Below are 144,179 nucleotides of genomic sequence, written 5' to 3'. Positions count from 1 at the left end.
TGAGAATGAAAATACTTCCTATCAAAACCTCTGGGACACAGCAAAAGCAGTGCTCAGAGGCCAATTTATATCGATAAATGCACACATACAAAAAGAAGAAAGAGCCAAAATCAGAGAACTGTCCCTACAACTTGAACAAATAGAAAGTGAGCAACAAAAGAATCCATCAGGCACCAGAAGAAAACAAATAATAAAAATTAGAGCTGAACTAAATGAATTAGAGAACAGAAAAACAATCGAAAGAATTAACAAAGCCAAAAGCTGGTTCTTTGAAAAAATTAACAAAATTGATAAACCATTGGCTAGACTGACTAAAGAAATACAGGAAAGGAAACAAATAACCCAAATAAGAAATGAGAAGGACCACATCACAACAGAACCAAATGAAATTAAAAGAATCATTTCAAATTATTATGAAAAATTGTACTCTAACAAATTTGAAAACCTAGAAGAAATGGATGAATTCCTGGAAAAACACTACCTACCTAAACTAACACATTCAGAAGTAGAACAACTAAATAGACCCATAACAAAAAAAGAGATTGAAACGGTAATCAAAAAACTCCCAACAAAAAAAAGCCCTGGCCCGGACGGCTTCACTGCAGAGTTCTACCAAACTTTCAGAGAAGAGTTAACCCCACTACTACTAAAGGTTTTCCAAAGCATAGAAAATGACGGAATACTACCCAACTCATTCTATGAAGCCACCATCTCCCTGATACCAAAACCAGGTAAAGACATTACAAAAAAAGAAAATTATAGACCTATATCCCTCATGAACATTGATGCAAAAATCCTAAACAAAATTCTAGCCAATAGAATCCAACAACACATCAAAAAAATAATTCACCCTGATCAAGTGGGATTTATACCAGGTATCCAAGGCTGGTTTAATATCAGAAAAACCATTAATGTAATCCATCACATAAATAAAACAAAAGACAAAAACCACATGATCTTATCAATTGATGCAGAAAAGGCATTTGACAAAGTCCAACACCCATTCATGATAAAAACTCTTACCAAAATAGGAATTGAAGGAAAATTCCTCAACATAATAAAGGGCATCTATGCAAAGCCAACAGCCAATATCACTCTAAATGGAGAGAACCTGAAAGCATTTCCCTTGAGAACGGGAACCAGAAAAGGATGCCCTTTATCACCGCTCTTATTCAACATCGTGTTGGAAGTCTTAGCCAGGGCAATTAGGCTAGACAAAGAAATAAAAGGTATCCGGATTGGCAAGGAAGAAGTAAAGTTATCACTATTTGCAGATGACATGATTATATACACAGAAAACCCTAAGGAATCCTCCAGAAAACTACTGAAACTAATAGAAGAGTTTGGCAGAGTCTCAGGTTATAAAATAAACACACAAAAATCACTTGGATTCCTCTACATCAACAAAAAGAACACCGAAGAGGAAATAACCAAATCAATACCATTCACAGTAGCCCCCAAGAAGATAAGATACTTAGGAATAAATCTTACCAAGGATGTAAAAGACCTATACAAAGAAAACTACAAAGCTCTACTACAAGAAATTCAAAAGGACATACTTAAGTGGAAAAACATACCCTGCTCATGGATAGGAAGACTTAACATAGTAAAAATGTCTATTCTACCAAAAGCCATCTATACATTTAACGCACTTCCTATCCAAATTCCAATGTCATATTTTAAGGGGATAGAGAAACAAATCACCAATTTCATATAGAAGGGAAAGAAGCCCCGGATAAGCAAAGCACTACTGAAAAAGAAGAAGAAAGTGGGAGGCCTCACCTTACCTGACTTCAGAACCTATTATACAGCCACAGTAGTCAAAACAGCCTGGTATTGGTACAACAACAGACACATAGACCAATGGAACAGAATTGAGAACCCAGACATAGATCCACCCACGTATGAGCAGCTGATATTTGACAAAGGACCTGTTTCAATTAACTGGGGAAAAGATAGCCTTTTTAACAAATGGTGCTGGCATAACTGGATATCCATTTGCAAAAAAATGAAACAGGACCCATACCTCACACCATGCACAAAAACTAACTCCAAGTGGATCAAAGACCTAAACATAAAGACTAAAACGATAAAGATCATGGAAGAAAAAATTGGGCCAACCCTAGGAGCCCTAATACAAGGCATAAACAGAATACAAAACATTACCAAAAATGATGAAGAGAAACCCGATAACTGGGAGCTCCTAAAAATCAAACACCTATGCTCATCTAAAGACTTCACCAAAAGAGTAAAAAGACCACCTACAGATTGGGAAAGAATTTTCAGCTAGGACATCTCCGACCAGCGCCTGATCTCTAAAATCTACATGATTCTGTCAAAACTCAACCACAAAAAGACAAACAACCCAATCAAGAAGTGGGCAAAGGATATGAACACACATTTCACTAAAGAAGATATTCAGGCAGCCAACAGATACGTGAGAAAATGCTCTCGATCATTAGCCATTAGAGAAATGCAAATTAAAACTACCATGAGATTCCATCTCACACCAGCAAGGCTGGCATTAATCCAAAAAACACAAAATAATAAATGTTGGAGAGGCTGCGGAGAGATTGGAACTCTCATACACTGCTGGTGGGAATGTAAAATGGTACAACCACTTTGGAAATCTGTCTGGCGTTATCTTAAACAGTTAGAAATAGAACTACCATACAACCCAGAAATCCCACTCCTCGGAATATACCCTAGAGATACAAGAGCCTTCATACAAACAGATATATGCACACCCATGTTTGTTGCAGCTCTGTTTACAATAGCAAAAAGTTGGAAGCAACCAAGGTGTCCGTCAAGGGATGAATGGGTAAATAAATTGTGGTATATTCACACAATGGAATACTACGCATCGATAAAGAACAGTGACGAATCTCTGAAACATTTCATAACATGGAGGAACCTGGAAGGCATTATGCTGAGCGAAATGAGTCAGAGGCAAAAGGACAAATATTGTATAAGACCACTATTATAAGATCTTGAGAAATAGTAAACCTGAGAAGAACACATACTTTTGTGGTTAGGAGCGGGGGGAGGGAGGGAGGGTGGGAGAGGGTTTTTTATTGATTAATCAGTAGATAAGAACTGCTTTAGGTGAAGGGAAAGACAACACTCAATACATGGAAGGTCAGCTCAATTGGACTGGACCAAAAGCAGTTTCCAGGATAAAATGAATGCTTCAAAGGTCAGCGGAGCAAGCGTGGGGGTCTGGGGAACATGGTTTGCTGGGACTTCTAAGTCAATTGGCAAAATAATTCTATTATGAAAACATTCTGCATCCCACTTTGAAATGTGGCATCTGGGGTCTTAAATGCTAACAAGCGGCCATCTAAGATGCAGCAATTGGTCTCAACCCACCTGGAGCAAAGGAAAATGAAGAACACCAAGACCACACGACAACTAAGAGCCCAAGAGACAGAAAGGGCCACATGAACCAGAGACCTACATCATCCTGAGACCAGAAGAACTAGTTGGTGCCCGGCCACAATCAATGACTGCCCTGACAGGGAGCACAGCAGAGGACCCCTGAGGGAGCAGGAGATCAGTGGGATACAGACCCCAAATTCTCATAAAAAGACCAAACTTAATGGTCTGACTGAGACTGGAGGAATCCCGGCGGCCATGCTCCCCAGACCTTCTGTTGACACAGGACAGGAACCATCCCCGAAGGCAACTCATCAGAAATGAAAGGGACTGGTCAGTGGGTGGGAGAGAGACGCTGATGAAGAGTGAGCTAATTATATCAGGTGGACACTTGAGATTGTGTTGGCAACTCTTGTCTGGAGGGGGGATGGGAGGATAGAGAGAGAGGGAAGCCGGCAAAATTGTCAAGAAAGGAGAGACTGAAAGGGCTGACTCAAGAGGGGGAGAGCAAGTGGGAGTAGGGAGTGAGATGTATGTAAACTTATATGTGACAGACTGATTGGATTTGTAAACGTTCACTTGAAGCTTAATAAAAGTTATATAAAAAAAAAAAAATTATCTAAACCCTATCACCAAACCTATGAGGCTGGTTTTATTATGTCCTTCAGTTTACATGCATGGAAAATGTGGCTAAGAGCATTTAAACAGCAAGATTTGTTTATGGATCACAAAGCTCAGGTGTGTGGAGCTTGGGTTCAAAACCAAATGAGTCTACCTCAACTCACTGTATACCATGCTTTACTGCCTGTCTGTATTATCCAACCAAATATATGGAGCACCTATAAGGCACAAGACATAATTCACTTTTCTAGATTCAAGGGGCAGAACAATACCACCACGACTCCCACTAACTCCCTCTATGTTCTGGTCTGTATCCTATGTGATCTTTAATTCATACAAGAGTATAATGAGGTAGGTATTTTACCCATTTTACAATGAAAAATTAAACAAATGGAAAACTTTTTTCAATATCATACAGCTGTATATAAAGTAATCCTTGCTCCCAGAAAAATACATAAATGGGAATATACACAGAACTCATATACAAATAACTATAAGCCCACTGCCTTCAATTTCAACTCATAGTGGCTCTATAAGACAGGGAAGAACAGCCCCATAGGGCTTCAGAAGATGTGATCTTTACAGAAGCACACTGCCACAACTTTCTCCTCTGGAGCCGCTGGTGGGTTTGAACAGCCCAGTCCTTCAGTTAGCAGCCAAGCACTTAAACACAGTGCCACCATGGATCTTATAAATAAGTATATATAAAAAAATCCATTGCCACTGAGTTGATTCCAACTCACAGCAACCCTATCGGACAGAGTAGAACTGCTGCATAGAGTTTCCAAGGAGTGACTAGTGGATTCAAACTGTTGACCTTTTGGTTAGAAGCCATAGCACTTAACCGCTATACCACCAGGGTTTCCATAAGTCACTATCCTAAGTGCTAAATACATCATTTGTTATTCACATCATACAGTATATGCTTTTGTTATAATATTCCCCATGTTTCTTTTTAATTGAGTATTCTTCACTAGAAAAGAGAAATAACACTTTATCTTTACATACCCCAAGGTGCACCAGTAGTATAGTAGGTGTGGATAACTATGTTTGATTAATAATAATGATGATGATTAAAAAAAAATGTCCTGGGAACATATAGGAGATTGCAAAAGGATCAGTGTTTGTAATGGGTGTTTTCACTTTATGAACCAGCAGGAACACTTTATTACTTTTAAGTGTACATTTTTAACCTTTGTTTTCAAAATAGAAATAGTAAATTATGGTGTTTCATAAAAAAAAAATCTTTGTTTTGTTTATAGTTTGAGACGTACAAGTTGAGCATTAGGCAGGAAATCTCAGAGAGGTCTTCTGAAGTGTACATACATCTGAAGGGATTAGTGACAATTATAATCTTAACCATTATCATTGTTCTCAACTATGCAAATGTTCATAATTATTGACAGGCGTAAAGGATTATATTTAGATGGGCAATAAAACAGTTTATTAGCAAGGAATTGTTCATTTGGTTTTGCTTTGTTTTTTCATCTAAAACATTTAACACGGGATCTGCTAGACAAGACAGTGCAAGGTCAAGTTTAGTCTCCCTTGAGAGTTTTTCTTAATTAATTGGAGGAAGGAGGAAGAGGAATGGTAGGGGGAAGAGGACAAGGTATAATAAGGGGTTTTAACCAAAACCAAAACCAAATCCTTTGCCATTGAGTCAATTCCAACTCATAGCAACCCTATAGGACAGAGTAGAACTGCCCCATAGAGTTTCCACGGAGTCCCTGTTGAATGCAAACTGCCAACTTTTTGGTTAGCAGCTGTAGCTCTTAACCACTACGCCACCAGGGTTTCCAATAAGAGGTTTTAGGACCTTGATAAAAAATTGTGTATCCCCTAGCATGATGATTCACGTTATGTGTCAACTTGGCTAGGCTATGACCCTCAGTGGTTTGGCAGACAGTTTGTAATCATCTTCCATTTTGTGATCTGATCCGAGCAGCCAATCAGTTGAAAGGGGAGTTTCCTTGGAGGTGTGACCTCCATCCAGTATATAAATGGATATTTTGGCAAAGCCAGCTTTCTTTTGTTTGCATTCTTCTCCTCTGCACTCTTCTCTTCTGCACTCTTTTGCTCTCTCTTGTCTGCACTCTTTTGGTCTGTACCTTTCTTGTCATCTGTCCTCCAGTTCTTGGAACATAAACCTGCAGATGACTTCAGCCTGCTGCCTGACCTGCAGATTTGGATTCGCCAGCCCTTGCAACCCTGTGAGCCAGCAGAGGCCTCCAGCCTACCTCCTGGCCCATGGATTTGGAATTTGCAAGCTCCCACAATTGCATGAGCCATTCCTTTGAAGGAATTCTTTCTCTGTGTATTTATATATATGTTTCTCTGGTTTTGCTCTTCTAGAGAACCCAAGCTAAGACAGCTAGAATCTCCTATCAGTAAACAAAAGGTAATTTACTTGGCATAACACCTGAAGAATCAATGTGTTTAAGTTTAAGTGATCTACTTTAATGTCCCTTTATTTAAAATTAATGTAATGCTTAAAATGAGCCTCATATTTCTGATTTCATGTTTTCATTGTTTCAGTAGGGTCCTATATTTTACTGCTTCTTCGACCTTGAATGCAGACCTATAGTTCTGTAAGTAGCAGGGGCCTATCTATCTATGGAAAGTAGCACCAATGGCAATCAGTTTTAAATTGCTGAATGATCTCTCACAGCTGTCCATGGAAACTGCAATGGTCAATAGAAATAGCTCATTAGTGCCTCTCCTCAAGTGACACCTAGGGCCCATGCCCTACCTGCCATACCTTAGTTACGCCTCTAGTAAGTAATGAATGTGAGAAAGGAATTCCGAGAGGCTTGGCTTACAAAGAAAAATGCATGTGATCAATTGTTTTAGTAAACCATTATTTCACATCTATTCAATAGCATATGAAAGTCAATTACATGTTTCAATAATGGTGAATAAGCCAGTCATAATGAATAGGTATGGATAAGGAATTGTTAAAATGCTATATTGAGCCCCTGGAGAATAATACCATTAGCAATTAAAAGTGATTTAAGAGGTGATTTAGAAAGTGGAAGCAGCTCAAGGTCACACATATGCGGGAAGAGCTTTGACCTTGATCCAGGTGTTTCTTCTGTCAAGTAAATTTTGAAAATGAACTATTACTTTTTCTCAGAGAATAGATGCTGTGGTATTATATGTGTATTCTATCTCTTCTTTTTTAACATCAAATAAGACATATTTCAACAATTCTTGTTCTAAAATTAGAAAATATACATCCTCCTAGGCTTTCTGCTCAAAACAAACCTTTCATTATTTATACATTCAATGTAGTCATAGAAAAAAAATAGAATTCTCTATGAACTATCTAGATTGAATAAAATGGAGGTGGAAGGTTTTGGAAAGCTAAGTACATCATAACAGATGTAATTTCATCTTCAGTTAAAAAAATTAATAAAATAAATACATGCCGTATATGCCTAATAAGTTTGTAATTATGTTCTTGAAAATGTTTTCTGCTTATGTGATTTTTGGTTTCTTAGTATCTCTGGGCTACTAGTCACTCTAAAATGTTTCTTCTAAATGTGAGTTTAAATTTTAGAAGGCGAGAAGAAAAAATAATAATAATGAAGAGGTCTTAATATGGTGGTTATTATATAGAGGATGACTAAAAAATATTGTGATGGTGGATTCAAAGAATTGAGTTAAATTAGAAAAGTTCAAGGGTTAATTACCACCAGAGACTTACACCTTTTGTGTCTCCATAGTGGTCAATTGAACATACTTCTTGAAAGTTCTTGGATGAGAAATGCAAGGAAGCACAGGCAGTGTGTTAGTTAGATATTGTTGAATAACAATCACAAATCTCATTTAGTGCACACAATATACTTTCATTTTGCTCACAAATCTGTGAGTCGGTGGGACAGTTCTGCTGGTCTAGTCTCCAACCAGTTGGTGGGTTGGTCTTGACTAGCGCACTTAGTCTTTCATTCTCCCACAGGATAACCAAAAAAAACCAAACTCACTTCCGTCCAGTCGATTCTGACTCATAGCGACTCTATAGGACAGAGTAGAACTGCCCTGAGCTTATTCCCCTGGTGGAGGACGAGGTCCAAGAGAAAGAGAGTAGAAGCATGAAAATTCTCTTAAGGCCCAGCTGGGACAAGAGCAGGCACTTCCACAACACTTTATTTAAAAAAAAAAAAAATTGCCTTCAAGTCAATTCTGACTCATAGCTACCCTATAGGACAGAGTAGAACTGCCCCATAGGGTTTCCAAGGAGAGCCTGGTGGATGCGAACTGCCAACATTTTCGTTAGCAGCTATAGCACTTAACCACTATGCCACCAGGGTTTCCGTATTGTATTGGCCAAAGCAAATTCAGAGCATGGGAAAATACATTCCTCTTCTTCATGGCAGGAGTTGCAAGACACATGTCAAGGGCACAACTCACGGGAAGGTGGAGCACAGGAGCCATTCTTGCAATCAGTTTAACACAAGCAGAGTGTATTAATCAAAGAGAAAATTTTGGAATTCCGCTTCTGAACAGTTTATTAAAACCAATTTTACCTTCAGAATCATGATAAGATAGGTTCTAGTCCAGATTTTGCAGAAGGGAGCCTGGTACTGTTCTGTGTAGTCTCTGTGCAGTTAGCAACCAAACATGTTAACCATTTGCATTGCACAGGGACACCATGGTCTCTATAGAGCTGTAAAACTAAATGGGCAAAAATAGACAACAATTTTAAAAATTAATAAGGCTTTTAAATTAAATCATGTAAGTTAATTTAATCTGAAAGTCCTGAGTTTGGAAACCCTGGTGGCATAGTGGTTAAGTGCTATGGCTGCTAACCAAGCGGTTGAGAGTTTGAATCTGCCAGATGCTCCTTAGAAACTCTATGGGGCAGTTCTACTCTGTCCTGTAGGGTCGCTATGAGTCGGAATCGACTCGACGGCACTGGGTTTGGTTTTTTTTTTGGTTTTTGGTTAACATTGTCTTAGTCATCTGGTGCTGCTATAACAGAAATACCACAAGTGGATGGCTTTAACAAAGAGATGTTTATTCTCTCACAATCCAGTAGGCGAGAAATCTGAATTTAGGGTGCCAGGCTTTCTCTCTCTGTCGGCTCTGTAGCAAGGTCCTTGTCATCAGTCTTCCCTTGGTCTGGGAGCATCTCAGTGCAGGAACCTCAGGTCCAAAGGACATGGTCTACTCCTAGCACTGCTTTCTTGGTGGTATGAGGTCCCCATGTCTCTCTGCTTGCTTCTCTTGTTTATATCTCAAAAGAGATTGGCTTAAGACACTATCTAATCTTATAGGCCTTATCAATATAACTGCCGCTAATCCATTTTATTACATCATAGTAATAGGATTTACAATACGTAGGGAAATCATATCAGATGATAAAATAGTAGACAATCATACAAAGGAATCGTGACCTAGCCAAGTTGACAGATATTTTTGGGGGACACAATTCAATCCATGACAAACATAAAGGGACTCTGTGTTATTTAGCAACCAAGTAAACTTTCAAATTTGTTAAGTGCTCCATACTTACCCCTTCTTACCTAATAGATCTTTAGAGATAAGTTTGTTGTGGTTGCTAGGTGCCATAGCGTCAGTTCCAGCTCATAGTAACTGTATGTACAACAGAAGGAAACACTGCCCAGTCCTGTGCCGTACTCACAATCATTGTTATGCCTGAGCCCATTGTTGCAGCCACTGTGAATTCATCTTGTTGAGGGTCTTACTGTTTTTCACTGACCCTCTACTCTACAAAGCAAGATGTCCTTCTCCAGGGACTGATCCCTCCTGATAACATGTCCAAAATACTTGAGATGAAGTCTTGCCATCCTCGCTTCTAATGAGTATTCTGACTGTACGTCTTCCAAGACAGACTTGTCTGTTCTTCCGGCAGTTTATGGTATATTCAATATTCTTTGCCAACACCGTAATTTCAAGGCATCAATTTTTTCAGTCTTCCTTACTCATTGTCTTGCTTTCACATGCATACAAGGCGATTGAAAACAACATGGCTTGGATCAGGTGCACCTTAGTCCTTGAAGTGACATCTTTGCTTTTTAATACTTTAAAGAGATCATTTGCAGCAGATTTGCCCAATGCAATGTGTCATTTGATTTCTTGATTGTTCCTTCCATGGGCTAAAGAGATAACTTTACCCCCAATCAAACCATGTTGGAAGAATGGGCCCCTAGAATAACCAACTTGATAACCTCTTCAACTTAGTATTACTGGAAGATCTTGAGTGAAAAAAGAGAAATAAAAGTCTATCAGAGGAAACATTTAAAACACTGAACTCAAGTGACATTGCTGCCAACAATGAAATGAATCACTGAACTCTATTGCATAGGATCTTCCTTATTTTGATTGTGAGAGATGCCTCTGACTTTAATATTTTTATTTCTGGATTTTTCATTCTATCTCTTGGAAAAGTTTAAGAAAATGTTTATAAACTGCTTAAGTCTAAAGTTGAAAATAATTGTTTGCATGTGTGAACTTGTTTTTTAAGCACAGTGGTAGAGGTTATTATTAATTCTTTCAAATCAGTACTATGGAGGAAAAGTATGTGAAGACCCAAGTCCAAGAGATTGAATGAAAATATATGAAAAAAAGGAATGAGAGCTAGACATGTCCAATGCAAATGAAGAGGCATTTGATAAAACATTGGAAACATTAATAGTTTGAAGTCATGATTTTAGAAAATGTGGATTTTGTAGCTAAGTGTTGATTTATTTCATTTCATTCTAAAAGTAATTAATAAAGTCTACAGAGGGTAAATGTTATTTTCAAAAACTTCGATTTGCTTTTTAGTTACAGCAGAGTTTCTCAACCTCAGCTGTCTTAGCATTTGGAGCCAGATGATGTTTTGGTAGGGAGAAGGGGCCAGTGTCTTGTACATTTTGGAATATTTAGCAACATCCCTGGCCTTGACCCTCTGGAGTAAATGTCTCCAGATATTGCCAAAATTCCTCTGGAAGGCAAAATTGCCCCATTTGGGAACCACTGAGTTAGAGTATAGACATAAAAGAAAGCTTATGTAAATGGCTTAAAAAGAAAACATTGCTTAAAAAAATGAATTCAGGCTTAAAATCATATAAGACACCTAACATCTATTAAACACCAGCTATACATAAAAAAAAAAATTTTTTTTGCTCTTTTATACGACAGGCACGAGACCGAGTGATGTATTTTGTTGTTGTTGTTGTTCCACTCAGTAATAACTCTAGGGTTTGGATATTGTCTCTGCAGATATATGGAGAAGGAAGAAGTCAGGAATTCACCCACAACCACGCAGGTTGTAAATTCAAGAACTACAATTTAAAGTCAGTTATGACTCATTCCATATTCCTTTCATTTTGTCAACCTGTCTCTATTTCTTAATTGAATGTAATCAATTTTGATTTCATATTCAAAGCATATATGAAATTTCTAAAGTATAAAATAAGTTTAATTTTGTGCTATGACTTGGGGTACTGAAAGTTATAAACCATTCATAATCCTTTCAACTAGAATTAGTATCTTCTTCCTTTGTCTTCTTACACATTTTTTTATATTTTTATTTTAGAGTATTTTATTTAGTATGTCTTAATATCTTAATTATATATGTACGTAATTTAACTAGCACCGAGCTGTCCAATGTGATAACCATGGGCTTCGTGTGACTATTAAGCACTTAAATTGTGTCTAGTCTGAACTGAGATGTGCTACAAGAATAAAATAAAAACCTAATTCAAAGTCTTCATCTCAAAAAAGACAATGCAAAATATCTTTCTGTCAAATTTATTCTTCAGATGGTCTCTAAATTCAGGTGGGATGTACTCAAGGTCGTATTTTGCTCTCGTGGACTTGCTCTGATTTTCTTCAGTTTCACCTTGAACTTGCATATGCGCAATTGATGCTTTGTTCCACAGTCGGCCCAGCGCCATGTTCTGCCTGATGATATTGAGCTTTTCCATCGTCTCTTTCCACAGATGTAGTCAATTTGATTTCTGTATGTTCCATCTGGTGAGGTCCATGTGTATGTGCATACTCACCGTTTATGTTGGTGGAAGAAGATATTTATGATGAAGAAGCCTTTGGTCTTGCAAAATTCTATCATTCGATCTCTGGCATTGTTTCTGTCATCAAGGTCATATTTTCCAACTACTGATCCCTCTTCTTTGTTTCCAACTTTCGCATTCCAATCACCAATTATCAATGCATCTTGATTGCACGTTCAATCAATTTCAGATTGCAGCAGCTGATAAAAATCTATTTCTTCGTCTTTGGCCCTAGTGGTTGATGTTTAAATTTGAATAATAGTTGTATTAACTGGCATTCCTTGTAGGCGTATGCATATTATCCTATCACTGACAGCGTTGTACTTCAGCATGGATCTTGAAACATTCTTTTTGACGATTAATGCAACATCATTCCTCTTCAAGTTGTCATTCCCAGAATAGTAGACTATATGATTGTCCAATTCAAGATGGCCAATACCAGTCCATTTCAGCTCACTAATGCTTAGGATATTGATGTTTATGTGTTCCATTTCATTTTTGATAATTTCCAATTTTCCTAGATTCATACTTCGTACATTCCAGGTTCTGATTATTAATGGATGTTTGCAGCTGTTTCTTTTCATTTTGTTTACCTGTGTTTTATTTGTTTACCTGTGTTTTATTGACTATGCAAAGGCATTTGACTGTGTGGAACATAACAAATTATGGATAACATTGCAAAGAATGGGAATTCCAGAACACTTATTTGTGCTCATGAGGAACCTTTACATAGTTCAAGAGGCAGTTGTTCTGACAGAACAAGTGGATACTTATTGGTTTAAAGTCAGGAAAGGTGTGCATCAGAGTTGTATTCTTTCACCATACCTATTCAATCTGTATGCTGAGCAAATAATCCCAGAAGATGGAGTATATGAAGATGAATGGGGCATTAGGATTGGGGGAATTCTCATTAACAACCTGGGTTATGCAGATGACACAACCTTGCTTGTTGAAAGTGAAGAGGACTTGAAGCACTTACTAATGAAGATCAAAGACCACAGCCTTCAGTATGGATTGCACCTCAACATAAAGAAAGCAAAAATCCTCACAACTGGAAAAATGAGCAACAAGATGATAAAGGGAGAAAAGACTGAAGTTGTCAAGAATTTCATTTTACTTGGATCTACAATCAACAGCCATGGAAGCAGCAGTCAAGGAATCAAAAGACGCATTGCATTCAGTAAATCTGCTGCAAGGGACCTCTTTGGAGTGTTGAAGAGCAAAGATTTCACCTTGAAGACTAAGGTGTGCCTGACCCAAAAAAAAAAAAAAAAGAAGCCATGGTATATTCAATCACATCATATGCATGTGAAAGCTGGGCAATGTGTAAGGAAGACGGAAGAGGAATTGACGCCTTTGAATTGTAGTGTTGGCGAAGAATATTGAATATACCATGGACTGCTAAAAGAATGAACAAATCTGTCTTAGAAGTGCAACCAGAATGTTCCTTAGAAGCAAGAATGGCGAGACTGCGTTTTACAGACTTTGGACATGTTGTCAGGAGGGATCAGTCCCTGGAGAAGAACGTCATGCTTGGCAGAGTACAGGGTCAGCAGAAAAGAGGAAGCCCCTCAACGAGGTGGATTGACACAGTGGCTGCAACAATGAGCTGAAGCATAACAACGATTGTAAGGATGGCTCAGGACCGGGCAGTGTTTCATTCTGTTGTGTGTAGGGTCTCTATGAGTAGGAACTGACTCGATAGCACCTAACGACAACAACAACACGAAATATCCTAGTATTTTTTACATTGATTATAGGCTAAACTGAGTATTTTGGATACATGGGGTTAAATAAAATACATTATTAAAACTAATTTCATCGAATTCATTTTATTCTTTCATATGTCTGCTAAAACATTGTGATTTAGATTTGTGGCTCCCATTTTATTTCCATCGGACAGTGCTTGCCTAGATTTAAGTAGCTGTTAAATAACAGTTAGGTTGAATGTCAACCATATGGAAAATATTTATGTTGAATTTTTATTTTATTTATAGATTGTTTTTATCATAACCTTTTAAAGCCTAATACTGCACGCCTTCATGTGAATATAAATAAGTGTGTGTGTCTGTTTTTAATTGAATGTACACACAGTAAACTCTAGCAATTGGGTAATTCATGATCATATTATGGTCTTGTAATATCTTCTTGGGGTGACTTTTTGCTGCATTTAGTAGTTTATTTAGCAAATAAATAGTAATGTTCTTATTCTGGGCTTATGTAGTAGGCAAACATAATATCAGTATATTACTAGAACCAGCTTGAAATATAAAGTTTGTCCCCAAAGTGAGGCGATTTCGGGATGACTAGAATAACTCCTCTGTCTCTAACCACGGTTTCTATAATGTGCTCTTTTTTTTTTTTTTTTTAAGACTTTAATTCCTACTACAATACAAAATTCTCAGGTAATATTTGAGTTTTTATCAATAATTTCAAGTGCATGGATTTCAGATCAGAGGACAGAAGGCACTTGTTAGAAATTGGAGGATGAGTGAGGCAGTCAAGGAAGTTTGAGTGGAAAGATAAAAACTATGGAAAATTAGTGACACCAGAATAAAAGGCATCTTATGAAAAAAACAAAAAAATATTGCTTGTGAATGTTGAACTCTTTATAACCTCAGATACAAATCATATATACCATATTGGACAGTTCAGATAAAGAATATTTCTCCAAAATCCTATTAAATTGGGCTGCCTACAGTTTTTTTTTTTTTTTTTTTACAGTCTATGTAATTTATCAAGTTTGTTAATCAAGGTTAATCAGAATAATGGGCCCACAAAGATGTTCTAATCCCTGGAACCTGTAAATATGTTATATTACGTGGCAAAGCAGAGCTGAGGTTGTACATGGAACTGAATTTACTAGTCAGATGACTTTAAAATAGGGAAATTATTCTGGATTATATGAGTGCGTTCAATGTGGTCACTGACAACAATGTAATCAGAGAAAGAGGGATGCAGAAGAAGAGGTGAGAGTGATGGGAAGTGATAAGAACTCAACTGCTATTGCTGGATTTGAAGGTGGAAGAAGGGGTCACAACCCAAGAAGTGTTGGCAACCTCTAGAAGCTGGAGAATGCAAGTAAATAAATTCTCCCTGTAACATTTGGGGCTCCCCAGAGATCCAGAATTAATAAGATTGACTGATTGGTTTTGATTTATTTTAAGGAATTGACTCACACAATTGTGGAGGCTGGCAAATCTGAAATCCATAGGGTATTCTGGTAGGCAGGAAACTCAGACAGGAGTCAATAATACTGTCTTGAGGGAAAATTTATTATTTTTCTGGGAACTTCAGAGTTTGCTCTTAAGGCCCTCAAATGATTGAATGAGGCCTCATCCTCATCAAGAATAATCTCCTTTATTTAAGGTCAGTCGATTGTATATTTTAACCACTTCTACAAAACACCCTTCACAGCAACACCTAGTGTTTGAATAAATAACCGGTGTTAAGTAATGTGGCCATGGTCTAATCAAGTTGATACATAAAACCAACCATCATACTTCCCTAATGCCTCCAGAAGGAACACAGCCCTGAAGTCTTGATTTTAGGCCAACGAAACCCTTGCTGGATTTATGACCTATGTGAACTGTAAAATAATATATTTGTGTTGTTTTAAGCCACTAGTTTGTAGTAATTTGTTATGGCAGTAATAGAAAACTCATACACATGGTTATCTAAAGTAATTTCACCCAGTCTTCACCCAATGAAAATAAATTGTTTCATCTATTTCCAATTGAGCAGTGATGAAGGGCCAATGTCGAAGACGGTGAGGTCTTTTCTGGATAATCGTTTCTGTTCATCCGTAGGTTAAAACATGTGAAAATTATCTCATCCTTTTATCTCTAATGCATTATACACATTCAAATTCTGAAGCACGGCAAAACTTTGATTAATGGCACACAATAAATGGGATTTCCAGTTAATTGAAAATTTGTTTTTCTTTCCCTTTATTCAGCGTAAAAGGGAAAATGACAAATGTAAAGGAAGCCAGTGTGAGGAATTCATGCCAAGAAGCAAATAACACATGTTCTGGGGGAAAACTCATGCAATTTAATACTGTAAATTTTTTTTTCAGAAAAATTCATCAACAAAGCATTTAAACTACTTTCAGGATTCTGTGTAATTGCCTTAATCCTGGGTGGGTGAGTGTAAATGATAGTAATTTAAAGGTTTTCAAAGTAGCAAATATTTCATATCTGAGAGCTCATATAAAGAGCATATATTAAAGAATTGCAAATGCTGACTTTTCCAATCTCTCCCAAAACAAAAGAAGGTTTAATGTAGAGGTGTTTCTAAAAAAGACATAAACTGAAAATTAAGTTTTAAGTTCTGATTTAATCAATTCATCTACAAAACTTTATAAATCAGATATTTAATCCCATTTCTTTCTTTCCAAGGCTAAAACTATCATCTTCTTAGGGACCTCAGAGGTGCATGAATCTCTATGATTCTGTCTGGTTTTAAAACTTTCTACATGTCATTTATTTTTAAGGTCGCTTGTAATGGTGATGCAGTGGTTAAGTGTTTGGCTGCTAACCAAAAGGTTGGCAGTTCAAATCCACCAGCTGCTCCTTGGAAACCTAGTGGGACAGTTGTACTCTGTCCTGTAGGGTTGCTATGAGTCGAAATCAACTCAGTGGCTGTGGGTTTGGTTTTTGGCACTTTGTACTTGTATAATTTTGTGATTTCATGCAAAAACAGATACCATTTCAGAGGAAATTTATTGGCAATAAATTTATTCTAGAATGTTTAACTCTCAATAAAAGTAGACTGTATTATTCTATGGTATTCTTTTAAAAACAAAAACAAATCATCTAAAAAGTTAAAATAAGCCATATGAAATTGCTGACATTCAAAAATTTTTTACTTCCAAAATGGCAAATTTATAGAATCCATAATTTCTTATGCTAGATGGCTCATCTAACATCTGTTTTGTTGCTGTTGTTAGGTGCCATCAAGTCAGTTCCGACTCATAGCGACCCTATGCCCAACAGAATGAAACACTGCCCGGTACTCCACCGTCCTTAAAATCGTTGTTATGCTTGAGCTCCTTATTGCAGCCACTGTGTCAATCCACCTCTTTGAGGGTCTTCCTCTTTTCCACCGACCCTGTACTTTGCCAAGCCTGATGTCCTTCTCCAGGGACTGATCCCTCCTGACAACATGTCCAAAGTATGTAAGTTGCAGTCTCACCATCCTTGCTTCCAAGGAACATTCTGGTTGTACTTCTTCCAAGACAGATTTGTTAATTCTTTTGGCAGTCCATGGTTTGTATATCCAATATGCTTTGTCAATGCCACAATTCAAAGGCATCAATTCTTCTGTGGTCTTCCTTATTCATTGTCTAGCTTTCACATGCATATGATGCAATTGAAAATACCATGGCTTGGGTCAGGCACACCTTAGTCTTCAAGGTGACATCTTTGCTCTTCAACACTCCAAAAAGGTCCTTGGCAGCAGATTTACTGAATGCAATGCATCTTTTGATTCCTTGACTGCTGCTTCCACGGCTGTTGATTGTGGATCCAAGTAAAATGAAACCTTTGACAACTTCAATCTTTTCTCCATTTATCATGATGGTACTCATTGGTCCAGTTGTGAGGATTTTGTTTTCTTTATGTTGAGGTGCAATCCATACCGAAGACTGTGGTGTTTGATCTTCATCAGTCAGTGCTTCAAGTCCTCTTCACTTTTAGCAAGCAAGGTTTTGTCACCTGTATAATGTAGGTTGTTAATGAGTCTTCCTCCAATCCTGATGCCCCATTCTTCATATAGTCCAGTTTCTCATATTATTTGCTCAGCATACACATTGAATAGGTATGGTGAAAGAATACAACTCTGATGCACACCTTTCCTGATTTTAAACCACTCAGCATACCCTTGTTCTGTCCAAACAACTGCCTCTTGATCTATGTAAAGGTTCCTCAGGAGCATAATTTAGTGTTCTGGAATTCCCATTCTTTGCAATGTTATCCATAATTTGTTATGTTCCACACAGTCGAATGCCTTTGCATAGTGAATAAAACACAGGTAAACATCCTTCTGGTATTCTCTGCTTTCAGTCAGGATCCATCTGACATCAGCAATGATATCCCTGGTTCCACATCCTCTTCTGAAACCGGCCTGAATTTCTGGCAGTTCCCTGTAGATATACTGCTGCAGCCATTTTTGAATGATCTTCAGCAGAATTTTACTTGCGTGTGATAGTAATGATATTGTTCTATAATTTCCACATTTGGTTGGATCACCTTTCTTGGGAATAGGCATAAATATGGATCTCTTCTGATCAGTTGGCCAGGAAGCTGTCTTCCATATTTCTTGGCATAGGTGAGTGAGCACCTCCAGCGCTGCATCTGTTTGTTGAAACATCTCAGTTGATATTCCATCAATTCCTGGAGCCTTGTTTTTCGCCAATGCCTTCAGAGCAGCTTGGACTTCTTCCTTCAGTGCCATCAGTTCCTGATCATATGCCACCTCTTGAAATGGTTGAATATCGACTAATTCTTTTTGGTATAATGACTCTGTGTATTCCCTCCATCTTCTTTTGATGCTTCCTTTGTCGTTTAATATTTTCCCGATAGAATCCTTCACTATTGCAGCTCGAGGCTTGAGCTTTTTCTCTGGTTCTTTCAGCTTGAGAAACACTGAGCATGTTCTTTCCTTTTGGTTTTCCATCTCCAGCTCTTTGCACATGTCATTATAATACTTTACTTTGTCTTCCTGAGCTGCCCTTTGAAATCTTCTGTTCTTTAACTTCATCAATTCTTCCTTTTGCTTTAGCTGCTCGACTTTTAAAAGCAAGTTTCAGAGTCTCCTCTGACATCCATCTTGGTCTTCTCTTTCTTTCCTGTCTTTTCAATGGCCTCTTGCTTTCTTCATGGATAATGCCCTTGATGTCATTCCACAACTCTTCTGGTCCTCAGTTGCTTGTGTTCAATGCATCAAATCTATTCTTGAGATGATCTCTAAATTCAGGTGGAATATATTCAAGGTCATATTTTGGCTCTTGTGGATTTGCTCTGGTTTTCTTCAGTTTCATTTTCAACTTGAATATGAGGAATTGATCATCTGTTCCACAGTCAGCCCCTGGCCTTGTTCTGCCTGATGATATTGAGCTTTTCCATTGTCTCTTTCCACAGATGTAGTCAATTTGATTTCTGTGTGTTCCATCTGGCGAGGTCTATGTGTATAGTTACTGTTTTTGTTGGTGAAAGAAGGTATCTGCAATGAAGAAGTCGTTGGTCTTGCAAAATTCTATCATTCGATCTCCAGCATTGTTTCTATCGCCAAGGCCATATTTTCCAACTACTGATCCTTCTTCTTTGTTTCCAACTTTCACATTCCAATCACCAGCAATTGTCAATGCATCTTGATTGCACGTTCGATCAATTTCAGACTGCAGCAGCTGATAAAAATCTTCTATTTCTTCATCTTTGGCCCTAGTGGTTGTGTGTAAATTTGAATAATAGTCTTATTAACTCGTCTTCCTTGAAAAAAAAAAAATTTTTTTTTTTTTTGTATGGATATTATCCTATCACTGACAGCATTGCACTTCAGGATAGATCTTAAAATGTTCTTTTTGATGATGAATGCAACAACATTCCTCTTCAAGTTGTCATTCCCAGTATAGTAGACTATATGATTGTCTGATTCAAGATGGCTAATACTGCTGTCTGATATAGTGCTGGAAGATGAGCACCCCAGGTTGGAAGGTATTCAGAAGATGACTGGGGAAGAGCTGCCTCCTCAAAGTAGAGTCAACCTTAATGATGTGGATGGAGTAAAGTTTTCGGACCTTCATTTGCTGATGTGGCATGACTCAAAATGAGAAGAAACAGCTGTAAACATTCATTAATAACTGGAACCTGGAATGTACAAAGTATGAATCTAGGAAAATTGATAACCGTCAAAAATGAAATGGGAAGCATAAACATCAATATCCTAGGCATTAGTGAGCTGAAATGGAACCTCCATTTTAGTGTATTTAATTTCACATTAAATTTCTTCATTACTGATACTTTTAAACTTTGAAATTTCCAAATATATCATCATAATTTTTCAACATTTGATTTAAAATCGGTCATGACTAGTATTTGTGAATACAGTATAAAAATTCCATTTCCATTGAGTCATTTCCAACTCATAGCAATTCTATAGGGCAGAGTAGAACTGCCCCATAGGGTTTCTAAGGAGAGGCTGGTGGATTCAAATTGCCAACCTTTGGCTTAGCAGTCTGAGCTCTTAACCACTGTGCCACAAGGGCTGCGAATATACTATAGTTGCTTTTACTTTTAAAGATATATATTTATCAAAAATCTGTGTTTTCCCTATCAAAGAGATTTATTCTGTTCTTCTTCACCTTAAATGCAGAAAAAAGTAGTAAAACTTGATTATATTTCAATTACATTTTAATTCTAAAGGCAACAAATTCTTTAAAAAAACAAAAATGTATTAAATTTTGACTGTTCCAACTAAACTTTTAGGGGGAAAAAACATAAAAGTATATTTAAAAAATTAATTACCTAGAATTTAACCCAAAAATAATGAAATCTGATAGCTTTATTTTACTTTATTATTGTCCCTTTTTTTTTTAATCACTTTTTGACTCATAGACTTGGTTGACGGGTATTTCAAAGTATCTCCTGTAACTCTGCTTAGAAATCCTTTCATGACATTTCTTGAATGTATTAATCTTGGTAGTACCTGTTCTATTTACAAAAGTTATGTATTACTCGCAGCCCATTCAGGTAAAGAGAAAGTTTACTAGGTATTTCAAACAGATGCTATTTAATACAGGGTATTTTTTATTTACGAGTTGAGAGTGGGAAGAGCAGAGAGTGATCACTGTGGTAAACCAGAGATAATGACTGCAGAAACTGGCTATAACCCCTCAGCTGGGGAAGCAAAGGGGGAAAGCTAGGATACTATAACCCTGGAACTGGGAGGAGTCCTCGGCACAGCAATACTCAGAACTTACAGGGGTGGATGCATCTGCTGTACCTGGTATATATGAGGTGTTTTTTGAAATGCATGAGGTTGAAACCAATAGTAACCTCTGGCACCAACAGAAGTTAGGGTGACCCTGACCAACACATATCCCCAAATTTCCTTGTGAAAAGTCTCATCTTTTGGACACTTTTCCAAACTTAACTCATTAAGTCTCAGTCATTTTAAGAAATATCATCACTTTAGGAAATGTTTCCATAACCCACTGCCATTTAGTTGATTCCGACTCATAACGACCCTATAGGACAGAGTAGAACTGCCTGGAAGAGTTTCCAAGGAGTGCCTGGCAGATCTGAACTGCTGACCTCTTGGTTAGCAGCTGTAGTATATAATAACTTAAATTCCCGAAGTGAAAGAAAGCATATGTATGTATAAACAGTGTGATTCTTAAGTTTCACAATATTTCACACATTTCTTGAATCTATTAAAAAAAAAAGAGGTTTAATTTCAATTATACATGCTTAATAATGTATAACCATCTCAATTATTAAAAAAACTTGATAAATTTCTTACTCTATTTACACAGAAAAAAATAGTAGATGTATATCATAGTCATTTCCTGTTCGGGATTCATCTGCTAATTGTACTACAATTTCCTTCTGTATGAACCTTCTTTTTACTGTCATATATGATGTTTCTTGTAAATCTAATTTTGCCCCCAACTCTTGGAGGTAGCCCAAAACTCATGCCTAAGCCAATCCACACTTCACATTTCTTTTGGTCAACTAATTTATTAAAGGATTGGCATATGACCCAAGCCAAGCCAACAATACACAGTGAAATCTTGACTTTGTGTTCTTAGAAAAAGAATTTCTCTTTTTACTACCATACTGGAAATCTGAGATAATTTAGGAGTTGGGGTCATGGGGAGAAATCAGAATTACGCCTTGGGTGATACATACCTGTCTCACTCCTCATATTTTTGGGTTATTTCAGTCAACATATTCTCTTTTAAATTAAGCTAATTTGGGTTGAATTTTCAGTTATGTGTGACAAAAAAATCCTAGCAGATTCAATAGAATGTAAGCTCTCTGAGGGATGCTGGTTTTAACTAATTGCTGATATATCCCAGACGCCAAGAACAATTTCTGATATGTAATAGACAAAAGCTATTTTGGAATGAATGGATTTTTAAGAGAAAATCGATTTTATGCAAGAGCAGTTTCATTTTATAGACTTTAAAATCACAATAAGTTAACACTGTAAGCTAGGTTTATTAATTTTCAGGCATTTGTACACGGTCTTTTTTAAAGGAAAAGAAAATAGCCCTTGTGTGGCTTAGTGGATTTTTTTGCCTTCTCTGTCTATCCTTTCCTGAGGCTGCGTTTCAATGTGAACAGAGTGGTTTGAGTAAAAATTTGAATGAAAATACTTTACTTTGACAACTGATTAAAATTATTTATACCATGGCATTGTTCAGTACATTGTAAGCTAATTAATCACATTTTCACCTCATTATGATAAAGAACTTTTAATATCTTCTCAAATATCTGTGGGGTCCCATTAGTTTCCACAGCTTTTGATTATTAATAGCTATGCTTAGTACCATAGTCTCTCATCCATTGACAGGCCGACAATGGCTTTTCCACTTTATTTCACTATGCCATTGTCATCAATGACACAAAAATGACTTAATCAAGCACACAGAAAGCATAATATATATTTTCATTCTCTTCTTCACTTTAAGGCTTCAAGGTCTCTTGAGGCAATGGAGAAAATTCTCTCATTTTTTACATTGCATTTTAGTTACAATATTTAAGTCCTGCATGGTCTTTAATTGTATTCTATATTTCTTGTGAATCTATTTACTGTTTAATCATAATAATTCTCTCCATTGTTATTTTATCTGTATTTTATTACAGTATAAGACAGTGAAAGACATGGAGTTATTATACAAAAATTACAATGACAATTTCTTTTGTTTCAAAATGCAAAGAGCTTTCACATATGCGCCTTCTTTAGAGATAGAGGTAGAAATAGATAGAGATTTGTGAGCTATATATTTACATTAGGACGCGTTTGAGATGAATGACCTTTAAGGTCTATTTTCCCTTTTGTCTCTCTCTTCCTCCCTCTTTACATTTTATTTTGATATAATTTTAGACTTATACAGAAGAGTTGCAAAAAATGAAATAAAATACAGTTTCCATACACCCTTTGTCCAGTGTCTTCTTATGTTAACATCTAACAAAATGATGGAAAAATTATTAAAACTAACAAATTAATCTTGGGATAGTACTATTTTAATAAAACTACAGAATTTATTCACATTTCACCAGTTTTTCCACTAATGTCCATTTTTTTTTGTTCCAGCATCCCAAATTGTGTTTAGTTGTCATGTCTTTTTAAAATCTCCTCCAATCAGTAAGAGTTCCTCAGTCTTTCCTTGTCTTTCAAGACCTTGACACTTTTGAAGAGCACTGGTTCGTTATTTTGTAGAATACCCATCAATTTCAGTTTGATGTTTTTCATGTCTACATACAAGTTACCCAAGATTGGGAAAGATGCCACAGAGGTGATGTGTCCTTCTCAGTGCATCCTACTGGGGGTACCTGATGTCAACAGATCTTGCAGGTGATGTTAAGCTGATCACTAAGCTAAAGTGGTGTCTGCCAGGATTCTCCATTATAAAGTTATTATTTTTCTTTTTGTGATTACCAGATAGTTAGGGGGAGATACTTTGATATACACCTTGCATAACCCTTGCAGTGCCAGATGAACAAACAAATCTTTCTTGGAAGAAGTACAACCAGAATGCTCCTTAGAAGTGAGAATAGCAAGACTTCATCTCACTTACTTTGGACATGTCAGGAGGGACCAGTCTCTAGAGAAGTATATCATGCTGTGTAAAGCAGAGGGTCAGAGAAAAAGAAGAAAACTGTCAATGAGATGAATTGATACAGCGGCTGTAATAGGCTCAAACAGCAACGGTTGTGAGCATTTCATTCTGTTGTACATAGAGTTCATATGAATTAGAACCAACTCAATGGCACCTAAGAACAACAACAATTTCGAGCTTATGCAAATATTGTTTCTGATTAAGATTTGTCTTTTCAATAATGGAAAATGCATTTTATAGATATAGATAAAAACCTATAGGGTCGCTTTGAGTCGGAATTGACTCCACAGCAACAAGTGGGCGATGGATTCGAATTGCTGACCTTTTGGTTAGCAGCCTGAGCTCTTAACCACTGTGCTGCCAGGGCTCCAGATAGATATAGATAACTTCTTTTGATTAGAGGAAGATGTGAGCTATACACCCTATATGTCTATGCCTGTTCTCAGGTGGTATATCATAATAAAAGCAAGTCTCGGACTAAATTCTATGCTACCTACACACATGTGATGAAAGCGAGTGCACAAATAATCATAGAATCTATGCATGTAAACTTGGCGATGTCCTTTCTCTATCCCTTTAGACACTCAGACAAGTGTAAAAGTCTAATGGCAGACTCTGTCCAGACTCTAGCTAGATCGAGGATAGAGAGCTTGTTACACAGGACCAATGTAGTTCTAGTTCTAAAGTACTATTGAATTAGGTGTTTGGGCTTGAAGGATCCTTAACACTCTGTTAATGCAAGGAGAGAAACGCCTTAATAATCTTTCAGACAACCATATACATTTATCACTCATTTTTTGCTATCCTATAGGGTTGTTATGAGTAGGAATTGACTCGACCTTGGTGGGCTTCTTTTGGTTTGATCCTCACTTCATCGGGGGGATGAAAACAATTTCTAACTTCTCATGCTAATTGAAGCTTCCTGTATAAAATTTAGAGATAACTGTTTAATTGTTTGGGCTACCTCTGGAGAGTCTTTCAAATACTAACTAAACACACCTGGGGTGTGGATTCCTGATTAAAGTATTTGAGACTTTAACCTTCTCTGGGGCGTGAATAGAATACACATACATCACATAATGGCAGCATTTTCATAGGCATTTAAAGGTAAATTATAGATAATGCAACTGTTTGCAATTAGAATTTAACCCCACAGCCTCCCCACTGGTCCTGAATACATCTGCAGTTTCTGTATTCTTCCTTTCTCTTCAATGTCTAGGTGAAGTCACTTTTCTGAAGCCAAAAGCATCGACGCCACATCTATGTAAACAACAAATTTTATTTGAATGAAGCTAAAATAGCTGGGTTTCTGAGACAGCTAACATTTTTGGTCCATATCAATAAATGACTATGTACTAATATTTGCAAGTAAAACCAATATTTGCTTTGGAAAATTTTAATTCTTCGATTTTCATTCATCCATTGTCCTTCTTAACAACTCCCATATTTCTACACTAATCCTCATCCTAATTTCTTATCGGTAACAAAAACTGTCAATGCTTCCCCAGTGAAGGTATTCACATCTGTTTGTTTGTTTATTTTTCTATATTCCTGCAGCTAGGCTCCATCTCCAAGCCCCTGTCCCCCTATTACATCCTCCCTGGCCTGCAGCCATCACTGATGCATCCTCTTCCGAAGATACCCACTGCGGTATTCCACAGTGTCTCCACCCCTCTCAAACACCACCCACTCCACAGAGAAAGGGGATGTTCTCTGAAACAGACTCTCCCAGGCCTCTTCTGGGAGGAAGCAGTTGACTTCATCAAATGCATCCTTCCTTTTTTCTCGCTTGCCCCTCCTTCCATTGACTATCCCCCTCCTTTGTGTTTGATTCCTTTTGTCCAACACATAAACATGTTACCACCTCTGTCCTCTAATAAAAAATTCCTTTTTACAACATACATTCTCCCTGAAGCCATTCTTTTCCTTTCTTTCCTTTGCAGGCACTAACCCTGACACCATCAGTAATCTATGCTGAATTATTCACTTTTTCTCGAAGAATGCTGTCAGGCTCTTTTATTCCTTTGCATATGACATTCATTTTGCCAGAAAGTGACTCACCTCTTTCCTCCAGATGCACTTCTCCCATCCAGGAAGCCTTCATACCAGTGACCTCCTCTCTCTTAGGCTCCCCTGATTCCAGTGCAGAGCAATATTACTATAGAAACTTGAGAACCCCTGATGGCAACGCTGAGCTCCTATAATTGTTGATTTCTGTTAGTTATCTTCTCTGAACCCTCTTTGTTTTTTGTTTTTTTCTTTTTAATCTTTTACCACCTCTGCCTGGCATTGTACAGGACCACCAGTAGGAACTCTATAAATGTTTGTAAATAAATAAATAAATGGATATGCTCAGGAGAATGGCCTTCCACAAACAAGGGTGACCCCTGTGCCATCCCTCTTCTGTCACTTATCTATAATATCTCGGCATGTCTTCAGCTTAAATAACACTAGTTGTTTCGTTTCTAGGAGGCATTGAGTCAATTTTGACTCAGTGACTCCATGTGACAGAATAGGACTGCTCCATAGGGTTTTCTAGGCTGTAATCTTTATGGGGGCAATCACCAGGTCTTTCAACCAAGGCATGGCTGTGTGGGTTCAAACTACCAGCCTTTTGGTTAGCATTCAAACACTGAATCATTGCACCACCAGGGCTCCTTACAACACTAGTCAGAGGGTCAAAATAGGCCAAGTTAATTAATAAACAGTGACTTACAGAGAAACTAGAAGAAGTACAGCCAGAATGCTCCTTAGAAGCAAGGATGGCGAGACTGTGTCTTACATACTTTCGACATGTTGTCAGGAAGGATCAGTCCCTGGAGAAGGACATCATGCTTGGCAGAGTACAGGGCCAGCGGAAAAGAGTAAGACCCTCAACGAGGTGGATTGACACAGTGACTGCAACAATGAGCTCAAGCAGAACAACGGTAATAAGGATGGCGCAGCACTGGGCAGTGTTTTGTTCTGTTGTGCATAGGGTTGCTATGAGTCGCAACCAACTCAGCGGCACCTAACAACAACAACTAGATGTTATGTAATGTAATGTAGTTAGATATTAATGGATTAAAAAAAAAAAAAGCTAGAACAGATTATAAAGTCTTTGAAAGAAGCTCAATTTCTTATGATTCTTTACATGTCTCTTAATGCCACAATAAACATACACTGGTACAGAACGATCACAGTGAAACCAGTGAGAGCCAGAACTCTATGGGACTGCCTTGTTTTCCTGAGTCTCGCACGTTTTCCATCTTTGATAGGGTGCAGTCTTAGCACTTTTCTATTGCTCGTTTTATTAGAAAATATGTGAGTTTTCCTTCTCTGACAGGTTTCTGTCTTACACAGTTTCCAGCTTTGCAGGTTTTATTATATTTAGTAACCCAAACCAAAAACCAAACCCTTTGCCGTTGAGTTGATCCTGACTCATAGCAACCATATAGGACAGAGTAGAACTACCCCATAGAGTTTCCAAGGAGTACCTGGTGGATTTGAGCTGCCAACCTTTTGGTTACCAGCTGTAGCACTTAACTACTACACCACCAGTTTTTCTGTATCTAGTAACAGGCACTTACTATTTGTTAGGCAAGGTGTGAAAATAAAACATGGTAGACTAAGAATTATACTAAAAAAAAAAAAACTCTTTTGTAAGTAGTGCTAATTATACAAAACAGCTCAATTTAAATATCAAACATTTACTTTTTTACAATTTTTTTCCCATAATTATGATATGCCCAACCACATGCTAAAAGTTGAGAGTATAGTAGTGATCGAGACAAAAATGATTCCTACCCTCATGTAAACAGTTTGCATTATACAATAAGTCCCTGGGTTACAAACACCTAATTTACAGACAACTTGTACTTGCCCTTTAATGTTACATAGATTTACCCTCACTTTGAAATGATTAAACCAACCCCCCCCACTCACAACAAATTCTTTGTCACAATCACCTTCACTTCCTGCATGTGCAATTTTTAAATCACTGAAAAGGCTTCAAGCCTTTTCTTGTTCTAAAGTATGACTAAATAAGAACCGTATGTACCTGTTCTGACTTACTTATAAATTCTTAAAGACACACTTACGAATTGATCTCATTTGTAACCCAGAGACTGCCTATATTGTGGAAAGACTAAACCTGCAATTATTTAAATTAATAGGTTGTGATAAATGTCATAAATAGAAAAGCAATGTGTTGTACTGGAGACTGGTGATTTGCAGATGAATGTTTTAAAGAGAGTGGGCAGAGAAGGACTCCCTGAGGAGATCTCAACTAAGAAGGGAAAGATAGATATAAGGTAATCATGAGACGAGCTGAGGAAAAACAAAGTAACAACTAATAAATATAAAGTAGAAATAGAGCCAATATAGATTGGGTTGTAGAGTACTCTATCAGGAGAGTCGGTAGTTTAATTGTCTCTATTACTCTGAACCACCACCTTTCTCTCAGTGTGTCGTACTATGGTGGCTTGCATGTTGCCATGATGCTGGAAGATATGCCACCAGGATTTCAAACACCAACAGGGTCACCCATAGTGGACAGGTTTCAATGGAGCTTCCAGGCTAAGACAGACTAGGAAGAAAGGCTTGGTGACCTATTTCCCAAAATTAGCCAATGAAAACACTGTGGATTACAACAGAATACTGTCCGATATAGTGCTGAAAGATGAGCACACTAGGTTGGAATAATGGACTCAAACATACCAAAGATCATGAAGATGGCACAGGACTGGGCAACATTTTGTTCTGTTGTGCATGGGGTCGCTGACTTGATCACAACTAGTAACAACAACAACCACATATGTGGTAAGTTTAAAATATATAACCCATTTGGGGTGGTGCACAGCCCTGACATGCTACCTGGAACTTAGTCTGCACTCAGCAGTGCTTAGTGAATTACAATTGAGAAGCTAGTCCTGGGACTATGGGATTTTAAAATCTTATTTTTTTCTCATTCATGGATCTTCTAGTAGTATCAGGCATGGGACTAAGTATATTATAGAAACATATGCATTAGTACTGATTTTTAAAACATCCTTTATGATGTTTACTTTTATATTTCAACTTGGGTAGCTATAAACACAAAAAACCCCATTGCCATCAAGTTAATCCCGATTTACAGTGACTCTATAGGAGGGGAAGATTACCCAATAAACAAGGTACGCACAGGCTTCATTGTGTCTATTTACTAATCTGTATTGCACAATTTCACATGGGTTTCACCACACTGAACCAGATGAAATTGTGCACTACAGATTAGTAAATACAATTAAGCCTGTGCATACCTTGCTTACTATAACCCGGGGCATGCCATGCTTACTGGTTATTCCACCCTGCCTATAAGACAGAGTAGAACTGCCCCATAGTATTTCCAGAGCTGTAAACTTTATGGACTACCACTCGTCTATCAGCTTGTCATACTGTTGTGGCTTGCATGTTTCTGTGGTTCAGGAAGCTATGCAACTGGTATTTCAAATACTAGCAGAGTCACCCATGGTGGACATGTTTTAGCTGAGCTTCCAGACTAAGACAGATTAGGAAGAAATATCTGGCAGTCTACTTCTAAAAAAAATTCACCAATGAAAACCTTATGAATACAGCGGAACGCCCCCACGTGTCTGTCAGTTTGTCGTACTGTGGGGGCTTGTGTGTTGCTGTGATGCTGGAAGTTAGGCCACCAGTATTCAGATACCAGCAAGGTCACCCATGGAGGACAGGTTTCAGCTGAGCTTGCAGACTAAGACAGACTGGGAAGAAGGACCCGGTAGTCTACTTCCGAAAAGCATTAGCCAGTGAAAACCTTATGAATAGCAGCAGAACATTGTCTGATATAGTGCTGGAAGATGAGCCCCTCAGGTTGGAAGGCACTCAAAAGATGATTGGGGAAGAGCTGCCTCCTCAAAGTAGAGTCGACCTTAATGACATGGATGGAGTAAACAACAGCACCAGAAGGTAAGTCCCTCAGGTTGGAAGTCACTCAAAATACCACTAAGGAAGAACTGCTTCCTCAAAATAGAGTCGACCTTAATGACACGGATGGAGTCAAGCTTTCAAGATCTTCATTTGCTGATGCAGCACAACTCAAATTGAGAAGAAACAGCTACACACATCCATTAATAATCAGAATATGGAATGTACGAAGGACGAAACTAGGAAAATTGGAAGTTGTCAAAAATGTAATGGAACATATAAAAATCAATACCCTAGGCATTAGTGAGCTGAAATGAACTGGTATTGGCCATTTTGAATTGATCGTATGGTTTACCATGCCAGGAGTGACAAATTGAAGAGGAATGGCATCACGTTCATCTTCAAAAAAACATTTCAAGATCTATCCTGAAGTACAATGCTGTCAGTGATAGGTTATATCCATATGCCTATAAGGAAGACCACTTAGTATGACTATTACTCAAATTCAAATTTATGCACCAACCACTGAGGCCAAAAATGAAGAAATTAAAGATTTTTAATCAACTTTTACAGTCTGAAATTGATAAGACATGCAGTTAGGTTACACTGGTGATTGGAATGTGAAAGTTGGGAAGAAAAAAAAAAAAGGAAGAAGGATTGGTAGTTGGAAAATATGGCCTTGGTGGTAAAATGGTGCCAGAGACTACATGATAGAATTTTGCAAGACCAACGATTTATTCAATACAAATGCCTTTCTTCAACAGCATAAATGGCGACTATACACGTGGACCTTGTCAGATAGAATACACAGGAATCCAATTGACTACATCTGTAGAAATAGAAGATGGAGAAGCTCAATATTATCAGTCAGAACAATGCCAGGAGATGACTGCAGAGCAGGACACCAATTGTTTATATGCAAGGTCAAGTTGAAGCTGAAGAAAATTAAAACAAGTCTAAAAGAACCAAAGTACAACCATGAGTATATCCCACTTGAATTTAGAAATCATCTCAAGAATAGATTTGACACACTGAACACTAATGACAAAAGACCAGATGAGTAGTGGGATGACAACAAGGACATCATGCATGAAGAAAGCAAAAGGTCATTAAAAAGACAGGAAAGAAAGAAAGAAAAGACCAAAGTGGATGTCAGGAGAGACTCTGAAACTTGCTGTTGAACGTAGAGTAACTAAAACAAAAAGAAGAAATGATGAAGTAAAAGAGCTGACAGAAGGCTTCAAAGGGTGGCTAGAGAATTCAAAGTAAAGAATTATAATGAAATGTGCAAAGATCTGAAGAAGGAACCAGAGGGAAAGAACATGCTCAGCATTTCTCAAGCTGAAAGAACTGAAGAAAAAACTGAAGCCTCAAGTTACAAAATTAAAGGATTCTATGGACAAAAAATTGAATGACACACGAAGCATCAAAAGAAGATGGAAGGAATACAGAGTCACTGTACCAAAAAAGTTGGTCGATGTTAGTCACTGTACAAAAATAAAATTGGTCAATGTTCAGTGATGTCAGCGGTTTGCGTATGATCAAGAATCTGATATTGAAGAAAGAAGTTTAAGCTGCACTGAAGACATTGGTGAAAAACAAGGCTCCAGAAATTGATGGAATACAAACTGAGGTGTTTCAACAAATGGATGCAGCACTGGAAGTGCTCACTGATTTGGAACACAGCTACCTGGCAAACCAGCTGGAAGAGATCCATATTTGTGCCCGTTCCAAAGAAAGATAATCTAACATTGCAGAAATTATAGAACAATATCATTAATACCACATGCAAGTAAAATTTAGCTGAAGATAATTCAAAAACAGTTGCAACAGTACATTCACAGGAAACTGCCAGAAATTCAAGTCAGATTCAGGAGAGGATGTGGAATGAGGGATATCATTGCTGATGTCAGATGGATCTTGGCTGAAAGCAGAGAATATCGGAAAGGTGTTTACCTGTGTTTTATTGACTATGCTAAGGCATTCGACTGTGTAGATCATAACAAATCATGGATAACACTGTGAAGAATGTTCTACATTAGCACACTTAATTGTCCTCATGCAGAACCTGTACACAGACCAAGAGGCAATTGTTTTAATAGAACAAGGAGGTATTACATGGTTTTAAATCAAGAAAGGTGTCATCAGGTTGGATCCTTTTACCATACTTCTTCAATCTCTATGCTAAGCAAATAATCTAGGAAGTTGGACTATATGAAAAAGAGCTCACATCATGATTGGAGGAAGACTCATTAACAACCTGAGATATGCAGATGACACAACCATGCTTGCTGAAAGCAGAGGACTTGAAGTGCTTACTGATGAAGACCTAAGACTACACCCTTCCCTATGGGTTACACCAAAATATAAAGAAAACAAAAAGTCTCACAAATGACCAATAAGCAAGATCATGATAAAAGAGGGAAAGTTTGAAATTGTCAAGGATTTCATTTTACTTGAATCCACAATCAACACCCATGGAAGCAGGATTAAAGAAATCAAATGACATATGGCACAGGGAAAATATGCTGCAAAAACCTTTCGAAGTGCTAAAAAACAAAGATGTCACTTTGAGAACTAAGGTGCGTCTGATACAAGCCATGGTATTTACAATCGCCTCACATGCATGTGAAAGCTGGACAACGAATAAGGAAGACAGAAGAAGAATTGATGCCTTTGAGTTATTGTGTTGGCAAAGGATATTGAATATACCATGGACTTCCAGAAGAATGAACAAATCTGTCTTGGAAGAAGGATGGCCAGAATGCTCCTTAGGAATGAGGATGGTGAGACTTTGTCTCACATACTTTGGACAGGTTATCAGGAGGGACTAGTCTCTGGAGAAGGACATCATTCTTGGTAAAGTAGAGGATCAGTGAAAAAGGGGAAGACCCTCAATGAGATGGATTGACTCATTGGCTGTAACAACGGCTCAAACATAGCAATGATTGTGAGGATGGTGCAGGATCTGGCAGTATTTCCTTAAGTTGTACGGAGGGTTGCTATGAGTCAGAATCGACTCAACAGCACCTAACAACAACAATAATGATGTTTATGGAAGCAGACTAACACATCTTTCTCCCATGGAGCACCTGGTGGGTTCAAACAAACGTCTTCCAAATAGCAGCTGAGTGCTTAACTACTGTGCCACCAGAGCTCCTGGGTAGGCTATGGTGGCCAGTTATTTGGTCAAATATTAGTTTAGGTGTTGCTGTGAAGATATATATTAAGGTTAACATATACAATCAGTTAAGTTTTAGTAAAAATTACCCTCAGTCATGTGAACAGGCCTCATCCAAAAAAATGGAGACCCTAAGAACAAAAACTAAGCTTTTCCAGAGACAAAATTCTACCTCAAGACTCAAACATAGAAATCCTGCCTAAGTTTCCAGCCTGTCATCCTGCCCAACACATTTTGGACTGGCCAAACCTCATAATCGTCTAAGCCATTTCCTTGAAATCAGTTAATCAATCAATCAATCCTATTGGTTCTGCTTTCTGGAGACCCTTGACTGATACAGCCTTCCAGATAATCCTGAATTTATACAAGGGAAAACATAGATTAGTTATATTGTGTCTTGTTGTTAATTGTTTCAGCTTTTAGATTTAGGTAGATGACTTTGAATCATGATATCAATACAGGAGTTTTTAATTCGAGCACCATCCCACACCAGGTGTGAGGCTTTAGTTATTGTGCACAACGTTTTTGAGACTTAATTTATTCATCAGCAAAAAATGAAACTGCTAATGCCTCACAAGACCTGGGAATATTAATGATCACATAAATCTAAACGCTTAAACAAAGCATCTGGGTTAACCATTGCTATTTCCTTTCCTTCTTGGGTGGCATGCTAAATGCAACGGTAAAAGAAAAAGGTGTAGATGTTAGAGAACAAGAGTTCAAGATAGACTGGATTATTGGCCAAGACATGGAATTATGATTAGATTTTATGGGCTTTTTTTTTTTTTAATTAGATTTGAAAAAACCTATGCAATTTTCATAGGCAAATATAGGGATCATATGTGTATATTGTGTGTCCGTGTGCGTGTGTGTGTGTGTGAGCGTGGTAGGACTGCGAACACATTAGTATAGTATAGCAGAAAAACAAGAGAATTACCTATCCAAGAGAGGGTCAGGATTGAGACCAGGCATAAATACAGAAGTAGTATTATTGTTAGTTGCCATCAAGTGGATTTCGACTGATGGCAACCCCATGTGTGCAGAGTAGAACTGCTCCATAAGGTTTTCAAGGTGGCTGTGACCCTTTGAAAGTAGATTGCCAGACCTGTCTTCTGAGGTGGCTCTGGGGGGTTCGAACCTTCAACCTTTCAGGTGGTAGTCAAGTGCGTACTACACTATAAAGTTGAAAGGTTGAATTACAGATTGCTTTTAGGTAACAAAGAGACCTGAAGAGTAATACTATCTCTCTATCACACAGAAGCTTCCCACTCTGTTAACTTAGATGGTGACTCAGTTTGTCCCTGCCTCAGTGTGTATGCCCCCTCCCTTCACCTCAAATTGCCCACTGGCAGCATCCATTTTCACCTGTTCCAGTAGTTACTCCTTTTTCTCTCTCTTATGGCTGCACATTCCATTAACCAGGATGGATTTCAAGGTGTACATAAATGGACTCTCAATTTATGCACATTCATAGCACATATTGTTCTTTTTACTCACACATCAGTATATCAATTAGCCATTTCAATAACAGAATAGTTAAATGTGGCAGGTTGCTTCCAACAAAAACACTTAAGTTCAAGGATATTCAGCCAGATGTGCTAACTTTTTGCGTTAGATAAATTTCAATTCTCTACCCTTTCCCTGCACATTAGAAATGTCACCACCTTTGAAAAGGTCACACTGACTTTAAATTAGTCAAAAATAGAAAAAATAATTACTCCAGAGTATCATTTTAGAACTGTATTTGTCTCCTGAAATTTTAAAACACTTGTAAAAGATAATCTAATTTGATAGGTTGAGTGTTTTTCTCTATTTGGATGCTCACATAATGAAAAAATAATAATAATTGCAAATGCTTGAAGCTCCAGAATATTTGACCTGTATATGTCTTTAATTTCTTAAAATTGTCATATGTTGTCAAGTTTTAAGTCTGTTCTTTCAGACATATAAGTTAGTGAAACTACTATCATTTGTAATTGTTAATATATTTATATTAATAATACTAAAATATTTGCTAATTGGTTTGCCTCATTTACTGGCTTTAAAGCCAAGTTCACTGTTACATTTATTCACACAACATTCGTTGTAGAGTTTTGTTTATTTAATTTTTTGGTTTCTCTTCATGAAAAGCATACTTCAGCTCTGGAAATAAATATGCTATTCTTTATGAATCAGTGCTTTGTATAAATGGTACATACTTTCTTTTTCTTTATATGTTAAGGTAATTTCATACAAAATTCAAAAGTCTGAATTATCTTCACATGCATTTTGATTCCTATATCTTCATCTCGACAGTAGGAAACTAGTAATTTTAATCTAAAAATTGTAATTGCTTTTCTTCCCTATGTTCTAAGGTAGGAAATTTTTTTAAGGGACGTCACATCTGCTTACAGTACAAACTAACCATGCTCATAAGGAATTACGCTCTTCTGAATGTACCCATTACGCTACGTAAACAATTAGACTCTCTTTCTGGTGCCTGTGGTTTAAGTGGAGGACTCCATTATCTCTTCTTATGATATTAGTACCTTTTGTAATAGGGTCTTGACGCAATTTCACTGATAGGTCTCTTCCTAATTCTGCCTGATAGGAAGCATTAAGAACTTAGTTTATTGCTAAATGCATACATTCTCTAGCTCACAGAAAACAGCCTGTCATAAAATAGAGCACGAAAACAGAAATGTTTTCATTTCCTTCTTACTGTTTCACATTAGGACTCCAACGTATGGTGTGAATGCTGAAAAATTGCATCTCAGTTCTGTGTAGCAAACACATCCGTAGATGTACTTCACCTTATTTTGGACGCCAGAATCTCAAATCGCATAGTCAAGTAGTGTCCTCTTAGTTCAGTTGCCTGCAAACAATAAAACCTGCATGTCTCTGTGAACTTGACCAAATGATTAAACCCACAAACTGTAATGAAAGCTAGATAAAATTTACAATACATAACGACATATGAGGATCCATCAAGAACATGTAGTTGGATCATGATTAATGTCTAGCCTGTATTTCTAAGGGTCGCCCTTAACCACTGTGGCTGGGACAATAGTCTCCATGAGAGGTACATTTAACTCTTGGGGAGGTCACCTGAGATCCAGTTGTTGTTAGGTGCTGTCAAGTTGGTTCCGACTCATAGCAACCCATAGGACAGAGTGGAACTGCCCCGTAGGTTTCCAAGGAGTTGCTGGTAGATTTGAACTGTTGATCGTTTGGTCAGCAGCTGAGCTCTCCGCCATCAGGGCTCCAATCAATTTCTTCTTTCAGGGACTATATTACTATGTATTGGTCTTTGTTCATGCCCTTATTCAAAAGTAGAGTCCTTACTATGACTTGTTAACCTGGGAATGATGTGTAACACCAAGGTTGGTGCTCTCTAATGTTACCATGCTGGGTCTATACTCCGTTTGAGAATAGCAGCTTTTGTTGGTTCAACTGGATGGAGTGCTTTCCTGCTCTGATGGCTACCATCTCTATATAAAGCAAAGATTTTGATGAGAACTGAAAATGAATCTCTCATTGTGTAGGACCATGACCCATGACACCTCCTGGGAAATAGCATTAAACATCTCTTCAGGAAGCATGAGCCAGGGAGAAGCTCAGGGCTATTTTTTTTATCATGCAAGATGAATGAATATATGACATATAATCATCTAATATTTATTTCACATTATATAACTAAATGAGCCCAGCAATGGAAAATCAAAAAAGCATCAAAATAAAGTTTTTAAAAGCATGATAATTCTGACACAAATAAGTAACTCTTATTTATATTTTTATATGTAACTATACAAACATTTCTTTCATAGTAGAATTTTAAAAGGCACAGAGTATGCCATTGTTGGACTCAAGTTGTTTCTAACATTTCAAAAACTGTAATGAGTTGTTTTCTAGATATATCTTTGTACATAAATATGAAAATTTCCCTAGGAAATTTTTCAAAGCACTAAATTAATTGGTCCTAATTAGAACATTTTTAAAAAACCTTGGAGTATATAGGCCAAAAAGGTTGAAATCATCATGACAATGTTTTAAAAATATTTTATTTTAGAATGATTATATATTCATAGGGAGTAGCAGGAAAAAAATTGTACAGAGAGATCTCCAGTACCCTTTATCCAAGTCCCCCAATAGCCACATTTAATATAATTATAGTACAATGTCAAAACCAGGTAACTGGCATTGGTACATCGTGTATATAGGTCAATGCCACTTTATCACGTGTGTAGATCTATGTATCCATTAACACCATCAATATGGAGAATATTGCACCCCCCCCAAAGATCTTTCTGTGCTACCTCTGCGTAAATCAAAAAACCAAACCTACTGGCATCGAGTCGATTCTCACTTACAGGGACCCTATGGGACAGAGTAGAGCTGCCTCAAATGGTTTCCAAGGAGCCGCGGGTAGATTCGAAGTGCCGACCTTTTGGTTAGCAGCCAAGCCCTTAACCACTGTGCCACCAGACCTCCGTAAGGGAGACTAGTAAGGATGAACTTCTTCATTTTCAAATGGTGGTAATTTGTTTGTTTTTCTTCAATGAATTATTTCTTCACAGTCATTGGATATCTCTGTCATCGAATATTTTGTTTTTGTGTTTTTAAATTTCTTTATATATTAAACATATTCAACTGTCAGTTATCCATTTGTACAAATATTTTTAAAATTTGTCATGGGTACTTTCATTTGTACAGATTTTGCTAAATAGAAATATTTTTATATGGTCTAATTCCTTTGCAATTCCTCCATCTGTTCACTATATTTCTGCAAATATTTACTCAGATAAATATTAAGTATACAGACTTCTTTTTCTGTTTCTACAATAATTCATATAAGAAAAAAAGAGAATAATTTTAAGTCTAGAAGTCTGTGTTTTGTTTTCTTCTCAGTTTCAGAGTAGGGAAAGTGATACTTGTATTTAGAAATTACCTGGTTCTTTCATAGACAGTACAGGAGAAAGCCAGGAAGATATAGAATTCAAGAAATCATTGTTTACACATGGTGGAAAATAATGATCTTAAAAACACCCAGAATACCAAAGCTTGCTTCTCCTTTTCTTTTAGAATCTTAAAACTGACAAAATTAGTGATAAAGTTGATAGGAAAGAAAGAGGAGCAGCAATCATTCAAGAATAATATTAGTCACAAGTTGATAGTTCAACAACATCTTTTTAGTATTGTCATACATTCTAAAAACCTGTGAAGAGGAAACTGGCCTAAATGTTCCACTTTATCTAATACTTAGATTTGTGTAGGTTTATGTTTATTTAAATGTAAAAGCATTTTCATAATATGTTATTCTCTTAACCGTATATAAGGAAGCTAAGAGTTTGAAAGGTTAAGGACACATAGTTTCTGGAAAGAAGAGAGGCTTTTGGAGGAGGGTGTATTCAAATCCCACATCCCTTTCCATTATCAGTGTGCCTAAAGGAAGTTGCCCACTCTGAGGCTTACTTTCTTCAGTTAAAATGAGGGTGTTAATAATAACTGCCTTGCTTGCTTTTCTTTATTGTTATTGAGGATGTTGACCACATTTATATATGTTTTATGTGTGCAGCCTTACTTATTTATTCTTTTACATGAAATCTGTTGGAGGGAGACTAGCGTAAAGACGCTGTTCTTACAAGAAAAAAGGTGTCATGATGTTGGGCTGAGAAGAGATGATTGAAAACCCTGAATACAGTGTCTCTCCGATCCCAAGAGTCATAGTCACACTAGGAAAGTTGGTTGTTCTTCCCTACGTGAAGCACAGGAATCCAATAAAAAAAAAATGCATTTATTGTTTAAGAGGTATTTAGAGAGTCACCCGTCTGTGTTAATGCTTTGCGATTGTTCTTTTTCTTTTTTTTTGAACTAAAAGTTAAAAGGAATATAAAGAAAAGGTTGAAGAAAGAATAAAGAATTGGGTCTTCATTGATGCTACTGATCGCATTTTTTAGTTGTCGGTGGGAGGTTCATCAACACTGATTCTATTCCAAAGAATATCACCCTCCAAGTGATACCAACTGACATCTGCTTTCTCTCTCACCTTTTACTCTTACTTGTGACAGCACTTGTACAAGTGAAAATAAAAGCTTGTTTTAAGTAAATAACCTGGAGAGTTAGCATTTTTTTTTCTTTTTTGAGTAAATACACACTTTTCCTTACAGTATGTTAGGGTATAAATCCTTTTTCGTTGGGTGCCTGAGTCTTTCTCCCAGGACAACCTCACAATCTTTGTATTAGAAGGCCCCCGGAGACAACACCTTCACGTTCCATTCCTAACATGTTCATGTAAAATCCATATCACCTCCTGAATAGCAGATCTGAAGTCAAAGGAGGCAGAGTAAACAGGTGATCACAGGTATGATTTAAGGTGCTTATTTAAGGTGCCTTTATCAGTGAACCCCCAATGTGATTTGGGGCATGTGGGTTAAACAACAAAGAAAGGGATGAGGTTTTCAAATATTCACATGTTAAAAATTCTCATGTGGCTTTAAAAAAAAAAAGACTCATGGTGACCCCGTATGTGTCAAAGTAGAATTGTGGTCTGTAGGGTTTTCAACGGCTGAGATCTTATGGAAGTAGATCACCGGCCCTTTCACCTGTGGTGCCGTTTGGGTGGATTTGAACCATCAACCTTTTCTGTGAGTAATTGAGCACAAGTCTTTTGCACCACCCAAGGACCTCATGTGGCTTTACAGAGGAGGTACATGAAGAGACAGTCTTATTTTATCTACATACTAATGAAACTGCTATGTCTGTATTCTTTTTGGCAGCTGACTTGTTTTTCTCCTGTGGATTCAACCCTATACTGTAAGAATAGGCGATGGGAGAGAGTTTAGATAGCTCAGAGGAAAAACTTTGATTAGGAACTAGATGGAACACTACTATCTGATTGAACTGTGTTCATTTTGTGCCAGTTATATACACTATCTTTTTTGAATATAATTTTATATATAATACAATTTCATTATAGTTATTAACACTTGAGTGCCATTAATACAATTGTTTGTTGCCTTCGAGTTGGTGCTGACTCATGGCAACTTCGTGGATAACAGAAGGAAACTTTGCCCGGTCCTGTTCCATCTTCACCATCATTGGTATGTGAGTCCATTGTTGTGGCTATTGTAGTGATCCATCTCATTGAGGATTTCCCTTGTTTTCTCAATACCTAGTGTGATTTCTTAATTGCTGCTTCCATGAACATTCGTTGTTGATGTAAGTAAAATGAAATTGTTGACCAGCATAGAATTATTTAAAAGAGTAATTTTTTTATCCCTTTGGAAAGCTTGTAAGAGTATTCTCTGTTGATAACACTCTGTAAAGAGAGAAGTTTTCATAATAAGGTGAAAGGCTGTCAGAAAAGGGGTTGTGCAGATGGCAAAAGAACATTTCCTACTGGCATAAGTGTAGAAAGTTAGATGAGAACACAAAACCACTAGCACTTGGCAGTGTGAAGAGGTGTGCCCAGTCCATGGCACCATAGTCTATATAGCCCCTACCCATGCTTAAGGAGCCCTGGCTGCACAGTGGTTAAACTGCTCAGCTGCTAACCAAAAGGTTGGTGATTCAAACCCACCAGCTGCTCTGAGAGAGAAAGATGTGGCAGTCTGCTTCTGCAAAGATTTACAGCTTTGGAAACTGTATGTGCTGTTCTACTGTGTCCTATAGGGTCACTATGAGTCAAAATTGACTCGAGTAGTAGGTTTGGTTTAGGTTTGGTACCAGTGCTTATTCATTGATAAAGCACAGTATCGGTGCTCACAAACTTCTTGCCACTATTGGTTGGTGATGTATGTTAGATATGCCTGGCATTTTAAAAACTATCATCTTGCCCAAAGATCAGGAGGGACCATTCCCTGGAGACATACATCATGCTTCAGAAAATAGAAGATCAGTGAAAAAGAGAAAGACCCGCAAGGAGATGGATTGACAAGGTGGCTGCAAAAATAGGCTCAAACATATCTACTATTGTGAGGATTGTGCAGGACAGGGCAACATTTTGTTCTGTTATACATGGTATCGCTATGAGTCAAAACCCACTCGCCAGCACCGAATAACAACAGCATCTTCCCGCAGTTGACCCGGGTTAGAGGGCTAAAAAGGCAAACAAAAGCATTCATCTACTTTTCAGAAAATATGTATTAAAGCCTATTTTTAAGCTGACACTGCCCTGTTTTGGGGGAGGGTGGGTAAGCAATGGTGATGAAGAAAGATGCCTTCACTCATGGGATTTTAGGGATGTAATAAAGTGTGTATATTTCTACCTGATATTTAACAGAATTCTAGTTAGGGTGTTTGGTTACTTTTTGGTACTTTATGTTCAGGGACTTCAAGATGACAGTGTGATTAAGTGCAGTCTTAGAAGGATTTCTTTGAGGCACTATTTCTCTGTTATTATAGATTTTAGAGGTCAGTTATGCCAATTATGCTGGTTCTTTTATTTACTAGCTTCAAGGCCAGGCTATAATACATGATGACAATCATCTTGAAAGGACCCATACATTAATTGTAGGATTACTAAAATGTCATCTCTTACTTTGGATGAAATCTTTTACACAAACTTTTAGACCCCCATAAACGCACATGCCTACACCAAAGCAAACATGCAAACCAATAACGGAAGAATTTCAACAACAAAGAGTTTTTATTATTTCTCCTTGAGCATAAAGGGAAATTTGAAAATGAAATTGTGTGCTTTCTTTCTCTGATGATATTTGGTCAAGCAAATGCAATTTTTCTTAAACTGAAGATCACAATTTCCCATATGGCACCATTCCCCACGCCATACTGCTCCTCATCTCTGACCAACTCTCTAAAAGCATTTATCTTTTTTAATCAATTAAAACATTCTTGATAAAAACTATTCCTATTTCTTTAAAGTTACATGAATTTATTCAACACACAGAAACTCAACAATGAAGTATCCAATAACCATTTATTTCCAAAGCACTCAATTCCTCTCACTTTCTCATTTAAGATGAAAAAAATGGAAATGGGTGGACCACATTTTCTAATCTAAGTGTATTGATGAGATATTGCATTCAGATTGTAGGTTTGTGTAGTAACACAATTTATGCCTGCACATGCAAGCCTAACCTTACAATGATCCTTCCTTAGGTCACCATTTGGTGGCTAGCCAGGACCTAACTAGTAGACAATCTGTAGGATGGACCTCATGTTAAAATTTACATCCAGGGGTACTCCTCTGATTTGTTAGTTCCAGCATCTATCAATGATTGTCTACTATAAATATTCAGCTATTAGACTAAAATTTTAATTACCGTTTTTAGTAGAGAAAAGTTGTATTAAACTATGTACACACATGCACACACACACACAATACACACACCAGACACATAAGTAGTGAAAGGGGGCAAAGATGAGATCCTTGAACGGAATTATATTTATTGCCCTCATTGATAATTTAATTATTAGTAGAGCCCAAAAACAATATGGTAAACACTTACCTGTTTGTAAGGGCATTTCGTATCCATTACCTCATTTGATTCTCCAAAAAAAAAAAAAAAAAAAAATTCCTTAAGTTTGAATTTTATACTATTTCTGTTCTAAAAAAAAAAAAAAAGAAGAAGAAGAGAAAATGATATTTAAACAGTTAAGAAACTTGAGAAGGTCCACACAGAGTGGAAGTGTGTGAGCCAAGATGCTGACTTCTACCTGACTTCTATGTATAACTCCCATTGTGCATTATATATTTGGCCATATACTTCCAAGTAATTAATCATTGAAAACTCTTTGGAGCTCTGTTGTACTGTGACACACATGGAGTCGCCATGATTCAAAATCAACTGGAAGGCAATTGGTTTCGGTAAAGTGGAAAACTGGATTAAAGGAAGCTCCCAATGCTTAATTCCTTAAGCATTTTGTTCATTTCTCCAAACTTTTTTAAGACTAATCTCATATGACTTTTAGCAATTCTTTTCTCTAATTTCCCTTAGCATCAAAACATGCCACATATTTTACACCTATCTTTATCAGCTTTTTATGTGTTGTTCTGCATCATGCCATGTTGTCTTCTTAATAAGTTTTAAACTCATTTTAGGCTCAGGTGAAATCTTCTGCTTCAGTGGTATTAGCATCACTGAACCTACTGTAGTGCTAAATGCATAGTAGACTTTAAAGTTTATAAAAGAGACACAAAGGTACGTGTTTATTGGTTAATTTAACCCCTCTCCATCTCCAGATTTTCTCTGAAAGTATGATGACTGACTATTACCATGCTTAAGGCAATGAATGCTTGCTTCATTGATCAGTGCTTCCAAGTGTATTAATGGTAAGAGGATATACCGATAGAAAAGATATTTTCTAAATTACAGCCATCTTATTTTAAATAATAAGAATGAAATAAAAATTCTACTGGATATAAATACAGGTGTAATTTTATTTAAGGAACATAGCTTGAAGGACAAGTGAAAATTGTCTGAATACTCTCTTGTTGTGTTGCAATGAAGTTATGGCTCCACTAGCCAGTTTTACATCAAATATTTCAATCCTGAAAATCTGTTGATCAATGGGTCCATGTGAGGCCCATATTTTCCACATACTCCTCCTCTGGGAACCACCTCTACAGCTTCTTTGTGAGGATTAAAAGGTTATGTGGAATTTCTAAGATGTTTGTTGGTCTCTATTTATCTTCCCCCAACCTAATGTATGTACTGTGGGGATTGTTTCTGATGGAGTTTTACAGTTAGCTATTAATTTTTATATGTTCTTTTGCAATGCTGTTTCGTTTTTACTTTTTCTTTTGTTGAAGGAAACTTTTCTTTTTGTTGTTTATGATATTTGAGATAAAAATTAGCCTTTTAAAATACTCTTGGTTGGATCAATCTGTAACGAAAATGCTCTAAAATAAAGTAGGATTACGATTGATCCTTCTGAAGTATTGAAAAAGCCCTATATTTCCACACTTGGTTGTAATATTTTTCAGATTATTGAACCATTATCATAAAAACAATGATTTAAATAAGACAGCAAGGGAATGGATGGGGTAGGGAGCATGTGGGTAGATGTAGACATATATAATTTTCAAGGGCTTATCTCTTATTTGGGGTGTTGAATTTTGGAGTGTTCATTGCATTATTAGCTAATATCTAAATATCAAGTAAACTAAAATAATGGTCATATATGGAGCCATGCTGAAAGTTTGTCATGATTCAAGGATTATGATTAAAGTAATTTAATACACTTGAAATCTTTTCTTTCAAATAGGATAAAATAATATGAGTGATCATGGTGTCCACATTTGTTACATTCTGGTACTGATTAGAGGTAAAGCTAAATTAACCATGGCAATTAAGAAGACTTATGAAGACTGCATGTGATTGCATGTGGAAGGCACGGGCATATAGTAGATGCTCCATGTTTTATATGTATTTTTTTTAACATTTTTGTGATTTCTAACTTACTTATACTAGAGCTTATCAGTATAAATTGTTCTTTACACTTTTATTCTCTGTGATCTTGAAGAAAATGTGAGATATACGCAGCAGTCAGCATGCCGTTGAATATAGAAGTGAACAATTGAAACTGCAATAACAAGTTGGCCCCCAAATTGCTGCATTGTAGTTTACTGTGTACGATTCATAGCAACGTAGTGTTTAGCCTTCTTAAGAAAAAGTTGGGGATGGAGAGGGTGTGTGGTTAGAGGAGGAGTACACGATTCCTGTTCTTGTAAATTAATGATGTCAAGCAATGGGGCATTAACATTAATGAGGAATAAAATTTGTAACTTTCTTGTAATAAATGTTGGGTTATAAATATATACACATATAAAGATATATATGTATACACACACACACACACACACACACACACACATATATATATACACACCAAACCCAAAAGCCCATGGCCATCAAGTTGATTCCAACTCATAGCAACCCCTATAGGACAGAGCAGAACTGGCCCTGTCCCATCGAGTTTCCAAGGAGCACCTGGTAGATTTGAACTGCTGACCCTTTGGTTAGCAGCTGTAGCTCCTAACCACTACGCCACCAGTGTTTCTACACACACACACACATATATATATGTTCGTTGTTAGCTGCTGTTGAGTCAAGTCCAACTCATGGCAACCTTATGTGCAACAGAACAAAACATTGCCCAGTCCTGCCTCATCCTCAAAATCACCGGCATGTTTGAGTCCACTGTTATGGCAAAAGTGCCAATTCATTGCACTTCACCAAACATTATGACCCCTCTAGTGTGTTGGTGTGCCCAAAGCAAGTGTATCAGACAATGTTCTGTCGTGACCCATAAAATTTTCATTGGCTAATGGGTTTTAATTTTCAAAACTAGATCTCCAGGCCTTTCTTCCTAGTCTTAGTCAGAAGCTCCACTGAAACCTTTCCGCCTATAGATGACCTTGCTGGTATTTGAAAGACCAGTGACATAGCTTCCAGCATCACAGCAACACATAAGCCACCATAGTATGACATGCTGACAGATGGTGGTGGATACGTATGCATATAACCTTGTATTTATTAGAAGAAAGTTACAAATATATAAATTTGTAATATATTTGTAAAATTTTGATCATCTTGATAAACCTGCAAGTTTGACATAAAATATGTTAAGGAGGGGAGACCCAGAGAATTTTAGTTGGTTGCTTAGTGACACATAACTAATCCAGGAAAATCCAGTTAGAATTCAGGTATTCCTCCTAGGTTCTTGTACTTTTCACATTTCATTTTTTATCAGCTACAAGTGAAAAAGCAAGATGCCTGTATCGGTGGGCTGGGATGTACCATGATATATGCTATGAAACAATTTTATTTCACATAGTTGGAATATATCTTATTGTTTGGAAAATGAGATATTTCTGCTTTATGGCATTATTTTTAAATGTTTATAGATGAGAAATGGACATGTATCCAGATAGTAAGTCGGCTTTGTGTCTACCACATAATAATGCAAAAGTCAGTATATTTTTAAAAAATTATACAAACTAAGGTGTTGCATTTAGACCAAATCACCTACAAAAATGTAGCCCTTTGAAAATAACAGAAGAAATATATTGGATACTCAGGACATTACCAAACGAAAAACCAAACCTGTTGTCATCAAGTCAATTCCAACTCATAGAGACTCTATAGGACAGGGTAGAACTGTCCCATACGGTTGCCAAGAAGCACCTGGTAGATTCAAACTGCTGACCTTTTGGTTAGCAGCCATAGCTCTTAACCACTACGCCACTAGGGTTTTCTCAGGACATTAGGACTCAAAATATTAACTTTTAACAATGACAAAATATGAGCGATAATGGTGTCCACCATTTGTACATTCTGGTATTGCTTAGAGGTGAAGCTGAATTAATCACAGTAATTAGCTTTAAATTCTCAAAATTATCCCATTATCACTTCTTTAGCTTTTAGCATTAATATTTTATCTGCATTTCATATTGGGAAATTCTGTCAAGGAAAGTGTTACTATAAAAATATTTTTTTTTACTTTGAAAATTAATGATTAATGTGGAGAACACTATTTTAATTTTTCTTCATAATTACTTCTTAAATTTTAAATTACCTTTAAATTGCTATTGAACAGCTAAGGGATGAGAATAACCACTCATAACTGGCAGTGGACCTCTTAGAAGGGAAAATTTGAGTCTCAGAAGACAATGCTGGGAAAGTTAGCAATTATAAAATAGTTTCTGAAAAAGCATGTCATGTTTTAAGAGTGTCTACATACTTTTTTGTGTCGTAAGGGACGACAACATGTATTTGAGCAACATTTTGTGCATTCGTACATATAAATCAAGAAAATACGCTCTAAAAAAAGCTCTTCTGGCAACATTTCTACCCGAAAATGGTGAGTTTTCTATGTAAGTTATGATTGTTAACAATTTCTTGTTAAATAATTACTTGTATTACTAGTGTGAATCCTCCTTTATCCACTATGATACTTTTTGCTTTAAATAAGAAGAACATGGAATCAAATATTCAAAATAAAATCTAACATATATATAAAATATATTGAAAAATACATCATCATTGTGGATGTTTTTAGCACATTTCCATCAGAAAAGATGTTGCAGAAAAAAATAATATTCAAGCCTCCAATAAGCCAATCCAGATTTAAATAATAGATATTAATACCTGAGCTCTGTATCTACAGAACACACACACACACACACACACACACGTTAAAAATCAATATACTTTAAAAAATTTAAATTATGTACTCTCTTTTGTGACCATTTGGGCATATGGTTGCCCACCAACATTTTCTGTCTCTCAGGTTTTGGGAAGCTGCTTTTCCACTGACAGTGTGTTGTGCTGCAAGGCAGGGGCCTCTATGACTGTTTGAAACTGAAGAAACAGATTACTGTTTTTATAGGGTATATCGCATGAGGTGTCTGTATTTTTGCTAGGAATAACAGAAATTTTGAAAAATTTTTTTGCAATAAATATGTCCCAGTGGGCTCTAGGGGGACTCTGGGGATAGAATTAGTGGGGCAAAGTATGCCCCCACTGGATTCTAAGGGTAGGTTTGTGAGAGGGGAAAGAAAAATAAAAATCCATACTATCTACCAAAAATTCAGACACAATGATTCAGCACGCTTTTGTTAAGGAAAACACATGGTAGCAACAAAAAATTCAAAGCAGAAAATAATTGAGTCTTGAAAGAGCTTTAATTAAAATGTCATTCTAATCTTTTGTAAAGATCTCAATAAATTTTAAAAAGTTGCTATAGAGATCGTATTATCTGATAACCATCAGATTAATTTCAAAATAAACCCTCAAAGGTTAGTCTTAAATAACTCTTCTATATAACTCTTGGATTAAAGGAAAAACAATCACAGTTTTTTTTAAACAATGAAATTACTAAATGGCAAAATTTTGTGGAACATAATTAAAGGCTTATGTTAAGGTACATTTGTAGCATTATTTAAAAGAAATAAAAAAGTTTCAAATTAAATGTGTTAGGAGTTCAACTTGAGATAACTGAAAAAAAGGTATAGTTAATACAAAGGAAGTAGGAAAAAAGAAAAAATACTTTCAGGAGCAGAAATTAATAAAACAAACAAAGATCTGAACAACAAAACCAAAAACTTCCTTGAGGGGAAAAAAAAGCAATAAAATGGAATCAATTATAGCAAGAAACAATAAAAGAAAGAAGAAAGGCCTAAATAGCAATGCTAAGAATGAAAGTGGAAGCATAACCACAAATAGAGATTTTATAAATCATAAGACAATAATATGTGCAATGTTATGACAATGTATTTGAATGTTCGTATGAACTCTCATGTATGTATATGAATGTGTATGTATGTGATAATATTCCAAATTTTAACAGTGGTTCTTTTTGGGTAATGTTATTATGTATTGACTTTATTTTCTATTATAATTTTCTGTATTATTCATCATTTTTCCATTAGAAAAAAATGTAAATATTCAATCAAGAAAAATTTCAAAAGGAAAATTTATTTTAAAATGTAATTTGAAAAATGAAGTATTTCAAGGAAAGATCCTATGGTACAATAAATATGGTTATTTTTATCATTTGTCCAGATTTACTACAGCAATGTAGAAATCCAGCTATTGAGGTTATAAACTGTTATGAATCATTTATATTCTCTTTCATTCATCTGCAATCACGTGCAAAGAAAACAAGGGAGAAAACTTTTTTCGCTCCATTCCACAATCTGATTAAATTACACTTACTAAAATTTTACAAAGTGTGAAATAATCTGGCTCCTTTCCTAAGAGCCTGGGCCATAATCTCATCACAGAGAAGGACAGATATCTTTGATGGGGCTACATATACATCTTACGGACCACAGTCATGCTCAATATTCTGAATAAGATTTCTGTAACATTTCCAGCACTTACATTGTTTGAGTAGGTATTAATGTTAAACAGTTAACTACTACTGCATTTTAATTTAATAGTCTTGCATTCACACTAGAATTGTGAAATTAAATAAGCTGTCTCTGCATTAAAAAAATAATTTTCATTATCTATAAGAGTTTGCTTTACTGCTAAATGATGACTAAAGCAGAAAGGAAAGGCTAAAATACTGTTTAGATGTGAAGTGGAAAGTACCAGAGTCTACCTCTTCCTGAGGTAACTGTTGTTGTTGTTAGTAGCTGTTGGCTGCAACTCATGACAACCTCACGTACAACAGAATGAAACATTGCCAGGTCTGGTGCCATCTTCATCTCGTTGGTATGTTTGAGGCCATTGTTGCCTTCCAACCTAGGAGACTGACCTTTCAGCACTATATTGGACAATATTCTGTTGTGATCTATAAGGTTTTCATTGGCTCACTCTTGGAAGTAGATCGCCAGGTCTGTCTTCCTAGTCTGTCTTAGTCTGGAAGCAGTGCTGAAATCTATCCATCATGGGTGACTCTGCTGGTATTTGAAATACTGGCGACATAGCTTCTAAAATCATAGCAACATGTAAGCCAAACCACAGTACACCAAACTGAAAGATAGGTGGTTGCCAGAGATAATAAATGTGTTTTTGTGACCAAATCAAATATAGTCCTGCTTCAAAAAAAAAAAAAAAAAAAAGCCCTGCTTAGGAAGTTCTTAATTTCTGTCATTCCAGTTGTAAGGCTGGGAAATGGATCAAAGAACAACCTAGCAGGTAAACTCCCTCTCACAAGCTGTGCTTCACCTACTGGCTGAGGGCCTCAGGAGAAAGGACAGAGAAGTCACCTTCAGATTTAAACCTAATATTATGTCTCATTGTTGTTTTATACTTTAAAAAAAAAAGAAAAAAAAAAAAAAAACCTGGTATCCTAGTGGCTATCTGACCTTAGAACTTGTCTTTTCCTGATCACTGGACCTACCAACCATCAACTATACCTAATCCTTCTATTACACATTGTTGGATCTGTACTTCTTCTTTATGACATTTTTCAAAATTTTATTTTTTTGGTGTTCATAGCTAGTATCCTGTCTTTTTGAGGACAAAAAAGCTGCCAGTTTTATCCAATTTGCATGTTCAGTGTTTAGTGGAGTGCTTCCTGCTAATGACTAATAACTATTTTTACTTAATTTTAGCACATCTTTTATATGCCACCCACTATATTTTTTTCTGTAATATACACAACACCACCAATCCTGGGAGATAGTTGATAGAGAAATCATTTTAATAAATAAATAAATTAAAGCTTAGGGAGATTAATTAACAAGACCTTACTATAACTGGCAAAGCACTATCAGAACCATTTTGGTGGCCTCCCAGGCTTGGGCTCATTCCACTAAAACTTTGTTCCATGTGTGTGTTCCGAGGGGCTGGTAACTCTTCTGCATTACAGTTCCTTAGCACATGAGAGATGGGATATTAGTCAGCAGCCTTGTTTGGAAAAAAACAAACTGGAGTTAAATCCTAACCCTCCTGCCTTTCTGCTGTAAGGTGTTAAGTCAACTAAAGAATTTCTCAGAGCCTTAATTTTTGCACAGGAAATTGAGAGGCATTGAGATGAAAACAATATTTACTTTATAGAATTTGGAGATGAACTAACTGAATTTCTTTATAATATTCATTTACACTTACTAAGTGCCAGCCCTACTTTATGGGTTTTATGCTTTCTGTCTGATTTGCTCCTCATAAAAAGACTATGAGCATGAGGAAAGGACTAAATATTATCCTGGATTTAAAGGTGAAGGAACTGAGGCATGGAGAGATTAAGTCACCTGCCCAAACTCATCTATCCTGTCACTGGCATGTAGCGTGCTTAACAGCCATTCAATGCTCACTGGAAATCGGCTACTACAATTTGATAAAGGAAAAGATGAGTAAATAAAGGAATGGCTTAAACATCCATAGCCTCCTGCCCTCTAAGAACTAACAATCTCACTGGAAATTATTCAGGAAAATAAACAGTACAATGGCAAAAGCTATTGGAAGAGCATTTCACAGTTTGAAGATCATAAAACGTTTATGTACTTCTCTTCAGTTTCTCAACTTCTCCATCTTCACTTAAATGCAATCACTTTTGCTCTAACAGTAGGAGAAATATTAATTGGTAATGATCTTGATAAAGGAATGCCTGTTGAAATTTCTTAGAATAAGGGAGGCGATAACACTCTGTTATCCTCATAACTAAATGAAAACAAGATACTCTTCACAGCTCTGCACACTCACCTTTGAAGATAAACATTGCTTTGGCTCTCGAACGTGGTGCCAGGTACTAGTCAGGAGTGTAGGAAAGTACCGTGAGGTTATATGATATTTTTTGTCAGCTTGAATCAAAACCTCTTTTTCAAGACATAGAACTCGCTTAACTAAAAACTTTTGCTTCATGGGTTATTATTTCACTCTTGTAGGCAACAGCATGAGAAAATGTTGGCTAAACTTTTTTATAAAAGCAGAAGTAAAAATGGGAGGCTAGAATTGTACAATAATTTGTAGTTCCATTATAGGGAGAAATACTTAAGAGAGATGACAGAGAAGGGAACCTGAATCTCCAAATAAACCCACCGCCCTCAAGTCGATTCTGACTCATAGACCCTAGAGGACTGAGTAGAACTGCCCCATAGAGTTTCCAAGGGGCGTCTGGCAGATTTGAACTGCCAACTTCTTGGTTAGCAGCCATAGCACTTAACCACTACGCCACCAGGGTTTCTGAGTCTCCGAATAGCAGTTTTAAATTTCAGTCATTAAGTCTGAAAGTAAAATACCCCAGAAATGATTCAGAAGAGCGCCTAGGGAGCCTTGACCAAGGAGAAACCGAACAATAGTTGTGCTTGTCACCTACTACAAGAACATGAAGGGAGTGTAGGGTATGGATAGCAATAAAGTCGCCTGTTCCCCCTTCAGGCAACGGCAGAGGCAGTTCACAGAGAGAGGGACCTCTAAACTTTATCTTGAGGATTGGCTGACTGCCCTCTGGGCCTGCAGAGTCCCTTTCTTCCCCTCCTTGGAAGGCATTGTCTAAGAACTCAGTTAAGTGTAAGCAACAGCCAAGTGATCAGCCCCCCTGCCCACAGCCAAACTCTGCCTATGGAAGCTCAGAATTCTTCTAACAGCATTTTGGAAGGAAGAGTAATAACAGAGGTGTAACTGCTTCATGTTCTCATCTTTGATCTTATCACTAAGTAATGGATCTGTGATAAAAGCCAAGTAAATAAAAAGTTTCTTGATATCCTGCTGAGAAAAATGAGGAAGAAACTTTAATGTTGTAATATGATAATTGGCTGATTGCTATTTTAAGATGCCCAAAGGAAGTGGATAGAAGTATATGAAATATTCCGTAGTTTCTGGAGTAAATTGGACACACCTATATATATATATATATATTTTTTTTTTTTATATACATAAGCATCCATAGGAAGGAAGAAAAGAAGCAGGAACAAGAAGGTTTCCAAATGTTCATTTCTTGTATCAACAAATATTAATTGTAACCTGAAGCAAAATTTTTAAAAAAGGCCTAGAATTTTCTAAGTAACGACAGTACTAATAATCTTGAGCAGTATTTCTTTAAAGCCATGTATTTTATTTTTTAAAGAGCCTAGTTTCATTTGCTCCACCTATCCTTCAACCAAACACAACTGTTATAAAACCTTTCATAATTCTAGACTATGGGTCATATGAAGATAATCTAGTCTGTCTCCCTTCGCTTTCTTTTTCTCTCTTTCTCTTGCTCCCTTGCTGTCTCTCTCCCTTTCTCTCTACCACCCCCCTCGTTCTCTCTTTCTCTCGCTCTCACTCTGTCATTTCTTTTCAATATTCTTAAAGGCAAGGGATACTATTTCTCCTACTTTATATGTCTCCATATCCCCAATTTCTTAGCAAGTAAATACATGGTGGCTGACTAGAAACAAGTGACATATTCCTGAATAAATAAATATATATCTGAATTCATTTGTTATAACTACAAGTTAGTAGTGTGTGTATGATATGACTTTATAATCATTTATATTTAAAACCGTAATTTCAAGAACCCTTACTTGACATCAGACCCTCAATTATCCATGCTCAGCTCACTGAATGGCAGCAAGGCACTAACAAATGGAAAAGATAAATAACCTCAAAGTTCTATTAGCTCCTGGTTTCAACCTTTTCTCCATTCTAACTTTCAGGAAAAAAAAAAGTTTCTAATAATAAATGATATTACATGTACTTAAGTTATAAATCTGCCTCCTTTCCTGGCCTATATATACATATATTTTTTTTTTCAGTGTGTGTGTGTGTTTTTTTTTTATTAGCTTTTATAGAGCTTCAAGTGAATGTTTACAAATCAATTCAGTCTGTCACATATAAATTTATATACCTCTTACTCCATACTCCCACTTGCTCTCGCCCTAATGAGTCAGCCCTTCCAGTCTCTCCTTTCATGGCAATTTTGCCAGCTTCCAACTCTCTCTATCCTCCCATCCCCCCTCCAGACAAGAGTTGCCAACACAATCTCAAGTGTCCACCTGGTATAATTAGCTCACTCTTCATCAGCATCTCTCTCCTACCCACTGTCCAGTCCCTTTCATGTCTGATGAGTTGTCTTCCGGGATGGTTCCTGTCCTGTGCCAATGGAAGGTTTGGGGACCATGACTGCCGGGATTCCTCTAGTCTCAGTCAGACCATTAAGTATGGTCTTTTTATGAGAATTTGGGGTCTGTATCCCACTGATCTCCTGCTCCCTCAGGGGTTCTCTGTTGTGCTCCCTGTCAGGGCAGTCATCGATTGTGGCTGGGCACCAACTAGTTCTTCTGGTCTCAGGATGATGTAGGTCTCTGGTTCATGTGGCCCTTTCTGTCTCTTGGGCTCTTAGTTGTCGTGTGACCTTGGTGTTCTTCATTCTCCTTTGCTCCAGGTGGGTTGAGACCAATTGATGCATCTTAGATGGCCACTTGTTAGCATTTAAGACCCCAGATGCCACATTTCAAAGTGGGATGCAGAATGTATTCATAATAGAATTATTTTGCCAATTGACTTAGAAGTCCCCTTAAATCATGGTTCCCAAACCTCTGCCCTTGCTCTGCTGACCTTTGAAGCATTCATTTTATCCCGGAAACTTCTTTGCTTTTGGTCCAGTCCAATTGAGCTGACCTTCCATATATTGAGCGTTGTCCTTCCCTTCACCTAAAGCAGTTCTTATCTACTAATTAATCAGCAAAAAACCCTCTCCCTCCCTCCCTCCCTCCCCCCTTTGTAACCACAAAAGTATGTGTTCTTCTCAGTTATACTATTTCTCAAGTTCTTATAATAGTGGTCTTATACAATATTTGTCCTTTTGTCTCTGACTGATTTCGCTCAGCATAATGCCTTCCAGGTTCCTCTATGTTATGAAATGTTTCAGAGATTCGTCACTGTTCTTTATGGATGCGTAGTATTCCATTGTGTGAATATACCACAATTTATTTACCCATTCATCCGTAGATGGACTCCTTGGTTGCTTCCAGCTTTTTGCTATTGTAAACAGAGCTGCAATAAACATGGGTGTGCATATATCTGTTTGTGTGAAGGCTCTTGCTTCTCTAGGGTATATTCTGAGGAGTGGGATTTCTGGGTTGTATGGTAGTTCTATTTCTAACTGTTTAAGATAACGCCAGATAGATTCCAAAGTGGTTGTACCATTTTACATTCCCACCAGCAGTGTGTAAGAGTTCCAATCTCTCCGCAGCCTCTCCAACATTTATTATTTTGTGTTTTTTGTATTAATGCCAGCCTTGTTGGAGTGAGATGGAATCTCATCGTAGTTTTAATTTGCATTTCTCTAATGGCTAAAGATCGAGAGCATTTTCTCATGTATCTGTTAGCTGCCTGAATATCTTCTTCAGTGAAATATGTGTTCATATCCTCTACCCACTTCTTGATTGGGTTGTTTGTCTTTTTGTGGTTGAGTTTTGACAGAATCATATAGATTTTAGAGATCATCCTGGCCTATATTTTTATGGAAATGTTAACCAGCAGTGGAATGTTCAGAAAGTGGGTAATTGCATTACACACAGAGAAGGAGATGTCATGAAATCTAAAACATTGTGCTCCCAAACAACTGATTGTACTACACAGAGCAATATTTTTCATTTATGCCTATAACTCTTCTTCCTGGACTGATTTGAACTTAAGTTTAGAAATTTCTTCTTGATGGTTGGAAATATGATAAGCTGCTGTCCAACCTATTTCTTATTTCTGACTTTTCATGCAAGGGAAGCAGGGAGCTAATCTTACTGGAAGACTCGGTTCTTACCAGAATCCACAATGCCCAGGTGGTTCAGTTAGCTCTCATTGCTAACTGGAAGGGTGGTGGTTTAAATCCACCCATTGGCTTCATGGAAGAAAAGACCTGGCTATCTGCTTCCATAAAGATTACAACCAAGAAAACAGTTCTACTCTGTCTTATGACATCATCATGAGTCATGACCCCAGGCATACAACAAGAACAACACCATGGCATCAAAGAAAAAGGCAACCTGTGACAGATATGCAAAACAAACAAATCACAGAACCTTAGGCCTGGAAGGCACTTAACAGAACAAGCCATTGAGCGTTTTAACAAAGTTTTGTAATTTAAAAGCAAGATTTTTTCTTTGAAGTATATTATTATGTTCTTAGGTGTCCTTGAATTGGTTCCAACTCATAGTGACCATATGTACAAAAGAATGAAACACTGTCCAGTCTGGCACCATCCTTACAATTGCTGCTATGCTTGAGCCCATTGTTGCAGCCACAATGTCAACCCATCTCTTTGAGGGTCTTCCTCTTTTTAGTTCACCCTCTACTTTACCAGGCATGATTTCATTCTCCGTAGACTGCTCCCTCGTAAAAACATGTCCAAAGTATATGAGACAAAGTCTCACCACACTTGCTTCCAAGAAGCATTCTGGCTGTACTTCTTCTAAGACAGATTTGTTCATTCTTCTGGCAGTCCGTGGTATACTCAATATTCTTCTCCAACACCATAATTCAAATGCATCAATTCTTTTTCAGTCTTTCTTATTCTCATTCATTTTTTGTACGCATATGAGGCAATTGAAAACACCATGGCTTGGGTCAGGCACACTTTAGTCCTCAAGGAGATTTCTTCGTGATTTAAGACTTTAAAGACGTCTTTTGCACGGATTTGCTCAGTGCAATACATCATTTGATTTCTTGACTACTTCTTCCACAGGCATTGATTGTGGATCCAAGTAAAATGAAATCTTCAAAAACTTCAATATTTTCTCCATTTATCATGCTGTTGCTTATTGGTCCAGTCATGAGGATTTTCATTTTCTTTTTGTCAAAGTGTAGTCCATACTTTGATCTTCCTCAGTAAGTGCTTCAAGTCCTCTTCATTTTCAGCAAGCAAGGTTGTATCATCTGCATAACACAGGTTGTTAATGAGTCTTCCTCCAATCCTGATGCCTGTTTTTCTTCATGTAGATCAGCTTCTTGGATTATTTGCTCGGCATACTGATTGAATAATTATGGTAAAAGGATCCAACCTGAAGCACACCTTTCCAGACTTTGAACAACACAAAGCATCCCCTTGTTCTGTTTGAACGACTGCCTCTTGGTCTATGTACAAGTTTCTCATGAGTACAATTAAGTGTTCTGAATTCCCATTCTTTGCAATGTTATCCATAATTTTTATGATCCACACAATCCAATGCCTTTGCATATTCAGTAAAACACAGGTAAACATCTTTCTGGTATTCTCTGCTTTCAGCCAAGATCCATCTGACATCAGCAATGATATCCCTCATTCCACATCTCTTCTGAATCCAGCTTGATTTTCTACAGCTCCCTGTGGACATACTGGTGCAACTGTTTTTGATTTATCTTTTTAAATTATTCTTTTCTTTGAAGTATATAAATGTCAACAAGGAAAGTCCTCTCAGCCCTATTCTGTTTGCCTTTCACCCATGGTTGTCTCTGATGTACATCTCCAAAACCCAGGGGTGCCATGGAATAAAGTTTAAACACATGGATACTTTAGTTGTATAGATGAGGAATCCAAAGCATGAAGAACTTAAATAGCTTAGCCAAGATGCAAAGATGGAATTGTGGTCCAACCAAGCCTAGAATTTAATTTCCCTACTCATTACCCAGTGTTCTTTCCACTGGCCCACGATGCCCCCAGAAGGGCTTGGCTGGTCTGGTCTTCCATTTCCATCAACCAAAACCTCCAGAAAGGATTGAAAATCCCTCCTTGTACCTCCATTCTATTTGTGCTCTATCAGAGCACCCAAAATCTATTAATTATTCATTTATTCATGTCTCTATTCCAAAAAGATAAAACTCTTGAGTACAAGGATTCAGGCTTTTCATCTTTGTAGCCACACCACAGGACACAGTGCCTGTCCCTCTATGTGCTCAGTCATATAAATTTCTTCTTTGCTACCTGCCCTATTATGACCTAAAGGAGAGATAATGCACATAGCTCAAACTTTGTGACGTTTGACTTGAGACCTTTTTTTATGGAAAGATAGTCCTTTAGCCATTTCAAGCTAAATATGAATTATATATTAAGAAATTGTAACTACTATAATTTTTTCACAGCTATTACAATTTCTTTTTGATTTAAAGCTTAAAAACTGCTTGTATTCTAAGCTATTAATTATTTTAAACAAATTTTAATAATGTTACAAAGTAGGTTTGTGGGGAAAAAAATTAAAAAAGTTTGAAAGTTCAATGCTTTTAGCTAATAGTTAAATTATTTTCTGGTCTTACAAGAAACAAAAATCTCCCGTTGTTATATCATTACACATGGCACTTATTAGTTCTCACCAAGTAAATCAAGTGCTAAATGGCATTACTGTGTTCTAGGACACCATGTTGTTGTTGTTATTTGCCTTCAAGTCCATTCTAACTCATGAAGACCGCATGCATGCTTTTGGAAGTAGATACCCAGGCCTACCTTCCGAGGTGCCTCTGGTTGGGTTAGAAAGTCAACCTTTTGGATAGTAGTCAAGTGCTTAACCGTTTATGTCTCCCAGAGCCCACTGTAGGTTACCCTAGGACTCTGATATAAATTACTGAGCCCTGAAAAAATATGCCACCCACTTGGTAAAAAAAAAACATTTCCCTAAGTATAAATTTTAAATTCCATAAGATGGCTTGGATGTCCCCACCAGTTGCTGTGGAGTCAATTCCAACTTATGGCAACCCCATGTGTGTCACAGTAGAGCTGTACTCCATTAAGTTTTCAATGGCTGAGTTTTTGGAAAAAGATTGCCAGGTATTTCTTCTGAGGCACACTGGATAGACTCAAACCACCAACCTTTCATTAGCAGCCCAGGGAGCTAACCATTTACACCACCCAGAGTCTCCTCACATGTCTCTACATGATCACGTATGTTCCCTGGTTACCTCTTCAGCTCTACCTCTCTCCGCTGTCCCTGACTTCTACCCCTGATCAGATTCTACATTATACTCCAGTAATACTGTACTTAATTTAGGTCCTAAATCATGCTGTGCTCTTTCACTGCCTGCCTTTGACACATACTGGCTAGAGCTTACCCATCACTATTTGTGTAACTCCACTTTCCAACATACTTGCTTGGATGTCATCCTGTTGCGAACCAAGTGAATAGGTTGATGCTTCAACTGTGTTAACCCATTGTACCACTTACTCTGCAGATTTCAGTAATTATCTCACCACTTGTAACAGACATTTGACTGCATTCACCACTGGATGTACAGCCATATTGCTCCTTAGAAGTGAAGGTGGCGAGACTTTATCTCACTTACTTTGGACACATTATCAGGAGGGACCAACGCCTGGAGAAGGACTTCATGCTTGGGTAAGTACAGTGTCAGCAAGAAAGAGGAAGACCCTCAATGAGGCGCATTGACACAGTGGCTTCAACAATGGGCTCAAACGTAGCAACAATTGTGAGTATGGTGCAGAACCAGGCAACACTTTGTTCTCTTGGGCATGGGGTCAGTATGCATTGGAGGTGACTCTAGGGCACAGAAAAACAACAATCACTAGATGATCGATTTTGGAGATTGACATTATATTTGTCTTGCACAGTAATTATATTAGTTTTATATTGCGGCTGTAAAAAAATGATAAAAACTTGATTGTTTAAACAATACAGTTTATTATCTTGCAGTTCTGTAGGTCAGAAGTCCAACAGAAATCTCAGCAAACTAAAATCAAAGTGTCAGCAGGGCTGCACTCCTTTCTGGAGGCTCTAGAAAACAATCTGTTCCTTTGTCTTTTCCAGTTCCTAGAGAGGCTACTCTTATTCCTTGGCACATGGCCCCTTCCTCCATCTTCAAAGCCAGAAATGGCGGGTCAAGTCCTTCTCATGTTACTTCTGTCCCACCTTTCTTCTCTTGTCACATCTCTCTGAGATCTCTGCTGGGGAAAATTGCCCATTATTAACGATTCATATGATTGGATTGTGCCGACTCATATAATCCAGAATAATGTTCCCATCTCAAGATTCATAGGCTTAATCCCATCTACAAGGCCCCTTTGGCCATGCTGAATAACATATTTACAGGTTCTGAGAGTTAGGGTGTAGACATCTTTGGGGGTGTCATTTTTCTGCCTACCAATGTTAGTGAACTTTGTTAATATTTTGTGTTTTCATTTTGATGTTAGTCAAAAAATGTTAGTAAATTGATATGTGGAAATATGCCACAAAAATGTGATGTCTATATTTTCAGTGATGTTTAATATTTGGTGCCAAGTTCATCACAGGATATTACGGTAAAATGTTTGAATTTTCTCCATAGTTTATACAGAAAAACCAGGAGAGAGCTGAGTCATGAAAGAACCCACACTAGAATATATATGACTGAAAAACAGTAACCAACATGATTGAGTACACATGGTTCAGAGAGCCCAAATGTATAGATGTGCACCAGGTTATTAGTAATATGCAAAATATACAATGAAGATTTTTTTCTTTACACTCGTAAAAGTATTTTAATATCAACTCTGGCTTATTAAATTGTTTGGCCAATAAAAGAACAAAAGAGTGTTTTAAATTTTTTTTAATTAAAAAAAGAAAATTATAGTGATAATTTTATAGATGATGATTTGTCATGTTCCGTTCCAAAAGGATCAAGTAGATATAAAACAGCCTCTCTTATTTTATTAAAGTCGATACCATAAATGCAGTTTTACAAAGTATGATCATTTGTCACAAAACATTAATGCTACTAATTAGATATTTATTGGTTATCATTTTATAACTAATTTGTAAATGGACTGGGGCATTTTGGTAGTTAAAGATCTGTAAGCATAAGGAATTTATTACAGTCGTTGTTCTCCTTAGGTGCCTTGAGTCGGTTCTGCATCATGGCGATTCTATGTAGAACCAACAAAATAATGCCCAGTCCTGGCCATCCTCACAATCATTGTTACACTTGAGCCCATTGTTGCAGCCACTATGTCAATGCACCTCATTGAGGATCTTCCAGTTTTTACCAAACATTATGCCCTTTCCCAGGTACCGGTCCCTCCTGATAACAAGTCCAAATTACGTGAGACAAAGTCTTGCCATCCTCACTTCTAAGGAGAATTCTGGCTGTACTTCTTCCAAGACAGATTTGTTTGTTCCACGGTATATTTAATACTCTTCTTCGACATTGTAATTTAAAGGCATCATTTCTTTGATCTTCCTTATTCATTGCCCAGCTTTCACATGCACATGAGGTGATTGAAAATACCATGGCTTGGATCATGCGTGCCTTAGTCCTTAAAATGACGTTTTTCCTTTTTACCTCTTTAAAGAGGCCTTTTTTTTTTTTTTTTTTTACAGCAGATTTGCCCAATACAATGCACTGTTTCATTTCTTGACTGCTACTTCCACTGGTGTTGATTGTGGCTCCAAGTAAAATGAAATCCTTTACAACTTCAATATTTTCTCCGTTTATCATGTTGCTGGAAACCCTGGTGGCAAAATCGTTAAGAGGTTTGCAGTTTGGTTAAGAGGTTTGGTCTGCAGTTTGAATCCACCAGGAGCTTCTTGAAAGCCTTATGGAGCAGTTCTACTCTGTTCTATAAGGTTGCTATGAGTCGAAATCAACTCAAAGGCAACAGGTTTGGTTTTGGTTCTTTTATCATGATGTTGGTTACTGATCCAGTTGTGAGGATTTTTGTTTTTGTGTGAGTGTGTTGATGTGTAATCCATCCTGAAGGCTGTAGTCTTTGATCTCCATTGGTAAGTGCTTCAAGACCTCCAAAAAAAAAGTAATAATTTATTACTAGTTTTAGGTTTAAACATATTGATGCAACATTGAATTTTTGACTTTTAAAGGGTCTGGAGAAAAACTAGTATGCTCTGATAGTCTTCAAATATCTTGTCTGCTGTACCTTTATCTGTTTTCTAATCCACAGTATTGAGTCTCAAATATTTCCATTAAAATGCTAAAAGTTATTTTTATATGCATTGTACATGGGAACTGTTACATTCGTTTATTCTATTTTGGGGATTCTGTCTCCGATTTATTCTCTTTTATCTAATTGAAGTTCACACAATAAAATTAAATATATGAGTCAGAATTGACTCAGTGGCACACAACAATAGCAAAAAACATACATACATATGTGTATGTACACACACACACACACACATCACTGTGTTTAATAAAATGCAAACTGTATTTATCCATTAAAAAAAAAAACTGAAGTAAATGATCATTTCATTTAAATTTATTTCCCGGAAAATATTTTCCTAGTATATTTGTGTCTCTACCACCTCTGAACTCAATCTAGCTACCATTTATTGAGCCTTACAGTATGCTGACATAGTAGTAATCTGTTTACAGACAAATTCAACATCAGAGAGGTATTCTAGTGCAGGTTTAAAACTATTATCAGCTATGTCAAAATTGCTATTTTTTTTTTAATTCAGATTAGTAACTGAAACCTGGTTTGATGTTTCATATATGCCACACTACAGATGGTTTACAATCTCTTCAGTGAGAGATTTCTTGCCCTGTGATATTCTGCATGCACAGTATAAAACAAATTTAAAACTCACCTATTTATTAGCAGCATAAAGCTTTTAGAGACAATCTCAAGCCTTATGTCTAATGCTATTATTAAATTGCTCAGCCCTCTTTTTTGCTCTTGGTATCAAAAATATAAGCCTTTTTGCACATCAAGGATATCAAATGTCCCAATTTTGGGCTTTTGCCAACTCAGAAGGCATTGGATCCAAAATTATTTTGAAAAATTAGATCAGATCTCTATAAAGGAGCTTTCTGCTCATTGAGCTTCTTGCATTTCATAGACGTGACTTACCATAAAACATTTTTATTACTCTGCAAAATTTTCCTTTTTTGAAATCTCATTTCCTACTTCCTATTGGCTGTTGAAGTACTTTGAAATAAATTTACCAACCAGGCACATTTCCCAGAACCAGGACTAAAGCTACGATTATCAGTTTCCAGTTGTAACCTACATAGAATATTACAATGTGCTACATCATTTTGCTCTGGGATTTGGATAATTAACTTGATGAGCTTTAATAGCTCTTGGAGTCCTTGTAGGTTTAGTTTTTTTTATGGTGTATGTTGAGACCAAGAGGGAGAAAACTTTGGCTAATCTAACCTCTTAACTTTCTTATGATTTGGATTTGTCTGTATATAATCAAGGGTTTGAAAAAACGTTGTCTAAACTCCTTCCATTTCTAACATTCGGTAGTTCCATAATTCAGTAGATTTCAATACTGAAGTTTTTCTCCAAGTCCCTGGGTTGGTATAAACAGTTAGGCACTTGGCTACTACCCAAAAGGTTGGTGGTTTCAATCTACTCAGAGGCACCTTGGAAGATAGACCAAGTGGTCTACTTTTGAAAGATCACAGCCATTGAAAACTCTGTGAAGTGCAATTTTACTCTGACACACATAGTTTCACCTTGAGTTGGTATCAACTCAACAGCAACCGTTTTGGTCTGGTCGCTCTCCATGATCCATAGCAATTTAATGTGTGTCTCAGTTATTAAAGCAGCTATTTAGTGTTTTCTTTAGTGTGTGCCAGTCATATTCTTACTGGATGCTGAATTCATCAAAAGTTCTGTTTTCGAGGCGGGGCCAAGATGGCGGACTAGGTGGACGCTACCGTGGATCCCTCTCGCAACAAAGACTCAGAAAAACAAGTGAATCGATCACATACATAACAATCTACGAACTCTGAACAACAAGCACAGACTTAGAGACAGAAAATGAACAAATACGGGCAGACAGCAACCGTTTTCAGAACTAGGAGCCAGCGTACCAGGCAGGTGACCTTCAGAGCCCGATCTGGGGCAGAGCACGGGGGGCAGACGGCACAGACAAGGGGCCCAGCCCTACCCCTCCGAAACCATCCCGGGAGAGAGTCTAGCTGGTTGGCGCGGGTGGCGTAGTGGCGCAGTCAGAGGGAGAAGTCCCCGGAGGAAGTGACTGGTCGTGGAGTGGGGAGAGCAGCGTCCCAGCCGGGGAGCCGTCCCGCTGGGATTTTGGCAAAAGCGGGCGGGGCGTGAGCGCGGGGTCCAATTATATCCCCCTGAATAGACCCTGGGGGCGGGCCCACCCGTTCGTGAGGGAGATGCCCACCGAGTTCGTGCAAGCAGTGCCTCGCACCAGAGGGAGAAGTCCCCGGGAGGAAGTGACTGGTCTTGGAGCGGGGAGAGTAGCATCCCAACCGGGGAGACGTCCCGCCCTGATTTTGGCAGACGGGGGCGGAGCGTGAACGCAGTGATCAGCTCTATATTCTGTGGTGCTACACTCCTAGCTCTCTGATCCTTCCCCCACCCTCCCCAGGTGGCTCCATTAACATCCGAATACCCGGAGCCAGAGGAAGAATTCAGATAGGGAGCTGACTGCATTTTTTTTAGCTGATTACCTGGAAAATCTAGTTTCCCAGTGATGGCTCGGAGACAGCAGTCCATATCAAACCACATAAAGAAACAGACCATGACAGCTTCTCCAAACCCCCAAACAAAAGAATCAAAATCTTTCCCAAATGAAGATACAATCTTGGAATTATCAGATACAGAATATAAAAAACTAATATACAGAATGCTTAAAGATATCACAAATGAAATTAGGATAACTGCAGAAAAAGCCAAGGAACACACCAATAAAACTGTTGAAGAACTCAAAAAGATTATTCAAGAACATAGTGGAAAAATTAATAAGTTGCAAGAATCCATAGAGAGACAGCATGTAGAAATCCAAAAGATTAACAATAAAATTACAGAATTTGACAACGCAATAGGAAGTCAGAGGAGCAGACTCGAGCAATTAGAATGTAGACTGGGACTTCTGGAGGACCAGGGAATCAACACCAACATAGCTGAAAAAAAATCAGATAAAAGAATTAAAAAAAATGAAGAAACCCTAAGAATCATGTGGGACTCTATCAAGAAGGATAACCTGTGGGTGATTGGAGTCCCAGAACAGGGAGGGGGGACAGAAAACACAGAGAAAATAGTTGAAGAACTCCTGACAGAAAACTTCCCTGACATCATGAAAGACGAAAGGATAGCTATCCAAGATGCTTATCGAACCCCATTTAAGATTGATCCAAAAAGAAAAACACCAAGACATATCATCATCAAACTTGCCAAAACCAAAGACAAACAGAAAATTTTAAAAGTAGCCAGGGAGAAAAGAAAGGTTTCCTTCAAGGGAGAATCAATAAGAATAAGTTCAGACTACTCAGCAGAAACCATGCAGGCAAGAAGGCAATGGGACGACATATACAGAGCACTGAACGAGAAAAACTGCCAACCAAGGATCATACATCCAGTAAAACTCTCTCTGAAATATGAAGGAGAAATTAAGATATTTACAGATAAACACAAGTTTAGAGAATTTGCAAAAACTAAATGAAGACTGCAAGAAATGCTAAAGGAGATTGTTTGGCCTGATGACCAATAATATCAGGTACCAGCACAATACAAGGTCACAAAACAGAACGCCCTGATATCAACGCAACTCAAATAGGGAAAGCACAAAAACAAACAAATTAAGACTAATTCTAAAAAATAAATAAATAAACAAAATAATACACATAACAGGAAATCATGGAAATCAATAGATAAACGATCACAATAATCAAAAAGAGGGACTAAATATAGGAGGCATTGAACTGCCAGATGGAGAGTGATACAAGGCGATATAGAAGGATACTAGTTAGGTTTTTACTTAGAAAAATAGGGGTAAATAATAAGGTAACCACAAAAAGGAATATCAATTCCATAACTCAAGAAAAAAGCCAAGAAAAACGTAACGACGCAACAAACACAAAGTTAAACATTATGAAAATGAAGATCTCACAAGCTACTAAGAAAAACGTCTCAGCACAAAAAAGCATGTGGAAAAATGAAATGGCCAACAACACACATGAAAAGGCATCAAAATGACAACACTAAAAACTTATTTATCTATAATTACGCTGAATGTAAATGGACTAAACGCACCAATAAAGAGACAGAGAGTCACGGACTGGATAAAGAAACACGATCCATCTATATGCTGCCTACAAGAGACACACCTTAGACTTAGAGACACAAACAAACTAAAACTCAAAGGATGGAAAAAAATACATCAAGCAAACAATAAGCAAAAAAGAAGAGGAATAGCAATATTAATTTCTGACAAAATAGACTTGAGACTTAAATCCACTACAAAGGATAAAGAAGGACACTATATAATGATAAAAGGGACAATTGATCAGGAAGACATAACCATATTAAATACTTACACACCTAATGACAGGGCTGCAAGATACATAAATCAAATTTTAACAGAATTGAAAACTGAGATAGACACCTCCACATTTATAGTAGGAGACTTCAACACACCGCTTTCGGAGAAGGACAGGACATCCAGTAAGAAGCTCAATACAGACACGGAAGAACTACTTACAACAATCAACCAACTTGACCTTATTGACTTATACAGAACTCTCCACCCAACTGCTGCAAAATATACTTTTTTTTCTAGTGCACATGGAACATTCTCTAGAATAGACCACATATTAGGTCATAAAACAAATCTTTCCAGAATCCAAAACATCGAAATATTACAAAGCATCTTCTCAGACCACAAGGCAATGAAACTAGAAATCAATAACAGAAAAACTAGGGAAAAGAAGTCAAATACATGGAAAATGAACAATACCCTCCTGAAAAAAGACTGGGTTATAGAAGACATCAAGGAGGGAATAAGGAAATTCTTAGAAAGCAACGAGAATGAAAATACTTCCTAAGAAAACCTCTGGGACACAGCAAAAGCAGTGCTCAGAGGCCAATTTATATCGATCAATGCGCACATACAAAAAGAAGAAAGAGCCAAAATCAGAGAACCGTCCCGACAACTTGAACAAATAGAAAGTGAGCAACAAAAGAATCCATCAGGCACCCGAAGAAAACAAATAACAAAAATTAGAGCTGAACTAAATGAGTTAGAGAACAGAAAAACCATTGAAAGAATTAACAAAGGCAAAAGCTGGTTCTTTGAAAAAATTAACAAAATTGATAAACCATTGGCTAGACTGACTAAAGAAAAACAGGAAAGCAAACAAATAACCCAAATAAGAAATGAGAAGGACCACATCACAACAGAGCCAAATGAAATTAAAAGAATCATTTCAGATTATGAGGTAAAATTGTACTCTAACAAATTTGAAAACCTAGAAGAAATGGATAAATTCTTGGAAAAATACTACCTACCTAAACTACCACATTCAGAAGAAGAACAACTAAATAGACGCATAACAAAAAAAGAGATTGAAACGGTAATCAAAAAACTTCCAACAAAAAAAAGTCCTGGCCCAGACGGCTTCACTGCAGAGTTCTACCAAACCTTCAGAGAAGACTTAACACCATTACTATTGAAGGTATTTCAAAGCATAGAAAAAGACGGAATACTACCCAACTCATTCTATGAAGCTACCATCTCCCTGATACCAAAACCAGGTAAAGACATTACAAAAAAAGAAAATTTTAGACCTCTATCCCTCATGAACATAGATGCAAAAATCCTCAACAAAATTCTAGCCAATAGAATCCAACAACACATCAAAAAAATAATTCACCCTGATCAAGTGGGATTTATACCAGGTATGCAAGGCTGGTTTAATATCAGAAAAACCATTAATGTAATCCATCACATAAATAAAACAAAAGATAAAAACCACATGATCTTATCAACAGATGCAGAAAAGGCATTTGACAAAGTTTAACACCCGTTTATGATAAAAACTCTTACCAAAACAGGAATGGAAGGAAAATTCCTCAACATAATAAAGGGCATCTATGCAAAGCCAACAGCCAATATCACTCTAAATGGAGAGAACCTGAAAGCATTTCCCTTGAGAATGGGAACCAGACAAGGATGCCCCTTATCACCACTCTTATTCAACATCGTACTGGAAGTCCTAGCCGGGGCAATTAGGCTAGACAAAGAAATAAAGGGTATCCAGATTGGTAAGGAGGAAGTAAAGCTATCACTGTTTGCAGATGACATGATCGTATACATGGAAAACCCTAAGGAATCCTCCAGAAAACTACTGAAACTAATAGAAGAGTTTGGAAGAGTCTCAGGTTATAAAATAAACATACAAAAATCACTTGGATTCCTCTACATCAACAAAAAGAACACCGAAGAGGAAATAACCAAATCAATACCATTCACAGTAGCCCCCAAGAAGATAAAATACTTAGGAATAAATCTTACCAAGGATGTAAAAGACCTATACAAAGAAAACTATAAAACTCTGCTACAAGAAATTCAAAAGGACATACTTAAGTGGAAAAACATACCCTGCTCATGGATAGGAAGACTTAACATAGTAAAAATGTCTATTCTACCAAAAGCCATCTATACATATAACGCACTTCCAATCCAAATACCAATGTCATATTTTAAGGGGATAGAGAAACAAATCACTAATTTCATATGGAAGGGAAAGAACCCCCGGATAAGCAAAGCATTACTGAAAAAGAAGAAGAAAGTGGGAGGCCTCACTCTACCTGATTTCAGAACCTATTATACAGCTACAGTAGTCAAAACAGCCTGGTACTGGTACAACAACAGGCACATAGACCAATGGAACAGAATTGAGAACCCAGATATAAATCCATCCATGTATGAGCAGCTGATATTTGACAAAGGACCAGTGTCAGTCAATTGGGGAAATGATAGTCTTTTTAACAAATGGTGCTGGCATACCTGGATATCCATTTGCAAAAGAATGAAACAGGACCCATACCTCACACCATGCACAAAAACTAACTCCAAGTGGATCAAAGACCTAAACATAAAGACTAAAACGATAAAGATCATGGAAGAAAAAATAGGATCAACCCTAGGAGCCCTAATACAGGGCATAAACAGAATACAAAACATTACCAAAAATGATGAAGAGAAACCAGATAACTGGGAGCTCCTAAAAATCAAACACCTATGCTCATCTAAAGACTTCACCAAAAGAGTAAAAAGACCACCTACAGACTGGGAAAGAATTTTCGGCTATGACATATCAGACCAGCGCCTGATCTCTAAAATCTACATGATTCTGTCAAAACTCAACCACAAAAAGACAAACAACCCAATCAAGAAGTGGGCAAAGGATATGAACACACATTTCACTAAAGAAGATATTCAGGCAGCCAACAGATACATGAGAAAATGCTCCCGATCATTAGCCATTAGAGAAATGCAAATTAAAACTACCATGAGATTCCATCTCACACCAACTAAAAAAAATCCAAAAAACACAAAATAATAAATGTTGGAGAGGCTGCGGAGAGATTGGAACTCTCATACACTGCTGGTGGGATTGTAAAATGGTACAACCACTTTGGAAATCCATCTGGCGTTATCTTAAACAGTTAGAAATAGTACTACCATACAACCCAGAAATCCCACTCCTGGGAATATACCCTAGAGAAACAAGAGCCTTCACACAAACAGATATATGCACACCCATGTTTATTGCAGCTCTATTTACAATAGCAAAAAGCTGGAAGCAACCAAGGTGTCCATCAATGGATGAATGGGTAAATAAATTGTGGTATATTCACACAATGGAATACTACGCAGCGATAAAGAACAGTGACGAATCTCTGAAACATTTCATAACATGGAGGAACCTGGAACGCATTATGCTGAGCAAAATTAGTCAGTTGCAAAAGGACAAATATTGTATAAGACCACTATTATAAGATCTTGAGAAATAGAAAAAAAGGAGAAGAACACATACTTTTGTGGTTACAAAGGGGGGAGGGAGGGAGGGAGGGAGAGGGCTTTTTATTGATCAATCTGTAGATAAGAACTGCTTTGGGTGAAGGGAAAGACAACACTCAATACAAGGAAGGTCAGCCTAATTGGACTGGACTAAAAGCAAAGAGGTTTCCGGGATAAAATGAAAGCTTCAAAGGTCAGCAGAGCAGGGGCTGGGGTCTGGGGAACTTGGTTTGAGGGGACTTCTAAGTCAATGGGCAAAATAATTCTATTATGAAAACACTCTGCATCCCACTTTGAATTGTGGCGCCTGGGGTCCTAAATGCCAACAAGCGGCCATCTAAGATACATCAATTGGTCTCAACCCACCTGGAGCAAAGGCAAAGGAAGAACACCAAGGTCACACGACAGCTAAGAACCCAAGAGACAGAAAGGGCCACATGAACCAGAGACCTACATTATCCTGAGACCAGAAGAACTAGTTGGTGCCCGGCCACAATCGATGTCTCCCCTGTCAGGGAGCACAACAGACAACTCCTGAGGGAGCAGGAGACCAATGGGATACAGACCCCAAATTCTCATGAAAAGACCATACCTAATGGTATGACTGTGACTAGAGGAATCCCAGAGACAATGCTCCCCAGAACTTCTGATGGCACAGGACAGGAACCATCCCCGAAGACAAATCATCAGGCAGGAAAAGGACTGGTCAGTGGCGGGAGAGAGATGCTGATGAAGAGTGAGCTAATTAAATCAGGTGGACACTGGAGAGTGTGTTGGCAACTCTTGACTGGAGGGGGGATGGGAAGATAGAGAGAGAGGGAAGATGGCAAAATTGGCACGAAACGAGAGACTGTAAGGGCTGACTCAATAGGGGGAGAGCAAGTGGGAGAAGGGAGTAAGATGTATGTAAACCTACATGTGACAGACTGATTGGAATGGTAAATGTTCACTTGAAGCTTAATAAAAATTAATTGAAAAAAAAAAGTTCTGTTTTCATTATTGTAATGTATTAGATATTTAACCAATGTTTATTGAACGAATTAATGTAGAAATTGGGAATCTATGTATGGGAGGTAGACCTTAATGGTACAAGGATTAAGAGCTCAGCTTCTAATCAAGAGGTCAGGGATTCAAACCTACCAGCAGATCTACAGGAGAAAAGACCTGCTGATCTGCTCCCATAAAGGTTACAGTCTAGGCAACACTATAGGGTGGTTCTATGTTGTCCCAAGGAGTCACTATGAGTTGGAATCAACTCAACGGCACCCAACAACAATGTGATGGGAAGAACTCATTGACTCTTGGTCTTACTGAAGCCTGTCTTCTTACAGAAATCAGAGAACTACTCTTATTTTGTTATGTTGAGCACATCAGGAAGATGGCCAGTAAGAGAGGAGCAGGTGACTACCTCCACCTTATTCTTAATTGTTAATTTGTCTACCTTCTTTCTGATTTCTTTCATCTGATACTGTCAGCTGTGCCTCTGATCCCTGTATCCTTCTCTACTGTCATTTTCTCTGCCAATGTAAACATATTTAATTCTTCCAATTAAAAAAAAAATAAGTAAGCAAAAATGAAAATAAAGAAAGCCCTATAGCTTCTGCTGATCAGCCCTCTGCTTTTGTGCTTCTTATAATCAATCCTAATATCTAGTCCCTTCTCTAACTTCTAAGCTAATTCTTTGTCTTAGATCAGTGCTTCTATAACAGAAATACCACAAGTGGGTGGTTTTAACCCACAGGAATTTATTTTCTCATAGTTTAGGAGGCTAGAATTCCCAATTCAGGTGCTAGCTCTAGGGGAAGGCTCTCTCTGTCAGCTTTTTGAGAAGTTTGTCTCTTTTCAGCTTCTATTTTCTTGCTTCCTTGGCAATCATGTGGCATGTATCTTCCCCTCCGTTTGTGCTGGCTTTCTTGCTTACTCAATCTGATCTTTTATATCGCAAAAGAGATTGATTTAAGGCACACCCTAAGCTAATATTGCCTCAACAGCATAACAAAGAAAACCGACTCCCAAATGGGATTATAACCACAGGTATAAGGGTTAGGATTTACAATTTAATTCATAACACTCCCTTTAATCTTAATTTAACATACCATTCTCCATCCCCCAGTATGCCATAAAATGTTTTCTCTTAATCAGTGACTTCTTAGCTTTCAATTAAATGAATAATGTTCATTCTGTTTAGTTAACCTCTCTGAATGTTTGTCTTTATTGAAATACCCTGTGTTGTGAAATTTTCATCTACCTTTCCTTTTGTCTTTTATCCTGCTCTGAGTTTATTCCTGTTTGCTAAATATCCAACAGATTTGTTCTAGCATTGTATGAGATATTATATTTAAAAAAGTCAGTATTTGCAAAATAGTAATTATTCAATAAATGCATTGTTAATCATTTTTTTCTTCTCCTTTTCTCTTAAATTTTAATACTTACACGGTTCTTTAATCAATTGTTTTCCCACCACGTAAATTTGCCTCTGGTGATTTCAATGGTAGCAACATCTTTAACTGAAACTCTTTCCTCTCCAACTAGTTTTCTTCTAATACAGCTCTCAACCCCTTCACCTCTATTCCAACACTTCTGTCTGTCAAATTTGGAAACACACCATGGGTATCATGACCTAATATGGTCGTTTCTGAACTAGGTTTCCTCTTCCACCTCCAATTCAATTAATCCTCTTCACCCTGTGAGGATAACCTTTTTAAAATCCTCCAAGGATTCCTTATTCCTGACAGCATAATATTAAAATTCTTTAATATACTTCATTATGTTAAATCAGCATTTATTTGGTACCCATTCTGTGGCAAGTACTGTGGTTAGTGCTTTCTACTCAGGCTTATATCTCAAATAGAATCACACAGCCTTTTTTCAGATTGCTATTTTTAATTTAGGTAAGACAATTGAATGACAGATGTCATGGTTTGAATTGTGTCCTCTAAAAATACGTGTCAACTTGGTTAGGCCATGATTCCCAGTATTGTGTGGTTGTCCACCGTTTTGTGATCTCATGTGATTATCCTATGTGTTGTAAATCCTAACCTCTATGATGTTAATGAGGTGGGTTTAGAAGCAGCAATATTAATGAGGCAGGACTCAGTCTACAGGATTAGGTTACCTCTTGAGTCAGTCTCTTTTGAGATATAAAAAAGGGAAGCCAGCAGAGAGGAGAAAGACCTCATTACCACCAAACAAGAGCAGCCAGGAACAAATTACGTCTTTGGACCCCATGTCCCTGAGCTAAGAAACTCCTAAAGCAGAGGAATATTGATGACAAGGACCTTCCTCCAGAGCCAACAGAGAAATAAAACCTTCCCCTGGAGCTGGCACCCTGAATTTGGACTTCTAGCCTCCTAGACTGTGAGAGAATAAATTTTTATTTGTTAAAGCTATTCATTTGTGACATTTCTGTTATAGCAGCCTAGATAACTAAGACAGTGGGTAATCAGTTGAAAGGTTACTGTAAAATCTTGGCTGGATATGATGAGGGCTTGATCTAGTGTAGTGATGGTGAGGATAAAGAGAATGGATTCCACAGTTATTTCACATTCAGAGTCTGCAAGATTTAGCGACTTCTAGAATGACACCTAAGTTAATGGTTTTAGCAACTGGGTGGATGGTATTTCTATTTCATTACAATAAAGAAGCAGTGGCAGGATGATAATGGAAGATATGACACAATAGTGAATACTGTTTTGACTCTTGACTTTCATGTGACTGTTGGACATCACAGCAGATAGAACCAGAAGGCAACTGGATATGGTGGTTTCAGCCTTAGAAGAGGTAACTGGCCTTGTGATTCTGATTTTAAAGTCAATGGCAGATCATGAACACAGATATTGGCTGCAACATTTTTCTGTGAAGAGAATAATCAAAAAACAATAAGCAGTACTGTTTTTAAAGAAGGTACTAACATTTTCTGAAGTGTCATAATATATTTATGGCTATAAGAATAATACTGTTTTGACTCTAACAAAATAGAAACATCATTACCAATCAAGTATGCTCCTCACATGAGTTATCACAGTCTGTGTTGACTCTTGCAATGATTCTATTTTAATTCAAGTCATTTCCTGAAAATGATTTTTTTTATTCAAATCTCGTTTTTAATGCAAGCAATGTATATTACTGAATGTAGACCCAGAAAAACCAATATAGGTAGCATTTCAGGAGATTCAGAGTACCAGGGTTGAGAGAAACAGAACACCATGTCAGGTCCTGAAGGGTCTTAATTTTTTCTTATTTTTCCATAGATTAGGGGCAGTAGAAGACTGGGAATATCATATATCATAGTATCCACTGGGTTTGTCCTGTGGTAAAGAGAAGATGTGTTCTGGGAATACCCATAGTTACATATGAGGAGGTTCTGTTTGGGAAACAAGCAGCTATTATAAACCACACTAATCTTGGGTTATTTGAAATTAACACTATAACATACTTCTCTTAGGGGAGTGCTGTGAAGTCAGGCAAAACTGGAAGCTTCTTGCTCTTACTGTCACTGATTTACAATGTTTACACGATTGCTTCATCTCAATTTCATTCCTTAGTATGCTGCTTATCAGCTTGAAGCAGGAAGATGGTGAATATAGAAAATTAGTATTATTTTTTTGGTTGAAGGTTCAAGTTGGGCAGGAAGAGTTGTGATTAGAAGATAAATTTTCCAGTAACAAAGCTTTTCCCAAAGATAAAACCATAGGGAGCTCCCAATTTAGGAAAAGCACTACAGTGATGTTTGCATAAAGAAGAATCTACACATTCGTCTACATTTCATAGGCAAACTCAGAGGACAATCTTGACCATTTTATAATACGACCAGCAGTCATAAGGAAACCTGTGATAAAAATCTGTATAGGTAAGTTCGGAGGAGCCCTGGAGGCACAGTGGTTAAATGCTCAGGTGCTAACCAAAAGGTCAGCGGTCAAATCCATCAGTGGCTCCACAGGAGGAGGACCTTGTAATCTGCCCCCATAAATTTTTACAGCCTTGGAAACCCTATGGGGCAGGACTCCTTTGTCCTGTAGAGTTTCTAAGGGTCAGATTCAGCTCAACAGCAACAGATTTGGCTTTTGGTTTTATAGGTAAGGCCAAGAAGATATGATTACAAATTTTTTGAGGTTCTGAGTCATAGCTCGGGGGCCCTGGTGGCACAGTGGCTAAGCACTTGCCTACTAACCAGAAGGTCAGTGGTTCAAACCTACCCAGCAACTCTGTGGGAGAAATACTTGGCCATCTGCTTCTATAAAGATCATAGCTTTTACCATATCACCCAGCAATCCCACTTCTAGGAATATATCCTAGAAAAAATGAGAACTATTTTTAATCACACAAACCCGTGTTCACTGCAGCACTATTCACAATAACAAAAAGATACAAACAACCAAAGTGCCCATTAATAGATGAATGGATAAATGAAGTATGATACCCGCACATAATGGAATATTACGCAATGATAAGAACTGTGATGAATTCTGGAAACGTCTCACAACAGAGATGAGCTTGGAGGACATTATGCTGAGCGAAATAAATCAATCACAAAAGAACAAATGTTGTATGAAACCATTATTTTAAAGAAAAAAGAAAATATTTATACACAGTGAAAATAAAAAAGAAAAATTATTTGATGGTTACCAGGGATAGGGGAGGGAGAGAGGGAAAATTAAATTACCAAATAGATAGAAGATGCGAGTTAATACTGGTGAAGGGAAAGGCAATACACAGTACAGGGGAAGTCAGCAAATCGTGACCAAGGCATGGAGGACACTGAAAGGAATGCAAGAACAAAGGGCAATCACAGTAATTACTATAGCATAGTAGACAATACTGAAACAATAGTTTTAACAAGCACTGATTTGTGAATGCATATATAGGTAGTTAGGTATGGCAAGAGGTGTGGGAGGGTGTAAGAGAACAGGTATAGGTTTGGTGGTGGATATTTCTACATACTTAATTGTAAGTGCTGCTTATATATTACGATAGACAATACAGCATGCAAGTGCCACAGTCAGGCAACTTTTTAGATATAACCAAACAGCTCTCAGGACGAAGTTCCTAGACTCAAAGGAAAAGGACCATAGACTTGGGGACATCTATGTCAATTGACACAACATAGTTCATAAAGACAAAAGTTCTGCATGCTACTTTGGTGAGTAGTGACTGGGGTCTTAAAAGCTTTCAAATGGCCATCTAAGATACAACTATTGGTCTACCACCATCCAGAGCAAAGTAGAGTGAAGAAAACCAAAGACTCAAGGGTGTAAATAGTTCAAAGGACTAATGGACCACATGAACCACAGCCTACATGACCCCAAGACAAGAAGAACTAGATGGTGCCCAGCTACCACTACTGACTGCTCTGACTGGGATCACAACAGATGGTCCTAGACAGAGTGAGAGAAAATTGTAGAACAAAAAATCAAATTCAGAAAAAAGACCAGGCTTACTTGTCTGACGAGACTGAAGGAACCTTCGAGACTATGGTCCTAAGATACCATTCTGAATTGGAACTGAAGGTGTTCCCAGAGTCCAACCAGACCATAAATGGGCGCATAAAATAAACAGGAACACCTAAGAGGAACAAGTTTCTTAGAACAATCAATTACATAACATCAAAAGGGCAACATTTGTCCAAAAGCAAAGATGAGAAGACAAGAATGAGCAGAAAATCAGGAAGAAAGGAAATGGGGAAACTAGGATGGAAATGCGGGGAGTGCTGACACATTGTGGGGAATAAAATCAAAGTCATAGAACACTTTCTATATAAAAAAAAAAAACTTTCTATACAAACTGTCAAATTAGAAACTAGTTTGCTCTGTAAACTTTCACCTAATCCACAATAAAGAAAATTTTTTAAAAATCACAGAAAGGAAACTCTATGGAGCCATTCTACTCTGTCCCATGGGATCGCTATGAGTTCACAGATTCCTACCAAGTCTACAGCAATGGGTTTGCATTCTAGTGGTAGGTCACACATCTTAAGAATGCGTTTAGATAAAAGACAAAAACTGCTTTTCTCACGCACATGACCTCCACTGTCCTGGTTCCCCTGACTCCTCCAATAGTGGTCTTGAGTGTGAGAGAGAATGGAAACAAGGCAGCCAACAGGAAAAAGCTGAGGAAGGACGTGCCCAGTGATGGTACCTGAGAAGGATTTTGACTCCTAGGAAGCCATAAGGCTCAAGTAGCACCAGTATTTGGAGGCTATAGGTTTTGACAATGAGTAGTTTTGCATTTCCTTTAACTATTAATAATATGACCTACCTGGATATTTAGTGTGTTCAGATATGGTAGTAAGGACTTTATGAATATCTTCTCATTTATTTCATACTCCCTGTGAAGTGGGCAGGAGCAAGCCTACTGAATAAATGGGCAAAGTTGGTTTATGAGGCTTTAGGAGCAACTTGCAGGTCACACGCCAGGGAAAGAATCGGGAATAGGAACCTAGGTTTCCCTTTTTACTCCCAAGTCTCTGCTCATGATTTTTCACTTACATTGCTTACTAACAAGGTCATGCCCTGTCGGTCATTTCAAACAGAATTCAAAAACTAAACACCAACAAGCACACTTAAACCACCCTCCCTTGGAGAGCAAGTAACTGAGTAAGAAGGAAACTGCATAAAATGCAGAAGGAAATATCAGGGATGAGGAATGACAGGGATGAGGCATGTCAGGAAGCTCAGTAAATGGATCTAAAATGAAATATGTGTGTATGTATGTATATATACATATATATCCTCCAAGCTTGGAAATGCTCTCATCAACTAGCAAGACCTATGCATGTTTCAGTTTATCAAATTTCCCAACACTTAAGAAAATCAGAATTTTAGTTTATTTCAGTTTGCCTTTTTGGCGATATCGTTATCACAAAAAAAAGGGAGTTAGATAAGGTGGGCCTAGTGCTTCTTTTCTAATGAAGACTGTAGGCGAATAGGTGAATTTTTTTTTTTTCCTTGGAGATAAATGATTTTTTTGTTTTGTTTCACTTTTGTTAGGCGCTAGGCCTCAGCCACCTCCATATACACAATAGAGATTAAATCCTACACAACCCTATGGAGCGGTTCTACTCCTCACATACGGGGTCTCCATGAGTAGGAATCGAATTGAGGACAACTAACAAAAACAACAATGGTTCCTGTTACCAAATAGCTAAAGCTGTGAGAAGCTGCTACTGCACCTTTTTATTCCATTTTGAATTATAAAGAGAACCATCATGCCCTTTGCGGCAATTGAATGTTATATCACCCAAGTAATTTTCTCCCATATAGCTTTTGGCTGAGACTTATGGAGTATTTTTTTTTTTAATTTCCCACTTTGTGTCACCATCCGTACATTCAACAGAGCAAATAAAAAAAAAAAAAAGGGGGGGAAATTATGACACAACAAAACTGATAGTTCAAATTTTCTGGAAACTACCACAAGTATAGAGTGCTTCAGCCAGAAAGGAAAGGAATCTATTTGGGCTCTCTTCCTGAAGGTTATAGCTCACCCTGTCCAGCCATTATGGAAACTAGAAATATCTAAGACAATACTTGAAGAGGTTTTTCAACTCAGCATTTTATAAGGTTAATAAAAATAATTCTTTGAAGACAAAAACGACCCCTATAGTGTCGTTATGAGTCAGAATCGACTAGACAGCAATTTTTTTTTTTTTTTTTTTTAACGAAACAAACAGTGTGTTAATAATTGAATCATTATATTAGCCCTGATTATACTCAACTAAGGCGGCTGGGTGGCAGAAATTGTTAAGTGCTCCACAGCAAGCTGAAAGCTTGGTGATTTGAATCCACCCAGAGGTGCCTCAGAAGAAAAGACTGGTGATCTGCTCTTCAAAGTCACAGCCTTGAAAACGCTATGAGGCATACAGTTGTACTTTGCACACATAGGGTTACCATGAGTCAGAACTGAGTCTATGACAGCTAACAATAACAACGATGATACTCAACTAAATACAGATGTGGATATCATTGTATCTTAGTGGAGAGCTTCCCCTTGTTCCTCTCCATTGTCTTTGCTTCAAAGTTATCATATTAATTACAGGAATTTTCAGGCATTCTAGCTACCAGTTAAAAAAAAAATGGCCTCCAGTTGACTCTGACTCGTGACAACTCCATGTGTTTCAGAGTAGAACTGTGCTCCACAGGGTTTTCAACGGCTGATTTTTGGGGGAAGTAGACCATCAGGCCTTTGTTCTGAGGCATCTCTGGGTGAACTCGAACCTCCAACCGTTTGTTTAGCAGCTGACCAAGTTAACGTTTTATACCACCCAGAGACTTTATCTTATCTACGATTCCTCCAAATTGACAACACCCACTTTTTTTAATCTCTAATAATATGGCTTTTAGTTTGCTTCTGTATATACACATTCTTGATAGTTAACTCCTGATTTATTTCAAACATTAACCACAGCCAATGCAGTCACAGGTAAAGATTTACTTCCTGCCTGAAGTTTTACTGGTTAAATCTCGAGACCGGTGCCTGTAAGGAAGTAGAAAATAAATGCTTTGTGAATTATTACTTTGACGTAATATGCTCATGGGAAGTACTTAGATTTTTTTCAACTCTCCCGGAAAGGCAAGCTGTGCTTGAGAGTTATTACCGGGACAATAGCTAGTCTTGTTCTCCATAGAAATTATAGTTCATATTTGAAATGTGAAAATGAAAAAAACAAAACAAAACAAAACAACTGACCTCTCTTCAGGCAAGAGGGCTCCTTTTCTTTAAATATTATTTTGATTGAGAATAGTTTATGCAGACAAATGAGGAATCTACAATAGTTTCCTTAAAGATTATGCATCTTGTAAGAAGAAGTTCCATGGACATAATCTTGTAAGTCTGGTTACAGACCTAGGTAGGAGTGCCTTTGGCAGTTAATATTATATTCTATATCTGGGTCACTGCTCCCAAACAAAGGAGCCCTGGTGGCAAAATGGTTGACGTGATCTGCTGCTAACCCATAGGTCAGTGGTTCGAAAGCACCAGTGGCATATGAGGAGAAAGATGTGGCAGTCTGCTTCTGTAAAGATTTACAGCCTTGGGAACTCTATGGGGTCACTATGAGTCAGAATCTACTTAATGGCAGTGGGTTTGAGCGAAGCCTCCAAACAACAGCCAGAATTTACTCTGATTTTGTCAGACCAAAAAACTATTAAAAAGAGAGAAATAGATAAAGGATGTCATATGAACCTTATTTTATTTCTCAAAATCAGGATAACCACACTCCCTCCCTCCCCATGCACTGTAGTTGGGCCAGGGCAGTCCTGGCTTATTTATTAGTAATCCCCACTCTCACTTTGACTTTTTTTTTTTTTGGTTTAGGTAATATAATGTATGATAACCTACCCAAAAGGAAAGAAAGAAAAGATTCAGTAAATGAGAAAGAGCTAAAAGCTGTCACTTAATAAGTAAATAATCTTCTGCAAAATGTTATTTCTTTTCTAAGTTCATCCTAATAAAAATACATACTAGGATGAAAAGAGATTTCTTCTCTGTCCATTTTGCTTTTGAACCCTGTTCCAGAAACTGAAAGAACCTGATATTAAAAAGAAAAAAGAAAGGCGTGCGTGCAAGAGAGATCCTGTTTTGCACTTCAATTCCAGTCTTGCCTCAATTGCTCTTGGAACAGATGTTGCCTTTATTTGGGATAAAGCAGCATTTTAGTCTTCGACCATGGGAAGTATTTCAGATGTAAAGGATTTAAGAATAAAAATAGAAAATGATTCAGAGTAGAACTAGAAAAGGAAGCGCAGAATATTACACCCTCATCCCCCTTCCCCTGGTGGTTTTATTTCTGGAGATTCTGGAAAACTCTGGATATTGGGGCTCTGAAACATCTTTAAGGTGAAATTTCCTGGAACTTGGTGGGTTTGCAGCCTACAGGATCATATCCTTTGAATATATTTCATTCTGATTACCTGTAGAAGTGTTTGAAATTAGGGCATGGATGCAGAAAGAAAGAAGGTCTACAGTTTGAGGTCTGATGGGCAGGAGAATGCTTTCAGGTCAAGTTGTTTTGTGTTTTTCTGTAAGTATCTCCTCCCCAGTTGTTAGAAATTGTTGTTGTTAGCTGCCATCGAGTCGTCCCCTGACTCATGGTGACACCATGCACAATGGAGCAAAAAGTTGCCCAGTCTTGCACCATCCTCTTGGCCAGATCATTGTGTTCCATAGGGTTTTTATTGACTGATTTTCAAAAGTAGATCTCCAGACCTTTCTTCCTAGTCCATCTCAGTCTGGAAACTCTGCTGAGGCCTGTTCAGCATCATAGCTAATCTTCCACTAACAGATGGAGGGTGGCTGTGCCTGAGGTGCATTGGCCAGGAATCAAACCCAGGTGTCCCACGTTGGAAGGTGAGAATTCTACCATCGAACACTGTTGAGCTCAGTAAGAAATTACAGGGAAGTCTTTGCCGCATAAGGATGAATACAGAAGTCTTTTTTAAACAATGATAACTCTAAAGGTTTTGCAAGAAATAAAGGTGGAAAGAATTATAATAGCAGCCAAGTTGCATCTGATCTGCTATGGCATGTAGTATGTCCTTTCATGTCAGATGAGTCTCTGGTCACTTAAATTAGACCTAAAACATATTGCTACACTCAAAGTCTAGAGCTGAAATATCTCTTGGTGACACTAGACTTTATAAATTGAATTCATAATTAGGCTTAATCTTTTCAATGATGGTAAAATTCTCCCTTGCCAACTGTGCCTCATAATTCCTTTTTCTTGCCAATGGGTGATACTAGACTGAGAGAAAATATAAAAACTTCATCGTTTCTGACAAGGGGAAACCACAGTTTTTTGTTTTTTAGATGAGCTTTCCAGGTCAGCAAAAGCTGTCTTTAAGGACTCTTGCAATAGCTTCTGAATCAGAAAATAAACTGATTTCTACCCTCCTGTTTTTTTATAGGGTTGCTGTGAGTCGGAATCAACTCAATGGCAGTGGGTTTGGTTTTTTGGTTTGGATCATTCCTGGACACAAAAGAAAAATTATTCGGTATTTTGTTTATATTATGGAAGGGATTGTAAACATAGGGTTTAAAGATGTTGGTTTAAATCTCCTTTAATTTTTAAGTAGCAGTTCCAGAAATGGCAATAAATGATTGTAGTGAGTGATACTGATGGCAGCTAGAAACAAATCTTCCCATTAATAAGAACTTTTTATAGAGGATAAGACTGATGTCATGTGTATTATCGCAAAGACTAAGGAACTAACTCTCAAAGACTATGTAACAGAAGGTATAATTTATTGAAAGATGAAAAGATAGATTACCATCTAGTCTTTTACATAGTACTTACACACAGATAAAGGTCCCACTAGCAGTAGGGAAATATGATATGTTAAATAATCTAGAAAACTTGCCCCAATCAAAGGTTTATGAATCAAGTATGTACATATGTGTGCACAAACAGAAGTATCTCTATGTACATGTACATATATATGCATATATCTTCATAGAGGACACAGTTACAGATATTTCTCAGACATAACCAAACCCCTTTCAAGATTAGTTTTCCGCGTTTGAAGGCTTAAGACCTTAGTCTCATGGAACAACTCAGTCCATTAGCATAATATATCTAACAAAGTTCATGTTATGCATTCTAGTGAGATGAGTAGTGTCTGGGGTCTTAAAAGCTTGCAAGCAGCTATTTAAGATACAACTATTGGTCTTTACTCATCAGGAGCAAAAGAGAAAGAAGGAAACCAAAGTCTCAGAGAAGAAACTAGTCTACAGAGCTAATAGCCTACATGAACCGTGGCCTCATCTACCTGAAACTAGAAGAACTAGATGGTGCCTGGCTACCACTACTGACCATTCTGATCAGGGCCACAATAAATAGACCCTGATAGAGTAGGAGAAGGACACAGGACAGAACTCAAATTCTTAAAAAGTCCAGACTTACTGGACCAGAGACTAGAGGACTCCCTGAGATTACCTCCCTGAGATATTTTTTAAACCTTGAACCAATATTATCTCCTGAGATGGCCTTTTAGCAAAATAACAGATTGGCACCCAAAATAAAAGATATTATCTATGAGCACAGTGCTCCATTACAAAACATCTATATAAAAACAAAAGGTCAACAATGACTCTAAAGCAAAGGTGAGAAGATAAGGGGTAAGGGAAACTAGAGCACCGGAAAGGAAACAACCAGAATGCGGTTAAAGGGAATGTTGACACATTGTGAAAAATGAAATCAATCTCACTGAACAATTTGTATGGAAATTGTCAAAAGGGAACCTAATCTGCTGTGTAAACTTTACCAAAAACACCATAAAATACTACTTAAATTAAAAAAAAAAATGTAAGGGGACAGGGAAACTAGATTAATGGAAATAGAACAACTTGAATGGAAATATTGAGAATGTTCATGAACTGTGAAAAATGTAACCAGTCACCAAATAATTTGTATAGAAATTGTTGAATGAGAACCAAAACTGCTGTGTAAACCTTCACCAAAAATACAATAGAATATTATTTTTTTGAAAAATTTAATAAATGAGACACTTGGAGTTGCAATAGTTGTTCTTAATCTTATTAATTATGCAGCCGGGTAAATTAAAAGACACATTCTAATTTTTCAAACTCCTGAAATAAATGAAGATCCCTTCTGTGCCAGCCTCTAGTAGCAAAAAATTTCAGAGAAAATGCCATCAAACAGATCCATAAAAATAATTAAAATAGTCATAATAATTGTGCCAACTACCATTTATTGGGTGCCTGATAAGCACCAGGCAAGATGCTACCAGATTTTCGTTATTATTACATGAAAACCTGTGAAAGCTGGAACCTGCTTAAGATGGAAACTTGTCAGAGAAGAAAAACTCAAATATTTTCCATTAAGATGAGGGATAGAATAGTGATAAGACTGTACCCTATCAAAGGTGGAAAATTTGCGAGACTCAGAAAAACAAGGTAGTCCCGTCGAGTTTCATTGTAACACACTTATTATCACTAAATAATTCCTATAGTATCTGTATTAGTTGTTATTTTGTTACACATGAGAATTAAGATTATTATCATTTTATTACCTTACCGTGAATATGGTTGACTCTGCCTGCAGAGATATGTCATCTTAGGGGATTCCATTTCTTGAACCTCTTCTCGAGATTGTGATTAAGAGCACTAGTTTGACTTATTAAACAAATGTTCTTTTAATTTTTAAATAAGCCTATTGTACTGATGTTTAGTAATTGTAACTTTCTGAGCTGCTTGCCTGGTCCTCTGTTTATTTAGAGAAAATGTCTATCATCTTTCCTCCAGACATATCTCTGGACCGATGTCCACATTCACAGCAATCAGGGGCTGTGCCTCGTCCGGTGCCATCTGGTCAGCTTTCTTGGTCAGTCTATGCCCTGGCCAGTGACTGTGGTTCAATGCTTACCCAACAACACAGATCATAAAAACAAAACACATACACACACACACACACACACACACATGCACACGCAGAGACAGAATCAATGATAGAGCTATAATAAGACTAAGAGCCCAGTGTGCCTCTAAAACATACAAGATGAACACCTCAATAAAATTGAGCAAGGCACAGAGCCCACTTCGCTGCTTTATTTATCCGGCTAAGCGTTGTTAACTTATGTCATTACCAGGTCCTCCCCAACAATAACCTTGTCAACAGTAGAAAGGTGTTACCCAGCCTTTCTATTGATTCTTTTCCAGAAAAGTTTTTCTCCCTCCTTGGCCAAATAAGTATCAGTAAAGGTACGTTAGCTGAACTTGACATCTAGTAGCTTTCTGACCAATCCGCTAGTCTAAAATCTAAGGACTTGAAGTGTGCTGTTTTCGACTCGACGGCAGTAGGCTTTTGGTGTGGGTTTGTACCAAAACTTTTCTCTGATCAGCAGACTCCCAAACTTTCTTGTGTGTGTAGGACTTTAGAAAACTGACATAAAGGTACTAGATTATGGGCCATTTGTCTTGCCACAAAAAGAATTTCTTGTCCTCTTTTTCTGGGTTCTAAACAAAAAAAAAAAAAAAAAATTTTTTTTTTTTTTTAAACAAGAGGTTCCAACTTTAAAATGTTGCCTAAAAGGAATTCTTGTTGAGAACATCTTTCTACAGCTGTTTTTCCTGCCTGCCCTTCTCTGTTATGTTCCTTGATGATCCCGGCTTACTTTGGTGTTATTGTCTGAATGCTTTGGTGCATTTTTCGTCAGTGGGTGACTGACTTGAGCATCAGAGGGAGAAGAAAGCCCGTTGCAGTGGAGTCAATTCTGACTCATAGTGCCCCTATAGGGCAAAGTAGAACTGCCCCATAGGGTTTCCAAGGCTGTAATCTTTATGGAAGCAGACTGCCAGGTCTTTCTCACTCAGAGTGGCTGGTGGGTTCCAACTGCCGACCTTTCAGTTAGCAGCCTAATGCTTAACCACTACGCTACCAGGGCTCCTAGAGGGAGAAGACCAGTCTGGAATTCTGACCCATGAATAAAGCTGAATCACAACAGAACTAAAGTCCCAGCTCCGATTCTGTCAGGTTCCTTGAGGAGAATGGCTAACTAAAGCAGGCAAGGCAACCATCTGGGAGGCTGAGAAACTGACTCTGGCACCAATGCGGCTTTAATGTCCAATTTAAATTAGAGGGCTAGGAAGTGGTAGCAAGGCCAAGCCTTCTCTATACAACAGCAAAATTTGTACCTACTACAGATGCCATTTACTGAAAAGTGCATTCAGCATCCTCCGCTTTAAAAAAATAAATTAAAAAATTTTTTTCAAGCCATACTTAACAACTAGATACAAAACAATATGGTCTTGGAGCCCAGCCAATGCCCCAGCCCCAACACAGCATTGCTGGGCAGGCGGTGCGAGAACAGCTGACAGTAAGGGGGAGGCTGCTGTCATATCTGCTCCTAAAGAGGTTGAATACAGTCAGGGAGGGCTGGACAAACGCCTTAAAAATAGGCCAAAGCATAACTTCAAACGGTGGAGCTCGGCTATGAATGGCTAAACCTCAGAAACAGCAGTGGAAACACTAGACCAACGCTAGCAGTGATGATTAAAGTGAGACTTGGTGAGGGAAACATTTAGGACAATGGACTCTGAATCTGCAGCCATCACTCACTGTCACAGCTGAGGACAGTGCTTGTGCTCTCCTTGCTGCTCTTAGGTGTGTTTGTAACAAGACAGCTTCTCCACAGGAATCAGCCTCACCGGCTACTATTCTGTAGGGCATCTGTTTGTTCCTTATCTGTGTTTCCCAATCTGGAAAAAAGTAGTTGTGGTGTGTGGGTCCCCCGCTCTGGAATGAATGAAATGAAATACATGCAATTTGTTGACATATCCTAAACAAGTTGTTAAGGAACCCTCGTGGTGCAGTGGCTAAGCACTCAGCTGCTAACCGAAAGGTCGGTGGTTCAAACCCACCAGGTGCTCTGCTGAAGAAAGATGTGGCAGTCTGTTTCTGTAAAGATTACAGCCTTGGAAACCCTATGGGACAGTTCCCCTCTGTCCATAGTGTTGCTATGAGTCAGAATCAACTTGACAGCAACGCGTTTGGTTTCAAACAAATTGTCTTTACAAACCAGCATGCTAGGCAAATGGGGAGGCATGTACGCATGCTCCTATTTTTTGATCCAGTAATATCGTTTCCTGATTCACATGGAGCAGAGAAGTAGAAAAGGGCATCAGTCTGGTCAGAAGAACTAGTTGAAGCACCCCTGGCAGCAGAGAATGATTTCAGGGTCAGATTTTCCTCATTGCCTACAGGCATTTCTGGAAGCTTTAAGATTTGTTTCATGGAAGTCCTGTAAACTGTTTGGTCAGTAACACCCAGGGCAATGCTCTCTCCTGGTTAATTGCTATTTAACAAACAATACTAAGCACAGGCTATGTTTTGGGATTCCATTTAACAGCAACAATGAGAGCAGTCAGAAGCTGTTCGCTGTATGCCAGACACCCCTCATAGTGCTCTGCTGTTGTTGGGTGCTGTGGAGTCGATTCCAACTCACGGCGGCCCCGTATGACACAGTAGAAATGCCTCGTAGGATTTCCTAGGCTGTAATCTTTACAAAAGCAGATCGCCACGTCTTTCTGCCATGGAGCCGCTGGTACACCTACTGGTCTAGTCATTTCTCACAGCAACATCAGCAGTTTATTATTGTAAGGAATTTTATGTTTTTTATATTATATTTTATATCAAAAATTATTGCTTTATTATTTATTAACATTGTTAGGAAATTGAGATAGAGAAATAGCAAACACATTTCTGAAAGTTATGTTGTTTTGCATGTATTTGCACTTTGGCTGTTTGGCTCCAGGGCACAGGTAACAGACTACAGTCCCACTCAGGTTCCTTTGAAAATTTTCACATCCATGGGGGTTTACTCTGAACCTTCTTCTCTTTCAGGTAATTAATTGTTGTTGATGCACTTTTGCCTTATCTATTAATCTGCGAGGTTCAACATGAAATCAATTACTTCTTTGTTTCAAAACTTATCCAATAGGACAGAGTAGAACTACCTCATAGGGTTTCCAAGGAGCAGTTAGCAGATTTGAACTGCCATCCCTTCAGTTAGCAGGCATAGCTCTTAAACCACTGCACCACCAGGGCTCCAATTATCTCCTTAAGTACCAAAAACTAAGTCTTTGTGGTTCGAAAATCATTCTTATTTATTTCCGTGTAGCAAACATATCTGGTTTTAGCTTCTATCTGCATCATCTCGTCCCATGTACAGATGCAATGCGATTCCAAAGAAAAAGACTATATAAAAATGCCAATGAGTACAGTTTAGAAGTTACTTAACATACACTGGCTTATCCAGTTTGCTAATCTGATTGTCTCCTACATGTTTCAGTAGGAGAAACACTATGCGAATTTATAGTCATCAGAAATGATGGTGGTGTGGTTAGAAGCACGTGAGATTGGGAGCCAAGTTTCCTAGGCTATATTTCCAGTTGGATCATCAACACTATGTGTGGCCCAACACAGATTGTTTAACTCTTCATTGGCATATCTAAAAACTAGAGGGGAAAGGTGGAAAAAAAAAAAAAAAAGCCCAAGTATAGATTCTATGGCTACGGATGGAGAGTTTAAAATACCTCATTACTTTTTGACAATTGTTAAGCTGAGTTGTACCTGAAAGACACTTTATTACCCAGAAGCTCCTTATTCTATGACACTTTTCAATAATCTAATACAAAACCCAATACCCCTCTCTAGAGCTTTCTCTACTTGGCACCTGCTCTAACTGTATGTCCACAGCCAAAACATGTTTGCAGTATTACCATAGCTTAATTAACAATTTTTTGCAGACTTATAGTTAAATCATTCTTACGCATTTGAGAGCATCCAGATTAGTTCTGTGGCATTAACAATTCTTCCTCCCAAAGAGGCTGGTGTCAGTAAAAACCCTCCCTCTCTTTATGTGCTGTGTCTAATGAAAGTTTCTCCAGCCCCACTTGTGAAAAACCAATCTCAATCACACCAGACTTTAATTATGCCATTTTAACGTAGAATTTGTCTTATTCTCTACCTACACTCTTATACCTGATATTCATTCCAGTGTATTACACAGGGAATCAAGAGCTAGGGTACTATTGTCAGAACTCTGATGCCCTCTGCAGTAGCCCTGGGCAAAGAAAACCAAACCCGTTGCATTGCAATGCTATAGGACAGAGTAGAAGTGCCCCATAGGGTTTCCAAGGCTGTAATCTTCATGGAAGCAGATTGCCACATCATTTTCCTGTGGACTGGCTGGTGGGTTCAAACCCCTGAACTTTCAGGCTAGTAGGTTCAAACCACTGACCTTTCAGTTAGCAGCTGAGCACTCAACCTCTATCCCACCAGGGCTCCAAGCCCTGAGCCAGGAACCTCTTTTCCGTTAAGGTTTCTGCCTCTGGCACTTTCCAGAAGTCTCTCTGGAAGAGATTTCTCTCTCCATTTGTCTAGGATCAATGAGCATATCAAAGCTACTCATGAATGTTTAAGCTGCTGCATTAATTACCTAGAGTTGCCATAAAAAAAAAAAAAAAAAAAAAACACAAACTAGGTGACTTATAAGAACAGAAACTTACTGTCATTCAGTTCTGGAGGACAGAAATTCAAATCAAGGCATTGGTTGAGTCTGTTCCTTTGAAGTTTCTAGAGTAGACGAAGACTCTCTTGTCTCTCCCAGCTCCTGGCAGCCCAGGTGTTCGTTGGCTTGCAGCTGCAGCTTAAGTCCATCATCAACTGGCCATCTTCCTTCTGAGTCTGTCTCTTCTCTTTTATAAGGGTACACTCAGGTGCTATTAAGGCCCACCCTACACCAGTATGACCACATGTTAACTTGTAACATCTTCAAGGACCCTATTTTCAAACATGGTCATTGGCATGGACTGAATTGTGTCCCCCAAAAATATGTGTATCAATTTGGCTAGCCCATGATTCCCAGTATTGTGTGATGTTCCACCATTTTGTCATCTGATGTGATTTTCCTTTGTTATAAATCCCAATCTCTGCCTGTGGTTAATGAGGCAAGATTAGATTATGTTAAGGAGGATTAGGGTGGGATGTAACACCCTTGCTCAGGTCGCATCCCTGATCCAATGTAAGGGGAGTTTCCCTGAGGCGTGGCCTGCACCACCTTTTACCTTACCATAGATAAAAAGAGAGGGAAGTGAGCAGAGAGTGAGGACCTCATGCCACCAGGAAAGCAGCAATGGGAGCAGAGTGAGTCTGTCAACCTGGGGTTCCTGTGTGGGGAAGCTCCTTGTCCAAGGGAAGATTGATGAGAAGGACCTTCCTCTAGGGCCAACGGAGAAAGCCTTCCCCTGGAGCTGACACCCTGAATTTGGACTTCCAGTTTACTAGACTGTGAAAAAATAAATTTATATTTGTTAAAGCCATACATCTGTGGTATTTCTGTTACAGCAGCAGTAGATGACTAAGACAGTCATGTTCACAAATACCAGAGGCTAGGACTTCAACATATCTTTTTGGGAGACACAATCCATAAGAGTTACATACTTACAATTTTCATCTAACTGTAAACTCCTGAAGAGTCTGGAATTGTGCATCTTCATTGCTAATGTATCTCAGCATGTAACATATAATAGACCCAGCAAAAATTTGTTAAATGAATTAAATCATTACTATTAGGAGTGTTTCTGAATAGTAATGTTCTTAAAAAGCCATGGGGTATGTAACCTTCTCTTTCTCTATTTTTTTTTTTTGGGGGGGGGTGCCTTCCATCACAGATTGTTTTCAGAGCCCTGATCACTACTTTTAAGATTTGCTTTCCTGAGCTGAAGAAAATCTCAGAATTTATGAGACGTTCTGCCAAGAAGCATGGTTTTCATTAACTACACTTTATCTATGAATAAAGTGTCTCTGTGCCCTGGCATTTCTCCTTGACTCCTGATCTGCTCTTCTGTTGCTTTTTGGTCTAGAGGACCTGCTGTCTCTGACTCTAGGACATGGATAGAACAGTTTCCTTCTTGATCCTCAGAGCGGAAATACCTTGGAGCCTTAGCTAAGGTGACATGTTCTGTTAGAGAAACTTTTCTTCAATTTTTGCCTTCTTCTCTGAAATATAAGCACGAGAGTTAATTCTTTTGAAGGGAGATCAGCAGACGTGTAGGTAAATGCTATGCAGTAGGAATTTGCATAAAGCTACTATCCTGGGATGTTAATATGACATATTGCTTAATTAGGATAGTAAGCCTTTAGCAGTAAAAACTCATCTCTACAATCACTTCTCTGAATCAACTCTTACACATAGTTCAAGGATTTTTATATAACATACCATTCTTAAAGCATTCAAATGTGTTCATTTCATCCTTTATTACTGTATTTTATATTAGTGTCCCTATGTACATGCAATTGCTTCCTAAGGAGAAGTTTTAACAGAACATAACACAATACAATACAACATGACACGACTATAAACCACACATATGTGACCCTTTTATTATTGTCCCCCTTTATTCTGGGAAAGAAATAAAAGATGTTTCCTCTATAAAACCAAAAGCCAAACCCATTGCCATAAAGTCAATTCCAACTTGTAGCAACCCTATAGGACAGAGTATAACTGCCTCATAGAGGTCCCAAGGAGCTGCTGATGGATTTGAACTGCCAATCTTTTGATTAGCAGCCATAGCTCTTAATCACTTCACTGCCCTCTATATCATTTCCTATTTTCCATATCTGCCTTCCTACCTCCCCTCTCCACACTCTTATTTTCTCCTTACTTTAAGACAGCAATTGCTGTTGATAGAACAGACGTTTCTAAGGAAAATGTGCTTTAGGATTGCCAGGGCTGATAAAAGGTTAAATCAAAGTCTGCTGTAGAGTGTGAACTGGGAAGGCAGAGTAGGAAGCTTTCTACCTACAAGAGCTTAATTTTCTTCTCTTTCCTTCTTCTTCCTAAAGTGATAAAAAGTCTGGAACTACTAGGCTGTTGTCCTTCAACAATTCATGACTCCCAACGCAAAGACTGAGGAAGAGCTATAAATCTGGCTTCAACTTCTTGCCTAAAATAAGGATATTTAATTCTCAAAATTCAAGGGAGCAGAAGGTATGCATGCAGCAATAGAAGGCTTTTTTTTGTTGTTGTTTGCTTTGAATTTAATACGGTATTTTAACATCAGAAAATATAAGTACTATGTATGGCCCAAGACATTGAAGAACACATTCAGCATCATGGAGTTGTAACACTTTTATTCCTGAGGAAGAAAATGGGTAAGGCCAAGTTGGTTGTCTAGTCTTTCAGAGGCTAGGGTAGAAAGTGTGAAAAGTTATTGAAACAACTTCCATTTCTTGAAATATGACTAACTGATATCTTAAAAAATAAATAAATAAAACCATATATATATATATAATGAATAAGGAAGACCAAAGAAGAATTGATGCCTTTGAATTACAGTGTTGGTGAAGAATACTGAATATACTATGGTCTGCCAGAAGAATATACAAATCTGTCTTGGAAAAAGTACAGCCGGATTGCACCTTAGAAGCAAGGAAGGTGAGACTTCATCTCACGTATTTTGGATGTGTTATCAGGAGGGACCAGTCCCTGGAGAAGAACATCATACTTGGTAAAGTAGAAGGTCAGTGAAAAAGAGGAAGACCCTCAATGAGATGGACTGACACAGTGGCTGCAACAATGGACTTAAACATAGCAAAGATTGAGAGGATGGCGCAGGACCTGGCAAGGTTTTGTTCTCTTGTCTATAGGGTTGCTATAGTTGGAATGGACTAGATGGCACCTAACAACAACAACAAATATGTATATATGTATACATACACACACACCCATATATATCAACATATAAGCCACCACAGTATGACAAACTGACAGATGAGTGGTGGCTTTCAACTACAGGCACCTTAAAGGCATTAACAGTGCCTTACTGATTACAGGTAATCCCCAACTTAAAAGGGGGTTCTATTCCAGTGACTCTGTTCTGCCTAAATCAAATACCTCGCTTTTTCTTTTCTTTGGTTTTCATTATTATTGTTTTTTATCATCAATATCTTTATAAATCCGGTATTTATTTGTCTTTGAGGGTTGGCATGAAAGTGATAACCTCAGGAAATTACATGCTGCAGCATTTTATGTAGTACATATTACTAATGATAAGATGTAAAAAAGAAAAAAAAGGATCAACTTAAGTGGGGTTCATCGAAACTTGTATATGTCATAAGTGGGGGAATACCTGTACTATTTTCCTGTACTTCTCACAGTGTCTGGCTCAAGGTATTGACTCATTAGTGTTTGTTTAATTAATGTTGTTGTATTGAAACCATATCTTAATGATAATATGTGATGAATGTTGGTGAGGAGTTAGTTCACTGAAATGAGAGAAAGCCATTGAATCAAGGACACTTTTTCCCTAATTTGGCTTAATGCCATTCTTGATTGCCAAAACTTAGACAAAATTTAATGAAAACTAATGAGAAGAAAAATCTGCAAAACAAGCATAACTCTTTTGGTGATTGTATTAATGTCAAGATATAGTTTGAAGTTATATTTTAAGTTGTTTTGTACAGTTTACTTCTACCCCAATAAGATTAACAGATTGTTTGCCAATTCTATTAAATTATGCAAATATTTTTAAAAACAATCTAACAAGTGGTCTTTAAAGAACAAGCTTAAGGAAAAGCAACAGCCACTCATGTATTCAAACAACAAAATATCTGTAGAAAATACCTTTGTAAAAAAAAATTGTACTAGAAATTTTTTTTAAGGAACATTAAGAAATAAAATCTACTCATTCTTTTATCCTATTATTCTATACGTATTGCTAATTTCGAGAAGCATAGCTATGTTTTTAGTCTTCCCCATACAATTTTACATAGCTTACTGGAACTTTGTAAGTGTAAATAATATCCTATACTTAATCCTAACAGTAATCTCAGTCTATTTCTCTGCCTTAGTTAATGTTACATGGCTGGAGAAAAGAGTCTTCTTTTAATTTCATATAATGAAGGCTACATATCACCACTGTTTTGGAACAGCCATAATTTTAAATAATTGTCTTATCATCACCATGAATATACACCTTCTTATCAGACCAATTTTTTTTTTTTTAATCAGACCAATTTTTTTTTTTTTTTTTTAATCAGACTGATAGTGCCACTTAGGGTCAGATAATATTATAAAATGTCTAACCTAAAGAAGCCCAATAATCCTAACTCATATGCTATACATCTTGGGTTATCGCAAGAGAGCTCAACTTATTCTGTCTTCTCTCTGATATTAATAGAATTATTTTCAAAACCAGAAATCTCCTTAACAAATTGAAGCGAAAATTACTGCTATTGGATACCATTCCCAAAAGTTTTTGAACACAAGGAAGGGTAAAATCTTCACATTTTGTTACAGGAAACCTAAGGCTTCCTTGAAAATCTTCCAGGGGCACCACATATTTATGATTTAGATTCCATTTTCAAAAATTATTCTGTACATTTTAAATATTTCCTATGAAATTGTATGGAGATATATAGCTTAACTTATTTGTTTTTCAGCTCTCCTTTCCTATTGCTGAGCATAACACAAAACTCCTTTAAATGCTTTGTTAATTATGAAGATTTTCACATCGAACTAGGTTAGTTTTTCTCTCTCTTTTCTCTTTTAATTCTGATGTGATATATGATAGCATTTTATATTTAAATTCTGAATCAGGATTTTTCTCATAATGTGCACCTATGATCCAGAATCATCGATTTAAAATTGGTGTGTCCATTAAAACAATTCCAGGATTTCCACTGATTAGTAATAAATTAAATAAATGTTAAAATTAAATTTCTTAATATATACCAATAAAGTATCTTTATAATCTGGTTATTATGTTGACTCCCATATATACTTTATAGAGGGTTATCTATATGAGAACAAAAGGACAACAGTACTCCAAAGCAAAGATGAGAAGATAAGGGGACAGAAAAACTAGAGTACTAGAAACAGAACAATGAGAACAGAATTAATTGAATGTTGACATGTTGTGAAAAATGTAACTAATGTTACTGAACAATTTGTGTAGAAATTGTCAAATGAGAACCTGATTTGTGTGTAAGTGTTCATGAAAAACACGACAGAATATTATTAAAAAAGAAAAAAAGCTTTATGGAAGAAAAATTGTCTCTGCATTCTTTTGGATCGCCTTTCTTTGGAATGGGCACAAATAATGGATCTCTTGCAGTCACTTGAGCAGGTAGTTGTCTTCCAAATTTCTTGTTATAGACAAGTGAACACTTCCAGTGTTGCATGTCAATTGACAATTCTGGAGCCTTGTTTTTTGCCAGTGAATTCAGTGCAGCTTGGACTTCTTCCTTCAATGTCATCAGTTCTCGATTATATGCTGTCTCCTGAAATGGTTGAACGTCAACCAGCTTTTTTTTGGTACAGTGATTCTATGTATTCCTTCCATCTTCTTTTGATGCTTCTGTGTCATTCAATATCTTGCCCATAGCATCCTTCAATATTGCAACTTGAAGCTTGAACTTTTTTCTTCAGTTCTTTCAGCTTGACAAATGCCCACTGTGTTCTTCCTTTTGGTTTTCCTACTCTAGTTCTTTGCATATTTCATTATAATACTTTGTCTTCTTGTGCAGCCATTTGAAATCTTCTGTTCAGCTCTTTTACTTCATCATTTCGTCCATTAGCTTTGGCTACTCTATATTCAAGAGCAAGCTTCAGAGTCACTTCGGACACCCATTTTGGTCTTCTCTTTCTTTCCTGTCTTTTTAATGACCTTTTTACTTTCTTCATGTATAATGTCCTTGATATCATCCCACAACTCATCTGGTCTTCAGTCATTAGTGTTCAATGCATCAAATCTGTTCTTGAGATGGTCTCTTAATTCAGGTGGGATATACTCAAGGTTGTATTTTGTTTCTTGTGCAATTGCCTGAATTTTCTTCAGCTTCAACTTGAAATTGCATGTGAGCAATTGATGGTTTGTTCCACAGTTGGTCCCTTGCCTCATTCTAACTGATGATACTAAGCTCTCAATTGTCTCCTTCCACAGATGCAGTCATTCTGACTCCTGTGTATTCTTTCCGGCAAAGACCATGTGTATAGTTGCTGTTTATGTTGTTGAAGAAAAATTAACCTAAGGAAATTCTTTTTCTCCATTGATGCTGTTATGTTATTACCTTGTTATACGTATAGGTCCTGACTTTTATAAGCTTAGCATGCTAATGGTGCCTTCACTTGGGATCTATAAAAAATATATTAATTTTCTTTCCCATTAACTGATAGTCTTCCAGATTTTTCCGGTTTCCTGAATTTTTAATAATACCAGCCTTGGCTAATAGTTGTTGCCATCACCAACACTCATTTATGAAGTATATATCTGCTTCTTTCACCCTTAGCAGCTGTACAAAGTGATTTAAAGACATCTGAGTCCTGCAATCTACAAGTCAATCTCTTAGAAGGAACGGTGAGTGACATGTTTGAATTGAAAATATTTTTATTTTTTTAACAAACTTGTCAAGAATAAAATAATCACTATATTTGAGAGGAAAGAAATCATTTTATGTGTGGTAGCAGGGGAAGAAAGCTTTATATTTTTCTGGGTTGTGAACTTGAAAAAGACTTCATTAACCTAAGTAAAAATTTTCAAAGATGTTGGAGGGAAAGTATTTGGAAATTAGAAGATACTGTCTTTTGTTAGAAATAATGGATGGAGGGTATGATTGGAGAAGTTTGTAAAGCAGAGCCAGGGGATTAGAGTGAGGGGCAAGGGACTATTACTTATTCAGTGCCTAATAGCTTGACGGAGCTCTAGTAGTGCAGTGGTTAAGAGCTTGGCTGATAACCAAAAAATCGGTAGTTTGAATCCACCAGCCATTGCTTGGAGACACTATGGGACATGTCTACTCTGTCCTATAGGGTGGCTATGAGTTGGAATTGACTCAATGGCAATGGGTTTGGTCTTTAGTTTTTGGGTTTTTTGTTTGTTCTGTTTTAATAGCATGGCAGGTCCCTAAGCGGCATAAACAGTTTGCTCTCAACTAGTAACATAAAGGTTGGTGGTTCTAACCCATCCACTGGAACTACAGAAGAAAGACCTGGTGATCTACTTCCATGAAGATTATACCCAAGAAAACCCTACGGAGCTCAGTTCTATTCTGTAACCCATGGGGTTCCCATGAGTTAGAATCAACTCAGTGGTAGCAGATTTGGGTTCTCTTTTAGTAGTATGACAAGCTATGGGTATCTGATTTTTAAATTACTGTAAGGAGTAGATTAATCTATTTGTTTTTTCAGCAGAAATTTTCACTGTTTCTGGCCTTGCTAAACTGCCAAACACAAACAGAGGCACCATGCACAAACAAACAAACGAGCCTGCCTCTTTTTTCACTAAAATACTCACTATAATCTACTATAATGGAAAAATCTCTAAAAAAAAAAAAAGCAACAAAAAACCTTTATCCCATTCCGTATTCTCTCCGGTATCATCGAAGGAGAATGATTACATTAGTTTTGACAGTAAATGGAAGTCTTAATGAAACAACTTACAATTTAGTCATATATTAACAATGGATAGGAAAAAAAAAAAAACTGCAATATTTGTCTTCCCACGAAACCTGGGAAAATGAAGCTCCTAAAATACGTCTGGTTGTATATTCTAGTTTTTGCCATTTTCCATCAAATTTTAGAAATATGCATAGATTGGCAGTGTGTGGTTTATGGGGTTTGTGTATTAAATGTTGTTCTCTTTACTGTTGGTTTTACTGTTTGGAACAAGCTTGTACCACAAGGTTTTGTTTAATTTGAGGTTAACTTCATTCTTGATACTTTTAACGTTTTGAAATTTGACATAAGATCTCAGCTTCCTAGAGATGCATAAAACAGTATATTTCATACAATTACTTGAGATAGCATTAAAGGAAACTGCAACCATGAACATGTCATGAGGCAATTTAGTGAAAAATTATCTTCACAGAGATTGTTCAATTACAAGTAAAATGAGACTGGAAATAATTTTTTCTTCTATAAACCTTAAACCTGGAAGATAATACATCTGTTTAATATGTTCTATTTGTAAAATTCTGATCTGTACCTACCAGATTGAATTCAACCATAGTCGTATATGGTGTTACTGATACCTTCCCAAAAACTAAATAATCACAATGAAACAATATCACTCATTTGTTTTAATTATTTCTTTCATTGTTCAAAATATACAGATTACTGTTAGTTTATCTGTAAACATTTACAATTTTGGTGTAATACATTTCAATTTGACAGATGGAAACATATTTTCCTGTATAACGTAAACACACATACACACACACATGCATGTACATATATATACATATATATATATCCTTAGTTTTATGAAGCATGTGTGCTAAATACATATTTTATAAATTAAACTTTTCTGTAAATGAAACCTGTTTTCCTAGTGATCACCATTATAAAGCTGCCGTTTTGTTGTTGTTGTTTGTAGGTGCCGTTGAGTCAATTCCAAATCATAGCGACCCTATGCACTACGGAACGAAACCCTGCCCAGTCCTCAGCCATCCTTACAATCGTTGTTATGCTTGAGCTCATTGTTGCAGCCACTGTGTCAACCCACCTCCTTGAGGGTCTTCCTCTTTTCTGCTGACCCTGGACTCTGCCAAGCATGATGTCCTTCTCCAAGGACTGATCCCTCCTGACAACATGTTCAAAGTATGTAAGGTGCAATCTCGCCATCCTTGCTTCTAAAAGGCATCCTCGTTGTACTTCTTCTAAGACAGATTTGTTTGTTCTCTTGGCAGCCCATGGTATATTCGGTATTCTTCACCAACACCACAATTCGAAGGCATCAATTCTTCTTCAGTCTTCCTTATTCATTGTCCAGCTTTCACATGCATATGATACAATTGAAAATACCATGGCTTGGGTCAGGCGCACCTTGGTTTTCAAGGTGACATTTTTGCTATTCAACACTTTAAAAAGGTCCTTCGCAGCAGATTTACCCAATGCAATGCATCTTTTGATTTCTTGACTGCTGCTTCCATGGCTTTGATTGTGGATCCAAGTAAAATGAAATCCCTGTCAATCTTTTCTCTGTTTATCATGATGTTGCTCATTGGTCCAGTTGTGAGGATTTTTGTTTTCTTTATGTTGAGGTGCAATATATGTTGAGGTGCAATCCATACCGAAGCATGTGGTCTTTGATCTTCATTAGTAAGTGCTTCAAGTCCTCTTCACTTTCAGCAAGGAAGGTTGTGTCATCTGCATAATACAGGTCGTTAATGAGCCTTCCTCCAATCCTGATGCCCCGTTCTTCTTCATATAGTCCAGCTTCTTGTATTATTTGCTCAGCATACAGATTGAATAGGTATGGTGAAAGAATACAGCCCCGATGCACACCTTTCCTGACTTTAAACCACTCAGCACCCCCTTGTTCCGTCCGAACAACTGCCTCTTGATCTATGTAAAGGTTCCTCATGAGCACAATTAAGTGTTCTGGAATTCCCATTCTTCACAATGTTATCCATATTTTGTTATGATCCACACAGTCGAATGCCTTTGCATAGTCAATAAAACACACGTGTCTGTCAGTTTGCCGTACTGTGGGGGCTTAAGTGTTGCTGTGATGCTGGAAGCTAGGCCACTGGTATTCAGTTACCAGCAGGGTCACCCATGGAGGACAAATTTCAGCTGAGCTTCCAGACTAAGACAGACTAGGAAGAAGGACCCAGCAGTCTACTTATGAAAAGAATTAGCCAGTGAAAACCTTATGAATAGCAGCAGAACATTGTCTGATATAGTACTGGAAGATGAGCCCCCCAGGTTGGAAGGTACTCAAAAGATGACTGGGGAAGAGCTGCCTCCTCAGAGTAGAGTCGACCTTAATGACGTGGATGGAGTAAAGCTTTCAGGAACTTCATTCGCTGATGTGGCATGACTGAAAATGAGAAGAAACAGCTGCAAACATCCATTAATAATTGGAACCTGGAATGTATGAATCTAGGAAAATTGGAAATTGACAAAAATGAAATGGAATGGATAAACATCGATATCCTAGGCATTAGTGAGCTGAAATGGACTGGTATTGGCCATTTTAAATCAGACAATCATATAGTCTTCTATGCTGGGAATGACAACTTGAAGAGGAATGGTGTTGCATTGACATCTCAAGCGCTATCCTGAAGTACAACACTGTCGGTGATAGGATAATATCCATACGCCTACAAGGAAGACCAGTTAATACGACTATTATTCAAATTTACACACCAACCACTAGGGCCAAAGATGAAGAAATAGAAAATTTTTATCAGCTGCTGTAGTCTGAAAGCTGCCATTTTAGAGAAAAAAAAATCAAAACTCTAAAAATAATGTAAGAAATTTTAGTAAGGAAAAGTATGAATGTCAACAATATTGTTTCTGGGGTCAAAACATGCCATGAGAGTAGTGAACTCTCCTTTTCCACCTTTCTCCCAGTTATTTTCCAGCATATGCTTTGTAACAGCAAAATTGAGAAGCATGCTCTTTACTACAAATTGGGAAGCATTCCTCACATTTCTGCCTTTTCTCAAGTGGTTTTTGCTTTTGTTGTGTTTTTGCCCCATTTTGTTTTCTATCTCCACTTCTTAAAATCCTATGAATTCTTGAGGTTACCACAAGCCAGCTCAGGAAGGAATGTTTTATAATTCCTTTGCTCCCTGGCTGACTCTCATTTCCCCTTTATTGGAATTCCCAAACTTCTTGTGTATCTCTTTATCTTTCTTTACAATCTTCATATAATGGTTATTTGTGTACATGTAGAATATGCTAGATTATAAACTTCAGGCTTGGAATTTTGACTCAGTATTTTTGTACCCATACACATTTTTCTGTAGTAATCATGAATAAAAGTATAACTTACTTTTGTTATTAGTTTAATGAGTAGGGAGTGGCTGATATTGAAATTGATATTCGTGATAAGGGCATTGCTAAGCTCTGTGGAGTTATTATGTTGAGTTCCCAATGAGACATAGAATACTAGTTATATCCTTGCACCAACACCTTAACAGTTTCGTTACGTTATTATAAATATTTTGTATAACCCAAGTTATTTATATTTGTATATATTTGGTAGAACACAGTAAAACATAAAACATATGAACAAGACATATTTTCCTAAAAAGTTAAATATTTTTTATAGAGCACCTGCCAATTAACAGAAACCGAGGTCAAAAAAACCTTTTTACAAGTGTTACCTTCAACAATAAAGAAAGAATCACCTGGCAATACATCGAGCTGGTCACTGCAAGTGGACTACGGAATTATTTTAAAAAAGTAAACTTTATACTTTACATAAATCTATTTCTTTGGCACTTAGTCCAGGTGATTAGGTTTTTGTTTGTTTTTTCAAGCTTATAAAGTAATAAAAAAAAATTTGCATTAATATTTTCAGATCCAGTACAAAATGTGAAATTCCTATCTGTGCATGAGTGCTTATTCCCAAACTCTAACATCTTCATCATGAGTCCCCTTAGGTGTCAGCCTCACCTGCCATCAACATCAGATGCTTCTAAGTATTTAGCCTGAATTAGACATCAATTTTGTTCTCTAAGATCAAACAGCACATTGTCAACCCTCAGAGTTCAATTACAAATTGTGAAAAATTAGACAAAAAAGGCTGAAGAAAGCCATTAATTACACAGGTCTCACAGGTTAGTTTAGGGAATATATGTGGACTTCAGAGAGTCATTTTTGGCAAAAACATAACTGGAGACTGCAGAAAATACTAGGTAAAAAGGGCCATATATTCTGATCCAAAATGTTAATCATAGGTACAGGCACCAAGTGGGAAATAAGTAGATGAGGAAGTAAATTCTTGCCTCATATCAGTCCTTAACTGTCTAGCTGACCACTTGTTTAGGTGTTCAATTGACAAAACAGGCTGCAAAATAGGTACTGATTGCCAGGTTAAACTTAGGCATACTTTATCAATAAGTCTTGTCTCCGTTACTAATATTATCCGGTATACAAATGAAGTAGCCAGAATCGGAAACTCGGGGTTATGAAATCACCTGCCCATTGCTAAAGGATGGGGAGCAAATGGCCCAGATTCTAAATAGAAGGAAGAAAGGAAGGAGGGAGGAAGGAAGTTGGGAAGGAGTGAGAGAGGGAAGGAGGGAAGGAAGGAAGGACTGAATCCTCTACTTTTCAATGAAGGAGCCCTGGTGGCACAATGGTTAAGAGGTCTGCTGCTAACCAAATGTCAGCAGTTTGAATCCACCAGCTGCTCCTTGGAAACCCTATGGGGCAGTTCTACCCTATCCTATAGGATCACTAACAGTCAGAATTGACTCAACAGCAGTGGGTTTGGTTTTTTTCCTGTTGTTGGTCATTAATGTTCAATGTGTCAAATCTATTCTTGAGATGATCTCTAAATTAAAGTGGGATATACTCAAGGTCGTACTTTGCCTCTTGTGGAATTGTTCGAATTTTCTTCAGCTTCAACTTGAACTTGTATGCGAGCAATTGATAGTCTGTTCCACAGTTGGCCCCTGGCCTTTTTCCAACTGATAATATTGAGGGTCTCCATTGCCTCTTTTCACAGATGTTGTTGTTGTTTTAGGTGTCATCCAGTCAATTCTGACTCATAATGACCCCTATGTACAACAAAACGAGAGACCATCTGTTCCTGCACCATCCTCACAATCATTGTTATACTTAAGCCCGTTGTTGCAGCCATATATCAATCCATCTCATCGAGGGTCTTCCTCTTTTTTGCTGACCCTCTACTTTACCAAGCATGATGTCCTTCTCCGGAGACTGATCCCCCTTGAAACATGTCCAAAGTATGTGAGATGGTCTCACCATCCTTCCTTCTATGGTGCATCCTGATTGTACTTCTTCCAAGATAGATTTGTTCGTTCTTTTGGCAGTCCATGGTATACTCAATATTATTCTCCAACACTGCAATTCAAAGGTGTCAATTCTTCTTTTGTCTTCTTTATTCATCATCCAGATTTCACATGCATAGGAGGTGATCAAAAACACCATGACCTAGGCCAGGCACACCTTAGTCTTCAAGGTGACATCTTTGCTTTTCAACAGGTCTTTTGCAACAAATTTGCCCAATGCAATGTGTCTTTTGATTTCTTGACTGCTGCTTCCATGAGTGTTGATTGTGGATCCAAGTAAAATGAAATCCTTGAAAACTTCGGTCTTTTCTCCATTTATCATGATGTTACTTATTGGTCTAGTTGTGAGTATTTTTGTTTTCTCTATGTTGAGGTATTATTCATACTGAAGGCTGTAGTCTTTGATCTTCATCAGTAAGTGCTTCAAATCCTCTTCACTTTCATCAAGCAAGGTTGTGTCATCTGCACAATGCAGGTTGTTAATGAGTCTTCCTCCAATCCTGAAGCCCTGTTCTTCTTCTTATAGCCCAGCTTCTGGGATTATTTGCTCAGCATACAGATTGAATAGGTATGGTGAAAGGATACAACCCTGACACACACCTTTCCTGACTTTAAACTATGAAATATCCCCTAGTTCTTTTTGAATGACTGCCTCTTGATCTACGTGCAGGTTCCTTATAAGCACAATTAAGAGTTCTGGATTTCCTATTCTTCGCAATGTTATCCATAATTTGTTATGATTCAGACAGTCAGATGCCTTTGCATAGTCAATTAAACACAGGTAAACCACAGATGTAGTTGATTTGATTCCTGTGCCTTCCATCTGGTGAGGTTCACATGTATAGTTGCCGTGTATGTTGTTGAAAAAAAGGTATTTCCAATGAATAAGTCATTGGTCTTGCAAAATTCTATTATTCCATCTCTGGTGTCATTTCTATCACCAAGGCCATATTTCCAAACTACCGATCCTTCTTTGTTTCCAACTTTTGAATTCCAATCGTTAGTAATTATCAGTGCACCTTGATTTCATGTTTAATCAATTTCAGACTTCAGAATTTGGTAAAAAGAAACCTTCAGTTTCTTCATCTTTGGCATTTGTGTTTGGTGCATAAATTTGAAAAGTTGTATTAACTGGCCTTACTTGTAGGCATATGGATATTATCCTATAAGTGGCAGCTTTGTATTTCAGGATAGATCTTAAAATGTTCTTTTGGACAATGAATGCAACACAATTCCTCTTCAATGTGTCATTCCCAGCATCGTAGACCATATGATTGTTCAATTAAAAATGGTCAACACTAGCCCATTTCAGCTCATTAATATCTAGAATATCTATCTTCATCCATTCCAGTTAATTTTTCACAACTTCCAATTTTCCTAGATTCATACTTAATACAATTCATGTTCTCATCATTAATGGATGCTTGCAGCGATCTACCATGGGTGACCCTGTTAGTATGTGAAATATCAGTGGCACAGCTTCCAGCATCACCACAACATGCAAGCCATCACGGCACAACAAACTGATAGATGAGTGGTGGCATACAGACCTAGACAGGTTTACTTACATTTCCTATCCAAAGGGATATTTTTGGAATCATGTCATTGTGTTTGCCAACATCCCTACCAGTGGTTGCTAAATCCAGTCTCAAGTTTCTAAGTCCACATTCCCAAAGCCATCTTCTGCTTTTACAAACTCACTGCTCTACAGTATATAAGTTTTTACAACTACAGACCTCAAAGGCAAAAGGATTTGGAAGGGAAACCTACAATTCTCAGATTAAATACATTTTAATGAGCTCGCTGAAGAAGAATACAAAGAAATATATATATGAGGATAAAAAAACAAACTAGTACTTATAATTATTTTTAAATTTTCTGTTAAATATGATAATATTAAATTTTCTTGGAGTGAAGGCATTTTCTAAGACCTTACGTAGCGAGCACATGAAAAGCATCCCTACAATGGCAGCTATATCTGAAGCTCCTTACTGTGATTCTGAGTGGAAATTGGGCCCAAAATGAAGGAACAGCATAAAGAGGGAAAAAAAAAAAGATTGCTGGGTTACTCCAAAGAGGTTAAGAAATTATCAGAAAAAGATATAAAGAACAGGGTTTGATGAATGAGGAAAAGCAGGTAAGGTTGGCAAAAGAGACCTGAGTTTTAAGTCAAAATATATTCAATGACATTCAGTCCAAATGTGAACCTTAAGGGCAACCTGTATAAATGTGCATGAAATCAGGTGAGAAAGAGGCATAATTTTTAATACATCATCTTGTGGATTTTAATCCTGTAGGAAACACATCTCTCTGCTTTTTTTTTTTTTTTTTTTGGCAATTTAGCACTAGCATGAATTTTTCAGAGGCACATAAAGCTGAAATGTATATATTTCCAAAATTATTTATACTTTTTCCTACTTCTAAAACACTTGAGCACCCTTAAAGTAAAAAAGCATGGGACAAAAATGAAAAAGCAAGAACTTAGTAAATGAGGGTGAAAGTGAAGGAAAAGAAAGGAACAAAAGTACATCAGAAAACGTATGGTAACTGTGTATAAAACTAAGCTCTGCTCTTTTAGGCAATAGAAGAATCAAAGAAGATGAAATAAATTGCATGTAATTTTATAATATGATTCTATCAATTTCATAAACACTTATTATGCTCATAAAAAAAGAAAAAAAAAAAAAAAAACCAAACCCATCGCAATCAAGTTTATCCGGACTCATAGTGGCCCTATAGAACAGAGTAGAACAGCCCCATAGTGTTTTCAAGGAGTGCCTGGTGGATTCAAACTGCTGACCCTTTGGTTAGCAACCATAGCACTTAACCACTATATCACCAGGGTTTCCATTATGTTTATACTATAAGCTAAATACTCTGCTAATTGGGTAAAGATAAATAAAATACATACCTTGCCTTGAAGGGATATGAAATCTATCTTACGTTTCTCAGGGTGTATGCCAGGGCTTCAAACCAGTTCATTCAGGTTTAAAGCCCTGCTAAGAATTTTCATTTCTAACAAGTTCCCTGCTGAGAATTTATATTTCCATCCCAAGTATACTGAATCAGAATCTACTTTTTAACAAAACCGCCAAGTGATTGTTAGAAATGCAAATTCTCAGTAGGAGTTTAAACCAGAAGGAATTGGTTCAAAGCCCGTCTATACACATTCATTATTTTCTTTCCAGGATTTCAATATAACCCTTGTCCACCTTTTTCCAGTTTGATGAATTGCCAGAACTTTCACTCTGATTAATTCTAGATTTCTTTTTTATAATATCATTCAAAGCTTCACTTATATAAATTAAATTTTCTCTAACTTAAATTCTTCCAATTAAATAAGCTTAAGTTAGATGTCAGATACGTTATGCCCATGGTTGCCAAAATAAACCAATTTGCCAAGGCAGCATCATCTTAACAATAGTATGGAGTGATTATGTGCACTTGGGAAAAAGAATATTTCATGTTATTTTATTTCACATCTAAAACATAATTGTATGAAAAGGCATAGCGATGTATTTTAAATTAAGGGTTGGGGTGAAATTCATGGTATGCAATGCAATACACGTTCATCCAAGTTAATGCCAAAAACTGTCACACGGTTAAAACAACTTACAGGTAAAAAAAAAATAATAATAAGCATAATTCTTTACGTAATGATCAATTAGATTGTTCTACACCTTCCCCTAGTCAGTAAATATTCTTTTGAACTTCATCTTATTGGTATAGAAATGGAACAATGGACTGCAGTCTGTAAGTCTAATGCAATTGTCATTGGAGGAAGTGTGTGCTCCTTATTATATTTGGTCTCCCTGGTTTCAGGTCAGAGCAGAGCTCCTTATGATTAGGACCGTTTTTTATACTTGGTAATTCTCTGCAGCATTTAGACCCCATGGGTATCCTGATGCTAGTTTATGGTGATATGAGCACAAATGAAGCAGAGAGGAATACAATAAAACATTCAAGAAGGCAGGGTGCCTTTGCAACACTGGGCTCTCGGTGTTGGCAAGCTGAGATATAAGACAGATAAACTCAGTGTGCAGCAGAGATAAGACAACTCATTCTGAAAAAAACTGCTCTGCCTTGCATAAGAATCAGAGTTCCGTTCAGGACAGTCCCAATTAGAAAGCAGGAAAGAAGGAGAGTAGGAGAGACGAGAGAGAGAGAGATGGAGAGTAGGAGAGACATGAGACGGAGAGAGACAGAGAGAGAACAAAAGTAGGAGAGATGAGAGAGAGAGAGGAGAGAGGAAGATAAAGAGAATGAACACACATATTTGACTGAAGGCTACTCTAACCAGAATGTAGAAGTGTTTGTTCAAGTCTGTGTGTGAACAGGGAATTGTTCATAAACGCATCTTTTGCATACATGAAAAATAATTCCAATTTTTAGGAATGTTTTATAAAACTTTCCAAAGAATGTAAATGACTGAACTCTTAAGGGTCAACAGTGAACTAATCGTACTGACTAATGACTGTTTTTACGTCTTCATTTCCATGTTTCTCTGAAACAGCATTAAATGTCATTGACCACATTCTTCTTAAAACACATCTTCCTTGGTTTCCATGGCATTCTATTTTCTTGTTTATCTGTGTCTTCTTCGTTTCCCAGTCTGGCTGTTGTTTTTTCAAGCCAGAACTCTGCTATTCTCTGAGTGTTCAGTGACACGTGTCTTGTTATAACTTATTACAGACTGCTCTACAGATCAGCATTCATGTAACTAGTTTACACCCATAAAACGAAAACAAAACAAAAAATCAGCGTTTCTCTCCTCAAGTCACCATTTTCTTTCACTTTTGCTTTTGTGTTCTCCTGACTATCCGGCTCAGCAACTTTGATTCTGCCTAAATTCAATGAGTACCAACATCTTCACTGTATTTTCCTTCATGGACCCTCTCAAAGTCTCCCCCAGCCTCTCTTTCCTTCTACCTCCTTGAACTAAAATGTGTAAAATGACCTCTCCTCTTTCAGATTTTTCTGTGGATCATGTATGAAAAGGCTTACTTAACCAGCTATTTGTAACATATTACAAAAACAATTGTGTTATTCATGAAATACTCTTAAAAAGAAACCTGTTATTTGTTTAGGTCAGTCATAGTCATAATTATTGTTGAATAAGTGATTACCAAACCTAGTAACATAGCTAATGAAATCTGGTAAAAAAAAAAAGGGGGCTTGATAAATGACTATTGATTTCTGATTAATACTTTCTCAATTTTAAGGACAATCATAGAGTTCTACACGTTTAATATAGCCCAGTAGTTAAAAGAGAGTTTCTGGAGTGAGACAGACCAGGGTTTGTACCATGGCTCTGCCATTACTAACTTTTAAAGGACATAAAATTATTGATTTTGAGCCTAACTCAAAGAAAACATTCAGTACAAAGAAAATATTATTATTATCATCATGGACTTTCAGTATACTGTTCTGCTACGAACCACCACAGTGCTTATGATCTTATGTCCTGCAAGTTTTTCAACTTCTCTAACATTACTTTTCTGTGTGCTAAGTGGGGATTGTTCCTAACAGCCAGTTTGTTGCAGAGGCTTATTTTTGAGGTAAAAAGTTTGATATTATTGAAAATACCTTCTAATCAGTGAGTTATTTGAACATCTCAGAGGACTGTACAAGGCCAGTGCAGCAATGTATCAAAAGAGGGTGACACTGCATTCTAATGTAGGAAGATGTTCTGTCAAAAAAAAGGACCACAAAAACCAGCCTATTGTTAAAATTACTTACGATGGCATTTTCCAGTATGGTCTTCCCATAACATATATTTTAGCTGTTGACAAACTATGGCACACATACAAAATCAATTCTCCTAATACTGTTTCTCTCTTTCTTACTCTAAGATTTTTCTCAATTACATGGTCTGTGTGTGTGTGTGTGTGTGTACTTCCTGGCCTTAAAACCAAAAAAACCAAACCCAGTGCCATCGAGTCCATTCTGACTCATAGTGATCCTAGAGAGGGACAAAAGAAAAGGATCTAAAATACATATTCTTTTCTTTTTCAAGAGTCTTAAAAATAAAGATCAGAAAACAATGATGTTAATCAGATTATGTCTATTAAAACATTAAGAAGTTGATGTGTCTCCAAGCTATTATGTATCACAGTTCAATCAAATAAAAATACGCATGAAGATTTTGGGAATTTTTAAATATTTTAGACATTTGGCTAACACTTTTAAAAGTAGAAGAACATTATTGGATACAAAAAGAACTTACTGTTATATGACTACCACATTTCCATTAAAACAAAATGATGTTTCCACATCATTTATTATATCCATGTTTTAGGGAATACTCCATTTTTGTTTTCTTTAGTTAATATTGGTTTTATATAAACCTCTTCTTAAAGTATCAGTATGGTATAGAAAATGAGGGCGCTTTGGTGGCATAGTAGTTATGAGCTACGGCTGCTAACCAAAAGGTTAGCAGTTCAAATGCACCAGCCACTCCTTGGGAACCACAAGGGGCAGTTCTACACTGTACTACAGGGCCACTCTCAGTTGGAATTGACTCGAAGGTAACGGGTTTGGTTTTTTCTTTTTGTTTTAAAACAAATTGGTTATCAAGATATCTCATTATTTTCAAAATAAAATGATTTTTACAAAAGCCAAGTTATGCTGAAACTTCCAGAAAAACATCACTAGAACTAATTTTGGAAAAATAATATATTATTTTCAACCTAAAAAATGAAGATTTCCTCCTAAGAATATCAATAACTGAATTCGCTCTCATTCATTATAGTCAAGTATAAAACATTTCTTAAGTAATAAGTACTTCTCGCTTGCTAAATAATAAATAGAAGAGCAGGAGCACACAATGGCAGTATCTAGAGAGATTTAAATCATGCTTTCTCAAGTGCCTGTGGGGCTTGGGGACATTCAGTTTCCATCTGGCAGCCTTTCTTCTCCTTGACTTCTAGTCCTTGTAAAACACAAAGCAGACACACTAGTCAACACAAACAATTTATGTCACTCTTAATGAAGATCACAATTTCACTAGGTTTTTAAAAATTGGAATGCTACTAAATGCAGACTATTTAGCCTTGTCTGAAACTAAACCAATCTGTAATTGACTATTAGGCTTCTGCAAACAACTCTGTGGAACAGGAAAACTTTTGTTAGGTTGTTTGTGTTATGAGTTTTTCTGGGAAGCCCAGATCCCTTACACTGTTCTACTCAGCTTTTTGTCTTCCTGTTTTAAAATAAATACAAACAATTTATGACATGCTTAATGAAGATCACAATTTTACTAGTTTTTTAAGAAATTAGAATGCTACTGGTATAACCTTTTTGGAAAATGATATGGTACTTCCTTTAAAAGCTAGAAATAGAAATACCATATATGATCCAGCAATCCCATGCCTAGGACTATATCCTAGAGAAATAAGAGCCATCACACAAATAGACATATGCACACCCATGTTCATTTCAGCATTATTCACAATAGCAAAAAGATGGAAACAGCCTAGATGTCCATCAACAGATGAATGGATAAACAAACTATGGTACATGCACACAATGGAATAGTATACAACAACAAAGAACAATGATGAATCTGTGAAACATCTCACAACATGGGTGAATCTAGAGGGCATTGTGCTGAGTAAAGTAAGTCAATCATAAAAGGACAAATATTGTATGAGACAACTATTAAAAAAACTCATGAAAAGGTTTACACACAAAAAGAAACAATCCTTGATGGTTACGAGGGAGAGGAGGGGTAGTAAGGGAAAAAGACTAAATGGACAATAGATGAGTGGTAATTTTGGTGAAGGCTGAGACGGGGGGAAACCAGCACAACTTGACCAAAGCAAGGTCACAGAAGCTCCATAGACACATTCAAAGTCTCTGAGGGATCAAATTACTGGGCCGAGAGCTGGAGACAATGGGCTAGGAGAACATCTAGCTCAATTGGCATAACACAGCTTATGAAAAAAAAAAATGCTCTACATCCTACTTACGTGAGTAGTGTCTGGGGTCTTAAAAGCTTGGACGTAGCCATCTAAGATACCCCACTGGTCTTGCCCCACCTGGAGCAAGGAAGAATGAAGAAAATCAAAGACACAACAGGAAGATTAGTCCAAAGGACTAATAGACCACGAATGCCATAGCCTCTACCAGACTGAGTCCAGCACAACTAGATGGCTCTTGGCTACCAACAACAACTATTCTGATAGGATCACAAGAGAGTGTCCCAGGCAGAGATGGAGGAAATGTAGAAAGAAATTCTAACTCGCAAAAAGACCAGACCCACTGGCCTGACAGAGACTAGAGAAACCCCGAGAGTATGGCCCTTGGATACCCTTTTAACTCGGTACTGAAGTCAGTCCTGAGGTTCACCCTTCAGCCAAAGATTAGACAGGCCTATAAGATAAAACGAGACTAAATGGACACACCAGCCCAGGGGCAAGGACTAGAAGGTAAGAAGAGACACAAAAGCGATAACAGGGAACCCAAGGTCGAGAAGGGAGAGTGTCAACATGTCATGGGGTTAGCAACCAATGTCACAAAATAATATGTGTATGTCATTGTTTAATGAGAAACTAATTTGCTCTGTAAACCTTCATCTAAAGTACAATAAAATAAAGTCAGAATGATACCAAATACAGAATTTTTATGCACAATTTGGAAAGGTATATTTATATGCATACATATGGAAGGATTGAATGTTATGTTTATAACACACACATACATGTAAACATTGATTATACTGTACACATGATACATATAAGATATAAATCATGTGGTACTCCTAACATAGCATAATATCTCAATTTAACATGTATAGCAAATGCTGACAGTGTCTCAGCCAAAAACATAAAATTTGGCGATTTTGAAGATTGATCCTGTTTTGTTTTTGTTTTTTTTGAGATTCTTGAATGGTTTAAAATGGTCTGGACAATCATAGGTGGTGTCATTTATTTAACAAGAAACATGTTTTATCTTTTACAGAGATACCTGGTAAGATACAGCTGAGAATAATTTAATTTCCAGAACTTGAGGAAGTGTGTTGGCTGGAGCCTCTCTCCAACAGCTTTTCTCATCTTGATTGGATCTTTCTGTGTGCAGTTCGCCTGAGACCAAACCAATCTGTCATTGACTATCAGGTTTCTGCAAACAACTTTGTGGAAAAATAAAACTTTTGTTAGATTGTTTGTATTGTGAATTTTTCCCATAAGCCCAGATCCCTTTCACTGTTCTACTCAGCTTTTTGTCTTCCTGTTTTGAAATGAAGAAAAAAAAAATATATATATATAAAATTATATATATATATATATAAAATAGGTATGTGATAAACCCACCCACTGCCATCAAGTCAATTCCAACTCATAGCGAACTTATAGGACAGAGCAGAACTGCCCCATAGAGTTCCCAAGGAGTGGCTGGTAGATTTGAACTGCTGACCTCTTGGTTAGCACCCCTAGCACTTAACCACTACACCACCAGGGTTTCCAGGCATGTGATAAAAAAAAAAAAAAAAAAATTTGATAGCTTACCTATTTCTTGCTCTGAATGTAGTTGTCATAATACCAAAAATAAATTGTTGAAACCCATGTGAAATTGTTCACTACAGATTAGCAACTGAACACAATTAAGCCGACGTGTACCTTACTGTAATCCCTGCACACCTTGATTACTGGTTAATTCGCCTCTGTATAGTACCCTACTCTACTATTTCTCAACAAAATAGCAAGTTCCTCAAAGGTACAAACTGTCGTCTTTTTGGTTTTGTCCTCTCCATGTCTTCCCTGGAATGATTATGGATTCTGTTACGAACTGAAAGAATAATATCTGTTGCCCCCTGAAAGATGAAGGTAAACCAGGCATAAGTCTGTGGGAAGATGGCTGTGGTCTAAATTCTCAAAATAGAAAAAAAAAAAGAAGAAGGTAAAATGTAGTATATGATTTATTTATTGTTTATTTTTTTAATTCTACATATTATCTTTTCAAAAAATATAGGTTCTGTTTTTGATGTTTAATACATACTTTTTTTCCAAAATTGAAAACATTTAAAACTTTATCACAGCATTTGTGATTGCTTCAGTAACTTCTCATTACGGAGACAAAAATGGTCCCTGGCCAAGTACCCTAATGTCAAAAGTCATACTGTGTCAGTCCAGGTCCTCCCAGAAAGAGGTACCAGGATGGGATTAGATGTGGAGGGGTCTACTGAGTGACATGCCTGTGAAGGAGGAAGGCAGAGGGGCCCAGATCCAGAGGAGATACTTCACATGCAATGCAGGTCTGGCACCTGTGACAGAGAGTGAGAAGGTAGGGCCTCAACACAGTGCAATTCCGAGAAAATTTCAGCCAGGCCAACCAGTGTCCTTCAGAAGAAGAATGACCTGGCACTCGTTACCCCACCATGCTCAGTCATTGCTGGCAGCAGCCCAGCAGAAGGTTGGCCTTGGAGTAAACTCAGGGGGATGCCAAAGTGTGGCAGCTAGAGCCCTTCCATCAACGATCCCCCTCACAGGAGGTTCTCCTGAGGAGCAATATCCCTGGAGCGCCCCCATGGCTACCTCACGTCCAAAGATATTCCTTGCTTTTTTTTCTTTCTTTTTTTTAATCTTCACATCCATAACACAGTATTTCAAAGTATGGTAAAAGACCATTTTATTTTGTAAACCAACTCCTATTCCTAAATGTGATGTGACAGAGCAATGTATTCCTCTTACTATTTATGTATACACCTACATGTTTTTATCAAGCATTTCTGTGCAACCTATGCATTGTCTCCTGTCGTAGCAAATAGGAACGCAAGTATATGTCTTAATGCCAATAATAACATTAGCTCAATATTCTACTCTACAAAACTACCTCAAGAAGCTATTCAATGTCAATAAGGCAAAAGCAAATTTACACCCCCACCCCCACCCCGGGGCATCTTCAGTATAATTCCATTTAACAACTTAGTTCACCTAATTATATGGGTGTGTATCTTGCACTTAATATTCTTGCAGAACCACGGAGTTCTACAAGACTTTCTTGCTCATGGCTAAATCACTTTTGTAAATCTGGCCAAGGTTATTTTGCCATAGTGGAGGTAGACTGGTAACTCTTGTTCTCAGTCTCTTCCATGCCCAGGATATAGGATAGAACTGTCAGGACTTAATCAAGAACAGTTTTGAGCACTAATATTCTTAATGCCATATTTTTCAGGAAAGTTTTAGATCTGCCTCCAGAAAAGGGGTGATCGTGCCTTCAGACATGGGCTTCATTTTTCTTAACAAAATGCAAATTTTGAAATATGTACATTTAGCTTCTAAAGTGTATATATATGTGTATGTAGTTTTTTAATCTATGTATAAAGAATCACATTTCTATCTACTCAGTAGGTATAGTAGGTATAACTCAAGCAGCTGAAGCATCAAAAAAAAATGAAAAAGCCTTGAGAAAACCCTATTTAAAATTGTTTGCTAACCAGCCTCTGTCACATGCCTAATATCTAAGAGGGATAAGCTAAAGGGTATTTATCCATTCATTCCTCTTATTTTGCAAAGTTCTTTTCTTATATATTAATCATATATAAATTGATATAAAAAAACATCTAAAATCTAGTGGTTTAGTATACATTTTTACTCATTCATAAGACAATCCTTTGAGAGTTGGCGGGTGAGCATGGGGCGGGGTGTTGGCTTTTTAACCTACTGTCATTTGATAACTGAGCTATTTTCCATGGACCCTGGGGTCTCCAGAGGTCTCCATGAGACTGAAGAAATACCATTGGATGGTTTGCCAGGAAGAAGCAAACTCTGACTTCATGTAGCTCCAGTAGACTTCACCCCATTTTGTAGCAAATGAGTTCACAAAAATGTCACTTAATACTTTAGTTTTGATGAAAACATTTTCACGGAAGTATGACTTCCCTATGTTGGGCTTTTATGTAATTTCATTTTATGACACAAATCAACTGAATGGCAACTGGTTTGGTTGATTATATTACAGCCACAAAAAGTATTTCACGTATTTTCTGTATCTGTTGTCAAAGCCACTAGGTGTTGTTTTTCAACTCATATTTTTAATATCACATTGTATTAGGATAATTTATTATGTTATACTTCAAATAATGTTTTTGAAAGTATAAACAGCATTAAACATGGATGAATGTCAATGATAACCTAGTTTTGGGAAATTTTAATTTTCTATTTTTGGTAAAATACATTGTCTACCTGGGTTCCACTTTCCCTCAATTTATATAATGAATTATCCCTGATAAATTTACTCAATATACCCACTTCTCAAGAAATTATATTAAAGAGAAGAGAAGTTAAACATATTTAGATCCTGAGAACAAGAATAATATCTGGATCTGGGGGTTTTGTCACTGCCTTATAACCACTTGGAAACCCTGGTGGTATAGTGGTTAAGTGCTATGGCTGGTAACCAAGAGGTCAGCAGATTGAATCCACCAGGCACTCCTTGGAAACTCTATGGGGCAGTTCCACTCTGTCCTGTAAGGCCGCTATGAGTCGGAATCGACTCGACGGCAGTGGGTTTGGTTTTTTTTTTTTTGGTTTTATAACCACTTAGGGGCAGCTAAAGAGAAAGGAAAGCCTGGTGCACAGCGTGTTACATACAGAAGGACCCAGAGAGAGCTTTTCAGAGCCAACCTTGATTTCCAAGTGGAACCCAGCATCCCTACATGCTCACTACTGCTATTTATACAGTAATAATATTAATAATTATAGTAGGACAGTGACTAAAGTGGGATACGTGGCTTACTTTATTAATGATTATTCCTACTTTTGGTTCTCTATCCATTAAATGTTTCTCAACATGTGTATTGAACAAGACTATTAGTCAATGCCCCTTTTTTATAAAGTGTAACTTCAGATACAAGCTGAATATATGCTGTTTATAAACAGTAGCCCACTTTTCTCACGTATATACATATATTGCTTTATTATGTCTTACTTGAAGCTTCTATTTATTTTCACAGATTTCAAAGACATGCATTGATTTCAGAACCATTACATTGAAACTGGAAGTTTCATTAAATTCATTCCACTCTGAATTCACCATCATTTTGTGCTGGTTGTTGAAAGTCCCTTCATTTTTTCTTTTCTAGGCAATGATTAAAGTTATGAATAACAGGAGGTCTTATTTAGAGGAGCCTTTAAGGTTTACTTTTTAACAGTCCAAAATCAAGCTATTCTATATAAGTGAGGCCTGAAAAAGAAAAAGTAAAGGATTTAAAGGGGAAAGTACAATACACAAATGTTAAAGGATCATATCTATCTGCACAATGTATGTGACAAAAAAGACATTTATTTTTTAAAGTATGGCATTATAATTCTTGTTATAACTATCAAATTTGACATTACACTAATTATATAAATTCACAAACAAATTTAAGAACATTGAAAAGTAAGAGAAAAAAAGAAAAAAAATACAGGTAAGCCTAAATTAATTGAACTGATTAAAAAAAAAAAAAAAACACTGGATAAATGTTAATAGATTTTGAGTTACCTTGCCTATTTGTGAGTCTTATTTTTCTGAGTATATTGTGAAAGAAAACAATGCCTCTTCCAAAGATACATTATGTTGGCTGCCTAGGTCTAAATATTCTACAGAAAGAAAGTTTTAAAAGCTCAAGAATTACCCAAAATGAGCCAATCACTGTTCCTGAATCTTTTGGGTGCCCTCCAACGAATTTTCCTGGCAGTCACTTTCCTTCGTGTTTTTTTCTTATTATTTAACACATAACAGTTCTGATGGCTGCAAATTGACAAGCAAGCAGAGAGCACATTGTAGCCCCAGTTTCTGTGGCTCTATCAAAAAAATTTCTGGTCTTCTGGTTATTGGAAATTTATTTGTGCAGGGGCACGGTTTGTGAATGGAAGCCTGGGCTTTGTATACTGCAAATTATTGGGTTCCCAGGTGCCAGCATTAACTGAGCATGCAAACTCGGTTGCTTACAAGGTTAGAAACTTCAGCCTGAGAACTCAGTGGGTCAAAGAGTATTTAATTTAGAGCAAGAGGTAAAATTCATGACGTCCGTGCCTTGTTTCTGCTGTATCTAATGGCTGGCAACTTTCAATTGGCAAGCGTCAGTTGTAAAATGTTCACTTAGGCTTTTGGATATGTGAAGTCTAGAATGAAAAAGCCCTCATGTGATAACCAGAGACCCAGATTCGAGTTTTTGCATTCAAATTTGCAATGGCATAAAAAAAAAAGAAAAAGAAAGAAACATGAGATTAAACTAGATCAGAATCCTAGACATTTAAATTGAAAATTTAGGTTTTTTATTTAAGGATTTGTTAGTTAAAATGAAAATTGTTACTATTGGGAAACCAAATTCAGATGACAATTAACAGGGTAACCAGGTTCTTTCTGGTTCGAACCCTGCTAAGAATTTGCGTTTTCACCCCAGGTGTATGAATCAGAATCTATAGTTTAACAAGAACCGCAGGTGATTTCTCATGTATAATAGACTTTTTAGAACCAGTCGTCTACTAGTGGTTCTAAAAATTGGTCCCTAACCAACATCATTTAGCATCTCCTGGGAACTCATTAGAAATGCAAATTCTCAGCAGGGGTTTCAACCTGAAATTGAAGTTTGAATTGGTTCAAAGGCCTAGGGATAATATACATCTCAACATAACTACTCAAACTGTAGTTTCTCAATTGATGATAAATGCATTTATTATTTTTTAAAGCTAGAAAAAATTCAATTTAGGAAAATTAGAGGGGCTGTGCTATCCTTACACATCTCCTTGTCTATCATATTTGTTTGCATTTAAGAATAAAAGCAAAGGATAAGTGATGGAGTTGCCCCTGTTACTTGAGTATAAGATTCCTATCTTTAGTGATATACAGCATCTCTCTGTCTTAGAAAATGATCTATAAATGCTGTTAAAGCGAAGTTTACCCATAAATGTAGAAACTTCACTCATTATCACCCAGCTATGTTTACTTTGGAAACCCTGGTGGTGCAGTGGTTAAGTGCTACAGCTGCTAACCAAAGGGTTGGCAGTTCAAATCTGCCAGGTGCTCCTTGGAAACCATGGGGCAGTTCTACTCTGTTCTATAGGGTCCCTATCGGGCGGAATCAACTCGACAGCACTGGATTTGGTTTTTTTTTTTTTTTTTATGTTTACTTTAGCCAGCTGATCATAGTGGACTACATTGAAATGCAAAAACAACTGCAATATGGTTGTGGCTAGGGAAGCAATAAGCGGGTGAGAACACACTGGAATCCAATTTGAACTTTGTAGCCTCAATTAAAAAGGCTGGAAAGTAGTAGAGCCAAAGGATTACACTGGGATGACACAAACTAAACACTTTTGACTCTTTAAAGAACATCAGTGTTCTGACAAAACTTATACTTGATAATAATATACCCTTGGATATATATATATTCATTCATTTGTTTGTCTTTTAGGTGTTTATTAAGCCTATTCTATATCTCAGGCAATGTGTAAAGACCTGAAGATATATAACATCTTCACATCAACATAAGGGTTTTTATTTCAAACTGTTTTAAACAGGCTTGTCCCACTAAAGGTGGCCTCAGTTCAATGTTTTTTGTTCTTAAGAAAATTGCACAATTTAGGACTGTGAAGTGCCCAGAGTAATCAGGAATTTTTTTCATTGATTACATCCATCTTCCTGTCATCAGATTGTCAATGAATCTTCAGAGAAGAAAGGAAGCAAGTAGCTCTTTTGATGTATCTATAGAAAAATGTGAGTAGCTAGAGCAAGGATTAATGGTATCAGAATGTACTGGAATCTACTTTCATTATTCCAGGTTACTAATAGGCCTACACAGACTGCTAGAAATATCTCTGAGTTAAGAAATGCAGAAAACAAGAGATTTCCCCCACCTCACCCTCCATGGAAAAGTAGGTGGGAGAGAGTGGCATTAAACCATTTGTTTCTTCTTGCTTTGCATTACCTATGCCTGCAAATAGAATACCTTAACTACATGCCTACGTGAGCGACTACTGTGGATCTATTCATTTCATTTGGTAACCTGTGTTGTCTACCCTTCTTCTTTATCCTGGAAAAAAAATGTCACCATCCCAATGCACCATGATAGACTAACACAAAGCCTCATTTTCCGTATATGCAACATAAAATAAACGAGTCACCTAAGGGAGAGTTTGGCAGTGACCTCACCTTTGTGGGTATGCTTTGAGGTCTTTGGGGCACTTTTTATTTCCATGCAGCAGTTGATAGGAAGTGACATTCCCCTTGAGCTGATGGCACCAGGGCTGTGTCCAGGCTGAATAGGGCATGGCCTTTTGGGACCATATTTCCTCTGGAGGAAGTATGGTCCCAATTAGGCAATAAGAAGTGAAATGCTGATATAAATCAGAAATGAAATACGTTAGCATTAAAAAAAAAAGCATCCCTTTATAATTCTTCTGCTTTAAAATTTTTAACATTAAAAATAGATCTATGATTCCATTTTGAGAATTTTATTCAAATTCATTAGTTTGTTAATCTGTTTATTTTTGAGCACCTATTGTGTGTACTGCACATTATACGCAGTTTTTTATTCATGAATATATTAATTTTTGAGTACCTAAAAAAAAAAATTTTTTTTTTTATTATTGTGGGTATGGAAACTCTGGTGGTGTAGTGGTTAAGTGTTATGGCTACTAACCAAAAGGCCGACAGTTCGAATCTACAAGCCGCTCCTTGGAAACTCTATGGGAGAATTCTACTCTGTGCTATAGGGTTGCTATGAATTGGAATCGACTAGACGGCAGTGGGTTTGGTTTTCGGTTTATCATGTGTACTACACAGAGCTACAGAAAGTGTTACAAACATACTCTGTGAGGAGGCTGTAATATAATGTGTTAAATAAAACAGGCAAATAAATAAATAAATATATTACACATATCCTAACAGTGTCTCCACCACTATGCTGCTTAATAGCATTAGAGGGATTAGGGAAGTTTTTGTAACCAAGGTAGAATCTGAGCATAACCTTAATTGATTCAAAGGGTTTTTGTAATGGTAATAGAATTGAAAGCATTGGGCCTGAAGGGACAGAAGTAGAAAAGACAGAATTTGTGAAGTTCTCAAGATATTTATAAATTTGGGGGAAATCCTGATTTAGAGTTAATACCTTGAAACCTTACACAGGAACAACGTCGTTAATGCGATTAATGTCACTTAATTTTACACTTTAAATGCTCAAAATGGCAAATTTTATGTTATATATATATATTTTACCCCTATAAAATATTTTTAAAAAATTATATTCAGGCTCATTTCCCCAATATTTGCAACCCAGACATGAAGGGCCTGTTGTTCTGTGCTGTGGAGTTGATTCAGACTCTTATCGACTATATAGAAGATAGTAGAACCACCCCATAGGACCTTGTGATCCTTGCCACATCTTTCTCCAGCCAGCAGCTGTTGGGTTCAAACTGCCAGCCTTTCCATTAGCAGCCAAGTGCTTAACCACTGCTCCACCAGGTCTCCTTCATGAAGAACTTACTCTCATCAGGACTCTGAACTTGACTTAAGAGACCTGCTGTGGCTGAATTTTTCCTTTCAAGTCTACTCCTGCTGGATTCATTGGGGGCCTGTTTTCCATGCAGCCTTTCCTGGGGGTGCAGAGGAGGAGACTCTGGCTCTCACAGTGCAACAGAAGTCTGAAAGGAGTTGTCCTGGGACTATCACCTTCTGTTTTGAAAGCCTTCATTGGCATAAAAAGCAAAGGGTTGGGGAGTGGGAAGCAGATACAAAGGCAGCTCCTGGGGCCTAGCCGGTTCTGGGAGCAGAAGGTCCAGGGCTGGTTGTGGGCCACTCCTTCCACAGACACATGGCCCTACAGCAGGTTGAAGGCCAGCCCTTCCCTGGGCCTGGATGTGGGGTGGGTTTTGATGGTGCTGCTGTAGCCCTGGTCGGGGGTGCACCTCCCCTGAGGCCCTGGGTGTGTGGACCCGGGTCCAGGGATCCTCTGGTGCCATATGGCCTGGAGGCAGGGCGGGCTTCTCTGGAGTCGGGAGGCGGCTGTGCACGTCAGCTGAGTGGCGATGGGTGGTGGCCCGGGATAAACCTGGTAATGTTGGTGTTGTCGTGGGCGTGATGAGTGGGAAGGAGTCAGGCAAATTCCCAGGTCCCAAGAATCAGGAACACTGCACAGAAGAAGTTGTGGGGGAGGACCCTGGCTGGGATAGTTGAAGGCGGGGCTGCAGGCTGGCGCGGGGAGTGGGGGGGACAGTGGTGCAGAGGCCCAGGTGGTACGAGCACATGGGCGGGCTCCCAGGCAGTCCTCATCAGGGGCAGGTCCAGCTTTCCAGAAGCCGGCTTCCAGTGCACCCAGGGTGAAAGGTGACCTCCTGTAGCCCACGTTCTGAATGTAAATCAGGCTCCCAGCAGGTGCTGGCCCCCATCCAGGCCTCCAACCTTGCCGTTTCACTGCAGCCAGACCATCTCCGAGTCCCCACTGGCAGTATATCCATGGGTCCAACACCAACTTTAAGCACTGTAGGTGCCGACTATCGTGGCCACAGGTGGGTGGCTGGACCCTGTGCAAGGTGATGAGGCACATCAGAGACACCTTGGAGGCCGTCCACCCCTCACGGGTCCTCTCCGCCAGGCCTGCACGGGCCGCAGCCCAGGAGGCTGGAGACTGGGGTCCCGAGGGCGTCCGCTCGTCCAGCACCGGCGCTGAAGGTAAGAGAGGTTGGCCCGGGGCTTGTCGTCCCCAGCTCTCTGGTGAGCAGGTAGCATGGACGGCACGGGCCACGTGGTGGGCATGGTCATTCTGGTGGCGGCAACACTTCACCTGCAGCTGGAAGCCGGGCCTCACAGAGCGGGGAGGCCTAGTGCCCGCAGCCAGGCCGTGCTGTGAGCCGGGGATACATGACCGGCTGCTGGACACCCTTTGTGTTCGGGGAAGGTCCCTGTGGTTCGGCACAGGGCTGTTTCTGGATTGAGCAGGGTAGGGGCAAGGAGCTCCTGCTGTGCTTGAGGTGGTAAAGGGGGCCTTGACTTCCTGGCTGGGAGAGAGGTGGGGGGCCCTGCTGCAGGGGTCACGGTGGCAGGGTGCTTCAGCAGCCAGGAGCTGGGGAGGCGGATGTGGAGCGGGTCTGCGGTCTGTGGCGGAAGCTGGGGAATTTGAACCAGGTGTCTGGAAGTTGTGCTGGTCTGTGCACTTGAGGTGTTGGCCAGGGCGGATGGACAGGTAGTAGCCTGGGCCTTGCTAGGCAGCCTGTACCGAGGCAGATGGAGGGGGAGAAGGGTGTGCAGGGACAGAAGCATTAGGAGCCGACTGGGCAGCACTGGGGCTGCTGGCCTCCGCGCAGAGACAGCGGCCCTGGACCCATCCCTTGGAGTCGGGGCAGCAGCTGGACCTTGGGGCCTGGGGTATCAAGCTGGGGCAGGTGATGCCCTCTGCACAGGAGAGTCATCTCTGCAACTTGGTGGGGTTCATGCCTCTGGGGGACAGCTCAAAGGGGCCGTCATCCCACCCCATGCTATAAGGGCTCCTGCCAGGGCACTCTGGCTGTGGGACCTCAGGGCTGCAGAAACAAAGACTGCATGGTCCGTATGGCTCCAGACTGGCATAGCTGCTGGTTCTGCTCGTCCTGGAGGGCAGCCAAGGTGGCTGTGGTGGTGGCCTCAGCAGCAGAAGCAGTGTCTCAAATGAAGTGAGTTCAGGGTCTGGTGGCCTAGGCAGTGGCCTAGGTGGGAAGGCCCAGGTCTTGGGGCACTTGGTGGCCTGCATACCCGGCAGTGACCTAGCAGTGAAGCCGCCCAGGGTCGGAAACCCCCTGCTTCATGCAGCCTTTGTTTGCTCTGCCCTCAGCATATGCCTGTAGGAGGAACTGACTCTAGGTCAGGGCAGAGATGCCACCTGGGGGGAGGCAGGTGTCTTTGGATTCTTGGTTCCTTGGCTGCCCAAGCAGCCCAGCTGAGTCTGCAGAATTTAGCTGCTCTCAACAGTGCTTATCTGAAACTCAGGTCTTCTGGCTGTGCCACATCCCCCTTCCTCTCATACCTTTTTGCCCTCCTTGCACCCCCCCCCCCAGCCCCCGTAGCCACCCAGTGCACAATGAAGTCGCCAAAGAACTCCCATCCCAGGCCAGCCTGGGCGCAGGCATCCTAGACCAGCCCTGGTGGCAGCTATTTTATATCATACTCTGGAGAAGCCTAGGTAGGGTCCCTCTGTTATACTTACTAAAGGCACTCAGCCTAGAAGAATGTTGCATTTACTTACAATTATTTGCTTAGTGCTTCCTCTCCCATTAAAAAGTGTTGCATGGCTCTCTGGATATATCCTGTGTGGAGGTGTTTGCTCCAAAGCTGTGATAAAGTTGGTATTGTGCCTCCTTGAAATTTTCTCTGTCCTTCCTTTCTGTATTCTCCTTTTTCCCTCACTCTTGCTTCCTTTGGATTGTATTAATCTGCTCGTGGCATTTCCTACAGCCAACCAGTCTTACTTACTGTTGCCTCATTGGTGCCACAGAAAGTCTCTTGTCTTTATGGTAGCTACCTTCTCCATAGGCCTGTGGTGCTGCGTTTACCACGGAATGGCTTGGAACAATATCCACTCAACTTCTCTTGGATATTTTTAATCTGTCACTATCACCATGGCTAACTTAGTCACAAATTATTCCAATTGTTAATGAACTTAAATGTTGTCTTTAAATAACTCTTGTAGTCTTTAAGAAAATCCATGACATCTCTAAAGAAAACAGAGTTTTCATTGATCTGTGAGCGTGTCCTCTTTGGTATCATTAAATGAGAAGACTAGCTAATCTGAGTTTTTCAAACATTCATTTCAAACAACTAATATTTATTTCTAGTTCTTTGATAATGCAGTTTATACTTTCACAATTGCATCTATTGAATCAGGCAGCTGTGTATCTTAATCTACTGAAAAACCTTGGATAAAAATACAAAAATTACAAGAGAGACTCAGTATATGCTTTGCTTCTAATTATATTTGTACTGACTTAGATCACGTTTACCAATTATCCTATGTGCATTCCCAATGAGGAGCCCTGGTGGATCAGTGGTTAAGAGCTATGGCTGCTAACTAAAAGGTCAGCAGTTCACATCCATCAGCCGCTCATTGGAAACCCTATGGGACAGTTCTACTCTGTCCCATAGGGTCGCTATTAGTTGGAGTTGGCTAGACAGCAAGTGGTTTGGTTTTGGTTTTATGCTTCAAGAGGAAAACCTACATTCTAGTAGTCATGAAAGAGGGCAGTGGTGGTTCATTGGTGGAATTCTTGCCCTCCATGTGGGGACCTGGGTTTAAGACCTGAGTTTGATTCCCCACCAATGCACCTCAAGCACAGACACCACCCATCTGTCAGTGGAGGCATTGGGCTGCTATGGTGCTGAACAGGTTTCAATAGAGCTTCCAGACTAAGATGGACTAGGAAAAAAGGCCTGGAGATCTGCTTGGATCTGTGGACCACAACAGTCAGATCCTGTTGTGCAGGGGGTCGCCATAAGTAAGGGACCAAGAACAATAACAACAAAATACTGATTACGTACATGAGCCACTTGATCTTCCGATATCTTTCCTTAGTCCAATAAGGACAGGTGAAAGCTTTTGTAATCAATATGTCATTGCAAAATAGTAATTATCAACCTGATTACAAACAAGTGTGTGGGTCAACACACACTTGTTTGTAATCAGGTTGATAATTACATCTTGTGGGCCTGCTTTGTAGGACCACTCCCAGTACCAATTTTCTCATCCCTGGTCCTCTAAAAAATGAAGAGTAAATCTCAAGTTTACAGTCCAAGAGTTTTATTGCAGATAACCGCAATCCCAGGTAAGCATGAGTGAGGAAAAAGGGGGATACGCCAGGGAAGGACGGAGAAACATTCAAGGGCACACAATACCAAGCTTACCACAGCTTTGGAGCAAACACGTTGACACAGGATATATCCAGAAAGCAATGCCAAATTTTTAGTGGGAGAGTCAACATTAATCAAATAATTACAAATAAGTACAGTGTCACTCTGTGTTAACTGCCTTGAGTAGGTATCACAGAGGGAACCTCCATTGGCCCCTCAGGAAGCATCCCTGAGGTCTCAATGCTTCCGTAGAGACCTAAAAGTTCTTTACTTAGGACTCTTTCCACAGCATCTGACAGAAACTTTCCAAATACCTTAAGGAAAAGGGGAATTTTTTTAGCCTTTGGGACTCATATTGGCCTCTACCTCTGGAACAGTGGGGATGACATGATTATTTACTGCCTGCCTTTTTAGTTATCTAGTGCTGCCTTAACAGAAATACCACAAGTGGATGGCTTTAACAAAGACAAATTTATTTTCTCACAGTCTAGTAAGTTACAAGTCCAAATTCAGGGCACCGGCTTCAGGGGAAGGCTTTCTCTCTCCATCAGCTCTGGAGGAAGGTCCTTGCTCTCAAACTTCCCATGGTTAAGGAGCTTCTCAGGCTCAGGGACCCCAGGTCCAAAGGACACGCTCTGCTCCCAGTGCTGCTTTCTAGGTGGTATGAGGTCCCCAACTCTCTGCTTGCTTCCTTTTCCTTTTATCTCTTGAGAGATAAAAGGTGGTACGGCCACACCCCAGGGAAACTCCCTTTAGCTTGGATAAGGGAGGTGACCTGAGTAAGGGTGATGGTACAACCCCACCCTAATCCTCTCGACTTAAAATTACAATCACAAAATGGAGGACAACCACACAATACTACTAACCAAGTTGACACATATTTTTGGTGGGGACACAATTCAATCCATGACATTCTGTTTGTAAATATATACTTTGTTCTCTCTTTTCACTTCACCACTTATGCCTCTGTCAGTTCAGCTTCTAAGTCACTTCTGAGAAGTAATTCTCACTCTGAATAATTTGACCTCTAAAGCATATGTTATACAAAATTATATTATTCCAAATTATTGAAAGTCTTGGCAAAATAATGTGGCTCCTGCTGACGATGCCATTGTTCTCAACTACAAGTTCTGAGTATCTATATGGTAAGATCCGGTGCTGAGTATACTGTGTAATGTGCACACGGTCACTTACGTAGGGAGATTAGGCACCTAAGTACTAGAAAATGATTTCAATTAGATTTGATAGAAATTTGTGTGGGACATAATAATTATATACATATAATTCTGTAATATTTATACATATAATACAGGTATTATACATATTATATGTCTCATAATATATATTTTACATTTTTTTATTATAATACATACAAATATGTATTAACGATGTGTGTATTAAAATTCTAAACATATGAGCAGTGAAATAGCTTTAGATAACGTTAGCATATATCTTTTCATGCACACACACACGTCTGTAATTTAACACGTGACAGTCCTAAAAATCAGAAGTGTTTGAGTGATCGAATCTAACATGGTAGGAGCACCCATCATCCCGAAATGCTTGTCCTGAGAGCTAATGGCTCTTGCTCTGTCTGGTGGAGTGGCACTGAAGCTGAGAGAATGGGCTGGTGCAGAGCATTTGCTCATCCTCCTTGTCTGCCTTTGGGTTATTTTATTCTACAAGTGTCATATCCCTGTCTGAAATTATTCATTTTGTCAGTAGCTTCAGGTTGGCAATGTCAAAAGAATTCTGTACTTGCATAACTTCTGAAGTTATATTTCACCTTATGAATAACCAGGCTGATTTCAGGAACTTGCTCAATCAATAGGGCAGACAACGCGTATTCATCTTTTACTTATGTTCATGTCGGTTGCCTTAGTTCATCCATTTGCTTGTCGCTCAAAATCAGACCACCTGGCCAACCCTCAGAGACCTATAGCCCACTACTAATTTGTCTTTTTCCTAGTAAAAGCATGAAAGAGGTTAGCAAAATAAAAACATAAGAAGAGTGAAGGCCAGTTATTCTGATTTTTTTTTTCTGAGATATAAGATAAAACATGTAGGTGTTCATTAACTAAATAAGGAAAGGTATATAATGAAGTAGATTCCTGATCCCCAAAACGTTTTTCTAAACCATAATTTAAATAAAAATATGTATTTAATCTCTTTGCTATGGTTTCTAGAGTAATTTGAGTGGAATATGTAATAGTTTATATAAACTGACTTTTTTGGAGAAATCTCTAAATAGCAATTTTTAATGAATAGTGATTATATGTGTGTATGTTTTTTTTTCTATGTGATCTTTCTGTTTTTACATACACTTATATCTTATTACTATGGTCAAATAGAAATATACATATAAATTATGTATGGGTGAAATATATTAAGTTGGAGAACAAGAATGTCCCAGGGGATACAAACCTTCACATTTCACAATGAAAAGGACATTCCATTGAATTATAGTGTGGGAAAGGCTTAGAGATTTCCATAAAAAATAAAAGGAAAAGCTTATACATTATGATAAGATTTTCTATTTCTTGATTTTGAAAATGTCTACAAGTCTGATTTCTGGAGTTTCTAATTGATAGGACTCCTTCATATGCAATGGAACGTATTTGAAGATTTAAGAAGGGCAAAGGTTTACATCTCAGCGTTACCTTTCCTTCCAGTTCTTCCATATCTCAACAGAATGGTGTCTTGACTGAGATTGCAAACTCTGGTGACACTAAGGTCCCCTGGCTTTTAATTCTATCTCCTAAACATTATAGTTGGATAGAGTTATTACTGGAGACCCAGGGGTGCATGGATTAAGAGCTTGGCTACTAACTAACCAAAAGGTCAGCAGTTTGAATCCATTAGCTGCTTCTTGGAAACCCAATAGAGCAGCTCTACTCTGTCCTATAGGGCCTCTATGAGTCAGAAGCAACTCAACAGCAACAGGTTTGTTTTTTAGAGTTATCGCCAGGACTAATTCTCCAACCCTCCAAATTGTTGTTTGTTGTACTACGTTGGTTTAAGTGTTGCTGTAACACTGGAAGCTATACCACAGGTATTTCAAATACCTGCAGGGTCTCCTATGGTGGACAAGATTCAGCATAGCTTCCACACTAAGACTAGGAAGAAAGGCCTGGCAATCTGTTCCCCAAAATTAGCCAATGAAAACCTTACGGACCACAACAGAACACTGTCTGGTTTGCTTGCTGTGGACACATTATCAGGAAGGACCAATCGCTAGGGGAAGACAGCACATATGGCAGATTAGAAGGCCAGTGGGGGGGTGTCCCTTGGTACAATTAATTGGCATAGTAAACGCAACATGCTGGCGGTTGTGAGGGTAACACAGGAGTAGGCAACAATTATTTCTGTTGTACATGCCAGCAGCAACATATATGTTGGAAGGTATTGCTTATAACATTCTTTGCTCTCACTGTACTTTCTACATCTATAAATAATATTAGCTATAATTTTTTTTTTTATAATTATCATTACCTATAATTATCATTATCCTCAATTTCTTTCCTAGTACTTACAAACGAAAGCAGCCTGATATTTCACTTTAGTTGGGCATTCCTCATCCAACAAATCTTTCTGAGGAGGTGAAATGAGCCTTGAAATTCTGTTTTATTATGTTTTTGTTTATTGTTTGTTTTCTTCTGTTAAATGGAGCAGATAATAACTGCCAACTAGGATTATTTTAAAATCAAATGATAGAGTGTCATTTCTGGTACCTTCTCTTCCTCTCATACCGGTAATACACTAAGAAAACACTTTCAGTTTCGAGCCCTTTAGAAAAATCAGGAAACAAAATGAGACCTCAGAACAAAGGATATCTAGGAGCCATCTACCCAGATTAAAAAAAAAAAAAAAACAGTGTGCCAACCCCATTAGGGCCAAAGCACCATATAGGTAAATATGTAATTTAGCTGCACAAAGGGGAAAGAGAAAAAAAAAAAAAAAAACCTTAGTACTTACAGAACCTCAACATACATTGTAATGTGTCATCCTGACATAAAATAATGTCCTTATCATCATGCCTTTGTTGAATATTTACTGTTGATCTATTGTGCTACCTATAATGATTTCTAATTATAACACATTGACAAGAAGGATTCTCAAATCATGGCTTTTCTCATCCTAATAATTTGTTCCTCATCCCATGGTCTTAGTTTAGAAGCTTAATGGCCATTTCTGCAAATTATAATGTTACAGAGACTAGAATTTCTTGTATAAAATCTACATTGACTTTATTCCGCATTCAATCCCCACACGGGTGATATCTATTCACCCATCAGATATAATTAAAATAGGCGGGTCTGGAATTCACACACCTGGAAAGGTCACTGGAGCTAATTCCAAAGCATCACACCTTTACCTGGTATCATTTCAGTGCTGTCAAGAAGGCAAGCACCTATTGCAGTAGTTTAATTTACACAGTTTATACGGTATTAGCACCCTTAGTTATTTTCCATGAATGGTGTGAACATCACACTCATAAAACAGTGACATGAAATAAGGTTACAGAACACTTTCACCCTTCATGCCTTAAATTTTATTATAAAGGCCTGTTTGACAGCAGCATCTTCTCTTACTAGTGCTGGGTGCTCTGCATTTCAAGTGTAGGGGCCCTGATCAGGGAGACATGTTTTCCTCCCTGTTAGAGCGCTATGCTTTCACATCATAGTCACAGCCAGTGACATGCAGAAAGGACTGTGCCCAACTATTTTTGACATTGAACATCAATCATTATTCCATCTGAGACTGAGTGTGCACTATTAATCACTGAGGGAAATCATCACTTTTTATAAAATGTATCAACTGAGGTTTTAAACAAATGTCATGCCAAGACCTTGATATAGTAAAAGTGTTTGGCTGTTACTGTTTCCAAGAGTGTACATGTGAGTGTTGATTTGTGAACGCATACTTGAATACAGTCACACCTGCACACAGAGGGAATCATACAGTCATTTATGTGATCGGAACGTAAATGTACTTCAATTTTCTATGGAAATAGGGGAAAGCAGATAATATGAAATAAAAGTAAAATTGGGGGTACCAGAAAATACTCCAAGCAACATAGACAAAAATGAAATCATCACTAGAATAACACGTTATGCACGTGCTATGTGGTTTCTTCGTCCTGGAAGATGGAAAGTGGCAATGGTATCGTTGGTTCATGATGAGGTATCTATTAAAAAAAAAAAAAATCTATTAGAATCGCATTAATTCATGCGACTTTCTCTTTAATGTAAAAATAAAGATGAAAACATAAATAGAATATTGAGATTTTAAAATATTCATGTAAAGATTGAAGTTGTCAAGGATTTTCGTTTTCGTTGGATCCACAGTCAATGCCCATGGAAGCAGCAGTCAAGAAATCGAATGACATATTACATTGGGTAAATCTGCTACAAAAGACCTCTTTAAAGTTTTAAAAAGCAAAAATGTCACTTTGAAGACTAAGGTGTGCCTGACTGAAATAGTAGTATTTTCGATTACCTCATAAATGCTTGTAAAAACTGATAATGAATAAAGAAGACCAAAGAAGAATGGATGCCTTTGAAATGTAATGTTGGCAAAGAATATTGAATATATCATGGACTGTCAGGAGAACAAACAAATCTGTCCTGGAAGAAGTATGGCCAGAATTCTCCTTAGAAGTGAGGATGGCGAGACTTCGTCTCACATACTTCGAACATGTTATCAGGCGGGACCAATCCCTGGAGAATGACATCATGCTTAACAACGCAGAGGGTCAGCGAAAAAGAGGAAGACCCTCAACAAGATGGATTGACAAAGTGGCTGCAACAATGGGCTCAAATGTAGCAACATTGAGAGGACGGCACAGGATGGGGTTGTGTTTCACTCTGTTGTGCGTAGGATCACTATGAGTTGGAACCCACTCAACACATAACAACAAGGAAAACAACACAAAAAGAGAGAAACTGCATTTGCTTCCATATATGAAGACATACTGCTTGTCCCTTATGTATCACCTACAAAGGCCTATTAATATTTGATAAGTTGCCCATTGCCTTCTTGATGGGATAAAATCATTTTTATTGGCAAATGAGCAACAAAAAGTGTATTCAGTTGTTGTCTTAGTTATTTAGTGCTGCTAGAACAAAAATACCGCAAGTGGGTGGCTTTAACAAACAGATGTTTTGTTCTCTCACAGTTTAGGAGGCTAAAATTCTAAATTCAGGGCACCAGCTCCAGGGGAAGGATTCCTGTCTCTGTCTGCTCTGGGGGAAGGTCCTTGTCATCAATCTTCCCCTGGATCTAGGAGCTTCTCAGCACGGGGACCCCAGGTCCAAAGGACGGGCTCTGCTGCAAGCATTTCTTTCTTAGTGGCATGAGATCCCTCTCCTCTCTGCTTGAATCTCTTTTATATCTCAAAAAGAGTTTGACTCAAGATATAACCTAATCCTGTAGATTGAGTCCTGCCTTATTAATGTCATAGCGATTAGGATTTACGACACATAAGATAATCACATTAGATCACAAAATAATAGACGATCACACAATGTCGAGAATCATGGCCTTAGCCAAGTGGGCACATATTTGGGGGCACACAAATGAATCCATAACATTGTCATTGTCAGTGACATACAGAGGTGTTGTCTTAAACTGAGGTAAGGACATAGGCCCAATGATCACTCTGTTTTAATCCAGAAGGTTGTACTTGCCTGGTGGATACCATTGGAGAAGCTTCTAATCAAAAATACTATTATTTTTAATTCAAGAAACTTAAAGGCAAGAACAAGTATTAAAAAAAAAAAAAAAAAAAAACCCACTGCCATTGAGTCGATTCTGACTCATAGTGACGCTACAGGACAGAGTAGAACTGCCCCATAGAGTTTCCAAGGAGTGCCTGGTGGATTTGAACGACCGACCTCTCTGATTAGCAGTCATAGCTCTTAACCACTACACCACCAGGGTTTCCAGAACACATATATACATGGTGATAAATGTTCACCATCACTGAAATGTATAATGTGTTTTGTAACTATTTAGATTCCTGTGAACATTCAGGGTCATTGAAATTTTGATCTTATAATAGTTCTTGACAACTGTAAAATTTGTAATTTCCTGTTAACACTTAATAACCCCCTCATTTCTCTTTAGATCTTTCAGGATTTAACTATTAACATATAGAGGGTAGTAGGGAAACATGTAATAAAACTGTTGTTGTTAGGTGCCTTCTAGTTGATTCCAAGTCATAGCAACCCTGTAGAACAGGGTGGAACTGCCTCATAGGGTTTCCTAGGCTGTAATCTTTACGGGAGCAGACCGCCACATCTTTCTCCTGTAGAGCAATTGGTGGGTTCAAACCACTGACTTTTTTGCTAGCAGCCGAGAGCTTAATCATTGCACCACCAGGGCCTGCCATGATAAAACTTAAAGGAGCTGAATAATGTATTCAGAAAGAAGAAAGTAAAAAGTGCTTCAGCAAGTATCTGCTTAATGTAAATTAATTTTTAAATAGGTGTCAGTGCTAAGCTTTTTTTTTGTGTTGTTTATATATAGTTAATATTTTTTAACGACTAGCATATTATCATGCTCTCTAGAACACTTAGTCTTTCTGTGAGATAATATATGTGGTGTCATAGAGAAGACTGGTAGTTTTCCTTCTGATATGGGAGATTTTAAGAGAAAGATAAGCACGGAACAGGTTACAAATACAGCCTAGTTAGTACTTAAGATAAATCAAACAGATTTTCTTGAAGATGCGTTGTTTCAGAAGTGCTGTATGCTTGATACAACAGCTGGGACCAGATAATTGAGTTAGATGCCTTCTGGGTGATAAATCTAAGTTAGATTCACCCAAGATTTATGTACAGAGTAAGGTAGAGAGACAATAATAAGACAAAACTAAACAAAGAAAAACAACAAAATATTCCACGAAGGAAAATAAATGACAGAGAAAAAAGCAGTATATTTTTTTCCCAAGACTTCTAACTTTCTGGCCAAGTACGTGTGCTTGGTTGTTTTTACCTCAGTACCACTGCCACCCATTTGAGATCTCAACTGCATTGCAAGGAGAAGCCAAACCTTCCAGGACCCTCTTCCTTGTGTAGATAACCGGTTAGAGTTGGCCAACAATAGACAATTAGAAAAGATTTGGGGGCAAAAGAAAAATGGAGGCTTTTATTCTCCAGATGCGGTTGTAGGTGTGCCAGGGCAGATGTTGTTGCTGTTAGGTGCCTTCTAGCTGGTTCCAACTTAGCAATTCTACATACAGCAGAATGAAGTGCTGCTTGGTCTTGCGCCACCCTCACAGTCATTGCTATGTTCGAGCCCATTGTTGCAGCCACCGTGCCAATCCATGTCCTCGAGGGTCTTCCTCTGTTTCGCTGACCCTCTACTAAGTATGATGTCCTCCAGGGATTGGTTTCTCCTGGTAATGTGTCCAAAATAAGTGAGACAAGGTCTCGCTATCCTCACTTCTAAAGAGCATTCTGGTTGTACTTCTTCCAAAACAGATTGGTTCATCCTTCTGGCAGTTCATGTTATATTCAATATTCTTCACCAATGCCGTAATTCAAAGGTATTAATTCTTTTCTAGTCTTCCTTGTCTGTTGTCCAGCTTTTGCATACATATTAGGTGACTGAAACTGTCATGGCTTGGGTCAGGCATGCCTTAGTCTTCAAAGTGACATTCTTGCTTTTTAACACTCTAAAGAGGACTTTTGCAGCAGATTCGCCCAATATAATACATCGGTTGATTTCTTGACTGCTATTTATTTCTATAGGCATTGATGTGAATCCAAGTAAAAGGAAAACTTTGGCAACTTCAATCTTTTCTCCATTTATCATGATGTTGCTTATTGGTCCAGTTGTGAGGATTTCTGTTGAAGTGTAATCCATACTGAAGGCTGTAGTCTTTGGTCTTCGTCAGTAAGTGCTTCAAGTGTTCTTCACTTTCAGTAAGCAAAGTTGTGTTATCTGCATACCTCAGGTTGTTAACGAGTCTTCCTCCAATCCTGTTGCCCTGTTCTTCTTCATATAGTCCAGCTTCTTGGAATATTTGCTTAAAATGCAGATTGAATAAATATAGTGAAATGATACAACCCTGATGCACACCCTTCCTAACTTTAAAAAACTTTCAGTGTCCCTTTGTTCTCTTCGAACGACTGCCTCTTGATCTATGTTCAGATTCCTCATGAGTACAATTAAGAGTTCTAGAATCCCCATTCTTTGCAATGTTATCCATAATTTGTCATAATCCACAGAGTCAGAATGCCTTTGCATAGTCAACAAAACACAGGTAAAACATCTTTCTGGACATGGGCTGATACAGCATCTAAAATACCTGCTGGGAAATTTTCTTGAGCATCATCCATGTGAATGATGCAAATTGAAATAGAAGAGCAAGCTTTCCAGAGGTTGGTGAGATTGACAGGGGCTTTTTTTTAGGATGAGGTGATCTTAGATTTTGAGCAGTTGCTGGGTGAATTCTTTAGAACTTCCTACTTTGAAACCACAAGTTGATATCATTGGTGACATCTTCTCTGACCTTTGTTCCCTGATACTTTCCAATGGTTGTGTCAGCCTCTAATTCTTTTTTAAAAATTCTTCAGTTACCAGCCATGTGTCCTGACTGATACATCACCCTTTGTGTAAATACATAGTTCCATTCTTTTAGACTGAAGATAGAAACCTTGCTTCAAATCAGAATGCTTTGGAGACAAGGCCAGAAAAGTTTGAAATTTACTAAGAGGAGGAACATACTTGTGTTCATGTATTTAAAAAATAAAATATCGAGTGCTTCTTACACATCAGGTGTGGTTCCAGACAGTGGGGAATATATCAATGGTGAAAGAATTGTCCAAATCTCTGGCCTTATGAAGCTTCTGATCCAGGGGCATAAGAATTGATTATGTGATGATGACTGTGGGACCGGGGATATGAGCACTGAATTCAGTGAACTGGACACGATTGTAAACAATGTTTGGTTAGGAGGAGATTGCAAAAATTCATGTGAGAGATGGTAGATTGAACTAGAGTGGTAGAAGTAGAACGTGATAAGTTCATTTGATCCCTGACAAATTTTTTTTACAAAAATACATTGTGTATGTGTGTAGAGAAAGACAGAGAGAAGAGTGTGTGTGAGGCTGCAAAAGCCTGCTATGTGCAGGAACTATATGGGGCATTGGAGACAAAACAGAAACAATGTCTACCTTTGTAGAATTTAAACGAGAAATATAATAAGTAAACTATATGTTAGAAGATTGTAAGTGTCATGGGAAAAAAAAATCAGAGTGAGCAAGAGAGATTGAAAGTGCTGGTATATGTATGAGGAGCAATATTAAATAGGGTGGTCAGGTTTGGCCTTTCTGTAAGAATGAGAGTTGAACAAAAATATGAAAGATGACAGAGTTGCCAACCCATGCGGGTAGCTGAGGAAAGACTATTTCAGTCATAAGCAATCAATCCAGCAGAGGAGCTCTGCTTTGGTTGAGGAACATCAAGGAAATCAGTGTGGCTTGTGCAGATGGAGAAAGTTGGAGAGTAGTAGAAGATATATTCTGAGATGAAAGTCATATCACAGGGACTTATAGGCCATTGTAAAGATAATGTTTTCACTCTAAGCAAAATGGAGAGCATGGTCTGAACAGAAAGGATACCCAATCTGACTTTCATTTAAAACGGTTCTTTGCTGCTTTATTGGGAATAGACAATTCTGTAGGGAGAAGAGATAGATATCAAAATTTATGAGACAACAGTGGAGCCTAGCTGGAATTTTTTCCTTCAGTAGATGAGAGATGATGAGATACAGTGCTTCAGCTGAATTTTGTTGGAAACATGGATAAATCAGGCAAGGTAACAGAAGGGAAGGAAGAGTATATTGATATCACAGTGGAAGTGTGGGGAAAATGGTGAAAAATGGTGGGTTCCAGAAATCCTTTAAAAGGAACAAAATTCAGTTGGGTGATGTTAGTTGTCGTTGATTCAATTCTGACTCATGATGACCCCATGTGTGCAGAATAGAACTGCTGCATTGGGTTTTCAAGGCTGTGACCTTTCAGAGGCAAATTGCCAGGCCTGTCTTCTGAGGTGCCTCTGAGTGGGTTCAAGCCATCAACCTTTTTTTTCTTTTTTTAAATTTTATTGTGTTTTTAAGTGTAAGTTTATAGCACAAACTAGTTTTTCATTCAAAAATTTATACACAAATTGGTGACATTCCTTGCAATCCCTGCAATGTGTCAGCACTTTCCCACTTTCCCTTCCCACCCTAGGTTCTCTGTGTCCATTCATCCAGTTTTCCTGTCCCTTCCTACCTTCTTGTCTTTGCTTTGGGGCATGTGTTTCCCATTTGGTTTCATAATACTTGACTGAGCTAAGAAGTACGTTCCTCACGTATACAATTGTTTTATAGGACTGTCTAATCTTTGGCTATGCCTATTCCAAAGAAAGGTGATCCAACCAAATGCAGAAATTATTGAGCAATATCATTAATACCATGTGCAAGTGAAATCTTACTGAAGATCATTCAAAAGCGGCTGCAGCAGTACAGAGAGGGGGAGCTGCCAGAAACTCAAGCCAGATTCAGAAGGTGTCGTGGAATGAAGGATATCATTGCTGATGTCAGATGGATCTCGGCTGAAAGCAGAGAATACCAGAAAGATGTTTACCTCTGTTTTATTGACTATGCAAAGGCATTAGACTGTGTAGATCCTGACAAATTATGGATAACACTGCAAAGAATGGGAGTTCAGGACACATAATTGTACTCATGAGGAACCTGTACATAGATCAAGAGGCAGTCGTTCAAACAGAAACAGGGGGATGTTATGTGGTTTAAAGTCAGGAAAGGTGCGTGTCGGCATTGTATCCTTTCAAAATACTTATTCAATTTGTATGCTGAACAAATAATCAGAGAAGCTGGACTATATTAAGAAGAACAGGGCATCAGGATTGGAGGAAGACTCGTTAACAACCTGTGATATGCAGTTGACACAACTTTGCTTACTGAAAGTGAAGAGGACTTGAAGCACTTACTGATGAAGATCAAAGACTATAGCCTTCAGTATGGATTGCACACCAACACAAAGGAAAAAAAAAATCCTCATAAAGGGACCAATAATCAACATCGTGATAAATGGAGAAAAGATTGAAGTTGTCAAGGATTTCATTTTACTTGGATCCACAATCAACTATGTTATGCCAGTTAACCTAGATATTCCCTGAGACCATGGTCCCCAGCCCTGAGCCCCAGTAACTTGGTCCCTCAAGGTGTTTGCATGTATCTAGGAAGCTACTATGACTAAGCCTTGGTCAAGTTGTGCTGTCTTCCCCTATATTGTGTGTTGTCTTTCCCTTCAACAAAGTTAGCTTATCTACTATCTAATTAGTGATTTTCCCTCAAAAAATTTTTTTTTCTTTTTTTACCTCATATCCATCAAAGGTTGTTTTTTTTTCTGTGTCTAATCCTTTCTAGGGTTTTTGTAATAGTGGTCTCATACAATATTTATCCTTTTCTGATTGACTTACGGAGCCTTGGTGGCATAGTGGTTAAGAGCTCCACTGTTTAACCAAAAGGTCGGCAGTTGGAATCTACCAGCTGCTCCTTGGAAATTCTATGGGGCGGTTCTACTATGTCCTATAGGGTTGCTATAAGTCGGCATAATCCCCTCCAGATTCACCCATATTGTGAGGTGTTTGCAGATTCATCATTGTTCTTTATCACTGCGTAGTATTTCATTGTGTGTGTATACTGTAATTCGTTTACCCATTCATCTGTCGATGGGCATTTAGGTTGTTTCCATCTTTTTACGGTTGTGAATAATGCTGCAATGAACATGGATGTGCATGTGTCCATTCGGGTAATGGCTCTTAATTCTTTAGGATATATTCCTAGGAATGGGTTTGCTGGATCATATGGTGTTTGATATCTAGCTTTTTAAGGAAGCGCCGTATCATTTTCCATAGTAGTTGTACCATTTTACATTCCTACCAGCAGTGCATGAGAGTTCCAGTCTCCCTACAACCTCTCTAACATTTGTTATTTTCTGTTTTTTGTTTGTTTTTATTAGTGCCAGTAATGTCAGGGTGAGATGACAGCTCATTGTAGTTTTAATTTGCATTTTTCTAATGACTAATGATCACGAGCATTCCCTAGTGTGTCTGTGAGCCACATGAGTATCTTCTTTGTTGAAATGTCTGTTCATATCATTTGCCCATTTTTTGATTGGGTTATTTATTTATTTATTTTTTAATAACTTTTATTAAGCTTCAAGTGAACGTTTACAAATCCAATCAGTCTGTCATATATAAGTTTACATACATCTCACTCCCTACTCCCACTTGCTCTCCCCGTCTTGAGTCAGCCCTTTCAGTCTCTCCTTTCTTGACAATTTTGCCGGCTTCCCTCTCTCTCTATCCTCCCATCCCCCCTCCAGACAAGAGTTGCCAACACAATCTCAAGTGTCCACCTGATATAATTAGCTCACTCTTCATCAGCGTCTCTCTCCCACCCGCTGACCAGTCCCTTTCATTTCTGATGAGTTGCTTCGGGGATGGTTCCTGTCCTGTGTCAACAGAAGGTCTGGGGAGCATGGCCGCCGGGATTCCTCCAGTCTCAGTCAGACCATTAAGTTTGGTCTTTTTATGAGAATTTGGGGTCTGTATCCCACTGATCTCCTGCTCCCTCAGGGGTCCTCTGCTGTGCTCCCTGTCAGGGCAGTCATCGATTGTGGCCGGGCACCAACTAGTTCTTCTGGTCTCAGGATGATGTAGGTCTCTGGTTCATGTGGCCCTTTCTGTCTCTTGGGCTCTTAGTTGTCGTGTGGCCTTGGTGTTCTTCATTCTCCTTTGCTCCCAGTGGGTTGAGACCAATTGATGCATCTTAGATGGCCGCTTGTTAGCATTTAAGACCCCAGATGCCACATTTCAAAGTGGGATGCAGAATGATTTCATAATAGAATTATTTTGCCAATTGACTTAGAAGTCCCGGCACCCCATGTTCCCCAGACCCCCGCGCTTGCTCCGCTGACCTTTGAAGCATTCATTTTATCCCGGAAACTTCTTTGCTTTTGGTCCAGTCCAATTGAGCTGACCTTCCATGTATTGAGTGTTGTCTTTCCCTTCACCTAAAGCAGTTCTTATCTACTGATTAATCAATAAAAAACCCTCTCCCACCCTCCCTCCCTCCTCCCTCGTAACCACAAAAGTATGTGTTCTTCTCAGGTTTACTATTTCTCAAGATCTTATAATAGTGGTCTTATACAATATTTGTCCTTTTGCCTCTGACTCATTTCGCTCAGCATAATGCCTTCCAGTTTCCTCCATGTTATGAAAGTTTCAGAGATTCGTCACTGTTCTTTATCGATGCATAGTATTCCATAGTGTGAGTATACCACAATTTGTTTACCCATTCATCCGTTGATGGACACCTTGGTTGCTTCCAACTTTTTGCTATTGTAAACAGAGCTGCAACAAACATGGGTGTGCCTATATCTGTTTGTGTGAAGGCTCTTGTATCTCTAGGGTATATTCCGAGGAGTGGGATTTCTGGGTTGTATGGTAGTTCTATTTCTAACTGTTTAAGATAACGCCAGATAGATTTCCAAAGTGGTTGTACCATTTTACATTCCCACCAGCAGTGTATGAGAGTTCCAATCTCTCCGCAGCCTCTCCAACATTTATTATTTTCTGTTTTTTGGATTAATGACAGCCTTGCTGGTGTGAGATGGAATCTCATCGTAGTTTTAATTTGCATTTCTCTAATGGCTAATGATCGAGAGCATTTTCTCATGTATCTGTTGGCTGCCTGAATATCTTCTTTAGTGAAATGTGTGTTCATATCCTTTGCCCACTTCTTGATTGGGTTGTTTGTCTTTTTGTGGTTGAGTTTTGACAGAATCATGTAGATTTTAGAGATCAGGCGCTGGTCGGAGATGTCATAGCTGAAAATTCTTTCCCAGTCTGTAGGTGGTCTTTTTACTCTTTTGGAGAAGTCTTTAGATGAGCATAGGTGTTTGATTTTTAGGAGCTCCCAGTTATCGGGTTTCTCTTTATCATTTTTGGTAATGTTTTGTATTCTGTTTATACCTTGTATTAGGGCTCCTACGGTTGTCCCAATTTTTTCTTCCATGATCTTTATCGTTTTAGTCTTTATGTTTAGGTCTTTGATGCACTTGGAGTTAGTTTTTGTGCATGGTGTGAGGTATGGGTCCTGTTTCATTTTTTTGCAAATGGATATCCAGTTATGCCAGCACCATTTGTTAAAAAGGCTATCTTTTCCCCAGTTAATTGACACTGGTCCTTTGTCAAATATCAGCTGCTCATACATGGATGGATCTATGTCTGGGTTCTCAATTCTGTTCCATTGGTCTATGTGTCTGTTGTTGTACCAATACCAGGCTCTTTTGACTACTGTGGCTGTATAATAGGTTCTGAAGTCAGGTAAGGTGAGGCCTCCCACTTTCTTCTTCTTTTTCAGTAGTGCTTTGCTTATCCGGGGCTTCTTTCCCTTCCATATGAAATTGGTGATTTGTTTCTCTATCCCCTTAAAATATGACATTGGAATTTGGATCGGAAGTGCGTTAAATGTATAGATGGCTTTTGGTAGAATAGACATTTTTACTATGTTAAGTCTTCCTATCCATGAGCAGGGTATGTTTTTCCACTTAAGTATGTCCTTTTGAATTTCTTGTAGTAGAGCTTTGTAGTTTTCTTTGTATAGGTCTTTTACATCCTTGGTAAGATTTTTTCCTAAGTATCTTATCTTCTTGGGGGCTACTGTGAATGGTATTGATTTGGTTATTTCCCCTTCGGTGTTCTTTTTGTTGATGTAGAGGAATCCAAGTGATTTTTGTATGTTTATTTTATAACCTGAGACTCTGCCAAACTCTTCTATTAGTTTCAGTAGTTTTCTGGAGGATTCCTTAGGGTTTTCTGTGTATATAATCACGTCATCTGCAAATAGTGATAACTTTACTTCTTCCTTGCCAATCCGGATACCTTTTATTTCTTTGTCTAGCCTAATTGCCCTGGCTAAGACTTCCAACACGATGTTGAATAAGAGCGGTGATAAAGGGCATCCTTGTCTGGTTCCCGTTCTCAAGGGAAATGCTTTCAGGTTCTCTCCATTTAGAGTGATATTGGCTGTTGGCTTTGCATAGATGCCCTTTATTATGTTGAGGAATTTTCCTTCAATTCCTATTTTGGTAAGAGTTTTTATCATGAATGGGTGTCGGACTTTGTCAAATGCCTTTTCTGCATCAATTGATAAGATCATGTGGTTTTTGTCTTTTGTTTTATTTATGTGATGGATTACATTAATGGTTTTTCTGATATTAAACCAGCCTTTCATACCTGGTATAAATCCCACTTGATCAGGGTGAATTATTTTTTTGATGTGTTGTTGGATTCTATTGGCTAGAATTTTGTTGAGGATTTTTGCATCTATGTTCATTAGGGATATAGGTCTATAATTTTCTTTTTTTGTAATGTCTTTTTACCTGGTTTTGGTATCAGGGAGATGGTGGCTTCATAGAATGAGTTGGGTAGTATTCCGTCATTTTCTATGCTTTGGAATACCTTTAGTAGTAGTGGTGTTAACTCTTCTCTGAAAGTTTGGTAGAACTCTGCAGTGAAGCCGTCCAGGCCAGGGCTTTTTTTTTTTGTTGGGAGTTTTTTGATTACCGTTTCAATCTCTTTTTTTGTTATGGGTCTATTTAGCTGTTCTACTTCTGAATGTGTTAGTTTAGGTAGGTAGTGTTTTTCCAGGAATTCATCCATTTCTTCTAGGTTTTCAAATTTGTTAGAGTACAATTTTTCATAATAATCTGAAATGATTCTTTTAATTTCATTTGGTTCTGTTGTGATGTGGTCCTTCTCATTTCTTATTCGGGTTATTTGTTTCCTTTCCTGTATTTCTTTAGTCAGTCTAGCCAATGGTTTATCAATTTTGTGAATTTTTTCAAAGAACCAGCTTTTGGCTTTGTTAATTCTTTCAATTGTTTTTCTGTTCTCTAATTCATTTAGTTCAGCTCTAATTTTTATTATTTGTTTTCTTCTGGTGCCTGATGGATTCTTTTGTTGCTCACTTTCTATTTGTTCAAGTTGTAGGGACAGTTCTCTGATTTTGGCTCTTTCTTCTTTTTGTATGTGTGCATTTATCGATATAAATTGGCCTCTGAGCACTGCTTTTGCTGTGTCCCAGAGGTTTTGATAGGAAGTATTTTCATTCTCGTTGCTTTCTATCAATTTCCTTATTCCTTTCTTGATGTCTTCTATAACCCAGTCTTTTTTCAGGAGGGTATTGTTTATTTTCCAAGTATTTGATTTCTTTTCCCTAGTTTTTCTGTTATTGATCTCTAGTTTTATTGCCTTGTGGTCTGAGAAGATGCTTTGTAATATTTCGATGTTTTGGACTCTGCAAAGGTTTGTTTTATGACCTAATATGTGGTCTATTCTAGAAAATGTTCCATGTGCACTAGAAAAAAAAGTATATTTTGCAGCAGTTGCGTGGAGAGTTCTGTATAAGTCAATGAGGTCAAGTTGGTTGATTGTTGTAATTAGATCTTCCGTGTCTCTGTGGAGCTTCTTACTGGATGTCCTGTCCTTCTCCGAAAGTGGTGTGTTGAAGTCTCCTACTATAATTGTGGAGGTATTATCTCACTTTTCAATTCTGTTAAAATTTGATTTATGTATCTTGCAGCCCTGTCATTGGGTGCATAAATATTTAATATGGTTATGTCTTCCTGATCAATTGTCCCTTTTATCATTATATAGTGTCCTTCTTTATCCTTTGTGGTGGATTTAAGTCTAAAGTCTATTTTGTCAGAAATTAATATTGCTACTCCTCTTCTTTTTTGCTTATTGTTTGCTTGATATACTTTTTTCCATCCTTTGAGTTTTAGTTTGTTTGTGTCTCTAAGTCTAAGGTGTGTCTCTTGTAGGCAGCATATAGATGGATCGTGTTTCTTTATCCAGTCTGTGACTCTCTGTCTCTTTATTGGTGCATTTAGTCCATTTACATTAGGGTAATTATAGATAAATAAGTTTTTAGTGCTGTCATTTTGATGCCTTTTTATGTGTGTTGTTGACAGTTTCATTTTTCCGCATACTTTTTTGTGCTGAGGCGTTTTTCTTAGTAAATTGTGAGATCCTCTTTTTCATAGTGTTTGACTTTATGTTAGTTGAGTCGTTACGTTTTTCTTGGCTTTTATCTTGAGTTATAGAGTTGTTATACCTTTTTGTGGTTACCTTATTATTTACCCCTATTTTTCTAAGTAAAAACCTAACTTGTATTGTTGTATATCGCCTTGTATCACTCTCCATATGGCAGTTCAATGCCTCCTGTATTTAGTCCCTCTTTTTGATTATTGTGATCTTTTACCTATTGACTTCCATGATTCCCTGTTATGTGTATTTTTTTTTTTTATTTAATCTTAATTTGTTTTTGTGATTTCCCTATTTGAGTTGATATCAGGACGTTCTGTTTTGTGACCTTGTGTTGTGCTGGTATCTGATATTATTGGTTTTCTGACCACACAATATCCCTTAGTATTTCTTGTAGCTTTGGTTTGGTTTTTGCAAATTCTCTAAACTTGTGTTTGTCTGTAAATATCTTAATTTCGCCTTCATATTTCAGAGAGAGTTTTGCTGGATGTATGATCCTTGGCTGGCAGTTTTTCTCCTTCAGTGTTCTGTATATGTCGTCCCATTCCCTTCTTGCCTACATGGTTTCTGCTGAGTAGTCTGAACTTATTCTTATTGATTCTCCCTTGAAGGAAACCTTTCTTTTCTCCCTGGCTGCTTTTAAAATTTTCTGTTTATCTTTGGTTTTGGTGAGTTTGATGATAATATGTCTTGGTGTTTTTCTTTTTGGATCAATCTTAAATGGGGTTCGATGAGCATCTTGGATAGATATCCTTTCGTCTTTCATGATGTCAGGGAAGTTTTGTGTCAGGAGTTCTTCAACTATTTTCTCTGTGTTTTCTGTCCCCCCTCCCTGTTCTGGGACTCCAATCACTCGCAAGTTATCCTTCTTGATAGAGTCCCACATGATTCTTAGGGTTTCTTCATTTTTTTTAATTCTTTTATCTGATTTTTTTTCAGCTATGTTGGTGTTGATTCCCTGGTCCTCCAGATGTCCCAGTCTGCATTCTAATTGCTCGAGTCTGCTCCTCTGACTTCCTGTTGCGTTGTCTAATTCTGTAATTTTATTGTTAATCTTTTGGATTTCTACATGCTGTCTCTCTATGGATTCTTGCAACTTATTAATTTTTCCACTATGTTCTTGAATAATCTTTTTGAGTTCTTCAACAGTTTTATCAGTGTGTTCCTTGGCTTTTTCTGCAGTTATCCTAATTTCATTTGTGATATCTTTAAGCATTCTGTAAATTAGTTTTTTATATTCTGTATCTGATAATTCCAGGATTGTATCTTCATTTGGGAAAGATTTTGATTCTTTTGTTTGGGGGGTTGGAGAAGCTGTCATGGTCTGCTTCTTTAAGTGGTTTGATACGGATTGTTGTCTCCGAGCCATCACTGGGAAACTAGTTTTTCCAGAAAATCCGCTGCGTCCAGTCCAAATCCCGGCGAGACGGTTCCCCGGCTGAGATACTGCTCTTCCTGCTCCAAGACCAGTCACTGCCTCCCGGGGACTTCTCCTACCGGCTACGTCCCATGCCGCCCGCGGAACCGGCTGGTCTCCCTCCCGGGGTTAGTTCAGAGGGGTGGAGCAGCTCTCTGTGCTTGTGCCGTACCTGACTGGTACGCTGGCTCCAGGCTCTGGAAACAATCGCTGCTTCCCCCTATTAGTTCGTTCTCCGTCTCTAAATCTGTGTTTGTTGTTCAGGGTTCGTAGATTGTTTATGTATGTAATCGATTCACTTGTTTTTCCGTGTCTTTGTTGTAAGAAGGATCCGAGGTAGCGTCTGCCTAGTCCGCCATCTTGGCTCCGCCCCCCGGGTTATTTGTTTTTATGTTGTTGAGGTGTTGAAGCATTCTATAGATTTTAGAGATCAGACCCTTGTCGGATATGTCTTGGCCAAAAATTTTTCCCCAATCTGTAGGTTCTCTTTTTACTCTTTTGGTGAATTCTTTTGATGAGTATAAGTATTTTATCTCCTTGTTATCCAGTTTATGTCCTGGTGTTTGAGCATCGTTAGTTATGGTTTATATTGTATTTATGCCATGTATTAGGGCCCCTAGTGTTGTCCCTTTTTTTTTTCTTCCATAGTCTTTGTAGTTTCAGACTTTATATTTAGGTCTTTGATCCATTTTGAGTTAGTTTTTGTGTATGGTGTGAGTTATGGGTCCTGTTTCATTTTTTTACAGATTTAATGAACTTTGGTCCTTTGTCAAAGAATAGCTGACCGTAGGTGGATGGATTTACATCTGGACTCTCGATTCTGTTCCATTGGTCTGTGTGTCCATCATTGTACCAGTACCAGGCTGTTTGACTACTGTGACTGTATGGTAGGCTCCTGAGATCAGGTAGTGTGAGCCCTCCTATTTTGTTCCTTTTTTTCAATAACGTTTTGTTTATCTGGGGCCTCTTCCTTTCCATATAAAGTTGTTGATTAGTTTTTGCAGCTTGTTAAAGAATGCAGTTGTATTTGGATGGGTATGGCATTTTATCTGTAGATCGCTTTAGGTAGAATTTATGTTTTCACAGTGTTGAGTCTTCCTATCCATGAGCATGGTATGTTTTTTCATTTATGTAGGTCTCTTTTGGTTTCTTCAATAGTGTTTTGTAATTTTCTTTGTATTGGTCTTTTAAGTCCCTCTTTTTTTTTAGATTTATCCAAAGTATTTTGCCTCCTTTTATCTTTTTAGGGACTATTATAAACAGCACTGCTTTCCTGATTTACTTTTCAAAGTTCTCTTTGTTGATGTACAGAATCCAACAAATTTTTGTATGTTAATCTTGTGTTCTACTACTCACTCTCCTCAATGTTTCTATTAGTTCCAGTATTTTTCTTGTTGAATCTTTGGGGTTCTGTATGTACAGGATCACGTCATCTGGAAATAGGTGTAGTTTTATTTCCTTTCCAATTTGGATGCCCTTTATTTCTTTTTCTTGCCTTATTGCTCTGGCTGGGATTTCT

Source organism: Loxodonta africana, chromosome 11, assembly GCF_030014295.1.
Source record: "Loxodonta africana isolate mLoxAfr1 chromosome 11, mLoxAfr1.hap2, whole genome shotgun sequence".
Taxonomy (NCBI): Eukaryota; Metazoa; Chordata; class Mammalia; order Proboscidea; family Elephantidae; genus Loxodonta; species Loxodonta africana.
This window is presented reverse-complemented; position numbering follows the sequence as displayed.